This window comes from Salmo trutta, chromosome 27 (assembly GCF_901001165.1).
Source record: "Salmo trutta chromosome 27, fSalTru1.1, whole genome shotgun sequence".
Classification (NCBI taxonomy): Eukaryota; Metazoa; Chordata; class Actinopteri; order Salmoniformes; family Salmonidae; genus Salmo; species Salmo trutta.
The window spans coordinates 5,719,260-5,863,438 of record NC_042983.1 but is presented as its reverse complement, the minus strand read 5'-3'; the positions used below and the strand labels follow the sequence as shown (position 1 = coordinate 5,863,438).

Here is a 144,179-nt window from a genome sequence, read left to right as displayed (position 1 = left end):
ATATACATAGGAGATGAGTAATGTAAGATATGTAAACATTATTAAAGTGGCATTGTGTAAAGTGACTAGTGAGTCTCTATGTAGGCAGCAGCCTCTCTCAGTTAGTGATTGTGATTAGCAGTCTGATGGCCTTGAGATAGAAGCTGTTCTTCAGTCTCTCAGTCCCAGCTTTGATGCAGCTGTACTGACCTCGCCTTCTGGATGGTAGCGGGGTGAACAGGCAGTGGCTTGGGTGGTTGTTGTCCTTGATGATCTTTTTGGCCTTCCTGTGACATTGGGTGCTGTAGGTGTCCTGGGGGCATTCCGTCAGAAAGTCCAGGACCCAATTGCACAGGGTGGGGTTGAGACCAAGGGCCTCCAGCTTAATGATGAGCATGGAGGGTACTATGGTGTTGAATGCTGAGCTGTAGTCAATGAACAACATTCTTACATAGGTATTCCTCTTGTCCAGAAGGGATAGGGCAGTGTGCAGTGTGATGGCGATTGCATCGTCTGTGGACCTGTTGGGGCGCTATGCAAACTGAAGTGGGTCTAGGGTGGCAGGTAAGGTGGAGGTGATATGATCCTTGACTAGTCTCTCAAAGCACTTCATGATGACAGATGTGAGTGCTACGGGGCGATAGTCATTTAGTTCAATTATCTTTGCTTTCTTGGGTACAGGGGACAGCAGTTATCCTCACTATTATACACTATTATCCTCAAAGCGGGTAAAGAAGGTGTTTAGTTTCTCTGGAAGCAATACATCAGTGTCCGTGACGTGGTTGGTTATCTTTTTGTTATCCGTATCTGCCTGTAGTCCCTGATACATATGTCTCGTATCTGATCCGTTGAATTGCCACTCCACTTTGTCCCTATACCGACATTTCGCTTCTTTGATTGCCTTGCGGATTAAATAACTACACTGTTTATGTTCGGCCAAATTCCCAGTCCTTTCCAATGTTAAATGCGGGCGTTCGCGCTTCCAGGTTTGCACGAATACCGCCATCCATCCATGGTTTTTGGTTAGGGTAGGTAATAGTCACAGTGGGTACAACATCTCCAATGCACTTCCTTATAAACTCACTCACTGAGTCAGCGTATAGATCGATGTTGTTCTCTGAGGCTGCCCAGAACATTTCCCAATCCGCGTGATCAAAACAATCGTGAAGCGTGGATTCCGATTGGTCAGACCAGCGTTGAATGGTTCCAGTCACGGGCACATCCTGTTTGAGTTTCTGCATGTAGGATGGTAGGAGCAAGATGGAGTCGTGGTTGGATTTGCCGAAGGGAGGGAGAGGGAGGGCCTTGTATGCATCGCAGAAGTTAGAGTAACAGTGGTCCAGTGTATTGCCTGTGCGAGTGATGCAATCAATATGCTGATAGAATTTAGGTAACCTTGTTCTCAAATTTGCTTTGTTAAAATCCCCAGCTACAATAAATGCAGCCTCAGGATATATGGTTTCCAGTTTACATAGAGTCCAATGAAGTTCCTTGAGGGCCGTCGTGGTATCTGCTTGAGGGGGTATATACACAGCTGTGATGATAACTGACAATAATTCGCTTGGGAGATAATATGGTCAGCATTTGATTCTAAGGAATTCTAGGTCAGGTGACCAGAAGGACTTGAGTTCCTGTATGTTGTTATGGTTACACCATGAGTCGCTAATCATGAAGCATACACCCCTGCCCTTCTTCTTCCCAGCGAGATGTTTATTTCTGTCGGCGCGACGCATGAAGAAACCTGGTGGCTATATCGACTCCGACAACATATCCCAAGAGAGCCATGTTTCGTGAAACAGAGAATGTTACAATTTCTGATGTCTCTCTGGAAGGTGGTTGCCCTAATTTGGTCCACCTTGTTGTCTAGAGACTGGACATTGGCGAGTAGTATTTTCGGAAGTGGTGGTCGGTGTGCACGCCTTCGAAGCCTGACCAGGAGGCCACACCGTCTACCTCTTCTGCAGCGACATTGTTTTGGGTTGGCCTCTGGGATTATATTCAATGTCCTGGGTGGTAGTCCAAACAAAGGATCCGCTTCGGGAAAGTTATATTCCTGGTCGTAATGTTGGTAAGTTGACGTCGCTCTTATATCCAATAGTTCTTCCTGGCTGTATGTAATAACACTTAAGATTTTCTGGGCTAACAATGTAAGAAATAATACATAAAAAAACGAAATACTGCATAGTTTCCTAAGGACTCGAAGCGAGGCGACCATCTCTGTCTGCGCCATCTACATCTACCACGTATATGTAGACTACGTGTTTATATTTGTGTGTGTTTGACTATGTGGTTGTTGTTTGCGTGTGTACATAAGTGTATTCGTACGCGTGCTTGTGCGTATGCTTGTGTCTTTGTGTGTGGGGTGCGTGTTGGCATGCATTTGTTTTACTGAATGCTTGAGTATTAGAGGGAGTGTGTGTATGTGTAACTGTGTTTGGCCTCAGTAGTGTGCAGCTGACATAGCATGTACTCAGCTGGGCTGAGACATGCACTCTGCTCTCAACCACACCTATGGTACTCTCCTCTCTTCTCTTTTTGCTTCGCTGGCTCTGGTCTTGCAGCAAGGGAGAGACCAAGTCCATCCGTTCTTCTCACAGCCCAGGAGAGAGGAGGGGGAGAAGAGATAGAGGGAGAAAGAAAGATCGAGAGAGAAAGAGAGAGAGATTGGGAGAAAGAGAGAACGAGTGAGACAGAGAGAGAGTCACCTGTTGTGTTTGATGTGGTTATTCAACTCAGTATACAGACGGTAGTGGACCCTGTGAACCCCAGTCTATCCTAGTCAGCAACAGGCAGGTTCCCAGGCCTTCTCCAGTCCCGGACAGCCGGATGTACACGCTCTTTCTTGACAGAGTTGGCAAGCTGAATATAACAGGAACTGACCCAACCCTTCTCTGCTGATGCAGGCTTTACATCAAGGGGCTCTGGGTTAAACACACACACACACACATTGAAATGTTCAAGTGGTTAGGATATCAAAGAGTTGATTCGTTGAAAAAATGAAGTGGTCTCATTTCATTTAAACCTTTTCTTTTTGATGTGTTTTAAAATGTCTCCATTCAGTGACACAGCAGACATAAACTGTGAAAAATCTGAATATGAAGTGTAAAGAAGTGTAATGACACCGATCTAAGGCCGGTTTTGCATCCCCCCGCCCCAATGGTTCAATCAAATCAAATCAAATTGTATTAGTCACATGCGCCGAATACAACAGGTGTGAAATCCTTACTTACGAGCCCCTAACCAACAATGCAGTTTAAACAAATACGGATAAGAATAAGAAATAAAAGTAACAAGTAATTAAAGAGCAGCAGTAAAATAACAATAGCGAGACTATTTACAGGGGGGTACCGGTACAGAGCCAATGAGCGGGGGCACCAGTCAGTTGAGGTAATATGTACATGTAGGTAGAGTTATTAAAGTGACTATGCATGGATGAAAACAACAGAGAGTAGCAGCGGTGTAAAAGAGGGGAGGTGGGGGGCAAGTCAAATAGTCTGGGTAGCCATTTGATTAGATGTTCAGGAGTCTTATGGCTTGGGCGTAGAAGCTGTTTAGAAGCCTCTTGGACCAAGACTTTGCACTCCGGTACCTCTTGCCGTGTGGTAGCAGAGAGAACAGTCTATGACTGGGGTGGCTGGAGTCTTTGACAATCTTTAGGGCCTTCCTCTGACACCGCCTGGTATAGAGGTCCTGGATGGCAGGAAGCTTGGCCCAAGTGATGTACAGGGCCGTTCGCATTTTCCTCTGTAGTGCCTTGCGGTCGGACGCCAAGCAGTTGCAATACCAGGCAGTGATGCAACCAGTCAGGATGCTCTCGATGGTGCAGCTGTAGAACCTTTTGAGGATCTGAGGACCCATGTCAAATCTTGTCAGTCTCCTGAGGGGGAATAGGTTTTGTCGTGACCTCTTCACGACTGTCTTGGTGTGCTTGGACCATGTTAGTTTGTTGGTGATGTGGACACCAAGGAACTTGAAGCTCTCAACCTGCTCCACTGCAGCCCCGTAGATGAGAATAGGGGCGCACTCGTCCTATTTTTCCTGTAGTCCACAATCATCTAATTTGTCTTGATCACATTGAGGGAGAGATTGTTGTCCTGGCACCACACGGACAGGTCTCTGACCTCCTCCCTATAGGCTGTCTTGTCTTTGTCGGTGATCAGGCCTACCACTGTGTCATCGGCAAACTTAATTAATGTGTTGGAGTCGTACCTGGCCGTGCAGTCATGAGTGATCAGGGAGTACAGGAGGGGACTGAGCACGCACCTCTGAGGGGCCCCTGTGTTGAGGATCAGCGTGGCGGATGAGATTGAATATGCAAATTGGAGTGGGTCTAGCGTTTCTTGGTTAATGATGGTTAAACATGTTGGTATTACAGACTCGGATAGGAAGAGGTTTAAATGTCAGTGAAGACACTTGCCAGTTGGTCAGCGCTTGCTCGCAGTACACGTCCTGGTAATCCGTCTGGCCCTGCTGCCTTGTGAATGTTGACCTGTTTAAAGGTCTTACTCACATCAGCTGCGGAGAGTGTGATCACACAGTCTTCCGGAACAGCTGGTGCTCTCATGCATGTTTCAGTGTTATTTGCCTCGAAGCGAGCATAGAAGTAGTTTAGCTCGTCTGGTAGTCTAGTGTCACTGGGCAGCTCTAGGCTGTGCTTCCCTTTCTAGTCTGTAATGGTTTGCAAGCCCTGCTCGAATCTGACAAGCGTCAGAGCCGTTGTAGTACGATTCGATCTTAGTCCTGTATTGACGCTTTGCCTGTTTGATGGTTCGTCGGAGGGCATAGCGGGATTTCTTATAAGCTTCCGGGTTAGAGTCCCGCTCCTTGAATGTCCTCCAGTCCTGTAGTTTAGCATCTGCTTCATCTGACCACTTTTTTATTGATCTACTCACTGGTGCTTCCTGCTTTAATTTTTGCTTGTAAGCAGGAATTAGAAGCATATAATTATGGTCAGATTTGCCAAATGGAGGGCGCGCGAAAGCTTTGTATGCGTCTCTGTGTGTGGAGTATAGGTGGTCCAGAGTTTTTTTTCCCTCTGGTTGCACATTAAACATGCTGATAGAAAAATCTGTTTTGTAAAACGGATTTTGGAGGCAACATTATAAACTTAGATTAGAACAGTATTCCTCTCAGCCATAACATTATCTTTGAATTCGTTCTGTCAGGAAATCTGATGTTCAAATGTGACTCACTAAAAATATCACACTAACTACTGTGTATGCAGTGTAGACTTAAATTACATCAGATCACTTGAGTGAGTCTCAATCATCTCTCCGTCTCACAAAGGGAAAAGCTCCCTGAAACAAACATGAAAGGGTCTGTTGTGGATCTTAAGATAATTTTTTCTGACTCAAACTTAAAAGACTCTTCAAAGACATCTACTGTGTGTCTAAAAAAAGACAAAGACAGAAAGGTGAAAGAGGGAAAGCTTACATGAACATGACTGATAATATCTCTCCCTCTCCCCGCTCTCTCTCTCTCTTTTTTTTTTCTCCTTTAACTAGGCAGGTCTGTTAAGAACAAATTCTTATTTACAGTGACGGCCTACCCTGAACGACGCTGGGCCAATTGTGCGCTGCCCTATGGGACTCCCAATCACAGCCGGATGTGACACAGCCTGGATACCTCTTGTGGTGCCTTAGACCACTGCACCACACAGGAGTCCTCTCTCTCTCCCTCTCTCTCTCTCTCTCCTCTCTCTCTCTCTCTCTCTCTCTCTCTCTCTCTCTCTCTGTCTCTCTCTCTCTCTCTCTCTCTCTCTCTCTCTCTCTGTCTCTCTCTCTCTCTCCTCTCTCTCTCTCTCTCCGTCTCTCTCTCTCTCTCTCTCTCTCTCTCTCTCTCTCTCTCTCTCTGTCTCTCTCTCTCTCTCTCTCTCTGTCTCTCTCTCTCTCTCTCTCTCTCTCTCCCTCTCTCTCTCCCTCTCTCTCGCTCTCTCTCCCTCTCCTCTCTCTCTCTCTCTCGTTGATTAATGCCTCGCTCTGCAGTTGAGACTGAGTTTGAGTATGACAGCATGGTGAGTCATCCTGGACTTTCCAGAATCTTCTCTGATCGCTCTGGAACTCACCTTCGAACAAGACCCTTTTCATCTGCTGCACACACATATACACACACACAAAGCCACACACACACACTTCAGATCGCACCTAAGGCAGAATCATTTGGGGTAATAGAATTTAACACAGGGGTACTTAGTCTGTCTCTCACGTTTGAAGCTATGTTGAAAACATGGAGCTGTGTTTTCGACATGGTGTGAGAGTGTGCCACGGTAGAGGCAGGTTTCACACTCATTATAACATCAACCTGAGATGGTGAGTCGCACTCAAATATGACCCCTCCTCAGTGCACTGGTGAAAGGACTGTGAAACACCTATGCCCCTTACTTTAACGGAAACGTTTGAGTTGCTTCGCAGCTCCCTTAAACCTCTCTTACCCAATTCCCTCGGGTAAGGGAAAATCTAACCTGTTTGATGCAACTGGTATCTAGATCCAATCGGTGAATGTTTTTCTCCGGGTTGGATCACAGAGGCGTGCCTTACCGGAGTGATGTGATAAAGCCTTAATACACATGAGTGTTTGCTCAAGACCCCGGCACATATACACAGAGCTCACACACACTCCCTCACTCCATAAACTCAGTGGTCAGATGTGGAGATATAATTCAGCCCTCTCAAAGAAAGCATATGGGCATATGGTCCTGTCATGCAACTCCCGGTTATTCATTCGTTATTCAAGTCATTAAAACTAATGTACATTGTGTATGAACACACACACACACACACACACACACATAACACACACACACACGCACACATACACATACACATACACACGCGCGCGCACACACACACACACACACACACACACACACACACACACACACACACACACACACACACACACACACACACACACACACACACACACACACACACAGAACTGCTATGATAAGAGAAACCATTAGCTATATAAACCTGGGCATATGGTGCTGTTTACACTGTATGAACACACACGCACTCACACACACGCGCACACACACACACACACACACACACACACACACACACACACACACACACACACACACACACACACACACACACACACACACACACACACACACACACACACACACACACACACAGACAGACAGTCTCTCTCTCCTCAGCCCAGTGTGTACCAGCAAAGTGTGACTGTTTCAGAGAGCCACTGTTAACAGTCTGTTCTCCTGTCAAAGTTTCTCAGTGTTCAATAAGAAAGTAATAAAGTGACATCCCCACCCATATGGTTATCTTTTTTAAGTTGTAAATACTTAACTGTGTTGTGTTTTATGGACTTTCTGACAGTAAATTCCATTATGTATTCTGAACTACAACGATTAAAGTTACTTGTGGTAGTGAACATAAATGTAGGGTCCCTTAAATTATTAACCTTAAAAAAATGCCAGGGGTTGTATCTTAATGTTTAACATTGTTTCATGCATTTGACGGTTTGTCATTTTAACCCACCTTAGCAGGCATTGTTGAGCACAGTACTCATACCTCTAGAAGTAACTGGGGGTAGAGCTGTGACCAGTCATTGTTGAGCACAGTACTCATACCTCTAGAAGCAACTGGAGGTAGAGCTGTGACCAGTCATTGTTGAGCACAGTGCTAATTCCTCTAGCAGTAACTGGGGGTAGAGCTGTGACCAGTCATTGTTGAGCACAGTGCTAATTCCTCTAGCAGTAACTGGGGGTAGAGCTGTGACCAGTCATTGTTGAGCACAGCGGTCATTCTTCTAGCAGTAACTGGAGGAAGGGCTGTAACCCTGCATTGTTGAGCACAGTTCTCATTCCTCTAGCAGTAACTGGAGGTAGAGCTATAACCCTGCATTGTTGAGCACAGTTCTCATTCCTCTAGCAGTAACTGGAGGAAGGGCTGTAACCCTGCATTGTTGAGCACAGTTCTCATTCCTCTAGCAGTAACTGGAGGTAGAGCTGTAAGCATTACAGGCAGCTGCATTAATCTCTGTCATTAAGGGTCGTGTACATTACCTTGTTGATGGTGGGAATGGCTTGTCTCATTATTGTACGTCAATTTGCCCAACGGATTTGATTTTCGTTCATCATGATCAATTAGGGACAGATCAAAATGTACTGGGGGAGGGGTGGTCCAAAATAGGGGAAGGTTGTGAAACCTTTTTTTTTGCATTTGGGAGGGTTGTGTTGTTTTTCATTGGGCAGAGGGGAGGGTATTGCGTTTTTACCCTGGTTTACGTTTGCCCTTCTGCTCGTATTTTCCCTATAAACAATGGCTTGACTTACTTTTGACATTATCCCAATAAAGTTTAGAAACGTTTGTGAAGGTTTGGTATGGTGTGGCTATTATTAAGCCCTAGCTACTGCAGGCCTAAAATACAAAGGCAGTGTGCCCTGGGGCTTCAATGGACTCCGACAGTTGAACTTGAGGTATGGAAGAATGTTTCAGATCTACCAGAGTTAGTACTATAATCTAACAATATAATGCTTATCTTCATACAAAATATTCTGATCGAAAATTAATGAATTACCCTCCTTCTGTACGTCTATATCTATATAGCAGTAGCTGTCACGTCCTGGCCAGTAAAAGGGGTTATTTGTCATTGTAGTTGGTCAGGGCGTGGCAGGGGGTGTTTGTTTTGTGTGGTTGGGTATTGTGGGTTTAGGTTCTAGTTTTCTTATTTCTATGTTTATCTAGCTTTTCTAGTTCTATGTGAGTTTTGTCAATGACCTCCAATTAGAGGCAGCTAGTTGTTGTTGTCTCTAATTGGAGGCCCTATTTAGTTGTGTTTGTTTTCACTGGGTTTTGTGGGTGGTTGTTTCTTGTATAGTCTATGCACCTTATTGGACTGTTTTCGTCGTTTGTTTTGTATTGATTAAGTGTTTTCTTTAATAAATAAGAGGATGAGCACTTTACCCGCTGCGTTTTGGTCCCCCTTCAACGACGCTTGTGACAGTAGCCATCTGACATAAAGAAATGCATGTCTCTAGCTCCCTCTATGTCGCTGGGATTAGGCTTAAGCTTCTCTTCCTTTATATAGATTATATATATATATATTAATTAAAATGTCGATATCATTCAGTGGACACCTAAGCCGATAGCCCTATAGGCATGCAATGCCCTGATACATGTACTGTTATGCTCAAATCTCTGACAACTGAACCGTGAGGTGGACAATTATTGTTTTAGGAAAGTAGCCTAAGAAACTCGGGAAAAAATATATAAAAAAAATATGCGTATGCTAGAAATCGAAATACAAGGAATAGTGTTTTTGTAATTTGTTATAGGCTGTTTTTAAGGACACATAAATGTGCCTCATTTGGCCAATATCACTCATTTATTGATGGCGCTAATTGCACCTGGTTGGATCTGAAGGCATATGGATGTCCGGTAAATTTCGCAAATGTCTGGTAAATTAAAATCTTCACTTTGATTGTACTCAAATATCAATGTCTCTGACGACTACTTTATAATTTTAAGTAAAGACATAAAACATAATAGAATCAAGTAAGAACAACTTATTTAATAAAAGTTACATTGAATATTAAATCATAACTTGTAAAAACTCAATAACTTTACATTAGCAAAACACTAAATAAATAAAGTTATATTCGTTAACAGTACTCAAAAACATTAAGTGATAAGAAATGTTATTGGCATCTGAGTTATTACCACTTTTATGATTTGGGTTCCACTGACCGTTGGAGATGTTTGAGTAGCCACTACTCAATTTCTTTAACGAGTTAGGCAGTTCCTTTTTACAGTGAACAGTACCTGTGTCTACCTCACTGCCTACCTAACACCTTACACGTCCTGCCCACCTTACACGTCCTGCCCAAAGCTCCTAGAGAGCAACCGAATAGACAAGATGGCAAAATACAGTTCCCTCACTTCTCTTCTCTATTCAGCTGTACTTAGGAAAAGCTTATGGAGTACATGAAAGGAGGCACAGACCTCTGCACCTACTGTATAAAAATACACACATGCATATAAAGTTGACAGGCTGGTGTGTTTGCAATGACTTCGGGGAGCAAACTAGGCATAAAACCATTCTATTGGAAATCCAGTGTAACAGAGACAGCTGTGCATGGTGCGAATTACGGGGGAGCCAGGAGTGTTCAGCTCCCCTAAATGCAACAACAGTCAAACTTTGGGTGGGTCTAAATAATACTATTTTAACCATGCTCCTATTTGTTTCAAATGTAGTGGTAAATATAGGGCTACTGATGTTCTCTGTGCCGTCCGTGGCCAGAAGAACCATTAATTAAGCTTTATTATTTTCTGCCAAAACGTATTTTCTTTCCTGGATCAGCAACACCAATGCACATCCAATCCATCCAACAAGTATACGTTAATGACAGTAGGCCTATAGTTGACTCTTTCGGTTAGAAGCATTCATATTTTGGATTTGTGTGCCCATGAAAAGTGTTTTCTCAGCAAAACATAATTCAATGTTACGTAGGCATAGTTACACTTAGTGCATTTTCCGAGATCTCCAAGATCCAGGATTCGTACAGGGTTTAATGTTCAATGTTCGAAGTCAATTGTTAAATGCTTAATAATGACAAATAACACTGTCATGAATGTCATTAGCTCATGAATTACGGACAACTTATGAACTAGGGTGTAAAACGCGTGTTGATTCAACTCGTGTATTATATTGAATGTAGGCTACCTATTCTGAGTGTGTTCATGTGTTTAGAATTGCCTTGGATGAGAGGGTAGGCTACTAGCAGTGGTGCTAGCTTAGCGGAGGGTAAACACTGTTTAACCACCTTTATTCAGATTAATGCATTGAAAGTATAGGGAGTGTTACTTTTTCAACTGCGACTGGCAGAGTTCACCCACCAATGTTTTTTACCACTAAATCAAATCACATTTTTTTGGGTCACATACACGTATTTAGAAGATGTTATTGCGGGTGAAGCAAAATGCTTGTGTTCCTAGCTCCAGCAGTGCAGTAGTATCTAACAATTCACAACAGTATACCCAAATGTAAAAGTAAAAGAAATGGAATTAAGAAATATATAAATATTAGGACGAGCAATGTCGGAGTGGCATTGACTAAAGTACAGCCTGGCTACCGACCAGGCTGGTCTACCGGTAGACCTATTTGAAGTTCATGGTGATACACATTGTAGTCTAGTCTATCAAGTTGACCGTGTGTTACGGTGACCATCCTCTTTTCCCGGTAGAGTTTCAGCCCCATTTCAGGTGTCCTGACTTTTCAGGCTACAAAAGGTCAATTTGTCGGCAAGATGCATCAATTAATGTAAGCCTAATCAACGGCAATCACTGAATGTCATTAGGTACATTTTTTGGTGTTTTCCTAAGAATGGAAACAGATGTCTGTTTCCATTCATCAAATGGTGCGAGTGTACATGCAGTTTGGATGCTGGAATTATTTTGGAGAGGACGAGCATGCACGGGTAGCACAAGTGATTTGTTTGACAATCAGATGAAAACATTATGACTTATGTTCATTATGTTCATGCCACATTAAAAGGTCACACATTTTTGACGCCCATAAAACATTTCAATACAGAGAATGTCATGGTGTAATTCGCACTCTTCAGGTGTGTGTGTGTGTGTGTGTGTGTGTGTGTGTGTGTGTGTGTGTGTGTGTGTGTGTGTGTGTGTGTGTGTGTGTGTGTGTGCTATAAATGTAACTCATTCAAAATAATGACTAAATCAAAGCCACTTTGATCAGTTTCAGCAAAGTAAATAGTGTTTAAGCACACAAAATGTGTGAGTGCGTGTGTATGTGCGCGTGTGTGTGCGTATGTGTTCACCTAAAATGGTGTGGGGTGGTTGTGTGTGTGTCGTCTGTTTAGGAAGCACAAGAGGGTCTTTTCTCTTACTTCCTTTATTTTATCTGTCATCAAATGTCATATTAATCTAACATGTGTGTCAGCTGTGAACAAAAGAATGAGGTCTACACTCTTAGAAAAAAAGGTGCTATATAGAACCTAAACGGGTTCTTCGGCTGTCCCTATTGGAGAGCCCTTTGAAGAACCCCTTATTGGTTCCATTTAGAACCCTCTGTGGAAAGGGTTCTACAATGAACCCAAAATGGTTCTAACTGAAACAAAAAAAGGGTTCTACCTGGAACCAAAAACACGTTCTCCTATGGGGACAGCCAAATAACCCTTTTAGATGCCTTTTTTCTAAGAATGTAGTGATGCTAGGCTTCAACCTTCATGTTGTGACACATTAGTAGAAGATGAGGGGAGATACCCCTTACAAAAGTGCAAAAGTGCTATAAATGTAACTCATTCAAAATAATGACTAACTATGTATTCGCCACTAATGAATACCTAGTTCAAATTACTACCGTAATCCATTGATTAAGTTTTCAAATAGAATAATAAAACTAACGTATTCAATTCCTGCAAGTTACAAGAGTTGTCTTCATCAAGATTTTGTTGTTCGGGTGGATTTCAGCGAAGTAAATAGTGTTGAAAGAGCAAAGAGAGCGAAGGACCAACGGATGTAACACTCCAACCTCATACTCCTACTGCCAAGATCTTAAACATTCACACAAATCTACAGATGTGTTAAAAGGTGCAATGAAGTTTGGCATCTCACGCTCTGACCAGGTGCAGGAAACCACATACATTTACTGGACAGCCAGGCAGAAAAATCCGGCCACAAACACGCATACATCAGAGACACACACATGCACACACACACACTCGCCCAAGCACGCGCGCCCAAACACACACACACACCTTCTACGGGGTTTGTCCAGGTGACTGAGACCACCGCAACCCAAACCTTATTTATTTAGCTGTAATACTTTGAGATAAAAGTTCTGTTATTTAGGTGAACACATTAACACAATATTATGTCCTGTTTACTTGGTCATTTCCCGCTTAATAGGCTAGTTTCTGGTTAGGTATACTGAATGTGCCAAAGGAGCAGAGAAAGGTCCTTGTAATTTTGGGTGGATTAGAGCACAGAGGAAAGTTTAAGATGAGAGATTAGCAGTTAATGAATAATTGCTGAGACTAGAATACAACTCAACAGCTGTAGACTTGACACTACCAGAAAATGAATTAACAGTCTATCCCACATGCATATAACGTTGTATGCGGTTATCTTACCTTACATCCCACACCTTCATGGGAAAACATAGAATACAGTAAGTCCTTGTCTACACATAACCATCACAGCAGCGGAAGCAGTAACTGTAACTGGACTCACATGACTCCTGAAACCTTCCTGGACTTAACTTCATTTATTTTTTCGATGCTCAGACAATCAACAAACAAGCCATTTGATGTACAATGTCAGCTGTACTTTTAGCCACCCTAATTGTAAAAATGGTTGTTAAATAGAGCCAAAACGTAAATCTTAAGTTGGCTTGTTATACATGTAGGTGTCAGACACTGTCTAATCACAGTAGTTTAACCAATCAGATCATTTAGATGTTGCCAGGCTGTTGTGTTTTATGAACAGGTAAGTAGACTGGTGCTTTCTTGAACCAGACAGCCTGACCACATTAAACAGACGTATGCTTTGGAACGTAAATGTGTTTACCTCCATTTAGTATGATATGTTACATTGTGCTGCAAATGCAATAATGCTCTGATTACTTAAGACAGAAACTAAAATAGGGAGGCTGGTCAGGGAGGATCGCTGGGCGTATACTGTGACCATCTAGCAATCCAAAGATTGGGTGTTCGAGTCGCGCCGGGGACAGCTGGACCGTTTTAGCTAACGCTTCCCCTAAACTAACCATCTCCTAATCTGTGTCGTTAGTTCTCCTAACTAATGTAAATTCTCCTAACCTTTGCTGTTAGGGCGGAACAAGCAGCCTGGTTTCAGAGCAAGACCTACAATACTATATGTCCTCCAAGATGAATGGAATGTTATGTATTCCAATTCGTATGATATTGTCTGACCGGGTAAGACGTATGAAACTCTACAGTTTGAAGTCGGAAGTTTACATACACAGCAAAGGACCTTGTGAAGATGCGGGAGGAAACAGGTACAAAAGTATCTATATCCACAGTAAAACGAGTCCTATATTGACATAACCTGAAAGGCTGCTCAGCAAGGAAGAAGCCACTGCTCCAAAACCGCCATAAAAAAGCCAGACTACGGTTTGCAACTGCACATGGGGACAAAAATCGTACTTTTTGGAGAAATGTCCTATGGTATGATAAAACAAAAATAGAACTGTTTGGCCATAATGACCATCGTTATGTTTGGAGGAAAAAGGGGAGGCTTGCAAGCTGAAGAACACCATCCCAACCGTGAAGCACGGGGGTGGCAGAATCATGTTGTGGGGTGCTTTGCTCTAGGAGGGACTGGTGTACTTCACTAAATAGATGGCTTCATGAGGGAGGAAAATTATGTGGATATATTGAAGCAACATCTCAAGACATCAGTAGGGAATTTAAAGCTTGGTCGCAAATGGGTCTTCCAAATGGACAATGACCCCAAGCATACTTCCAAAGTTGTGGCAAAATCGCGTAAGGACATCAAAGTCAAGGTATTGGAGTGGCCATCACAAAGCCCTGACCTCAATCCTATAGAAAGTTTGTGGGCAGAACTGAAAAAGCCTGTGTGAGCAAGGAGGCCAACAAACCTGACTCAGTTACACCAGCTCTGTCAGGGGGAATGGGCCAAAATTCACCCAACTTATTGTGGGAAGCTTGTGGAAGGCTACCTGAAACATTTGACCCAAGTTAAACAATTTAAAGGCAATGCTACCAAATACTAATTGAGTGTATGTAAACTTCTCACCCACTGTGAATGTGATGAAAGAAATAAAAGCTGAAATAAATCATTCTCTACTATTATTCTGACATTTCACATTCTTAAAATATAGTGGGGATCCTAACTGACCTAAAACAGGGAATTTTTACTTGGATTAAATGTCAGGAATTGTGAATAACTGAGTTGAAATGTATTTGGCTAAGGTGTATGTAAACGTCCGACTTCAACTGTACGTCCTTTAAACTTAAAGGTCGCTCCACCATTTCCTGGTTGCTAAAATTCTAATTGTTTGCCTAATTTCAGTTTATGTGACTAAACCGCTGTGAAATATATTTTCCATTACCCAAAATATTAGATTTTCAGCTGTTAAAGCTGGTGTAGAAAATCGAAAGTATAAAGAAAGTTAAGAACAGGAAGTATAGAAATAGCGCACATAGAACAGATCTACCGCTTCTTAGAATTTCTTTCAATGAGAATAACATATCTATAACTCACATTTATATGTGAATTTGGTCAGGGTGCCCAAAAACTTACATATTGTAGCTTTAACATACAGTGCCTTCAGACAGTATTCACAGCCCTCGATATTTTCCAAATGTTGCTGTTTTACAGCCTGAATTTAAAATGGATTAAATGAAGATTAAAAAAATTCTACACATTCATATAGAATGAAAAGCTTAAATGTCTTGAGTCAATGAGTATTCAACCCCTTTGTTATGACAAGCCAAATAAGTTCAGGAGTACACATTTCCTTAACACTTCACATAATACGTTCCATGGACTCAATCTGTGTGCAGTAATAGTGTTTAACATGATTTTTGAATGACTACCTCATCTCTGTACCCCACACATACAATTATCTGTTTGGCCCCTTAGTCGAGCAGTGAATTTCAAACACAGATTCAACCACAAAGACCAGGGAGGTTTTCCAATGCCTCGCAAAGAATAGCACCTATTGGTAAGATGGGTAAAAATAAAAAAGCAGACATTGAATATCTCTTTGAGCATGGTGAACATATTAATTACACTTTGGATGATATATTAATACCCCCAGTCACTACAAAGATTCAGGCGTCCTTCCTAACTCAGTTACCGGAGAGGAAGGATACCGCTCAGGGATTTCACAATGAGGCCAATGGTGACTTTAAAACAGTTACAGAGTTTAATGTCTGTGATAGGAGAAAACTGAGGATGGATCAACAACATTGTAGTTACTCCACAATACTAGCCTAAATGATAGAATGAAAAGTAGGAAGCCTGTACAGAATAAAGATATTCCAAAACATGCATCCTGTTTGCAACAAGGCGCGAAAGTAATACTTGAAAAATGTGGCAAAGAAATATTTTTGTCCTGAATACAAAGTGTTATGTTTGGGGCAAATCCAATACAGCACATTACTGAGTATCACTCTCCATATTTTCAAGCATAGTGGTGGCTGCATCATGTTATGGGTATGTTTGTAATCATTAAGGACTGCAAATGTTGCACAATCCAGGTGTGGAAAGCTCTTGGAGACTTACCCAGAAAGACTCACAGCGGTAATCGCATCCAAAGGTGCTTCTACAATGTATTGACTCAGGGGTGTGAATACTTATGTAAATGAGATATTTCTGTACTTAATTTTCAATAAATTAGCAACATTTTCTAATAACATATTTTACTTTGTCATTATGGAATATTGTGTGTAGATGGGGGAGATTTATATTTGATTTAATCCATTTTGAATTTGAGGCTGTAACACAACAAAATGTGGAATAAGTCAAGGGGTGTGAATACATTCTGAAAGCACTGTTCCATTCTAAAGGGAGACAAATATACCTCTATAATCTTACGAATTGCCCTGAGACCATGTTGGACCACAACACTCCATCACCCTGCTGTATGTTTTTGTATTGCTAATTTACCCATGGCTTGGAGGGGGGACCATATCTGGCCATTGTTTAGTCATTGTTGTTATACATGTTGTTATACTGCTATTAGTGTAGGGTCAAATACTGTCAATACCCAGACAATGTCTTGTCTCACAAAGATTACATGGATAAAAACGCTTTAAAAATGTTGACTGCATTTCAAATCAGATGCATTGTACGTGTCCCTCTCTGACTGTGGAAAACAGAACAGTCGGTGACAGAATTAGCATCATAAAAGTGTAGAAAAGAGTCATCAACAAATACCAGTTCTCATTCTACAGCATAACTCTGCTGATTCAGAGATTAAGAGAGAGACAAAGAGGCAGAGTTAGACAAAAGGTCTGAGAGAAACAACCGCCATTTCAGTTATTGGAGCATCTTTTACACTAATTAGACGGTTGCTCGTTAGTTGTCACGAGAGACAATGTCAACCTCAATGGAACTGTCAGTGTGCATCAGACTGAAGCATTGCCGTGAAAACAAGGCTGGGAATAGAGAGCGGGATTTTTGGAGAAACGTTGGGAATGAGGAAAGAAGAGAGGGAGCAAGAGGGAGAGATTAGGTGGAAGAGGAAGAGGAAGAGGAGAGGAAGTGAGAGAAGGAGAACAAGTAAGAGATGGAGTTGGAGGAACATGTAGCTGAGGGCAACATGCATCCAACCACATACACAATACACAAACACTCAAGGCCAAATCAGTGACAATGGGTCTAACTTGAGAAACACACATAAACGTTTAGCATCAATCAACATTTAAGTCAGTGTTACATTTCCCAGGAAATTACAATTCCAGTTACTCTATCCTAGATAGACTCAAATTCGTCGCCAAACTCACTGGCTCCAGGTCATCTATAAGTCTTTGCTAGGTAAAGCCCAGCCTTATCTCAGCTCACTGGTCACCATAGCAGCATCCACCTGTAGCACACGTGCCAGCGGGTATATTTCACTGGTCATCCCCAAAGCTAAAACCTCCTTTGGCCGCCTTTCCTTCCAGTTCCCTGCTGCCAATGACTGGTACGAATTGTAAAAATCACTGAAGCTGGAGACTTATATCTCCCTCTCTAACTTTAAGCATCAGCTGTCAGAGCAGCTTACCGATCACTGTTGCTGTACACAGCCCATCTGTAAATAGCACATTCATCTCCATATTGTTATTTATTCTTTTGCTCTTTTGCACCCCAATATCTCTACTTGCACATCATCATCTGCACATCTATCACTCCAGTGTTTAATTGCTAAATTGTAATTATTTCGCCACTACGGCCTATTTATTGCCTGACCTCCCTAACTACGTTTGCACACACTGTACATAGATTGTTCTATTGTGTTATTGACTGTACTTTTGTTTATCCAATGTGTAACTCTCTGTTGTTGTTTTTTGTCGCACTGCTTTGCTTTATCTTGGCCAGGTTGCAGCTGTAAATGAGAACTTGTTCTCAACTGGCCTACCTGGTTAAATAAAGGTGAAATACAATTTTTTTTAAATAGCAAATAATGTCATGGCTCTAACGCATTTACAATTTCTCTTAGCATTTTCCATGCTCCATTGGCATCATAGACTACGGTTTTCAAGCATGACATAGTGCTCTTTGAGCCTTTTAACCATAATCCCTGTATCCTTTATGAGATGCGTAGGAAAGTCAAACTGATTGTGTTTGATTGTGTTTGTGTTTGACAGCCAGATTACCATACAGTCCATTACCCTTTATTGCAGGGTAAATATCAGTAGCTGATTTGAAGAACTCAATAACTCCTTTATGTCAACATCGAGGGTTCAGGCATCCTTTTTTGTTTTGTAGATTGACATGGACAAAAACAGCAACAGCTAACCATTGTTAAGCATTCTTTATTTCTCAAGAAACACAATGTGGTACGTTTTTAAAGTTTTAGTAAATGTTCAAATGTAAAGCTGCTTTTTAAATGTTTACATGGACTTGCTCCACAACCCTTAAGTAGTCAACTACTTTACTATCTACTGTATACTATCTACTTTACTATCTCAACGTCAACAGTGAAGAGGCGACTCTGGGATGCTGGCCTTCTAGGCAGAGTTGCAAAGAAAAAGCCCTATCTCAGACTGGCCAATAAAAATAAAAGATTAAGATGGGCAAAAGAACACAGACACTGGACAGAGGAACTCTGCCTGGAAGGCCAGCATCCCAGAGTCGCCTCTTCACTGTTGACATTGAGACTGGTGTTTTGCGGGTACTATCTAATGAAGCTGCCAGATGAGGACTTGTGAGGCATCTTTCTCAAACTAGACACTCTAATGTATTTGCCCTCTTGCTCAGTTGTGCACCGGGGCCTCCCACTCCTCTTTCTATTCTGGTTAGAGCCAGTTTGCACTGTTCTGTGAAGGGAGTACAGCATTGTACGAGATGTTCAGTTTCTTGGCAATTTCTCGCATGGAATAGCCTTAATTTCTGAGAACAAGAATAGGCTGACAAGTTTCAGAAGAAAGGTTTTTGTTTCTGGCCAATTTGAGCTTGTAATCGAACCCACAAATGCTGATGCTCCAGATACTCAACTGGTCTAAAGAAGGCCAGTTTTATTGCTTCTTTAATCAGGACAACAGTTTTCAGCTGTGCTAACATAATTGCAAAAGGGTTTTCTACTGATCAATTAGCCTTTTAAAATGATACACTTGGATTAGCTAACACAACGTGCCATTGGAACACAGGAGTGATGGTTGCTGATAATGGGCCTCTGTACGCCTATGTAGATATTCCATTAAAAATCAACCGTTTCCAGCTGCAATAGTCATTTACAACATTAACAATGTCTACACTGTATTTCTGATCAATTTTATGTTATTTTAATGGACAAAAATGTGCTTTTCTTTCAAAAACAAGGACATTTCTAAGTGACCCCAAACTTTTGAACAGTAGTGTATGTTTTGTTGTACATTGTCCCTTTTCGAATAAACTTAGGGCTCTATTCAATCCGTATCACAGAAGTTCAGCATTACAGCGGGATTTAAATTTAAAGGCAATGTTAGCGGAAACTGCATTCACGGTAAACGCTGCATATGTCGGCTCAATTGGAGATTAGCTTTAAATTTCTATTGTGCAATCTGTAACGCTTCAGCAATACAGATTGAATAGAGCCCTTAATAATAATAATAATAACACAAATAATAATAATAAAAATAGTAACTATTCTTTAGGTGGTGAAAGTCTTCTTCCCCCCTTCCCTTTCTCCATCCCTACATCCCACCCTCGTCCAGAACGCTCTTTTCATTAGCAAAAGAGACATTTGGGTGAAGTGTGCCTCTTTATGTCTGTCCAGACCCACCCAAAACCCATTGTACCCAACCAAAACCCATCGCCCCATAACACACACACACACATATGCACGCCTCGCCCCTCTCTATCCCTCAGACCCTTGTATTTGTGAAAGGAACCGTCTCAAATATCTCTCTGCAGGAGTAACAGCTGCCACAAAGCCACCATGGCCCTCTCAGCACCCTACAGAGGCCCAACTCTCCTCTCTGTCTCCATCCCTCTATCCTCCAAGCCTTCTCTGTCCTGTCTATCTCCCAATCAACATCTATCTTCTCTCTATGCCTAATTCTCCTCTTCTGTAAGGAGAGAGAGAGAGAGAGAGAGAGAGAGAGAGAGAGAGAAGAGAGAGAGAGAGAGAGAGAGAGAGAGAAAGAGAGAGAGAGAGAGAGGATGTTAATTGGGTTAATATTTTAAATCTCCAAAGTAAGCTTTGGCAATATGTACATTGTTACATCACGCCAATAAAGCAAATTGAATTGAATTGAGAGAAAGAAAGAAAGAAAGAAAGAAAGAAAGAAAAAGAAAGAAAGAAAGAAAGAAAGAAAGAAAGAAAGAAAGAAAGAAAGAAAGAGAGAGGGTGAAAGAGAGAAAAATAGAGAGGGATAAGGGCTCCTCTTCCATTCATCTATTGTTCGTCTCCAGAACAGGCAGCACGTGCCCTCAGCCCTCTAATCTGCACTGTTCAGCCCTGAGGCCTGGGGCAGTGGCAGCTGCTATTAACACTGCCAGACACCCAGCTCTCCTTACACACATGCAGAACCTCCTACACACACACATACATACACACACACAAACACTGAATCTCATCAAGCAGACACGCACCTATACACCCACTCCTCAATATCGTGCGCGCACACTCACACACAAACAACACACGCACACGCACACACACACACACACACACACACGCGCACACACACACACACACACACACAAACCCCTCCACCCCCTCATCCTATTCATGAGGGACAATGGAGCCAGGGCAGGGATGGAGAGGGGGTTGCTGTCAGAGTGTGCCGTGGCCAGGGGGGTCATTTCACAGTCAGTAAAATGGTTTTATGTTAGCTGAGTTTCAGCAACTGTTGGCAGCACGTGTCTCAATGATACGCCTCCCTCTCATATTGTTCACCAAGACAGGGGTTGAAACACACAAAGAAACACACAAACACACACACACACACACAGACATAGCCACTCGTGCATGCACACACATGCACATGCTTACATAGACATTCTAAAACATTTTTACACTCATGATCACTTGGAAGCTGTATTTCGGTCTTTTGCACTCAAAGAATCGACAATTAAAAAGGTACACAATAACACTCAATATTTCTCTCCTCCCTCCCTCTCTCTCTCTGTCTCTCTCTCTCGCTCTGGTCAGATACTCGTGCAGCAACTGCAAAGAAATCCTCACTGATTGGCTCTTTCCATCGTTTGTTATCGCAGTTTGGTTCACAGAATGCTCTGCCTCAATCTCTAGCTGCCTAGGGCTGTTGCTGGCTCCGTCATTGGTTAGCTCTACCCCTCTCTCATTGGCTCAACTTCCAATAGGCTGTGTCTGTGATTGGTTCTTTGATTGTGTCTCTGGTAGCGTGTGTGTATCCTGAATGGTAGAGGAGCTGAACACTTTATACTGAACTCAACAGCAGCTATGGAGACTGGAAGAGTGGCTGATGAAAGTGTGAGTGGGTGAGCAAGCGTGTGGTTGTGTGCTGTGGGCTAGTGGGTGTGTGTGATAGAGGGTGAGGTGTGTGAGGGGGTCAGGACAAGTGGGCCATATGGCTGATGACTAAAGTACACACACACACATACACGTCTTACTGCAGCTTCGCACCTGCCACGCTGTCTATGGATGACTAAGTTACAGATTAAAGCCAACAAGCCCAGAGGGATCTTGTGTGCGCGTCTGTGTTGTGTGAAGTCTGTCTGCGGCCTGCGTGCCTAAACAGTGCACAGTTCATTATTGTATATTTCAATTCTCATATTAGTGCTGCATAACACAGGGTATGGCTATATATCCATGTGTCTGTGTGTTTCTGTTGGAGACTCTCGATGCTCTGAATCCCAGCCAGTTGTGTGTGTGTGTCTATGTCTCTTTGAAGAGGGCACATGTCTGATTGAGGCCTCTTCAAGACTAGTAGCCTGTTAAGCTGAATGGAGACATGGGGGGGGGGGCTGCCCCAAGTTACAGACAGACTACACACTCACACACAAAGACACACACACACACACACACACACACACACACACACACACACACACACACACACACACACACACACACACACACACACACACACACACACACACACACACACACACACATTCCAGTCAGAGACAGAAACCCAGATCTGGCACACTTACATAGACAGTCAGTCATGGGACAGGGATGGGGGTGTTCAGGAGGTGTGGTACACAAGATGGAGGGAGAGGGGTTTCATTGGGTCGGGGTGAGGGTGTTGCAGAATGGAGATGCAATGAGTGTGTCATGGGATTGGTGGGGAGTCAAGTGTCTGTTAGAGTGAGCCATGTGGTAGGAACCCTCCATGACTGAAGGGTACAAGCCATCACCTATAGAGAGATGAACCTGGAGAAGAGTTCCCTAAGCAAGATGGTGCTGGGGCTCTGTTCACAAACACAAACAGACCCCCCAGAGCCCATGGATAGCAATATAATTAGACCCAACCAAATCATGAGAAAACAAAAAGATAATTAGTTGACATACTGGAAATAATTAACAAAAAAACTGAGCAATACTATTTGGCCCTAAACCGAGAGTGCACAGTGGCAGAATACCTGACCACTGTGATTGACCCAAAATTAAGGAAAGCTTTGACTATGTACAGACTCAGTGAGCATAGCCTTGCTATTGAGAGAGGCCATTGTAGGCAGACCTGGTTCTCAAGAGAAGACAGGCTATGTGCACACTGCCCACAAAATGAGGTGAAAACTGAGCTGCACTTCCTTACCTCTTGCCCAATGTATGACCACATTAGAGACACATATTTCCCTCAGATTACACAGACCCACAAAAAAATTGAAAACAAATCAAATTTTGATAAACTTCCATATCTATTGGGTGAAATACCAGTGTGCCATCACAGCAGCAAGATGTGTGACCTGTTGCTACAGGAAAAGGGCAACCAGTGAAAAACAAACACCATGGTAAATACAATCCATATTTAACTAGTACTTTAACTATTTGCACATCGCTACAACACAGTATATAGCCATAATATGACATTTGAAATGTCTCTATATCCCTTTGGAACTTTTGTGTAATGTTTTATATTGTTTATTTCACTTTTGTTTATTATCTATTTCACTTGCTTTGGCAATGTAAACATATGTTCCCCATGTCAATAAAGTCCATTGGGGAGTGGGGGGGGGGGGGGGGGGGCGGGGGGGAGATGCACACGCACCTTTCACAATCGCACACAACACATACATATGCATACATATGCATACACACATAAGCCAGCCAGGCTGCCCACAACTCCTTTAGTAAAGCACGAGACACCCTCTAATTTATAGGGATTAAAGCTTCCTTTTATACAGAGAGAAAGATAGAGAGAGAGAGAGAGAGAGAGAGAGAGAGAGAGAGAGAGAGAGAGAGAGAGAGAGAGAGAGAGAGAAGGCAAGAGAGAGAGAAGGCAAGAGAGAAGGCGAGAGAGACCCTGGTCAATTAGGTCGCCCACTGAGGACCTTCGGGCAACAAGCAGACTCCTTGTGCTTCCCTGTTGGACCTCAATGAAAGTTGCCTTGTGCTGCGATTACCCATTCAGCTCACCCACATGCGCGCGCACACACACAAGAACACCCACCATATATGTTGTCCCCGTATACCCACAGACAACCCCCATCAAACACACATACGGCTCATCATAAACACCCAAAGACATCGCACCGCCCATCTACACACACACACACACACACACACACACACGCACAGACACACAGTCCTTTTCTCTGTTCCTTTGTGTTATGCAGCAGATGGAGAGGAGTGGAGTGTGGTTGCTGGGTAGACTAAGTAGCCCAGGAGTCACTCAGCCAGTGGTTGGCTGTGGTTACTTCTTTGTTTCACGACCTGTCAGAGGACAAAGAGCCAAGCCAGGCTGTAAACTTCAATTACTTATTAGATTACTACTGCCCTCCTTTTCCTCTCCTCCCTCCGCTGTTTGTCTCTGTCTATCTCCGTCTGTCAGGCACACTTTGAGTAAAAGTTTTAGGTGGATCACAAGAAAGCATAGAGTGGGGCTTAGAGAGAGAACACAAACAACCAGCATCGCTGTCGACAGCAACATTTGGAGAAACACAAAAGGCACCATGCAGACACATACAAACGCACACTCTCAAACTGCATCTGCAGCTGCATCCTACACGGCTGAAAGCACAGGGCTCTCTTGTCATACACACACACACACACAAAGGTCTTTGTACACACACACACACTGCATGTTTAAACCTGTTACCCCTCAAAAGGGAAAGAACCAAGAACAAGAACCAAGAACAACCAAGACAACTGCCGAGAAGCAAACAGCAGACACAAACCACAGACACAAAGGCATCATGATGAAAGTTATAAAAGTTAATTTGATTGATAGGTAATCATGAATTAGCTCAGACGTCAAAGAAAATCTCCACGCATGAAAGCCTCAGTTGTAGATCATCCTTTGTCTGGGTGATCCCAAGTCTTTTAATCTTAGTGTAATCAGAGCAGATAATAACATCCTGTTTGATTACCATGTGTCAGATTAATAATCCACTCTGGAAGTGTTGCTGCCTGTTTGAATAACGGGGCTTTACACTGCATAGTATCCTCTTATTTTATTGCAGAATAAATATGAAGGCTTTACTCATGTGATAAACAGGCAATATGCAGGTAGTTAGCGAGGACAGTTAGCGAGGACAGTTAGCGAGGACAGTTAACGAGGACAGTTAACGAGGACAGTTACTGTAAAGTAACTGAGGGACAGGTGTACAGTTGAAGTCGGAAGTTTACATACACTTAGGTTGGAGTCATTAAAACTCGTTTTTCAACCACTCCACAAATGTCTTGTTAACAAACTATACTTTTAGCAAGTCGGTTAGGACATCTACTTTGTGCATGACACAAGTCATTTTTCCAACAATTGTTTACAGGCAGGTTATTTCACTTATAATTCACTGTATTATAATTCCAGTGGATCAGAAGTTTACATACACCAAGTTGACTATGCCTTTAAACAGCTTGGAAAATTCCAGAAAATGATGTCATAGCTTTAGAAGCTTCTGATAGGCTAACTAACATCATTTGAGTCAATTGGAGGTGTACCTGTGGATGTATTTCAAGGCCGACCTTCAAACTCAGTGCCTCTTTGCTTGACATCATCGGAAAATCAAAAGAAATTAGCCAAGACCTCAGAAGAAAATTGTAGACCTCCACAAGTCTGGTTCATCTTTCGGAGCAATTTCCAAAGGCCTGAATGTACCACGTTCATCTGTACAAACAATAGTACGCAAGTATAAACACCATGGGACCACGCAGCCGTCATACCGCTCAAGAAGGAGACGCGTTCTGTCTCCTAGAGATGAACGTACTTTGGTGTGAAAAGTGCAAATCAATCCCAGAACAACAGCAATGAAGATGCTGGAGGAAACAGATACAAAAGTATCTATATCCACAGTAAAACGAGTCCTATATCGACATAACCTGAAAGGCCGCTCAGCAAGGAAGAAGCCACTGCTCCAAAACTGCCCCAAAAAAAGCCAGACTACGGTTTGCAACTGCACATGGGGACAAAGATCGTACTTTTTGGAGAAATGTCCACTGGTCTGATGAAACAAAAATAGAACTGTTTGGCCATAATGGGGGAGGCTTGGGGGAGGCTTGCAAGCCGAAGAACACCATCCCAACTATGAAGCACGGGGGGGGGGGGGCAGCATCATGTTGTGGAGGTGCTTTGCTGCAGGAAGGACTGGTGAACTTCACAAAATAGATGGCATCATGAGGATGGAAATGATGTGGATGGAAAATAATGTGGATATATTGAAGCAACATCTCAAGACATCAGTCAGGAATTTAAAGCTTGGTCACAAATGGGTCTTCCAAATGGACAATGACCCTAAGCATACTTCCAAAGTTGTGGCAAAATGGCTTAAGGACAACAAAGTCAAGGTATTGGAGTGGCCATCACAAAGCCCTGACCTCAATCCTCAAAATTTGTGGGCAGAACTGAAAAGCGTGTGCGAGCAAGGAGGCCTACAAACCTGACTCAGTTACACCAGCTCTCTCAGGAGGAATGGGCCAAAATTCACCCAACTTATTGTGGGAAGCTTGTGGAAGGCTACCCGAAACATTTGACCCAAGTTAAACAATTTAAAGGTAATGCTACCAAATACTAATTGAATGTATGTAAACTTCTCACCCACTGTGAATATGATGAAAGAAATAAAAGCTGAAATAAATCCTTCTCTCTACTATTATTCTGACATTTCACATTCTTAAAATAAAGTGGTGATCCTAACTGACCTAAAACAGTTTTACTAGGATTAAATGTCAGGAATTGTGAAAAACTGAGTTTAAATGTATTTGGCTAAGGTGTATGTAAACTTCCGACTTCAACTGTAAGTAAGTAACCAGATACTGAGACGATACTAACAACAACATTGATATATTTAGACAAAAAACGACAACTTTGTAATGAGTGTGACAAACACTTGTGTGAGACACAAACACACACACAGCCATACACGCACACACACACACACACACACACACGCACACACACACACACACACACACACACGCACACACACGCACACAAACACACAAACACACACCTCTAGCTGACCCTTGATGCCAAGATTAAATCAGAACCAAAGACAACTTAGTTGCCACATTCATTAACAATAACAATTGTACTAAAACACACACTCACTCACTACTTAACCCCTGATGTCCAGATTATGACTATGGTATTTAATTGGCTTAGCAGCATTTGTTTGTTTGATTCTCGTTCTTATTCCCCGCTGTGCATTCTTCCTTGAGTGAGCAGATTTTAAAAAATCACCTTCTGCCAACGTGCTGTTTGATTCACACACGCTCATTATAATCCTCTCTGCCCATTGGCCGCTGTCAGAGCCCTGTCTCCAAAGCAACATCGGAATGCCGGGTGAAGCTCCCGCCCCTTTGAGGAAGGAACGGTACGTAAACATGTCAACAAACAGTGCATGTGTCAATCCCAGCGTGTGTCAGCGCTGTCTTTGAGGGGTCAACAGAGTGTTGCTCACACCTGGGTTGACCTCTAGGATTGATCTACTGTAGGATCAGTGTGATTATGATGGTTTCACGCTGGACATCTCATGCTTGGAAAACAGAGCTCTCCAGAGGCTCCAATAGTCCAATAACATGTTGATCCGATATGAATCCGTCCCATCCATGCAGAACAGAGATGGGGAAATGGAGATATGAATAAGAGAGTTCAGAGGGAGGCCCCATGCCACATGACCTTTTGCTGCAGAGGGACGAAAAGTACATTGTGGTCATAGGTCAGTAGTGGTATGTAGGAGATGCACACAAACACCCACACACTCTTTCCCACATGAACACTCACACACATGCGGACGAAGCTTTAGAAATCAAATTATCTTCACTTTACCGTCACATCCTCCTCTGTGAGAGATAAAAACAGAGAGAGAGAGAGAGAGAGAAAATGTAAGAGAAAAAATAATTACAAGGTCATTAAACACCAGTGGACTAGATAAACACAATCATAACAGTGCTCAAAATACCTACATGCTCTGGGACACCTATCCAATTGCGCAAGACCAGCGTCAGCCAATCACATCTCTGTTACCAACAGCAACATTCCCTGTTTGAGCTTGTGATCTGATTGGCCGCTGCCACCCCAGCCCCTAGCAGAGGGCCCCACCCCCTCTCCATATTTCACTGTGCTCTTCCCTCCATCCCTACAGATTAAGTAACATCACCAAAACAAAAAGAGATTATTTTTGTTTTTCATTAATGGCAGAGCACCCATAAACACTGGGCTTGTTTTGCTTGAACTTGCTGATATCTGAAGGCATGGGAGAGAAAGAAGAAGAGAGAGAGAGGGAGAGAGAGAGAGAGAGCGGGAGAGAGAGAGAGCGAAATAGAGAAAGAGAGAGGGAGTAAGACGAAGCACTGTTGCTAGGGACCCCTTGGTGTGTTAGTAGGGCATATGTGACGTGTTGCTATGGAAAAAGCCCATGTGCAACCAAGAGGGGACAATTGCATCAGTTCCTTCAAAAACCTTCCTTCCCCCTATAAGCAAAACGCAATTGTTATCCTCAGTTCATCCTTTGAGTGACAATGGATGGAATTCTAAATGTTTCACACACGTCTCCATGCAGACTCAAAACACTTTGTTGTTCAGTCAGGCATGGGAGAAAATGTTCAGTTTATTGTTATTGTTGACCGTCACTGTGCACGTGGTAGTGGTGATAACGGTAGTGCATTGTTCTCCCTAGGGATGGAGAGTGTGTGAGTATGAACACAGCTGCTGTTTGCTTGTCCTCTCACAGTACTGTGTGTTAGTCCACGGACTGTTCTGAAAGTTCACGGACCTGTGGATAAGATGACGGTGCAGGTGGCCAGTGGGACTTTACAGCAGTAAGTAATGTAGACATGGTTCAGGGGGCATGGCTTCGGCATATTCTGAAGATCATACCCTTCTACCCTACATTCCCTATCCTACGTAACAACATGTTATGGCCCAGTAGTACATCAGTCTGTCTTGCATGTTTTTACATTCTCATCACACTTTCGAGGGGAAATAAGCTGTGTTTGTGTAAGGAGCCAGTGCATCATCATTCCCCTAATAACCCTGACCTTGGACACACAGTGGCCTGAACACAAACAAGGCCTCGCTCTTTCTCTCTCTCCCCCTCTCTCTCCTCTCTCTCTCTCTCTCTCTCTCTCTGTTCACTCAATGTCCTTCTGGGTTTCTCATTAACATGGTTGGAGGGGCTACTGAAGAAGAGAGAGAGAGAGAGCGAAAGAGAGAGAGAGAGAGAGAGGGAGGGAGGGATTGAGAAAGAGAGAGTACTCTAGTCATGTTGTTTACTCTTTTAAGTGTGCTGGCCATTCTGTTTTTGTGTTACTCACCAGCCAAAACAACATGCCTGCATTGACTACATTACCTTCACAGAACTCTTACCCCAGATCTAGCCTGATCCCAGATATTGAGTTAGCACCAACAGATGCAGATTGAGAACCACATGGGGAATCTGGGAAACAGTGAGGCTCTTCACCGATAATAGCATACCGGCTTCCTTTGATACTATCTAATGGATAATCTCATCGTATCTAAGGGGTAACTTATTACAACAGAGTTACTTCTCTCTCTCTGTGTGTGTGTGTGGGGGGGGGGGGGGGTATAAGAGTCCGCATTGCCTTTTCGGATAGTCTCCAAATAGATCCTTTAGCCTGACACAGCCTTTCCCATCAGAACACTTGCATTTACACCTTCTAAACAGCCATCTCTCATTTCTCTCTCTGACTCACTCCATCTCTCTCTCTCGCTCCTTTCCCTCGCCCCTCTCTCTCCATCTACCTGTCCTTTCTTCCATCCATCCATCCGTCCATCCATCCCACCAGACTGTAAACCAGCCAATCTGCCTGTAAGTCTGAATACCCAGGCACTGGAACCTGTCATCAAACGAATACGCAAATGAAGCAACAGACCGCGACTGCAGGGCAGCTGTCTCCTCCAGCATGTTTACGAGCCCATTTATGGGTCAACCGTTACAATCGCATTTTCGTTTTTGTGTGTTGTACTGGCATTCAGTAGCATCTATGAATCACACGATCATGAAGGCATAAATGTATGAAAGCATGTGTTCTTGTTTTAAATGTATGTAATTCTGGGATGTACATGCCTATTAATGTTATGTACCATGTCATGTTGTATGTTTTGTGTGGACCCCAGGAAGAGTAGCTGCTACTTTAGCAGTAGCTAATGGGGATCCTAATAAACAACTAAGAAAAAAAAATATATATATATATGGCATTACTCCCCAGAACCTACATCTAAGGCTATGAGTGGCTGTGGCCTGGGGATTCCTGGCATGGCCTAGAGACGTGTTCCTGACAGGCTAAACTATGTCAGTTATGTGTGAGGCTTCATTCTGAGTGTTGAGGCTGCACTGCACCCCATATCTGGGAAAACACTTAGCATTTCCGCGCCAGTGCAAGACTGGCATCCACGATAAACTGGCAAATATGGATGGCATGCGGGGAGAGTTGGAGGGTGGAGGGAAAAGAAATCGCTTTTCTCCATTACAACCAGAACTGCTTGCCCCCACGACATGTTTGCGCCACCCCACTCCATGTTCAAACGTTGCACCTATGAACATCATTCATCTCAAACTATATGTCTATCTTTGCTCAGTTTTCCCTCCCCTCTCCATACTTCCGCTGCCAAGCTGTGTGTCTATAGCAGGAGGTGCAGGCCAGGCATGGCTGTGACTTGGCTGTGTGTCTAGGCTATTTAAGGAGCACTTTCTCATTTACACTGATCTCATGTCAGCTTACGTAAGCGGACAGGCCTGGACCCTCAACCTAATTTGATCAACAGGAGGGGAATGTGTTTGGCTTGACAGCATCTTACTGTACTAAGACCCTGCATAAACTAGATTGGGTTCAGTTAATGAAATGTCACTTTTCAATGTTCCACATTTTATTGTGTTTTCAAACCATTATGTTTTTTTGTTTTATGTGTTTAAGATTTTTACAATTTGCGTGAGTAAAACGTACTAGGAATAAAAACAAACCTGAAATGTGATACGTCTAGTCTTACTAGTTGCTTGTGAGGTTGTTTGAGGTCGTTATCCTGTGTGCATTCTTGGTGCATCTCACCGTTTGCAGTCCCACATGAGTTTGCCTGTTTGATATTTTCCTCATTTGTATTTGATACCCCACAAACGTTATTGTTTGACATAAACTTTGGCTGGTGTTCTTGAAGGAAGGGGTGTACAACGACAAAACATACAGTGTGTCTACAAAACAGTGTATTTTCATGGAAATAGGGACTAGGCGTTTACTCACAAAAAAATCACACATTTATCCATTCAAAACGTGATTACCATATGAAGAAACCCCTGATGCAATGACTATGCAATGTTAAATAAATCCCCGTTGAGGATTTTCATCAAGTTGAGAATGAACATCAGTTCTTACATGATTAAACAAAGCCCAATGTGGGATTTTGCATTTAAACCAAATTAGCATGACAATAGGCCTACAGTCTCATGTGGATTTTCAGGTAGCCTAAAGCACACTGATTGCTTAGCGAATCAGGTGCGTTATTGCAGGGCTGGGAGAAAATACTGCAGAACCGCCGTTGGTGACCAATTATGAACACCAGACCAAAAGCCATGACCTCATACAATACCTAGGGTATGTGTCATCCTACCCAGTGGCCACAGTGAGGTTGTTAACTGACGGTCAAGCGAATGAGTGACTGTTAATCTTGGTCGTCCTCCCTTCAGGTCAGAGACAGCTGTTTTACTGTGGCTGATCACAGGGCACTGAGCTAACTACAGTCAGTCACTACAAAGAGCTTCAGGGGAGGTGAACTCATCCCTACCTGTTCCTGACCTCACCCAGCCCAGGTGTGCTGTGTCCATCTACCTCTACCTATCCCCAGAGCCAGAGAGTGACACTGAAGCAAACTCTCCACCATGTTAACAGTGACACCGGGAAATCATTCTTCCTTATCCAAAACAAGGAGCAGTGTGGTGGGCCAGAGCCCGTATATCAGTGATCTGTCAGTAAGCAGAAGTGCCAGAGTAAAGCAGCTTCGTTCCAGTTAGAGACACATGCTTAGATTAGCAGCACATAACCAGCCCCAGCCAGCGCGGAGCATGAGCTCATGGCATTAAACTAGGGGACAGGGGACAGTTGGAGGCACGCTGGCTGGCTTGGTGTCATCTGTCTGTTTGTGGTTAGTGTCAGGAAGGAGGAGCAGGGAGTGGGAAAGCTCTCTATTCCTCTAGCCTGCCTGTCTGCGTGCCTGTCTGCCTGCCTGTCTGTGTGCCTGCCTGCCTGCGTCCCAGATCTCTGTGTACTTTAGACTAACTGATCTCACATGAATAGCATGACAACAGCAGTCAGTGAAGTTGGCTGAAGCACACATGGGAAAACCTGGTGCTGATCCTCTACCTTAACCCTGCATACATATCGGTATTACAGTTGGCCCATGTTGTGTGCAATGGTTTGGGATTGTTCTAAATACTAAACTGGGGCATGTTATATGTCCAAAGCATGCAGAATGAACTTTTTTGAATTGGGACCGGGGAAATTGAGGATAAGCTTCCACACAGGGAGGGAGAACAGTGTCTGGGCTAGCCGTCTAACTGATAAACTGTCCACTCTCTCTCTCTCTCTCTCTCTCGCTCTCTCTGGTTCACACTTTCATTTTCCCTCTTCGTCTATCTGAGCACAGATCTCAGCATAGACAGTCAGTATGTCTCTCTTAAGCCTTGATTATGCCTGGTGCTAACATGTGTCCTTTATCTTGATCTTATCCACATTCTGATCGTGCCCACATTGCAGCCATTGCACTTACACATGGTAGTAAAATGTGTCTCTTATCCGTACACTGTGTCCACATTGTGACCAGATATCCTGGCCCCTCCCTGCAAATGAATTAACAGATATTCTTGTGATCTGATCACAATCAGATCACAATGTGTCTATTAATCATCTACACATGCCTAGAAATGTGGGCACAGTCAGAATGTGGACAAGATCGGGACAAAGGACGTTAGAACCAGGTATAAACAGGCTTCTGACGAGGTCTGTTGCTGCAGGGAGCATCGAGTGGAAGAGAACAGCAAGTAACACGAGGAGGTAAACCTGCTAGTAAACCACTTTCTGTTTTCCAGCTGGAGCTCTATATTCAAACCAGAATAACCTTCTTCCCTCGCCACACTGGCCCCATGGTGCACCTGTAAAGAGAGGGTAAACAGACACGTTGTTTTTGTTCTGGGTACAAAGTTAAACTGGGTCGACTCGTGTAGAGAGACTCCATGCAGTTACTCCACACACCCAGTAGCAGTAATACTTTGTCTTCATTTCACATTGGCTTAGGTTAGTCTTGTTGACATACAATCTCATTTCCGAGGAAGGTAGCTTATTGACCTAGGATCTGACATTTCATATTCTTTAGAGTCTAAAACGTTAGGGGAGGGGGGGGGCATAGGCAAACATGGAATTGTTTTAAGATGGTCATACTATGGATCGTTTAGCTCTTTGATTTAGAATTTTAGGACCCCTTTAGGTATCCCAAAAATATCTTTAAAAAATGATTTGATAGAATATTGATTTTGGCCATTACCACAGAAACGTGTCCCGTGACACTTGTGGGGGCCGTAGAGAAAAATGGAGAACCCCATCGTGTTCATGAGAATCTCCCCTTTCCACAGTGGGGTCCCATTAGTTTGTAGCCAAGTTGATTCAGATGCTCCAAACAGAAGTTGGCACATCGATTGTACCGACTTCAGACAAGTCTCCTTTGTGGGGGTCGCAGAGCAAAACGGTAGTCTCCCCTTTCCATAGAGTAGTCATTAATAGCTTGCAAGTCAAACCGTTCGGACGCCACAGACGTTTACGTGAGAAGACCGATTTTCGGGATGTCTTACGGTCTGACAAACACCGCTCTAGCTCTGCCACCTTTCAGAAGTGCGACACTGGCGGACGTGATGGATTGAGATGCATCCAATGCAAAAAGAAAGCTGATATCTCTAACTGACAGATTTTGATCGTTTTTTTGTTGTTGTTATGGTGCGTCACTGGAGCGTCAATCGACTCTAGGGGGTTTAAGTCAATTGCATAGGGCCCCATGTAAACTAGGGCAAGGAGCTATCCAACAATAGCCAATTAAATGCTACTGACCGAGGCAATGTTTAACTAACCTACAATACGCCTGCTATTTTGGCGTATTTCTATATGGTGTTAAAAGTTCAGACAAGTTGACTAAAGTCAAGGACTGGTGTGCTAGACTTTTGGCTTTAGGAATGATTGGCTTCAGGGCAAGTGCAAAAGAAAGAAGGAAAACCCCTACATTCACTGGAAATAGTCTTGATAGAACACATTTTGGGGAGCAATTTGTTGCCAAGACTATTTCAAGGGAGAGTGTTTTTTTTAATCAGATAGGGACCTGCACAGCAAGACACAACCAGCGTCAGCAATATAGTCATATTCTGCTTACATGAACAAATTACGACACTTCTCTGTTTTATGGACTTACTGAGTTATTACGGGTAAATGTCTTTCAGTCATTGGTTTACACCGCATGCTTTATTTAGATTAACATAAATCATTTTTGACTGCAAAACATATTGTCTTTTCAGTCCAGCAAAGAAATGTTGTGCTATAGTTGTTTCACCCCCCTTAACTGAATGTACTTTCTGTAAATTGCTCTAGACAATGCAGTGTAAATGTACAAGTGATACTACTACACATTGGGGGGGGGGGGATTGCAGTGGCTGCCCAGTACCTTCTAGTCCAGTGACGAATGGACGGGGAATTCCTATTGACTAGACTTCTATTAATCTCAACTCAGTTTAGCGGTCTTCTTCTCATAGAATAGCATGATGAGTGTTTACAGGAAGAGTGTGTGTGTGTGTGTGTGTGTGTGTGTGTGTGTGTGTGTGTGTGTGTGTGTGTGTGTGTGTGTGTTCCCCTTACCTCGGACTCTTTGATGTGGACGCGTTTAGTGTCAGCTTAGTGCCACACCACATCCACCTTTCCTCTGACTGCCTGAGTCCCTTTCCAACTAACAGCCCCCAGCCCGGACTTTCAAGACCATGTCAAGGCGTGTGTGTATGCATGTGTTACTGGAAAGACCACATGCATACACATGGTAATTACTCATAGCTGTGCTCACTTTTCCTTTTGAAGAAGTTTGAATCTTTCCTTGGTTTGTGTAATGTTTTACGATAATGTTTGTGTGCAAGAGCGATAGCATCTCGGAAATCTGTCACTCAGGATGTGCAAGCGTGCATTGCTATTTCCTAACAGCATGCAATCCCTTTCAGTGAAACAAAATGTGTGCAACTCTACTTCATGATTTATTAAGAAAATCCAGTTAGCACACTTCCCCGGTCACACACACACCATCAGCCCCCCGCTGACAGTGCAGAAGCCATGCTCTGGAGACAAAGAGAGCCCTCTAAGGCATAGGCTCCTAGCCCCTCTTCTCCAGCCCGCCCCCGTCTCTGGCCCCCCTGCCCTGGTTCCTGGCTCCTGCGGTTGTGCAAGCTGTTGCAGTAAGCAGCTGGTGTATGGGTGAGGGAAGGTCACTGCTTGCTTGCCTGAATAAGTTTTTGTCTGAACCGCTAGTGTTGCAACTACCTCATTCTACCTGTTATTCTTACTCTCTCCGTCAAACCCCCCCCCCCCCCCCGCACCGCTCCCCCCTCTCTTTCTCACCCTCTCTGCTGCAGCCTGGGGTTCTTTGTGCCACACTTCCTGCCTCACCTATCTCTGTCCAATCAGATGCCACTCTGCAGCAGGTTCATCCTATCAGATTCCACTCCATCAGAGACAGGGTCAAGTGAGTGCAAACTGCTCATCACTGGAGATTGCTGCACAGAACAATATTTTTTTTCAAATCACAGCAAAGAACTTGGGTAAAGTTTAAAGCATTTATTAAGAAATTGTGTAAAATGTGTTTACAGTTTCATAACAAACAGAATGACACTAAAATAATCAATACAATTCATAGTCCAACGACTTGATGTTTGCCAAGTTCATTCAGTGGTAGGCTATAAGAACTGCTTGCATCATATTAAGAAAGTTATTGTCTCTGAGTTTCAATCCGAGCATTCCCCAGTGTCTTTGTCAAACTTAAAAAATGAAGTCCAATATTTTCCTTTCTCTTCTGAGAACCTTCTGAAGTCCGCCTTCTTCCACATCTCTTTCTGCTACAAGAAAACCACCTTAACATCCAGCCATGTTTCACATTTTCACAAGTCCATCTCTTCTCCTCCCTCCTCTCTCTTTCTCTGACCATCTCCTCAGTTCACCCCTAACTCTTGACCTTAGCCAGGGCAGCTATATGGTCACGACCTGTCTCTGTGTACTGCAGAGTCCATTCCAGTTCAACTCCCTATCCTGGTCTGGGATTTCATGACATAACATGGGCCCAGTCCACATACACCTGAGCCAGTCCACATGAGTAATCCAGAACCACACTGCCTTCCCACACTGCACCCTGGGTCCTTGGTTACAGCCACAGCCTTATATTCCAATAGACAGGCAGGCTTCAAACCCTGGGGGGGGGGTCCGATTTATTTGATGCTTTCTTCGTCATCTTCATCATCATCAAATGAAGCATGCAGAGGGTGTAGTTGTTCAGCGTTCGGGTAGGGTGATGGTGGGAACCCAGTCATACACACTGCGGCTCTCCTCACAGAACAGATGCAGTTTGTCCAAAGCAGGGTCTTTCCAAGATCCAGCACCAGGGCTCTGTGAGGAAGAGAGAGGGAGCAGGGATTAGAATCATCACAATCACATCAGATAGACAGCTACTCTATATAATATAGAACTAGACTGAACGAGTGACATGCTTACTGCTTTCAGGGCGACCATTATCAGCAAGAACTATGGGTAAATCACGCTGACTGGATGACTCGTGACCAAGCCTGTAGACCAGGACGTACCGTGACAAGAATGCAATGTGCGTCCTTGGGTTCCCCAGTTTCGTCCGTGCCCACGAGGTCAGCCAGGCGCTCGATGTCGTTAACGCGCACCACGTTGATGTCGTTATCGAAGCAGAACGCCTGGATGAGGGTGAAGTGGATCTGGAGCGCGATGTCGCATTCGTACTCCTCGTCTGTCGCCAGAACGCAGAATGCCACATTGTCTGCGTCACTGTTGAAATAAACATGAGGCAGTTTTAGAAGCGGGTCCTATGCTGTAATTGTACACTACGCCATACATCGGAGCATGAATACTTTGTGCATGACAAAAAGCATTAGGAGTGTACTTACACATTCATAACTTTGGCAGACTCGTAGACTCCCACGGTAAGATAGTCCTGCTTCTTTGCAGACACCAACAGCTCCTCCAGGGCTGTGCCTGCAATTTGCACTCTGAGGGGGAAAAAAGATACATCGGTATTATTCATCTCTGCACAGTGTCATTACATAGTAACACATTATCAAAAGGTTCAGACTGCATTCGTTTGTAAAATGTGTAGGCTATTTACCTATCGGTGGTATCGAGTGCGCTCTCCTGTCCACGGATCTCTTCCAGTTCCAGAGTCATGATTGTAATCCAAGTGTATATCGGGCTTGTTCAATAATTGATAGATAGATAGACACAGGCTGTCACTTCACCGGCAGCTCTTGCGTTATTCTGGGCTCTTGCAGCGTTGCCGTTGTTATATAGCAGGTCAGCGGAGTTTCTCGGCAAGAGGCGTGGTTTTCCCCTGCTGACTGTCGTGATTGGCTTTGGGTATGTGCCGAGCAAAATGTCCCTGTGTGTTACAGTTGCGCTTGTTGACAACCCCACGTGGGGCAGGATTACAATATTACAAGAAATCCCCCCACCTTCATTGACTTTTGCCTTGGCTCGCTGCCAACATTCAACATCAGCACTGTGCAAAACTGAAATGTCCCCTTTTATATCAATTTGAAAACACCACACAGAAAAGAGGCTATGGGACAGAGGCTTGAAACGAATAAAACTTGCAGAACTGAATAAAGCTCCCAACCTGTACTCTTTGTTCAGTTACGGTATTAAAATTGACATGCACTCACTGGACATGTGAAGCCTACATTGTATTGTCTCTTATAAAACAAAATGGAGGTTATGCATAATGCGTTTCTTTAGGGCTGTTTAGTATTTATAGGTAATAATGCCTTATTGGTTTGCAATCGCACCAAAACCAAAAGTTGTAAGGATGTTGGTATCTGGGCTACTTGCAGCGCAACGTTAAACATAAAATGTGTGCCTTATCTATTTTCCCAAAGTTGTTATTGGGTCCAATACTTATCTGAGCAGCCAAGTGAAAGACGTTTTTTTTGTGTTTTTTTTTTTACGGAGAAATGACAAGCGGAAGAGAACAGCTTGCACGCGGCACACGCCAGTGTTTTGCATCTGAGGCTCAAGAACATAATTGCCCGTCTTGGCGCGTGGCGATTTATCGCCAAGACAACAGCCGCTGTCAGAATAATGGCGCGTGCCCCACCTGCCTCCTGTTCTTTCAGGATGAGAGTGGGGCCGGTGAGAGTGGGGCCGGGTGAGAGTGGGGCCGGGGGGCCGGGGGGGGGGTCAGGGTGTGTGTAACTGCAACAGCTACTGCAACAGCTGCAGACAGATGCACGTGCTCACTAAAGCCTCGTTCTTACCTGGTTCTAATCATGCTTCCTTTGTTCATATTGTAACGACCTTATAAACCCAGGGTCGTTACAATATCTTGTCCACATTCTGATTGTGCCCACATTTTCAGAAATATGTACACATGGTACTAAAATGTGTCTCTTATCCGTACACTGTGTCCACGTTGTGACCCACATCCTGGACCCTCCCTGTATGCAACTGATTTGACAGCTATTCTTACAAAATAATATTTATTTATTTATTTTAAGACACCTATTGACGGCGTAAGTCAATTGTGTCACCCGTCAATGATTTTAGAAGGCGGAAAACGATTTAAATGGTTTCACTGTCCAGATCCGTCTTCACTTGTAAGGTATCCAGACGAAATGCATGCCGAACTACCTCCCGAAGGTGGTCAAGAAGATGTCTAAACCTGTCTGGATATGTGGGCAAGATCAGAATGTGAACAAGATCCGGACAAAGGATGCATGTTAGAACCAGGTATAAACAGGGATTAAGAGTGGCCCTTTCACACTTTTATCATTCTGATTAATTGTTTGATTGATACGTCTGATAGCTCGTTGAAAGAGTCAACATACTAGCTTTTTAACAGTTATCAACTATTTGTCTGCTATTCACACTCCCTTTTTACTAACCTGTCAGAGTCTCCTATGAATAACGACTTGATCGGCCATCTCATGAACTATTAGCTCTGGCCTAGGCTACAGAGCACTGAAATTGGAATACAATTCATGGACAATCCTATAGGTACTTCACTCTACTAGGACTAACAATAGAAAGTTAGATAATACATACGATTGTGAAACTTGTTATAATACAGTGACTATTACTAGATCTGATATAGGCCTACATAGGCAGGCATCATTTAAAACAGTGTTGCGCCTTAGTCAGAGGATGGCTAAAACGGTTGAGCCCTGCACGGGCATGAATTTTAAGCCCTAACCATGTCCGCGACGTTAAGGCCCTACCCTACCAAGACCGGATTGCTTCTGCCAAATTTAAGACCCGGCCCGGCCCGGCCCTGCCCTGCCCTGCCCTGCCCTGCCCGACGCTCTAAATCAGAAATAACTTCCTCCATTAGTATATCCATAAACTTCTCCGATCTGTCTGTCACTCGCTCCCTGCGCACAACTCACTCTGCATGCACTCTGCTCATGGCTGCTCTGAGTCTGTGAGTTTCCATAGCAACAGGCTCTGCTTGGGCTGCTCTGCTCAATGAAGAGACACGAGACGGCAGTTAGCTGTCAGCTACTTTTCATCACCCTAAACTCGGACAAAACTCAAGGAACATTCTTATTTTCGGTGAAATAATCTCTCCTGTTTTATATTTGACGAGGTTTTAGTACGTCTGACACCGTGTTATGATCTTAGTCAGATATCACTGTACCATACAGCAAAGCACAAGCAAATGGCTCAACGACAAAATGTTAGCGATCAATTTAGTGATACCCGAGCCTTGCCCGTACCCTAGTTATTGATGAAATAAACTGGCCCTACCAGGCCCTAACCCTTCATATGTCAGGGCTGTCAGGCTCCAATCGAGTAGCAGAGCTCTACAAAACTGTGCAGAAGTCGCCACCCGGTGGTAGTAAACGATAATGACCTTTACCCTACATTGCCAGACACAGCTTGTTGAATAACAAAGACTCATGATCACACTATTATGAGTCATTTATTCCTTATAGAAAGTGGTGATCATGTGCTGTTATTCACTCTTCTGTTGTAAGTGTTGAATCAATGATGCTATCACACACTATCCTATACTTCCATCCACCTCATCCTTCCATCCACTCAAATATTCCAGCATCCATCATCACACCTTCTTCACTCCATCCCGTCCTACATGCACCCCATCTTTAAAACATGTTTCTAGTGAAGTACAATTGTTTAAAACGAGGGGCCCAGATCTGTTTGTGCTCTTGCACTCTACAGCCAAAGTGCATGTTTCAACTAAAACTTGCTAAATTTTGGTATGACAATGAGTGACAGGGATTTTTGGCATGATAGCACAGACTGGCACTCAGGCTATCAATTTGCAGATGTCTGAACACATTTCTACTTAGCAAGAATTAAGTGTAATTGTAGTATGCAGAGAGGACTGTTGGAGGTGGAATTGAATGTGTAACTATTAGGCCCAATGGCTGTCAATTCCCAATTTACTAAAACAAAAGCTTAACCGTCTTATCAGAGGAACTCGTCAACATTAGTTAAAAAAAACTCAATTTTTATTGGTGACTTTTGACATTGAGCTTTAAAGCCCCAAAAACAATTAGCAGCCCGGTTGTCTCCTCCTGCCTCCACGCAGGCTTGCGCTTCTGCTGACTGGGTGGGCTGAGAAGCCTCTACTTCAGGCTATTTTGATAGATGATACCAAATGAGCATCTTGCTCAGCTTCTATAGCTTCTAGTGGCCAAGACTTTCATAACATTTCCATGACGACCCAATAACGTAGCCTATATTTTAACAAACCTATCTCATGAGCCGGAAATAACCCTCATTCCTCAGGTAATTGTCTTCCAACGAAGAAACCATTTCCATGAGCATTTCGTATTGAAGATAGCCAACTAAACTGGAGCAAATCATGGTTTACACAACTAGACCAAAGGGTAGGCATTCCATGTTTTTGATTTAATTTAACCGACTTGGAAGACCAGGTGTGATGAATTTAGTCAATCACTGGCCTAAGTGCGACACTTCAGGAACAGGGTTGCCAACCTCTGAACTAGACCTTGGGAGAATCCCCAGAAAATTAAACATATAGCTAGCTCTAACAAACTGTGGTAACACCAATTTCTGCACAAAGAATCAGCACGTGTCAGCAATGTTTCAGCACCATGGTCAGTAGCAAACTCATGACAATCATTCATTTAAAAAAAAGGGGACTTTTAATAGTGACGTTTAATGTCATACAGTAAATTGTTAAAAACGAACATTACAATCATTCCAGCCTATTTACATTCCAATTTCGGACTATGGCATATCAGTGCTTCTTTTCAACCTGATTAAACTACATCTTATCTCTTCTTCGACATATCAAAAATAACAAAGAGTTCCAATACCATTTAGATTTCATAATTCACTGAACCGAAAAAAAAAAAGACAACAAAAATGCCTCACTGAATGAACTGACAGGTCATTACACTTGAGTATAGTTATACTGCAACACTGAATTAACATAGCTAATATATATTTAAAAAATGTTCACTTCTCCATATGACACACCGAGGGGTAAACAACATACTGTAGGTCCAGAGAGTGAACCACTGGATGAAGGACTCAAACAGTTCCTACCTAAAAAGGTCAAAACTAGACACAGTTCCGTCACTGGCACTGGAAAATGGGGACTTATTCCAGAGCACTCCCATTTTCAGTCATTTCAATTTGTCAACAAGTTAAGAGCAAAACAAAGAAAAACACTAGAGAAAGCATGAAAACCCTTGTTACAAGGAAAATACCAAAAGATGTCCACAAAATCCAAATGTCCTGCAATGTCTAAAGCGGAGTATACAGACAGATCAACCACTAATCTGGCGTCATGAGTATACATTTACACTATGGATGCTGAATGTGCAAAGTAAACTAGCAGAGAACTAGACATGCGCTATGGAAGGAATTGGTCATTCGCTAGCAAAGTACTTAGCAACAAGACCTGCTGGAGACACACTAAAAAACACAGATGGCAAGAATTAATCATTTTGTTTTTCAAGAGAGAATTTGTGTTTTAAAGTCTTCAGCAGTCATGCAATTTCAACAGATGACTATCCCCTTTCATAGTGTACTTCACCCCACCCCCCTTGATGAGAGGATAACAATGGAACTCTCAGTAGTCCATTCTACCACTGGAACAGAACATCAGAACAAAGTGCTCAAAAAGGAACAGAAGTATCACCAGGAGAAGGAGGAACAGATAGAGAGAGGGGGAATACTGTGATAACAAAACATCTACTACCCCTTTTCCCCCCAAGTTTCAATCAACATTATCAATAACAACTGAAACCTTTGATTAGTCCCCTTCATCCTAGCCCCCTTCCTCCCTCTGTTTAGTTGATTCAAATCTGGCTCTTCTGTCTACATCTCATCCGAGCGGTGTTGCTGTATAATGATGGACGTTGGCTTCCTGTCGATCCAGTTTTCCTTGGTCCCTGGAACCTCGTAGGCCACGGGCGTTCCCACTGGATCTCTGGATCCCTCCTGCAGGCCCCCGGGCCCGGCCCCCGGCTTCAGCTCGTTTTGACCTGGTTTGGGGAAGTCTGCAGACGAGTTGCTGTTGACTCCGCTCTCCGTTTCCGACTGCTCCACCTTCTGGTAGTCTGGTGTGTGGTTCTGGCCTCCAGTGAACATTGCCTTGGGGTTCTCTACCTTGGGCACTAGGAGGAGGCTGAGAGGGGGCGGCTCGGCGCTGTCAGTTTCCTCCACAGGCTCAGAGTAAGCCAGGGGCAAGTGGTCTGGGGCGTCATCAACAACCACTGAGCGCAAGGTCCTGGACACAACTACAGTTCAGAGGGAAATGGCTTGTTAACGTATTCTGAATTCTTACACAATGTTTCATACAGCACCTTAACTGGAAGAGACAGGAAATATTTGTGAACAATTTGTTGATGTTGTTTATCGTTGTATACATAGCTATTCTTTATATTCTAAATGAATGTTATTTTCAACAGAAGAACATGTTATTCATAGTTTAGACATAGCTTTAGCCTTTGAGACGACACTTCTGTCCTGACTTACCGGAAGAGGGGGTGTATATCTCCTTCTGTCCAGGGCTGCGGCCAAACGGGTTGACAGAGGGGAAGATGATGAGGCAGAAAGACAGCAGGAACACCTGAGAAGAGAAGGGGGGGAAAAAAACGTAAGAAAGCTGTTAAAAATGTGGTGTGTGCGACCCAGATTTACAAACCCAATAGATGAGGTACGTCGGTCTACAAAGACGAATGCAAAAAGTATTTTACTGTGTAAAAAAAAAAAAACGTTATCTTCCATTTGTTTTTCTATAAGAAATATAATTCTCATCATTACGGACCAAAGCAGCACTCTCGTCTTTTGTTAACCGAAGTGAAAGTACTTGTTGGTTTATGTTTCCGTCATACCATGGTTTGGCAGTGGGACAAAATAATGGCTACTCCCAAGTTGCTTTGGCCTCAATAGAACACTTCCATAAAATAAACTAGTACAGTACAGGCAGGCACTCCTTGAGAACCATATGAAACCACAAGCAAGCCTCAATCAGGGTTGGTCTATAATGTCCCAAACAGTTGAAGCTATAAAAATGTCAACACAGGCTGAGCTGGCAACCTGAAAGAGCAGGATGTAGCACCCACCATGTTAAAGTTTAACTTCAATTTGAAAAATGTCAACCAAATACACCTGCAGACGTAAACTTGTACGTGGGAGTCCTTCAGTACTAGTGTTACCACTAGTTTGAATTCCCAGCATCCCAAACAAAGGATATGTGGTGGTGTGAGTGTAAAGATCTACGCTGTGTTAGTCCTCTTACCATGACACAGGTGCTGGTGGTGGTTGTCTTCATGGTTGACATCTTCATCATGGACTGCAACTTCCTTAGCTGCTCTATCAGAGACCTAGACAGGGGGAGAATAATAATACCCATTGGACAATTTTCACAATATTAGTCTACCAACGTTCATTCTGTGATGCTTATCATAACATTCATTCCATAATCATGATAACAGCAGTGGTGTCTTACATGTTTTGTTTCTGCAGTTGTTGGACCTTCTTCTGCAGCTCCTGGTTGTGAGCGGTGCAGATGGAAACCCTAGGCACCAATCAGCAATAACTCGGTCAATCAAACTCTACTTAACACACACACCTTTTCACCCGATGAAGACATAACAGGCTAAACATTGGTGAAGTGAAATGGTGAAATCAATCATACAATGACGAATACTTTATTAGTACTGTGTGTGCTGGCTTTCAATTCATTTTCAGAGATCCCGCCATTCGTTCTCTCACCTGTTCTCCAGGCCGTCCACGTACACCTTCTTCTTCTTCCTACTCTCCTGGGCCGACTGCTTGTTGCGGATCTTCCTCCTCACCCTCTTCAGGGTCCTCTCCTCCGCCTGCGACAAAGAGAGAGAGGAGGAATGGCTACCCATCACATGCTTGACATGATTGAGCGGATAGTACACAGTGCTGAGGAGCAGTCTGCCGTCACACTGCTGGAGCCAAACAAGCTATCTGGGACGGTTTCTCATTTGGTTTGATAGGAAGTGATTCTGCAGGGTATAATTATTTTCTCTCTCATTTTGAAAAAAGGTCAACAAATAATTACGCTGTAGTCAAACGTGCGTGCAGGAGAGATTTCTACTATTTAATAGACATTTTCTGTTCACTGGCCAAATATGAAACATAGATTACAGAGGAGGCTGGTGAGAATGGGCTCATTGTAATGGAATAGAGTCAAACATGTTTCCATATGTTTGATACCATTCCAGCCATTACAATGAGCCCATCCTCCTATGGCTCCTCCCAGCAGCCTCATCTGATAGATTATGCCTTCATAATAGCAAGCTCAACCCTCTGAAGTAGCAACAAATTGGGTAGATTGTGTCACACCTCCCTGGCTGTCATTTGTAAGGGGTGCTTCCCTGAATGCCAATTAGATCAATGTTTACAATGGTTTCTAGGTTGGTCTCCAGCACGTCAACAAGTATTTGTAATAAATCAATGGAGAAAATGACCTTAGTAAGAGGCATGCAGGACGGTATGGTTGCTCCTTCCTTAGCGAGAAGTCTCCTTTCCTCATCAGTCAGAACAATCTCCTTGAACTGGAACTAAAAGGAAGAAAAACATTTTTTTTTTAATGAGATGTGCTGAAGATCTGCTCAAGGCCACACGTACACCACTTTGCCACAAAGATTATGTCTTGTGACATAATTGTAAAATGTTGTTCATGTACTCCAGGGATCATAACTAGTAGCCGCGGGCCGATTATGTTCTTGAGTGGCTGGTCAGGAGGCCAGAACATAATTACAAATAATTTGCTGAATCCACTAGTTAATGATACCTGGAGTACATTAAGAAAATATTCTCACACATTATCTTATTATTTGACCCTGCTGGTCATCTATGAACATTTGAACAACACTCTGGCCTTAATGGCCATGTACTCGTATAAATCAGCATCCAGCACAGCCAGAAGAGGACTGTCCACCCCTCAGTGCCTGGTTCCTCTAGATTTCTTCCTAGGTTCCTGCCTTTCTAGGGAGTTTTTCTTAGTCACTGTTCTTTCTACATCTGCATTGCTTGCTTGATGTTTGGGGTTTTAGGCTGGGTTTCTGGATAAGCACTTCCTGACAACTGCCGATGTAAAAAGGGCTTTATAAATACATTTGATTGATTGAGACTGCAAATTGACCACAAGGCCAAACAGATATTTGACTAAAACATTTCAAACCTTGCTTACATTTGTATACAATCTCTCTATGCGTGGGAATACTTGGGAACAGATTTCCCAAATTAAAATAACTTTGATCCAATTTCCTGGTGTTGTTACAGTTTTAAATAATTGTTCATATTGGGGGAAGGGGGGCAAATAAAACCACCCGCAGGCCAAATTCAGCCAGCCAGTTGGGGAACCCTGATGTACTAAAATAATGTACAATCAATGCCATTCTTACTAAAACAATGAGTTTGGCAATAAGTTTAACAATGGTGAAACTGCCACTTCCATTTGCGATACTACATCAAAGAAGTTACTGCAAACAATGGACATGCGATACAACAACGGGATAAGCACCGCCATTTTTTTGTACCACATTGGGCGACGCTCCTCACCTCCTCTTCGTCAACAAATCAAAAACAGCCTTTCCGGATTACATCTTCAAGACTTGATCATCCTGTTTCCTCGTCTATAATGTTAATTTGATTATGTGAAACTCACCAGATCAACTTTGTTGTTCTGTGTAGAGTCCTCTATGGCGAGAGAACAGGGAGGTTCTTCACTGGAATAGATCTGTTCCATTTCCATCCCCTCACTGTCCAGGTCGTCTGGTGAACAGGAAAGCACAAAAACACAACATTTATATTGTTTCTGTTCACATGAACAGTAAAGTTCTCAAACCTTACTAAAATACTCTTTTGAAATCTTCTAGCCCGAGGACAAGAGTCTAGTGACTGGACTCAAATCTGCTAGACTTAATCCCCAAAACATGGACGAGATAGCTGGAATTAGGTGGTGCTAGTCTAACTGATCTTTATAGTTGTAATGGGAATATTTAAGATGAATAAAGTTCAAATTCAGTTAAGAGTCATTGCCACACTTAACATATTTAAGTTTTCGCTTTGTGTAATACACATGATTTCCAGTGTTCTGTTCAAGTTAGGTTCTGTTGATAGTGATAAACACCAGACTGGAGGTACAAGAACCGAGGACACTGATTATTATTGTATTCTGTGAAACTGTGATTCTGTACCAGCTGACCCATATCACTGCATTTGATTTTGACTTCCTACAAGGCTCTTAGCTGGCGCTTACAGACCACTTGGTACTGTCTGATTACATTTAAAATGGCATGTCTCCAAGAGGCCAGCTGGACATTTTCTCTGCTTCTGTTCTGGAGGTGTCTCCCTGCCTGTTGCAACTTGTAATAAACCAGATTGATTTGGGATAGATTTTATCAACGATTGCTCTCCTTTTGTTTCACCTGGAAATTCCCCATTACAATAGTTGATTGGCTGGTGTGCTACATTATTCAGGATTCATGACCAGCTGGGCTAGTGGGTGTGCTGTGTATGGTCACACCTGGGAACCTCTTCATTTGCAAAGCCCCGTAAAGTTAGTCTGTAGACGCTCAAACTACCAACAAACTATCCAATTAGTTGAATTGTCAATAGCCAATTTGATGTCATGCAACTATTCATACCACCCAAAGCTATGAACCTGCTAGACAAGTATAAAGGTCTAGATCAACATTTACCCAGATCAATAAAGACATCCATGTCAGGCTTCTCAGCCCTCACACTCTGTAGAGCATTCATGTCTCCTCCCTGAAGTAGAGAGTAGCTGTGGTCCGTTTGCACAGCCAGGGCTTCGGGGCTCTCAGCCTGGAGCTCCAGGGCCATCAGGGGACTGTCGGAGTAGCCCGGGCTGGGCTGGGAGTACCCTGGGCTGGGTGCGGTATCACTGTCACTCCCCTGGGGGCTGGGGCAGGCCAGGAAGTTCTGGCTAACTACGCCCCCAGTGCTGCTGTCGTCAGAGATGCCGCTGTCGCTGCCCAGTGGAGAGTGTGAAGCACACGAGGCGGCCATGTTGTCTTCTCCCTCCAGCAGGCTGGAAAGGAAGTCCTCAGTGTCCATGCCTGTCAGCATCTACAACAAACACAGCAGGACATTGGTGTCGATTCAAAATGACTGTTTATTCCACAAAGAGAAAATTTGAAAAAGAGTTATTCTGCTTTAAAGTAAGGAACTAGTGCTGAGCAATTAGTGCTTTTTGAAGTCGGTTCAGTTTCGGTCAATTATAAAAAGATAATCAGGGTTTTCGATTTTGATATTATTTTTTTTAGATATTAAATGCACTTTGCATTATGTGGGTTGAATGCTGTAACACTTGATAAAATAATTAATAAAAGTCCCATGATGGTAGTGGTTGCCCATTACTTCTTATCACATATGAAACCATCATTAAGTCAAATTACTTTACTTAAATAAAATATTTGAATTATTACTATTATTTAATTCCAGATAATCATCTCCTCTCTATAGAGCTGCTGCCTATGCTGTCTGACAAAAATCACTATTTTAGTAGTTTTCCAAAGTAAATATAATTTCTGAATACCAACTGTCAATTACTTCGATTATGTATTTTCAGGCTCATGAAGCAACTGCTTTCTATCCCTGTCGATCGCACGTTCTCTCAGTCTCCGTGTCTGCTCCGTTCAGACCGGACAAGTTTAAGCGGGCGCGCAATGCATTATGGTTATTATAGTTAATTACCACGCTTTCTGCACTAAACTATGTAGAATATTAGCCTGTTGGAAACAACAACTCCCTACTACATCGCACAGTTCAGGCTTCATCTGATTTCTCTCTACAGAAACTGCACATCGAGCTCACCGAACAAAAACAAAATGGAATTAAAATTAATGAACCAACTTCAATAGAATTAGTTGTTAAAAAAAAATCTACAAATAACCGACATTTCAGTGAATCGCTCAGCACTATAAGGAAGTTTAGCACATTATTGATGTAAAACGATAAAATAAATATTTCTGCTTTACTACATACCATTAAATTAATGGTTTGTTCCCTGACAATTACTAAACTCTATTAGCAAACATAAAACAGTCTTATTCCTAAGTGGGAGACATACATCTTGCTCGGCGAGCCAGTTTTCTAGCCCATTCCCATCTGTGAAGAAGGGATCGTTGGCTCCAGTCTCTCCATACTGGCACAGGATCCCCAGAAGATCCACTCCATCCATATCAGGAAGATCCTCAGTGACTGACATCTGGGGAAACAGAATCACCAATGTCACCATTACAATCAGGAAATATAAGACTTTGGTTTGGGGGCAGGTCCAGTTCAATGAGGTGTGATAAGAGAATTGTGACCGAACTCATTCTTGTTCAAATAAAAGGCAAATATATTGGAATATCCTACCCAATAACTGTATCTTTAAATTTTAAATTCTCTAACATGTCAATTCTGGACATGAGTTATTCTGGAGAGAGACTTAAGTGAGAGTTGACACCAGTCACTAGTGTTCGGCAGCCCTCACCCAGTATACAGCTGCGCGCTCCCATCAATGACCTCATTCTTAGACATCGTCCCGCCCACTTCCCCCTTTGTCACATGAGAAGCAACAAAACAAGCCAGTCTACTGCCGCGTTCATATGCAAGTCGGAACTAAGAAACTCGGAAAGGTCCGACTTGCTGATTCGTTGAATGCGGCAGGCGAATAAATACAACCAGTAAACATGTCGGAGATTTCCGAGTTTCCTAATTCAGACTAGTACACGAAAGCGGCATAAAATGTTCGTGATAATATTGCACTTCAAATCTAGTACTCATATTTGATATGAACTGCTGCTGTGAAAAATCTACCCCACAAATACATGTAAACCAGTTTGTGCTCAGTGGGCCGATGGTTAGTTAGCAAGCTAGCTAGGTAACGTTAGCCAGATACATTGTTGCCGGCCTAGTTTATCTTGCTATCGTTCCCTACAAGAAAAGGCATTGTTAGCATAGAAACATGATGTACTGACAGTGCAGACACAAGGGTTAGTAGGTAGGCCCGGGGCCCATCAGATTTACCTGGTTAGGCTAGTTAGTTAGCTAATCAAGAGTTTGCTTGCCAAAGCTACATATGCTGCATAGTTGACCAGCCAATGCACGTTCCATGACCTACCAAATTTGAGAAATAACTGAACATATTTCCATAAAATATAAAGAATCGATGGTCATAAACTGCACACCACGGCTTTACACGTTTAAACTGACAGCAGCTAACGTTATAACGTTAGTAATGTGCCAGCACGACAGATTCATCTGCAAATATTGCTGAGGGCGTGGTCGTTGTTGTATGTGTTCGTTTATTAATAAAATAAATAGCATTAATTTATCATGTCTCAAATATACTTACCTTTCTCAGTATACTGCCTGACAAGTTAGAATAGCATTCGAGTGAGTCAGTGACGCTATTTTCGTTGTCTATTCGGCGTTACTGTCTGTAAGGTCTCGTAGAGTACACTCTCAAGTATGACTACTCTCTTCCTGATGAAATCCCCTTGCAGTTCCAACAAGACAGAAATTGCGTCATCACGTATAGACGAGTCAGCATGCGTAATATTAGTCCATTATGGGAAATGTAGTATACCGTGTACAATACAGTATGATTACAGTACTCAGATTCAAACTATACTAAACCATGAATCAAAGGCATCACAAATGGATGAGGTTTACTGCTTGTGAAAATGTATTGTTGATAGGATATAATGGCATTTTCTCTCATACGCACATCTTTGATATTTTTTTTCTTCAGAAAATATTGAGCTGTATGAAGAGAGATATACTGAGACGAGGGCACGACAAAGCCTATTCCCCCTCAGGACACTGAAAAGATTTAGCATGGGTCCCCAGATCCTCAAAAGGTTCTACAGGTGCATCATCGAGAGCATCCTGATTGGTTAAATCACTGCCTGGTATGGCAACTGCTCAGCCTCCGTCCGTAAGGCACTATAGGGGGTAGTGCGTAATGCCCAGTACATCACTTGGGCCAAGCTTCCTGACATCCAGGACCTCTGTATCAGGCGGTGTCAGAGGAAGGCCCTAAAAATGGTCAAAGACTCCAGCCACCCTAGTTATAGACTGTTCTCTCTGCTACCGCACGGCAAGCGGTACCGGAACACCAAGTCTAGGTCCAAAAGCCTTCTTAACAGCTTCTACCCCCAAGCCATAAGACTCCTGAACAGCTAACCAAAGGGCTACCCAGACCCCTCTTTTACACTGCTGCTACTCTCTGTTTATAATCTATGCATAGTCACTTTAACTCTACCTACATATACATATTACCTCAATTACCTCGACTAACCGGCACCCCCTGTATATAGCCTCACTTGTTTTTTACTGCTGCTGTTTAATTATTTGTTACTTTTATATATATTTTTTTAATTAACTTCTTAAAGCATTGTTGGTTAAGGGCTTGTAAGTAAGCATTTCACTGTAAGGTCTATTACACCTGTAGTATTCGGCGCATTTGTCAAATACAATTTGATTTGATACTGTACATTAGGCAAACGCACCATGCCCCCCTTCAGTTTCATCCACAGCTTAGAGTCGACATATGCCGATATAAGCCTAGTTACTGTTTCTGAACTGTAAGTAAGACATTAGGGTTGTTTCTTATCAGATACAGTCACCATTTAGTCCATAATATAAACCCATTAACCCTAGATGAGAAAAATACGTTTTGTAATGAACGTTGACATGTGAAATATATCGAAACATTACAGGACAACAAAGTATTTCAGCATTTTATTTCATATTTTGAAAAGATATATTGGGCAGTAATATGGCATCATAACAATTGAAAATCAAATTATTGGCGTTGACATGTAAGGTGTACAAATAACTGTCAACCCAACCAGGCCAATGTGTTCCTTTCAACCAGTTACCTGCTGATATCTAGCCTGGTCCCAGATCTGTTTGTGCTCTTGCCAACTCCATTGCTTATTGTCAAGCCAAACATGTTTTGCATGACAATGAGTGACAAGGAGTTAGCATGATAGCACAAAAAGCAAAAACAGACTGGCTCTCAGGCTAAGAGATATAAATAGACATCCCAAACCTCTCCTCGAGTACCCCCAGCCAGCCCAGTTATTTTATGTATTCCAGAACTGGCACTGCTGATTCAACTAATGAAGGGCTTGGTGATTAGGTAACCATTTGAATCAGCTATGCTAGTTCTGAAATACATCAAATAAGTGGACTGGCTGGGGGTACTCGAGGAGAGGTTTGGGAAGCACTGTGATAGGATATCATATGCAAAATGAATAAAAATAACATGCATTTATGAAATAGGAGATGAAAACAATGTCTGGAATCACGATGTCATGTAACTGGAAAGAAAAAACGAATGTCTCCCAAAAACAGTGCAATTAAACATTCGAGACATAATCACCTCCTGATTTCTAATTCAAATCATCACATTCTTCATTCTCATTAGCCTGCATGCTTGACTCTTTCTGCATTCCACAATGCTACATCTGGTTTTACCAAGCCTCAGTCGCTTCAGGTTGTGATTGTAACACCAGAGTTGTAGGATTTATTGCTGCATGAGGTCATATGAATATACGTATGCGTTAACAGTATGTCACTTTGGAGAAAAGCGTCTGCTGGATGACCGTATGTACAATTTTTGCCTTGTCTGGTAAGATAAAGTCGAAAAAGACAGGCACCCAGGCTAAAGTATATTCTCACAGAGACTGATTTTAAAAATAAGAAAAACCCTAACGTCAATCCCAACTTTAGGATATTTGTTTCGTTTTTGTTATCTGCGGTGAACATTTTGTCGATAAACATTCAAGACAGAAGTTGTACCGATTTAAAATTCTACCACCTCATTCCTCATTCACAGTCACATAAATGTTTACTGATTGACCAAAAAACTACAACAAAAGTTCAACTATCGGAGCAAAGGCTTTTCGTCACAGAATCACACAGAGCTTGGAGGTGTGACGTAAGCTGTGGTACGCCTTTAGCCGGTCCTTTTTACTCACGCTGGACCCGACCACATGCGTAACCACAGGCATGCTCTCCACCGCCCGCCTCTTGTGCGCACGGTGCAACAGAATCCTATAAACGCCCGTAACAGAACTCCTACAGTCCTTCCCCTGATTATTTAAGATATGCTCCAGGGTGATACCTAGTATCTCCAGCGCCGCCCTCACCTCCGCCTCGTCCTCCTCCAACTCTGAAGGCGTGCTCTCGGCCAGATAGGACGGGTCCAGTTTAAAGGGTTCCATGGCCCGGGGGAAGTCTATAGGCAGCAGCCACTCACAGCCCATCATCTGCTCCACACTGCAGCGGTCTGAGGGCTGGGGCTGGAGGATGCCTCTGATCAGCCTCTGGCAGGGCTCCTGTACCCAGGAGGGCAGCACATAGGCCCCCTCTAGAATGCAGCGCTTCAGTTTGGCCACCGTGTCCGCCCTGAAGGGCATGGTTCCTGTCACCATGAAGAACAGCATGACGCCCAGGGCCCAGATGTCGACGAAGACGCCCAGGTAGTGTTCGTCCCTGAAGAGTTCAGGCGCGGCGTAGGGCGGGGAGCCGCAGAAGGTGTTGAGGGTCTCGTCGCGGCGGCTCAGCGTGCTGAAGCCGAAGTCTCCCACCTTGACGCAGGTGCTGCAGGTGTAGAACACGTTCTCTGCCTTCAGGTCACGGTGGATGATGCTGTTGTCATGCTGTGGGGCGGGTCAAAGATTTATCTGGTTATATATCGATATGTACCTTAAATACATCTCATACTCTTTAAATTACATTCAATGTTGCACAACGGAAAAGAAAAGAGACTGCATAATATTTATTTGGGTGGGCCCTGATGATTACACTGAAAAGTGTATGTAAGCAGGACTTCAGCCCTGGGCCATACCATGTGTTTGACAGCCGACAGGATCTGAGAGAAGACGATCTTGCTGTCGATGTCTGACAGTTTCCCCTCCATGCTAATCTTGGTGTAGAGCTCTCCTCCAGCAGCATACTCCATCACCAGGTGTAACCGTGACAATGTCTCCACCACCTGTCACCCGGCAGGAAGGCAGAGAGAGGATGGTCAAGTTGTCTTCTGATAAACTCTGTTTAAGTGATCTTAGCTTCTGACCAGGCTTTGTGTAACTCATTCCTTATCAACAGTGTGTGTGTGTGTGTGTGTGTGTGTGCGCGTGTCCGTCCGACCTCGTAGAGACGTATGATGTTGGGGTGGTGTAGTCTCTCCATGCTGGAGATCTCTCTGGACAGTAGCCTCTGGGTCTTCTGGTCCAGCTTGGTCTTATCCAGGATCTTAATGGCCACCTTGTCTGAAGGAGAACAGACAGAGGGACATGTTCATTAAACATAGAAGTTAGTACCAAAAAGAAGAGGTTGAGAGAAGGAGTAAGGCTATTTTAGCTTCGGTGTTTTATCCTCTATTGAAAAGACTGTGCAATACTTTGTCAACACACACTTCATTAGCATATCTGTATGCATAAGCAAGTTATTGGCCAATGAAACGAGTGCATTCTACATTCTATTCCAAGCTAGGTGGCTTTCTCAAGTATGATGCCATAATAAGGACTGACATTTTTCATACTTTTCGGTTTCATTCTCTCACTATGATAATGGGATATTTATATTCAATATCAGTTGTGGAATGTGGTTCAATATTCCGGGAAATGCCCAGATCCTGATTTACACTTGTGGCATGGATGTGCTTTACAGCGATCTAACCAAAGCGATCCAAAACGCATAGCTAGCTAGCCTATCCAAAGGCAAGTATCTGATTTTTCTCTTGTCAAAGTAGCTTGCTTGTCCTGCAGCATTGGCCATCAGTGTGTGCTTGGTGCTAGCTTCCTTTACTGCAGGAATCAGGAGAACCAGCAGGAGGAGCTAGAGGAGGAGGAGTTGACTGAATATGAGCCAGTCAATGTTGTGGATGTAAAGTCCTGAGATGAGGCACAGGAGGAGCTAGATAATGTTGACTTTAACTTTGTGGAACAACTGACCATTGAAAACCTCAAGGACAGCTATCTGATGTCTGGGGTTCAGCTCATTCCGTTGTCCCCCAGGCTTCTCCTTTACCTCCATGGCTATAATTGAATGAACAGGATTACATACAACACTCCGCATGGTGCCTGGCAACACAGAAAACAAATCGCAAACTTCCTATCTAAATGTAACACTGCTGGGCGTCTCCACCCATTATCTGGGGGCACACCAGAGCAAGCAGCTAAAGCCAATGACTGTCTCTGTGACCAAATCCCAGATCGTAGCTTTAAAAGAGCTGTAGAAGCCTAGACAAATCTGCAAACAGTTAGATATAGGCTTATGTTATTGCTTTCTTGAATGCTATTACATATTGTCAATTTTCTCTGACTGAGGCAACTAACTAATTTGTTAGAGAGCTTGATTTTCATGGAAACCAATTTTCTTGATTATAGCCTATTACTCATTTCAACAAGAACATTACATTCTTGAAAAGTCGTATTAGACTATTGATGAGACGACAGGACAGAGCAGAATTAACCAAACGGAAATTATGATCACACATATTGTGTAGGTTGTAGAGAACAAAAAGAACATGAAAACATCCAATTGAACCCATTTAGGAGAGGCGTGAAGCTGGTTCAGATTTGGCTTTGGGGAGTAGAAGCTCCTCAGGAGGAGGAAAGGGAGGACCATCCTCATCAGTGAATTTAATACAATTAAAAATAGTGAAACAATAAAAAAGTGATCCTTTTTAGAAAAAAAAAATTATATATATATATATATATACATACACACACACACAAAAGTATGTGGACACCCCTTCAAATTAGTGGATTCGGCTATTTCAGCCACACCCGTTGCTGCCTGGTGTATAAAATTGAGCACACAGCCATGCAATCTCCATAGACAAACATTTGCAGTAGAATGTAGCAGTAGAATCTGGGTTTGGCGGATGCCAGGAGAACTCTACCTACCCAATGCATAGTGCCAACTGTAAAGTTTGGTGGAGGAGGAATAATGGTCTGGGGATTTTTTCATGGTTCGGGCTAGGCCCCTTATTTCCAGTGAAGGGAAATCTTAACGCAAACAGCATAAAATAATATTCAAGACGATTCTGTGCTTAATTTGTGCAAACAGTTTGAGGAAGGCCCTTTCCTGTTTCAGCATGACAATGCCCCTATGCACAAAGCGAGGTAAATACAGAAATGGTTTGTCGAGATTGGTGTGGAAGAGCTTGACTGGCCTGCACAGAGCCCTGACCTCAACTCCATTGAATACCTTTGGGATGAATTGGAAAGCCATCTGTGAGCCAGGCCTAATCGCCCAACATACGCACCCAACCTTACTAATGTACTTGTGGCTGAATGGAAGCAAGTCCCCGCAGCAATGTTCCAACATCTAGTGGAAAGCCTTCCCAGAAGAGTAGAGGCTGTTATAGCAGCAAAGGGGGGGACCAACTCCATATTAATGGTCATGATTTTGGAATGAGATGTTCGACAAACAGGTCTCCACATACTTTTGGTCATGTAGTGTATATTCACGTCACCAAATAATTGATTAAAACACTGTTTTGCAAGGAAGTTCTACAGTAGCCTCAACAGCACTCTGGGGTAGCACCATGGTATAGCCGGAGGACAGCTAGTTTCCATCCGCTTTTGGGTACGGTTCACATCTTCTGTCAACTTACACAGTAATCATGACAACTTCCGAAGGACGTCCATCAACCTATCAGAGCTCTTGCAGTATGAACTGACATGTTGTCGACCCAATCAAAGGATCAGAGAATTAATCTAGTACTGGTATAAGCTACAGCTAGCTAGCACTGCAGTGTATAAAAGGTGGTGTGAGGTTGACTATAAGAGAGAGAAAGACAATAGTTGAACAGTTCTCTCTGCTATGAAAAGACAACTGACATTTAATCCTGAGGCGCCAACCTGCTGCGCTCTCTACAACCGCTGTGATTATTATTTGACCCTGCTGGTCATCTTTGAACATCTTAATGAACGAACTGGCCTCAATGACAATGTACTCTTATAATCTCCACCCGGCACATCCAGAAGAGGATGTTTTTCATAGCCACCGTGCCCCTACATCCCCATTGCTTCCTGGGTTTCTGTATAAGCACTTTGTGACATCTGCTGATGTAAAAAAGTGCTTTATACATTTGATTTGATTTGAGAGCGAGCGAGAGCTAGCTTTATTTCAATTTTATTTTCTTCTCACTTTCACTTACCTGGCTAGCGAATGCAGCTAACTAGTTTAGACTATTCAAACACCCAACTTAAACAGAGAGGGATGTTATGTTAGCTAGCTGGCTATGGCTATCCAACACTGGAACTCTTCCAAGTCAAGGTAAGCTTTAGGTTTTATTATTTTATTGCCACCGGGGCTCGCCGGTGTAACTGCTTTATCTGCTTGCTGTACACTGTACTGCATGATTGTAGCAGGTTTATTAACATGTTAGTTCTAGTAACTAGCTATGTTGACTATGACATTAGCTAATATGGTGACAACGATGTAGGCTGTGTGTGTAGTGGTTTGCGATTATGGTATGAAGGTTTGGCTTGGAAAGGTTTTGTCACCTGGTCACAGGCACTGAAGTCCACAAGCGAAGGGAAAAGTTGACAGGAGGAGAGCGAGTAAATGCAAGAAGAAATTACACAACGAGCAAACATACTATTTGTATGTGGCTTCTATGAAAGTGAACTGTGTTTGCGGTGATCAGGTATGTATTCATTCTGCCAAATCTGTCGATTAACTTTTCTTAAACAGAAGCAAACAGAACAAAACGGGGATAACGTACCTGCATTTGTCCAATAGAAACTCGTTTGCAACTGTTGGACTAATGATTACACCCTAGGTCAGCTAGATACACGCTAGAGTGTCCAAGGCGGTATTGAATGTGTCACTGTCTGTCTTTGATTACTTGATTACTCTAATTTCTCTCTTGACCTGTGCACCTACGTTATAAACTTTCATTCATAGGCTAGGATGTAGCAACCTCATGATGGGTTCAAGGAAAATTTGAATATCATGTAGTAGCCTAATCCTATCAATGTTACATTGAGCTGGGTGAATGGATTATGAATGACAGTCATCCAATATGCTGTAATAGAAATAAGGCCATGCTCATCTTAAACGGCTCTGACCACCCTGACCTCACCTCTAGCACCCATACTTGATACCAATAGCATGAATTAATTAATAATATAAAGGAATAAAACAAAGATCTTGGCTAATAGGGTATGGAAAAGTCCCTAAGCGGTGTGATGGTGCTGAGATATCGAATTGTGCTTTGACATGCATAATTAATTAAGACTGGTATTAGTCTCTCTTTCTGCTCTGCCAAAGCTTTCAGTGACAGCCTTTAAAAATGCCCCGGAGCTCATTTTGCTTTGTCGGACTAAACAAGCGATACCACACACGCGCACACTCACTCACACTACAGTCTGATGAAGCATGCAGCAATTCCAGCCGTCGCTAGGGAAACACGAGATCTCTAATCAATCCATCTTTTTCAAGGGCAGCAGACAAGCTGTCTCTCTGTGGCTGATTCAGACCACAGGCCCAAACCACTGGCTCATTAGCAAACAGCTATCTAAGAATACGTATTATTAGCTCATTGATGAAAACAGCTAGTCAGTCATCACTGTGGTTTGAGACTTTGCTGGAGCAGAGGAGCTGGGATTTTCCAAGAACTATTCAACTCAAGCCAGCATATTTAGTGAAGATTGGCCAGGCCATAATATCTTCTCACTTTTACTGGTCAATGAATTGAATCATTTAAAAGATTCAAAGGTTTGGTGAGCATCTACAGTACAGCAGGGCTGTGTCTGTTATATTAAACATCAGCTAATGCGTTTGCTGCTTGGCAGGGGTCTTCCTTACCGTTGGTGAGGGCGTGGATCCCCAGTTTGACGTGGGAGAAGTTTCCACAGCCGATCTCCCCGCGGACCTTGTAGAAGCCGATACGTCGGCCCACTGTGAGCTCACGGACCACCCTGTCAGTAGGGTTACCAGAGGGGTTGCCAAATAATCATCATTAACAAATGATCCAGAAAAACAATACATGATAATGAATTTTCTTTCTTGTTGTTTTCTAAGAGAGCGTTGGGGGTCCTGGTTCTACCTGTCGTCCTGGCACATGTCGAGGTTGAGCCTCTCCAGGGGGGTGAGTTGGCGGGCAGGGACCCCCTCATCATCTGTAGCGATGTCCGAGCTGTCCTGACGGCTCCAGCGGGCATATCTCCTGTCCTGACCGCCTGTACTCCCAGCCCCAGAGCCCCTGGAGCTCCCCACCGTAGCCCCAGCAGGGCCTACCCCAGAGGGGTACACGGCCGTCATCCTACCCAGGATGCCCAGGATGGGGGTAGCTCATGGCTGGAGGGGGTTCTGATGCAAGGCACCCCCTGTGGGTGAACACACAGAACAGAACGTTATCATGAGGGAAATACACAGAGCCCTGTTCAATCCAGCCTATAAAACCCATTTTCTGGGCTGAAAAAACACAGTTCTTTTATTTTATTCATGATCTCACCAAAACCATACTAAAAGCAAAGAGCAAAGTGTGAATCTCACCTTTATACATAGGGTCCATGTAGAGAACTTTTCTGCTTCACTGAATGTCCAGACGACCACAGATCTAAGCCAGCGAGACAAAACAGAGGCTACTATTCTATTCCTCAAGTGCAGACGTCTCTCCAGACCTTCGATGGACTGCAGTTTGAACACTCCCTTAACCAAGGCGGTTGATGACAGTTTCTGACCCGTAGCTCAAGGAAGTTAATCCCAGACCGTTTGTAAGCCCAACTTGTTGCTCTAGATCATTCTTTGAAACAGAGGATGGCTTAGAGTGAACAACAGTTCACCTCAGTCCGCTGGCTCTCTCATTAGTGTTGCTGCGTTTTAATTGGCTCTTTGATTCCCTGAGATATAAATAGCCCACAGGTGGTGGAGGAGGGGGAGGGAGGAAAGGAATATGGCTGACGTTAAGGTGCTGCCATGGGGTACTTCCTTAAACGCCCCACAAAGTTGTCCATCTCTTGGGGCGGCAGGTAGCCTAGTGGTCAAAGCATTGGGCCAATAACCGAAAGGTTGTTGGATTGAATCCCTCAGCTGACAAGGTAAAAATCTGTTGTTCTGCCCCTGAACAAGGCAGTTAACCCACTGTTCCCTGGTAGGCTGTCATTGTAAATAAGAATGTGTTCTTAATTAACTGACTTGCTTAGTTAAATAAAGATTTAAAAAAAAATTGGAACAATGAACTCAGTTGAAATGAATGAACTCTTTTCCCACTCTCTCGTCTCTTCTCTCTAAAACGCTGGTGCAGGGATTAATGAAGACAGTCGCTACATCTTTTAATCCCGGCTTTATTCATTGTGTGTTTGAGCATGTGTTTGTGTGAGGGTAGTATACAGAATATGTGTACACACTTGTGGAGAAGTGTTAATGTATGCCTGTGTGAACACTCAAACACACTCACAAACTGATTAGAACATATTTTGTTTTCAGGAGATGATTAGGTGACAAGTGTGTGTGTGTGTGTGCAGGCGCATTTGTGCACGTGTGTCTGTGCTAGTTCCTTCACACGTGTGTGTGTGATTAGGTGATAACTACTTGTTCTGAAAGCTCTAACAATGTCCCTGGAGTAGAGGCGGAGGTGGCTTTACACTCATTAATGTGTTTATTATGGATGTTAAGGGAAACAAGGTTTTCTAACCTAGCACTAACTCACTTAGCACCACTGTCATGTGTCATGTCCAAGGGTCTAACCTATGCTCATAGGGCCAGTTTCCCGGACACAGATTAGCCTTCACAATTAAGAACTTTTCATTGAGATTCTCCATCGATAATCCAAGACTAGGCCTAATCTGTATCTGGGAAATGCCAAACAGATTATAGGGCCTACTTTGTGATTATTAAGAATGAATCACAACGTACTCTTCTGCTGATGTATCAGAGGGTTGCATGCTATGTCACTAACAGACAGAGAGAGAGACAGAGAGACAGAGACAGAGACATAGAGAGAGAGAGAGAAGAGCAAAGAGGGTTTGAATCTTTGAAGGTGAGCACACTTGAGTTCGTCCGTCTGAGAATCCTCCCACACTATAATAACCTGTAATGCAGCAAGATCCTCTCCATCATAGCAGAGGGTTAGGTCCTTTATCCTCAGCCCAACCACCAGACACACTACTGTTCTCACACAACCACACTGCTCTCTAATACAACACCGATGTATCTCAGACATGACCGGCCAATAGCCATACACCATCACCGACAGACAAACGTCAACAGAGGGACGCCTGTGTATGCAGGATTTCAGTCCAATCCTGCTATCTACGTTTGCTTTTCCAGAATATACAACTATAGTACATTTCTACAAATACCGATTGGTAATTTGCTGCGGAATCGATCAATCTAAATGTACATAATCATGATCTTATATAAACACCTCATTAAGACACATGATATCTCAAAACAGAATATCACTTGTCTTGCCAGGAGCTCGCCTATTCAATGTCTATTAATGGGAAGCAGTGGAGGTGGAGCATAGCAAATCAAAGAGATTCCCCTTTGTGACCTCTCCCATCTGTCCAGCCTTCAAACACCTTTCGGCCTTCCTGTGTCTCTCTAGCATGAATATCTAACGATTGATCTGAGGCCGACTAAAAGGACTCGCCAAGAGAGAAGAGGGCTCCGCTTTTACAGCACAAAGCAAACACTGCTCTGCAAAGTATAATTATGCTATAACAAGCATTTCACTGCACCTGCTATAACACCTGCTAAACTGAGCACGCGACCAATAAACTTTGATTTGATATTAGCCATTTATGTGAGCGTGCAGACACACACACACACACACACACACACACACACACGGTGTTGTTTATGAATTGTAATTGGCAGCTGATACACCTGAGAGTACAGAGTACCTAAAAGGTGACCTCAGTAAATCAATGGGCTTCTGAGTGGCGCAGTGGTCTAAGGCACTGCAACTCAGTGCAAGAGGCATCACTACAGCCCCTGGTTCGAATTCAGGCTGTATCACATCCGGCCGTGATTGGGAGTCCCATAGGGCAGCGCACAATTGGCCCAGTGTCGTCCGGGGTAAGCCGTCATTATAAATAAGAATAATTTGTTCTTAACTGACTTGCCTAGTTAAATAAAGGTTAAATAAAATGGGAAATGTTTGTGTTTATGGTCAGGTTGACAACTCCACTTGGTTGCTTGGCAATGGACAGTGAGCATATATTTATGTGGATTCTCTATTCTGGATTAGGTATTAACTGGTAATTGTGAAGAGAGAGCAGAGCACTGTGTTCACAATTACACATTGCTTCATTGAGTTTAAATCACACACACCACAGGAGGTTGGTGGCACCTTAATTGGGGAGGATGGGCTCGTGGGAAATGGCTGGAGCGGAACAGGTGGACTGCTATCAAATACATCAAACACATGGTTTGATGCCATTCCATTTGCTCCGTTCCAGCCATTATTATAAGCCGTCCTCCCCTCAGCAGCCTACACTGACACATACATGCATACATGCATACATACATGCATACATGCATACATACATGCATACATACAAGCTAAATGACGCTACCTTTCTGTATGGTGTAGGCAACATCAAATTATTCACGAGCCTGTAAAAGAGATTCAACTCACCAGTCAAATAGCAGCAGACAGTGGTTGATGGTGGAGGGCTGGTCCAAGCTCTGGTGATCCTCTTCGTTTACTCTGCAATAACAATGGCGAAAACTATAATGAAGACTCCATCCACAACACGTAGATCTGAAGTGCACTCCACTCTCCCTACATGTAGGCTCTCCCTACCAGTTGTATGAGAGGATGTATTTTCCTTGAGAGAGGCACTGGTACTGCAGCTCACAACACCAGGTAGCTACGGGGAAATGCTTTCTACGAAAGGGATCCTCCTCTTCCTTTGACTAAAACTCTCTCTCACGCTCTCTCTCTCACTGTCTTTTTCCCTCCCTCTGAATTCTCTCTCTTAGTCTGCTTGTGTGTGTCTGTAATTTTCTCTCTCTTTTACACACACACACACACACACACACACACACACAGGGAGGGAGCGAGTGCTCTGGCCACACAAAGCTCCCCTGTGTGATAATTGAGATGTGCGGTTGTGGAGAATAAAGAGCTGAGCGGTGAAAGGACAGGGACAATAGCGGCTGTGGGCCTTAGTAACAGAGAGACAGGCCTCTCTAGAATCTGTGGGGCAAACATTTCACATTTCCAAAAAGGACTGACCCAAATCTCCCCACTGCTATAACCCCTCTTGTGCATGCACACACGCGCGCACACACACACACACACACACACACACACACACACACACACACACACACACACACACACAAGAAATTGGCTCTGGCATTTCCCATACACTGGCCCATTTATTCTTTGAGATAATAATAATTTTGCAAGAGAAAAAAAAACAAGTCAGACAGGCACACTGGGCTAACAATGGACCAGCCCATTTGGCATTTGCCCGAAACGCCAGATCACCAGTCCACCCCTGCACACACAATGTTCTAATGCCCACCCCCTTGCTCGGAGTCATGGAGCCCCAGCCAAAGAAACATAATCTGGGCATTTCTACAGGCCTGGTTAGGTACACGAGGCATGGACTGCTTTAAAAGCACACATGGGATGTGATCAGTGCTGTTTTTACAGCTTGGCAACAAACCATCACATACCCTTTGTTAATAGGTCTTGTAAAAGTGGCCAAGTAAAGACAAATAGCCTATACCTGGTATACATAGTCAGAAACTACAGTAAATGGTAATAATGTGTTTACATAACAATAACCTCCTTATTACTTTTGTTATACTTGTCAAAGCTCAGGAGAAGACCCAGATGCAGGCAGGTTCGAAGTAACAAAAGTTTATTACAAAAACAGGGGGGCAGGCAAACGACAGGTCAGTAGTCCAGAGCAGAGTCCGAAAGGTACAGAACGGCAGGCAGGCTCAGGGTCAGGGCAGGCAGAGGTCAGTAATCCAGGGTGGTGTGACAAGGTACAGAACGACAGGTAGGCTCAGGGCAGGCAGAATGGTAAAAAAACGGGAAAGCTAGAAAGCAGGAACTAGAGACAGAAGGAGCACGGGAAAAAACGCTGGTAGGCTTGACGAAACAAAACGAACTGGCAACAGACAAACAGAGAACACAGGTATAAATACACTGGGGATAATAAGGAAGATGGGCGACACCTGGAGGGGGGTGAAGACAAGCACAAAGACAGGTGAATCAGATCAGGGTGTGGCAGTACACCCCCCCCCCCGGGGCACCACCTGGCATCCTACCTGGGCGCATACCTGGTTGACCGGGGTGCCGGCGTTGGAACTCAACGATGAGGCCTGGGTCTAGGATGTCCCTAGCGGGGACCCAGCACCTTTCCTGCAGGGCCATAAGCCTCCCAGTCAACCAGATACTAGAATCCCCTGCCCCATGGTTGAACCTTCAGGAGGCGCCTCACCATGTACGCCGGCTGGCCGTCGATGAGACGGGGAAGAGGGATGGGCCTAGAAACAGGAGACAAGGGCTGTGAGACATGGGTTTAATCTTAGACACATGAAAAGTGGGATGCATATGGAGGGTACGGGGCAACAGAAGACGAACAGCAGAGGCGCTATAATAATCTTGGAGATGGGAAAATGGCCGATAAAATGGGGTGAAAGTTTATGGGACGAAACCCAGAGGGGCACGTCTCGAGTGGACTGCCATACCCTCTGCCCGATACCGGGGAGGCGGGGTCCGGTGGCGGTCCGCTTGTTTTCGACACCTGCAGGTGGTCTTGAGAAGAGCCGACCAGGCTCTCTTCCGGGTACGTCGACAGCAGCGGACAAACATCTGGGCCAAGGGTATGCCGACCACTTCCTCTTGCTCCAGGAAGAGCGGGGGCTGATAACCCAGGGAACACTCGAAAGGCGAGAGCCCAGTGGCAGAGCAGGGGAGGGTGTTTCGGGTGTATTCAACCCACACGAGTTGCTGTCTCCAGGTGGTGGGGTTGGCGGAGACAAGGCAGCGAAAGATGTCTCCAGGTCTTGATTGGTTCGCTCTGACTGGCTGTTGGACTGAGGGTGGAACCCAGAGGACAGGCTGGCCGACGACTCAATGAGCATGCAGAACGCCTTCTAGAACTGGGATTAGAACAGAGGACCCCGGTCAGAGACCATGTCCACCGGGAGTCCATAGATCCAGAAGACGTGCTGCTCCATGAGCTGGGCCGTCTCTTTGGGGAGGGGAATGAAGTGGGCGGCTTCAGAAAACCGGTCCACTACATTTACGTCATTTAGCAGACGCTCTTATCCAGAGCGACTTACAAATTGGTGCATTCACCTTATGATATCCAGTGGAACAACCACTTTACAATAGTACATCTATATATTTTTTTGGGGGGGGGGTAGAAGGATTTCTTTATCCTATCCCAGGTATTCCTTAAAGAGGTGGGGTTTCAGGTGTCTCCGGAAGGTGGTGATTGACTCCGCTGTCCTGGCGTCGTGAAGGAGCTTATTCCACCATTGGGGTGCCAGAGCAGCGAACAGTTTTGACTGGGCTGAGCGGGAACTGTGCATCTGCAGAGGTAGGGGGGCCAGCAGGCCAGAGGTGGATGAACGCAGTGCCCTTGTTTGGGTGTAGGGACTGATCAGAGCCTGACGGTACGGAGGTGCCGTTCCCCTCACAGCTCCGTAGGCAAGCACCATGGTCTTGTAGCAGATGCGAGCTTCAACTGGAAGCCAGTGGAGTGTGTGGAGGAGCGGGGTGACGTGAGAGAACTTGGGAAGGTTGAACACCAGACGGACTGAGGCGTTCTGGATGAGTTGTAGGGGTTTAATGGCACAGGCAGGGAGCCCAGCCAACAGCGAGTTGCAGTAATCCAGACGGGAGATGACAAGTGCCTGGATTAGGACCTGTGCGCTTCCTGTGTAAGGCAGGGTCGTACTCTGCGAATGTTGTAGAGCATGAACCTACAGGATCGGGTCACCGCCTTGATGTTAGCTACTACCAGAATGGCGGTGTTGCCATCAGACGGGGGAAGACCTGTGATGAAGTCCAGAGATATGTGAGATCAGGGACAGTGAGGGACAGGCAGTGGTTGAAGGAGACCAGCCGGAGCTTGCCGAGGTGTCTTGTTCTGCGCACAGACCATGCAGGCGGCAACGTACGAAGAGATATCCGGGACCATGGTCGGCCACCAAAAGCATTGCCGGACAAAGGCCAGGGTCCGACGGGAGCCCAGGTGGCAGGCAAGCATGGAGGAGTGCGCCCACTCCAGGACCGATGAATGGACAGCGTCAGGAACAAACATCCGGTTATCCCCCCCCCCCCCCCCGGTGTTCAGCTGGGAACGCTGTGCCTCATGGACCTGCTTCTCTATTCCCCAGCCGAGTGCCGTCGCCAGGCACGAGGTGGGAAGGATGGTCTCAGGGTAGGAGGGTGTAGCTATGGGGCCATAGCGGCGTGACAGCGCATCCAGCTTGATATTCTTGGATCCCGGTCGGTAGGAGAGGGAGGAGTTAAACCGGGCAAAAAGCAGGACCCACCTACCTTGCCTGGAATTGAGACGCTTGGCGGTGCAGAAATATTCCAGGTGCAGAGATATTCCCCCACTCCGACATCCAAAGCATCGGCCTCCACCACGAACTGACGAGACGGGTCAGGATTAACCAATATGGGAGCTGTGGTGAAGCTGTGCTTGAGGTCCCAGAATGCCCTGTCAGCAGCTGGGGACTACGTGAACGGAACCTTTGGAGAGGCGAGTGCAGACGGGGGGGAAGCCAGGGTGCTGTAGTCCCGGATAAAGCTGCGATAAAAGTTGGCAAATCCCAGGAAACATTTCAGCTGCACTCTGGCCGTAGGCTGGGGCCAATCAACCACCGCTCTCACCTTCCAGGGATCCATCTGTAAATTCCCTGCAGCGATGATGTAACCAGGTGGAGCGATGGAATTCACATTTCTCCGCTTTCACGAAAAGCTAGTTCTCCAGGAGGTGCTGGAGGACCTGTCGGACGTGGAGCACGTGTTCTTGGGCTGAGTGGGAGAAAACGAGGATGTCTGAGGTAGATGAAGACGAACCGGTTCAACATGTCGCAGAGAACGTCATTGACCAGGGCCTGGAACACTGCTGGGGCTTTGGTAAGGCCAAATTGCATGACCTGATATTCGTAGTGACCACTGGCCATGTTGAAGGCAGTCTTCCACTCGTCCCCCTCCTGTATCCGCACCAGGTGGTAGGCGTTCCGCAGGTCCAACATGGAGAAAACGGTGGGCCCCTGGTGTGGCTCGAAGGCCAAGGCGATGAGTGGTAGCGGTTCTTCACCGTGATGTCATTGAGGCCCCGGTAGTCGACGCACGGGCACAGGGTTTTGTCCTTCTTCTCCACAAAGAAGAACCCTGCGCCGGCGGGGAGGCAGAAGGACGGATACACCCTGCAGCTAGGGAGTCCTCGATGTAGGTCTCCATTGCCTTGGTCTCCAGACCCGACAGAGAGTACAGTCGTCCCTTGGGCGGTGTGGTGCCTGGGAGAAGGTCAATCCTACAGTCATAGGGTCGGTGTGGAGGAAGTGAAGTGGCCCGGGCATTACTGAAAACCTCCGGAGGTCCTGGTACAGCGCTGGAATGGCGGAGAGGTCCGGGGCAACTTCCGAGCCCACCGGAAGATGTCCCGGGGCAGGCTGCACTGACTTCAGGCAATGGGTGTGGTAAAACGGGCTCCGGCCCATGATGGCACCAACAGTCCAATCAATAATGGGATAGTGTCACTGGAGCCAAGAGAATCCCAAAACCACGCGAACCTGAGGAAACTTATTGTGGGTGACCCGGCCTATAGAGTGCCCGTCCAGCGCTCTAACGTCCATGGGAATGGAGAGGGGCTGAGTGGGGATGCCCAGCTTGGACACCAGGGTAGAGTCCATAAAAATTCTTATTGGCCCAGAGTCAATGAGTACCCTGAGAGATTACGACTGGTTCCCCCACAGCAGGATGGCATGGAAAGTGGTGCGAGTAAGGGGAGAGGAAAAGTTATCCATATTGCCCACCGGAGTACTCACCCCTACTGGTGAGCCTGGTCTTTTAGTGGACAGGAGGACACGAAATGACCAGTAGTCCCTCAATGTAGGCAACTCTTCATGTGAAGCCGGTGTAGACGTTCAGCTAGGGACAGCCTTGCTCTGCCTAGTTGCATCCGCTGATGAAGAGGTGATTCAGCAGACTTCGGAGACTCTCGGGGGAACTCGAGAGTCCTCTCAGCAACGGAGAGGTCGGGGACTTCCGGGATGCCTCGGAGGCGAGGTGGAATCCTTGGGTGGGTGAGTGGAATCAGATCCCCTCCTTCCTGCGTTCCCGTAGCCGTCCATCGATCTGGATGGTGAAGATCCGTCAGTAGTTCACGGGCTGCTAGTTTGTCCTTAACCTCCACCGACACTCCGTGCAGGAACGTGTCGAACAGCGATTCCGGGTTCCAGGCACTCTCAGCTGCCAACATTTGGAAATCCACCGCATAGTCTGCAACACTGCGGGAGTCTTGCCGAATCCGGAGTAACTTCCAGGTAGTCTCTCTCCCGGACCATGGAGAATCGAAAACCTTCTTCACCTCCGCCACAAACTCCTCCAACATTCAGCATACGGCTGACTGTTGTTCCCACGCGGCCGTAGCCCAGGCAAGAGCCCTCCAAGACATCGGCGTGATGAGATATGCTATCTTCAAGCGGTCCGAGGGGAAAGAGGAGGGCTGTAGCGCGATGATGAAAGAACACAGGTTCCCGACTCTCCAGCAAAGCGTTCCGGGGAGGTAATCGGAGCTCTTGGGAATCCAGGGTGGCCGGTGAGGTCACGCTGCTAACAACTGGGTTACTGAGGGGCTGGGAGGTTACCGTCACGGTAGGCTGCCTGACAGACAACCCGCGGATTTGCTCCAGCAAACAACGCAAATAGTTTGGGTAGCCATTTGATTACCTGTGCAGGAGTCTTATGGCTTGGGGGTAAAACCTGTTGAGAAGCCTTTTGGTCCTAGACTTGGCGCTCCAGTACCGCTTGCCATGCGGTAGTAGAGAGAACAGTTTATGACTGGGGTGGCTGGGGTCGTCCTTCCAATAGTGGCTCCTTGGGAGGAGACGGTGTTGCAAAGCTGGTCCGAGCCTGCTGGGTCCGTCAAGGCCAGTTCATACTGTCAAGGCTCAGGAAAAGACCCAGATGCAGATAGTTTCGAAGTAACAAAAGTTTATTACAAAAACAGGGGGCAGGCAAACGACAGGTCAAGGGCAGGCAGAGGTCAGTAGTCCAGAGCAGAGTCCGAAAGGCACAAAACGGCAGGCAGGCTCAGGGTCAGGGCAGGCAGAGGTCAGTAATCCAGGGTGGTGTGACAAGGTACAGAACGACAGGCAGGCTCAGGGTCAGGGCAGGCAGAATGGTAAGAAAACAGGAACTAGAGACAGAAAGGAGCATGGGAAAAAATGCTGGTAGGCTTGACAAAACACAACGAACTGGCAACAGACAAACAGAGAACACAGGTATAAATACACTGGGGATAATGAGGAAGATGGGCGATACCTGGAGGGGGGTGGAGACATGCACAAAGACAGGTGAACCAGATCAGGGTGTGACAATACTGGTACTACCGGGCTTGAAGTTAGTCTCAGAAAGTGTCCATCACACAATAAGGTAAATGCCAGAATGTAAAATAAAGCATTACTGACAAATGAACATGTAGATATAATGCATTCGGAAAGTATTCGGACCCCTTGACATTTTCCACATTTTGTTATATTACAGCCTTATTCTAAAATTGATTAAATAGTTTTTTTCCCCCTCATCAATCTACACACAATACTCCATAATGACAAAGCAAAAACAGGTTTTTAGAAAGTTTCGCTAATTTATTAAAATAAAAAACTGAAATATCACATTTACATAAGTATTCAGAACCTTTACTCAGTACTTTGTTGAAGCATCTTTGGTAGCGATTACAGCATTGAGTCTTCTTGGGTATGACGCTACAATCTTGGCACACCTGCATTTGGGGAGTTTCTCCCATTCTTCTATGCAGATCCTCTCAAGCCCTGTCAGGTTGGATGGAGAGCGTTGCTGCACAGCTATTTTCAGGTCTCTCCAGAGATGTTCGATTGGGTTCAAGTCCAGGCTCTGGCTGGGCCACTCAAGGACATTCAGAGACTTGTTCCGAAGCCACTCCTGCGTTGTCTTGGCTGTGTGCAAAGGGTTGTCGTCCTGTTGGAGGGGTACCTTCGCCCCAGTCTGAGATCCTGAGCATGTTTTCATCAAGGATCTCTCTGTACGTTGTTCTGTTCATCTCTCCCTCGATCCTGACTAGTCTCTCAGTCCCTGCCACTGAAAAACATCTCCACAGCATGATGCTGCCACCACCATAGGGATGGTGCCAAGTTTCCTCCAGAAATGACACTTGACATTCAGGCCAAAGAGTTCAATTTCGGTTTCATCAGACCAGAGAATCTTGTTTCTCATGGTCTGAGAGTCCTTTGTGTGCCTTTTAGCAAACTGCAAGCGGGCTGTCATGTGCCTGTTACTGAGAAGTGGCTTCCGTCTGGCCACTCTACCATAAAGGCCTGATTGGTTGTCCTTCTAGAAGGTTCTCCCATCTCCACAGAGGAACTCTGACAGAGTGACCATCAGGTTCTTGGTTACCTCCTTGACCAAGGCCCTTCTCCCCCCGATTGCTCAGTTTGGCTGAGTGGCAGCTCTAGGAAGTGTCTTGGTGGTTCCAAACATTTTCCTTTTAACAATGATGGCCTCTGTGTTGTTGGGGACCTTCAATGCTGCAGACAGTTTTTGGTACCCTTCCAGATCTGTGCCTCGACACAATCCTGTCTCGGAGCTCTAAACCAAATCAAAGATTATTTGTCACGTGCACCGAATACTACAGGTATAAACCTTAAAGTGAAATGCTTACTTTCAGGCTCTAACAATAGTGCAAAAAAGGTATTAGGTGAACAATAGGTAAGTAAAGAAATAAAACAACAGTAAAAGACAGGCAAGACACCCCCAATAAAGGAGTGGTTCTGCAGGTGGGGACCACAGACCACTTCTCAGTTCCTATGCTTCCTGGCTGATGTTTTGGTCACTTTTGAATGCTGGCGGTGCTTTCACTCTAGTGGTAGCATGAGACGGAGTCTACAACCCACACAAGAGGCTCAGGTAGTGCAGCTCATCCAGGATGGCACATCAATGCGAGCTGTGGCAAGAAGGTTTGCTGTGTCTGTCAGCGTAGTGTCCAGAGCATGGAGGCGCTACCAGGAGACAGGCCAGTACATCAGGAGACGTGGAGGAGGCCGTAGGAGGGCAACAACCCAGCAGCAGGACCGCTACCTCCGCCTTTGTGCAAGGAGGAGCAGGAGGAGCACTGCCAGAGCCCTGCAAAATGACCTCCAGCAGGCCACAAATGTGTATGTGTCTGCTCAAACGGTCAGAAACAGACTCCATGAGGGTGGTATGAGGGCCCGACGTCCACAGGTGGGGGTTGTGCTTACAGCCCAACACCGTGCAGGACGTTTGGCATTTGCCAGAGAACACCAAGATTGGCAAATTCGCCACTGGCGCCCTGTGCTCTTCACAGATGAAAGCAGGTTCACACTGAGCACGTGACAGACGTGACAGAGTCTGGAGACGCCGTGGAGAACGTTCTGCTGCCTGCAACATCCTCCAGCATGACCGGTTTGGCGGTGGGTCAGTCATGGTGTGGGGTGGCATTTCTTTGGGGGGCCGCACAGCCCTCCATGTGCTCGCCAGAGGTAGCCTGACTGCCATTAGGTACCGAGATGAGATCCTCAGACCCCTTGTGAGACCATATGCTGGTGCGGTTGGCCCTGGGTTCCTCCTAATGCAAGACAATGCTAGACCTCATGTGGCTGGAGTGTGTCAGCAGTTCCTGCAAGAGGAAGGCATTGATGCTATGGACTGGCCCGCCCGTTCCCCAGACCTGAATCCAATTGAGCACATCTGGGACATCATGTCTCGCTCCATCCACCAACGCCACGTTGCACCACAGACTGTCCAGGAGTTGGCGGATGCTTTAGTCCAGGTCTGGGAGGAGATCCCTCAGGAGACCATCCGCCACCTCATCAGGAGCATGCCCAGGCATTGTAGGGAGGTCATACAGGCACGTGGAGGCCACACACACTACTGAGCCTCATTTTGACTTGTTTTAAGGACATTACATCAAAGTTGGATCAGCCTGTAGTGTGGGTTGATAAATTGGATTTCCATTGATTATTTTTGTGTGATTTTGTTGTCAGCACATTCAACTATGTAAAGAAAAAAGTATTTCATAAGATTATTTCTTTCATTCAGATCTAGGATGTGTTGTTTAAGTGTTCCCTTTATTTTTTTGAGCAGTATATTTTAGAATAAGGCTGGAACGTAACAAAAGTGGAAAAAGTAAAGGAGTCTGAATACTTTCCGAATGCACTGTATAGCCTTGGCCTAGTAATCACTGATGGGCCTCCCCACCCTAAGAATGAAATTCTGTGAACACTAGGTAAAGAAAAGACGATTCAAACAATAACCCAGCAGACTTGATTCGACCAATCATATAAAACGCCTTCAGAAGGGAGAGGAGTTTGATTACGTAGATAGCATCAGCAATTTGTCGGTGTAGGCAGAACAACAATCAGACGAGAGAGAGAGAGAGAGAGAGAGGTTAATCTGATTAGAATAAGAACTCAACTTCAATCAGTGAACCCATTGAGTGACCACTGCTCACCAAGATCAAGTAGAGCTGGAAACAGATCAAAGAGAATCTTCCTTTTGAGACTAGTTCTAAATAGATCTACCTTATATAGTACAAGGTGTGTTTTGTGCCCTGTTTGTGACGGGAGATAAAGGAAGCTGTATGAGGAGTGACTTCCAGGTCTCACACACACACACACACATCCCCGGCGGTCTGATGAAGTTACCATGACACTGTACAGAGGGAGAGAGGTGTTTTCACACTGCTGTAAGCACTCCGGGGAACACATGCACATCAACTAAAATGATTGCTTGGACGAGGTATCACCAGTGACTCATTGATTGTACCAACTCACTGGGCAAGTGCTATCCTATCCATGCCACATCAACAGAAACATGTAAGGTGTTAGGTAGAGAACAGTCCCAGGTCAGTGAGAACAGAGTGAATTATATGATATTCGACATTACATTTAGCCTACACCTGTTCTATTCAATTCTATGGTCTCTACATCCTAATGAATCTCTTTGGGACATATTTTTTCTTTGTGAGCAATAGGCAATGATCTACAAAATAGAAAAGAGAAAAAGTGTTAAGAAGTTATGAGGTGCCTTGACCAGAGCCATTTCCGCTGCATTGTATCTCAATAATCTATTCACTTTCTTCTATTCTCTAATCTGAACACTTTAAAGCAGCTTTTATCTTATAAAATACGATTAATGTGTAATGTGCTCCGTGCGATGGAGCATCAAAGGCAAAGGAAGCAGACAGTCTGTCTAACAGCCACACAACAGTCTATAAGCCCGTGTGGCTCAGTTGGTAGAGCATGGTGTTTGCAACGCCAGGGTTGTGGGTTCGATTCCCATGGGGGTCCAGTACGGAGAAAAAAAATTATGAAATGTATGCATTCACTACTGTAAGTCACTCTGGATAAGAGCGTTTGCTAAATGACTTAAATGTAATGTAAATGTATAGGCTCCCCACATTTGAGTGTTTATAGAATTGTAATGGAAGTGGTCAGAATAATATTTGTAGCCCTCAGACCTAACCACTAAGCATTAGCTCAATGGGATAAGGCACTCTTGAATTTCTCAGACATCCCAGGTTTGATAGCAGGTTAGTTACAGGGAGCATGGTATAAAGACCTCACAACTAATTTACCCTATCCATCCTGTAAAACTAGGCAGCTTTGACTCAGGTATTCCATGCATCAGTCTTGACACATCACACACAGAGAGAGAGAGAGTGATAGAGACACACACCTGTGTGTGGTCTCCCTCCACATTGGTGCTTCAGTCTTTAAACTTTAATGCTCACTTAATCCCCTTTATCTATAGCAGTGTATCTCAAGTCAATGCTATAACGTGACTTCCGACTTTTAGTAGCCTATAACCAACCTCTGCCCATTTAATCTGTCCACGAGACTACTGCCCACTATGCCACCCCTAGACGCTGCTCATATGATCGAGCTCTTGAATTAATAATAGGTCAACAGTGTTCCTATGAATTTCAGTGATGTTCACAACATGTCATGTACCTGGTCTGTTTCAACCACAGCCACAAGGTAGCCTAAACGTGACAATAAAACGACATCGAGGAAGTGTCAGGCCGAACAGAACATATTGACACAGGGTAGGCTACAAGAACATTCAGGACGTCAGAAGCGGCGTCACCTACACATAAACATCATGAGAATGCAGCCATTAAGCAGAATGTCGCTATTCATTTTACTTGGCCAACCTGTCAGCTATGCACCACACATGAAACACCCATGTCGCCTTACCTTTCTGAATTACATGCAGACGCCGATTCAACGAGCAAAATTGCCGACAGAATTTATACGGAGGACACCTATTTTACCCTGTAGTGTTGTCACTGATGGCTATTGCCACTTTGCTTCGCAACCAGCCAGTTTGCGACAAGAGGGAATCCCTTTGAGTGACAGTTTCTTTGACGAATTACGTACGGCATGGTGTGTTACCTGCCTCGCTTTAGCCAATTGAAACTGTGCATAAACGCGTTTGATGGACTTGGCTGGAGTCCACCGGCATAAACAAGAGGATTCGTTCAGCACCACTTGAGCTAGTCCTGTCTAATTCTTTCTGCTTGGGGGTTCAATTGTCAGTTCAAACAGGAGGGGGAGAGGGGAAATCCCTTTCTAAAGCAATTTCATCAGATAATGTATTATTTGTGTACATTTTTGCTTTAGGACATTTATGTGATATTTTTATTAAATTTATTATTTCAGCTGGAAAGTTGAAAGCTTCCAAAGTTTTGAATATAAAAAGGCCATTCAAGATGGTCGAAAGGCTTTACGGCATCAACAGCCATTATTGATACATCTCTTATCTTTTTGTTGTTGTTGTATTGTACTAAACTGAAACATGTTCTTGTATTTGTTTTGTAAGTGTTTAATTTGAATAAACCCGGTTTGATATGTAGAAAGAAGAGGAAGGGAAGCGCTACTAAGGTACACAATAGTACATTTTGGTAGACAGGTGGTCTTTGGTAAAAGGGGTAAATTGGTCATCAAAAAGAAAGGACGACCAAGGCACTGTTCATATTATTAATAAAATGCTTTTATTTGTATGGCATGTTCAATAGAAACAAAGTTTTTTTTAAATCGACGCGTTTCGGCTGCATGACCTTCGTCAGGGAGTACAAAGAAATAATACAATGTCCTCTTTTGAACAGCTTTTGAACAACTGGAAAAGCTGTTCAAAAGAAGAAGAAAAAAAGATAGAAAATATTGTTTTGAAAATAAAAAAAATGTTGTCTTATGTTTCTTAGGACCTGCCTAAACAAATGAGTAATGGATTTCTTTTTGAGGGTGTCTATTCAATAATGTATTAAAAGAGGCGCCCACCCACATCTGCACACCACTACTACCACTCTTCACTGCACAGGAGGTATACAAGGCCATATGAAGGGAAGAATGTGGTAAAAATGGGCCAAATACATTTTCAAGCAAAATACCGTAAATCCTACGTGAAAGCAGTATGGTAGTGTATCTGAGGTTTAAAAAGCTTCGGAAGTTTGTCATTTCCACTTATAGTAGACATTTCAGACTGTATTTTCCTTTGTGAAAAATCTATCAAACCCTTAAAAAATGTCCATTAATTATAACCCACTTAATAATTCACATTTCCTGTTGCAGCAGGATTATCTTCCAGCTATAGTAAAGTGGCTCAAATTAAGATCCTACATCTGTACCTACTGTAAAATATTGTGGTGGATCTTTGATGCTATGGGGCTATTTTGCTTTCACTGGTCCTGGGGCCAAAAAACCTGGTTGGCGCTGCCAGGAGGCTGAAACTTGGCTGCAAGTGTATCTTCCAGCACAACGATAACCCCAAGCACACTTCAAAATTCACAAAAAATATGTTAATAGGCCACAAAATCAACTTTTTGCAATGGCCATCTGTCTCCGGACTCAGTCCTGTGTAACCGGTGTGAAATGGCTAGCTAGTCAGCGGTGCGCTCTAGTAATGTTTCAATCGGTGACATCACTTACTCTGAGACTTTGATGTAGTTGTTTCCCCTTGGCTCTGCGAAGGCTGTGGCTATTGTGGAGCGATGGCTAACGATGCTTCGAGGGTGATTGTTGCTGGTGTGTGCTACAGGATTCCAGGTTCAAGCCCTGGTTGGGATGAGAAGAGGGACAGGAGCAGTACTGTTACATAGTTCAGCATTGTTACAATTTATTTGATAGTCTTGTTTGTTTATCAAGGGTGACAATAATTTTGGACCTGACTAGCTTTTCACAAAACAAATGTGCAGGTTTCCTTAAATGTGACAAAAAGTCTGCAGCCTTTATCACTGTGAATAGTGGACTGGATAACCATCTTCATCTGTTGCATACGGTGGCTTACAGGCCTTCTTGTTAATGTAATTTCAGATGCTCCTGCAGTCACAGAGCAGCCCAGGAAACCCTCATTGGGCTCCCGTCTGTATGCTGCCCTCTCAAGGGCCTTCTGCTGTGGTGAAATGGATGGACTGTTTTCCACATTACATTCCTCTGCTTTTCTCTCTGTTTATCTCCTCTTCCCCCTTGATTCTGCAACAATTCCACTCTCCCTCTTTCTTCACCTCACTCTCTCTTCTACCCCTCTCTCCCTCTCCTCTCTCTAATCTCCTCACTCTCTCTTCTACCCCTCTCTCCCTCTCCTATCTCTCTCTAATCTCCTCAGCACATCTTGCTGTTACTGTCCAGCTTTTTGTAACCACTGGTTTCTGTAGCATATTATTTTATTAACCGTAATTGAATTTTACCTTAACCATTGTCAACGTACAGTTCCAAGACTGTATGTTTAGCCCTATCATTTTATTATAAGGATTTAAATTGAAAATAAGTGATACAAAATTGTATCACATTACATTTTTTGTCATCTTTGAATATGTTTGTTAGATTTTTTCAAACTTTGATTTCAGTAAATGACAGCAACAGTGGTTGACAGTCAGATCCAATGTGGTTTACGTCAACCTTTTATTTACAAGCATATATAAAACATTTTTAAATTGCATTTAGACCCAGCAGGTTTTTGTTCATTCTTGATGACTAGTAAACTAAACTTCCAATTCTCCGTCTGACACATTTGAAAGTGGCACATTTGAAAGCATTATAAGAAATGTAATTGCAAAGTGTGGACATGTTTTGAGAATTCAATATGTATTGATTACGTCACTCCCTCTTAATTGATCTGTACAAAGAAAACAATGCAATTATGAACATTTGTAAAATAAAAAACGTGTTAGCTTTTAATACTTTCTCACTTCTGTTTCTTAATAGCATAACTCATAACAGTGTCGTACATAAACCCCAATGTCTTGTGGGAACAGGGCTGTGCTGCAGTCCGAACAGGAAAGAGGTTGACGAGCAGGGGAATTAGTGGGCAGAAACCAGAAAACATACGTACACTAACAGCCATTATCTTTTTATTAAAATATTAAAGCATTTATTTTTTTCATTTTCATCATCAGTTAGGGCATGGGCACCATCAAAAACATGCTCTTTAGTCAAGTGCGGAATGATTTTTCAACAGATCTGTGCTTCAGATGGATTCCAACTGGGCAACAGCAGTGAGGCACATCATTAATGTCTGCAGCTGTATGACAGTGAAACAGACTGTGCATTCCAATCAATAACTGGCGTCTGCTAGTGAAACCATTTAACGGAGTAGGGATCTTCATGGATTGCATATTGTCTTGGCAAATTCATTTTGATCATCTCAAATGTACATGCTAAAATGTAAAAAAAAAAAAAAAGAAAAAGAAAGAAAGCAAAAAAGAAAGAAAGCTTTTGATTGGTCTGTGGCAAAACCTTGAACAGGGTCAGTGTAAGTGCATTCAGCAGGTATATCTCTGCCACAGACACACAGAGAGAAGACAGAGCCATGCTGACAGCAGGTTCTAAATAAATATAATCTAAAAATGTGAGCAACTTCAAATACTTATCTCTGTCCATTACCCTATTAGTCATACAGGGTGAGGAGGTGGAGCTTTTCTAGTTTGACCATAACCAGCAGGCACATCTCAAACAAAACCTTTTCCTCATACAGTGCACTACTTCTGGTCAAAGCCAAGGTACTGTATTTACGGGGAACAGGGTACGATTTTAGATGGAGTTCCGCTCCTCCTTCATACATCCACAGTCTGTTGTGATTCCTCCTCCACCTGGATCTCAGAGTTCACCTGTCCCGCCGCTGACACCCGCACCACCCGGATCTCCACTCCTGCCTCCGTCAGTCTCTGCACATCCTCCTCACACATCTCCGTCACCTCTTCCACCACCATGTCCGTTTCCTCCATGACTACCACGTCTACGGGCTCCACGCTAACATGCTCCACCCTCATCCCGTCCTCCAGTAAGAGGGTCTCTCTCTCGCCTCCCTCCTCCCCGGCCACTTCCTCTTGCGTTGCCATGGCACCGATGTCCAGTTCCTGGGTCATCAGCGTGTCGTCTGTGACACTGTGCAGTTCGCGGAGGTGTCGGCGCAGGTCGTGGGGCTGGGTGAACCAGATGTCACACATGGTGCAGTGGTTGGGCTTCTCTCCTGTGTGGGTCGTCAGGTGGTCTTTAAAAAGCTCCCAGCTGTTGAACACACTGCTGCACACCTAGAGAGAGAGATCATTTTAAAACCTCAGCAAGTGCACTAGTCAAGGGTGTGACCGGCACAACATCAGCACAAAAACAGTACATTTTGACTCCTGATTAAAATCAGGGAAAAAAGGGACTGTTCTCCGTACCTGACATTCGTAGACTTTTTTGCGTCCCTTCTTGGCCCCGGCGCCGTTTTGACAGGCAGCCATGTGACATTTCAATGTGCTGTTCCTGGCAAAGCGCTCATGGCAGTCTGGACACTCAAACGGCTTCTCACCTACACACAGGGACCAAAAAAAACGAATTGCATCCAACGCATAACTCAGGAGATCCTATTGAGGTGGTTGCATTCACATGAACAGGTCACACGGTCATCAATGCACATGATCATAGTCATAGAGGAGAGAAAAAAAAGGTGTCGTTGAAGTGAAGTCTTGTTCATAAGTGCAACGAAATGCTGTGGATGCCGTTTTAGCCTGCCCAGGAACTACAAATGAACACTAGCTATAGTTAACTCGGGCACTTTGACACAGATAAACTTGAACCCCTAAATCACGTGTCAAACTTGGAGGGCCGAGTGTCTGCGGGTTTTTACTCCACCCTTGTACGTGACTGATGAATCAAGGTCGCTAATTAGTAAGGAACTCCCCTCACCTGGTTGCCTAGGTCTTAATTGAAAGGAAAAACCAAAAATCCGCAGACACTTGGCCCTCCATGGAATGAGTTTGACACCCCTACCCTAAATGAATCCCTCTGGGTACTATCATTCTCACCGGTGTGTTTACGTAAGTGCTCCTTGAAGTGTCCAAAGTGGTCAAACTGCTTGTCACAGTAATCACACACGTGTATCTTCTTCTTCTGGGACTGGCTGCGCGACAGCTCCTCTGCCTCGTAATGTAACGTGTTCAGGTGCTGTTTCAGCGCCGCCTCCCGCATGTACGCCTTACCGCAGTGGCAACACACATGCGGCTTGTCCAGGGCGGCCACGTGCGCGCGCATGTGCTGTTTGAGGTGGTAGTAGAGGCGGAAGCTGCGGTCACATTTGCTGCAGCGGAACATCTTGTCCAGCTGAGAGATCTGGACCTCGACCACCTCCAGGCCATCAAGAGTCTTGGGAGCTGTCACTGTCTCCTCCTGAGACACCACCTCCTGGATCACACACACGCGCACACACACGCACACACACACAATGACTTGTTTTAATAAGAAAGATTGGAAATGTCACCAAAATAATAGTCTCCTTATAATATTAAAATGAATGCTTTGAATCAAGGTTGGTCACTGTCCAAGTGTGTGTGTTTTTTACATGCGCATTAGAAAAGACTGAGTGCTTTGTTCACCTCCTCCAGTCCTTCCTTCTTCAGCACGTGCAGCATTGGCCCCCTCTGCTGGTACTTGCTGGTGATGTCAGCGAGCAGTGCCAGGGCCGAGTCGTCCGAGGCAGCCTGGGCGTTCCGAGCAGCATCCACCACCTCCTCCATACCAGTCTCCTCCACCTCGATGGCCCCCTCCCCGATCTCCACCTCAATCAGCCCCTGCAAGGACAGACTGGGGTCAGCACAGCAACACATATTGGGAGGAAAGGACCGAGGATTAGGATAATGATGAGGGTTTGGGACACTTTTTTAGAACTTTATGCAGGTCATAATTCTATGTCATAATAACTCAACCATAATGTGTCACTGTAGACCTCTAACCTGCTCCCCCACCACTGACGGAAGAGTCTCCGTGATCACGCTAAAAGTCTCAGCTGGCTTCCTCTTTTTGGTCTTGCTCTTCCCCGCCGCCAGGGCCTGGGACGGACTGAAGGGAGTGCTATGGAGAGAGAGGGTTTTATTCCATCAAAGTGCTCTACGTTCAAATACACAGGGATAAAATATCAGTTAACAAAAAAAGATGACAACCAATCAAGACAACACCAAAAAGGGACTAGCCTATATTGGTAGTAAGGGACTATAAGTAGTACGGGGCTATATTAGTAGTAAGGGGGTCCAGATGTTCTAATGGCAGGCTAACCTGTTGTTGAGGGCCTTGATGGCCTCCTGCATCTGGAGGTACTCTGCTGCCTTCCACACGTCATTGATCTCCTCTGGCCCATTGACGGCAAGTGTAGCCGTGTACGTAAACTCCATCAGATGGCGGAAGGCTGAGTTACTCACTCCTGGAGAACAAACACAGAGCATTGATGGGTGTACCGGGTTAGCATGTGATAAGTCTTGTTTTTTGCTTTTCTCTGGGGCTATAGAGCTCTTTCTGCTATTGTTTATTTTCTTGATATGACAGTAAGACAGAGGATGTGTCATTGGTTCAGCAGTACCCGGGTTTCTGCGCCGGACAACATGACCAGGAAGATTTTAATTTACTGGCCAATAGAACATGACATAGCGGTGGGTCCAATAGGGAAGTAAATAGAAATACACATGCCAAAATTATATAATTACTCCTGTCTATATAGAAATAAATAAAATACTTAACCAGAAATCATGACTTAGCCAAAGAGGAAACGAGGATCATTATACTTTTTTATAGCTGTGGATTGTTTCAAATCACAAGCTTGTTGGTTTCAAATCACAAGCTCGTAGGTCTATGCCTATTTGGGAAGCCGGCAATTTGGGCAGCGCGCGTGGCAATAGGCCTAGCTGATTATTGAGTAGCGGCTGTCAGTGAAAAGCATCTAAAATATGTTTGAAGATAATGCATCTTGAGTATAATTTTCAAATGTTGAGTGAAGAAGAGGGGTGTGTGGCAAAGATACTGTATAGGCGAGACTCTCTCCAGAACGGCTTAGCTGTCTCCCATCGATTCTTGCGCATTCATTGTTTCATTGTGTGAATTGTTTTCCCTTAGATCATTTTTTTGATCAATTCCCCATTACATATGTCACCAGTAGTAAATGTACCTTTAATCCCCGCCATTTGGTTACATTCATTTCTGTTAATGCATGTATTCAGTCGTCATTTATCGTTCTCATTCTCGGAGTAAAAACGTTGTTTGCAGAGTTCACAAACTGCTACACTTGTGAGAAACAAGTTTTGGTTTATTTCATAACCATCATTTACGAGATTTGTCAATTTTTTCATAGTTGTTTGGAGTGCTCCATGAGAACAATGAAATATAGGAAAATAATTTTTGTTTTTTTAAACATCCATTGCGAATGATAATATATTAAAACTATAGTCCCTCACAGTAAGCTATCTGAACAATCTTTACAACAATCTCCCCCTCGATAACCACCAATCCTCAGTGTGAAAGAGCAATGGAAGTTATAGGCCTACTGCGGCATTGGCCTATAGGCTATGAGTTCCATGCGCTAATTTCTTTAGCCGCCAACGGACCAAGGTGTATCAATGTGTCCATATGGCAGATGCTGGTGACTAGTCACATTAGTTTATTTTTTATATATTTTTTTTTAATATATAACTCATTCTAATTCAGATTTTTATGATAATGCGCATATGAAAATCATAACTGGCACGCAGAACAGTAGAAATGGTAGGACAAATTGTAAGCATCCCCAAACTTGAAACTCACACACATTGGCTATGAAATAATTGCCTCCACATTTCCATGGTCGGATTTTGCTGATAGGCTACTTTGAAACAATGCAAGACATGCCTCATAATAGGAAATAAAACATTCACGTTTCAAACAATTAAGTATGTTTTCAAAATGTATACTGCCTCCAGTTCACATTGTAAAGTGGTGGGTGACTCGCTGATAGCCTGCACTTGAATTGTGAATGGGAGGCGCGCTTTAATTACCAGCTGAGAAATAAAAATAGTAGCTCTTTTTAATCCTGCACCAAAACTGTTTTTTAACACACAATTGCATTTTGAACTGTTGTGCAATGAATGGCTTATAAAAGCACGTTTACTCCAGCAGCAACCAGCTGAGGAGCTGCAGGAGAAATACTGCTCAAAATAGGCTCTATATGCTGTCCGCGTGTGATAGTTGTTTTGGATAAGATGCATGATGACTAATGAAAATACACACAGGCCAATTTAATTCCACTAAATTATGTACATGGACCTATAAGCATGGCGGTGAAATGTATTTCCAATCGACAGATACCTCCATAAATTAATAAAAAGCATTATTTTGCACAACTTTTTGGCCTGCAACAGTTTATTTTATTTTATAAAAAATAAATATATTAAAAAACGCTTTTGGCGGCTAACGGAAACCCTGAGCAATACACACCTTCAATCTCCACTAGTGGCTCCTGTGTGAAGTCCTGGAAGAACTTGTGGAAGAACTGACTGCATGCTGCCAACACTGCCTTATGAGCCCTGAACTGGTGCCCTACGGACCAGAGTAAGTTGAGCCCATAAATGGTACAGCACAGAACATAATTAAATTGAATACTTCATACAAAGTGGACACTTGTCTTGAACACAATGATAGTGAAACAGAAATGGTTTAATCTGAAGAAAATATACAGCCTTAATAAACTGCACCTCCACTTTCTGCAAAACAACAAGCATCATTGAGGATGAGCTTACCATCCACAATGAGAGTGATGTCTGTGAACTGGTCCAACTGTCTCTGTTCATTCAGTTTGTCCAGCATGACTTTATAGAGGGCTGGGAACTCACTGCCACAATCCACCTCGCCCTCGTCTGCCATGGCTCAGCCACTCACCTAGGCACAAGGAAGAAATCCACGCAAAGATGGCACACTGTACAGATGATCACATCACCAGTAATGGTCTGTGTCTGTCTGTGTCTGTACAGTTACATGTGGGAAAACAAGTTTGTTAAATATGACCAACATGCTCACAGCATGATGGACAGTACTGTGATTTCAACATTTTGATTTCAACAAAAACATATTCATTGGGCATTTTGTAGCCTAATGAATATATGTTCATCATTATCTGCCAATGTGGGTTTATGTGAGGGAAAATAACGCTATGACGGACTGATTTCTCAACATTGCATTATCAATGCCATCTGGGATCCTTGGGACGTCCATACCCTAACCACATAGCTACCTAACCACGTCCCAAGGATTCCCGATACTTCATGATGGTCCGTGCTATCATAAAAAAAAAACGCGTCAATCTCATGTATTATCCAAGAGAATAGTACCAATGCAAAGGAAAGAGGTCAAATTCAGCCAATAAAGCGTTTGACAGCAACGATAATCGCATTACGTTGGCCAATGGCAATGGAAGACAGTGGGCGCGATCGACATTGCAGTATACTTTAAAGGCGAGGCAGATCTACAAATCACCTCTGTTCATAAATAACTACTCAATATTACTTGTAGGTTAGTCCGTCAGTCAATTTACCCATGATACATCACGGTTTTGATACTCTCAACACTGCTAATGTAGGTCGCTAGCTAAATCGCTTAGTTACAGCGGAAGGCCTCTAGCTCTACTCTGGCTATAATTCAGGCCGCAAAATCAAACTAACGTTCAACATTTAATCATAATGTGTATCTAATCATACCAACGCTTTATGATACAGAATCCCGTTAACATTAGCTAGGTAATCATTTCAAATAGGCCCGTGAAGGCTCGCCATGTCGAGTTTGACCATCGCCATTACGTCATCAAATCGCGCATTAAAATACACTTTTTCCGGAGACATTTCCCAATTTAGACCTCATTTGGCCGAAATATTTCAACTCATGCATCAGAAAACATACCTCAAGTTAGGTTCCGCAGCTTTAATGAGTTGTTTTTGCGTATATATCTCTCCCAACTCCAGCAGCGTTGCTCTACTTTCGTTTGTCTAAAAAGGGCGGTCACTCAATCGGGCCTCAGATTCCCGCAAGCCACTGCAAACACCAGAGGACGCCGAGGAGTGTTGCTAGGCAACATATGGCCTTCCCCTTTCGATTCTCTCCATTTTGGTTGTCAATAGTTAACACCAAAGATTGCCTATTATATTGACAAGATAATCGACAAACCTCGCTAATAATGAAAAATACGTCCTCAAAGATGGAAGGCAGGCAGGAGGAAGCAATTTCAAGTGGGACCTATCTAGACAATGAGAGGGCAGATACACGTGTGAAAAACAGTTAACTGAGATATAGATTTTTATTTAACTAGGCAAGTCAGTTAAGAACAAATTCTTATTTACAATGACGGCCTGGCAAAAGGCCTCCTGTGGGGACGGGGCCTGGGATATAAAATAAAAATACAATGTAAATATAGGACAATACACACATCACAACAAGAGATACAACACAACACTACATAAAGAGAGACCGAAGACAACAACATAGCAAGGCAACAACATAGCAAGGCAACAACACATGACAACACAGCATGGTAGCAACACAACATGACAACAACATGGTAGCAACACAACATGGTACAAACATTGTGCACAGTCAACAGCACAAAGGGCAAGAAGGTAGAGACAACAATACATCACACAAAGCAGCCACAACTGTCAGTAAGAGTGTCCATGTTTGAGTCTTTGAAGGAAGAGATTGAGATGAAAGTGTCCAGTTTGAGTGTTTGTTGCAGCTCGTTCCAGTCTTTAGCTGCAGCGAACTGAAAAGAGGAGCGACCCAGGGATGTGTGTGCTTTGGGGACCTTTAACAGAATGTGACTGGCAGAATGGGTGTTGTATGTGGAGGATGAGGGCTGCAGTAGATATCTCAGATAGGGGGGAGTGAGGCCTAAGAGGGTTTTATAAATAAGCATCAACCAGTGGGTCTTGCGACAGGTATACAGAGATTACCAGTTTACAGAGGAGTATAAAGTGCAGTGATGTGTCCTATAAGGAGCATTGGTGGCAAATCTGATGGCCGAATAGTAAACAACATCTAGCCGCTCGAGAGCACCCTTACCTGCCGATCTATAATTTATGTCTCCGTAATCTAGCATGGGTTGGATGGTCATCTGAATCAGGGTTAGTTTGGCAGCTGGGGTGAAAGAGAAGCGATTACGATAGAGGAAACCAAGTCTAGATTTAACTTTAGCCTGCAGCTTTGATATGTGCTGAGAGAAGAACAGTGCACCGTCTAGCCATACTCCCAAGTACTTGTATGAGGTGACTACCTCAAGCTCTAAACTCTCAGAGGTAGTAATAACACCTGTGGGAGGTGGTGCATTCTTCTCACCAAACCACATTACCTTTGTTTTGGAGGTGTTCAGAAAAAGGTTAAGGGTAGAGAAAGCTTGTTGGACACTAAGAACACTTTGTTGTAGAGCATTTAACACAAACTCTGGGGAGTGGCCAGCTGCGTATAAGACTGTATCATCTGCATATAAATGGATGAGTGAGCTTCCTACAGCCTGAGCTATGTTGTTGATGTTTTCTGAGAAGAGCGTGGGGCCTAGGATCGAGCCTTGGGGTACTCCCTTGGTGACAGGCATTGGCTTAGACAGCAGATTTTCTGATTTTATAGACTGCACTCTTTGAGAGAGGTAGTTAGCAAACCAGGCCAAAGACCCCTCAGAGACACCAATACTCCTTAGCTGGCCCACAAGAATGGAATGATCTACTGTATCAAAAGCTTTGGCCAAGTCAATAAAAATAGCAGCACAATATTGCTTAGAATCAAGGGCAATGGTGACATTGAGGACCTTTAAGGTTGCAGTGACACATTCATAACCTAAGCGGAAACCAGATTGCATACCCAAGAGAATAATATAGACATCAAGAAAGCCAATCAGTTGATTATTGACAAGTTTTTCCAACACTTTTGATAAACAGGGCAAAATAGAAATAGGCCTATAACAGTTAGGATCAGCTTGATCTCCCCCTTTAAATAAAGGATGAACTGTGGCTACCTTCCAAGCAATGGGAACCTCCCCAGAAAGAGAGACAGGCTTGGCGATGATCGGGGCAGCAACCTTGAAGAAGAAAGGGTCTAAACCATCTGACCCAGATGGTTTTTTGGGGTCAAGTTTAAGGAGCTCCTTTAGCACCTCAGACTCAGTGACTGCCTGCAGGGAGAAACTTTGTAGTGGGACAGGGTAAAAAGAGGGAGAAGTATTGGGGATAGTCGCATAAGAAGGGATGGGAGATGAGGAAATGTTGGACAGGCAACGAGGTATGGCTGAGTCAAATAGGAATCCTGACTTAATGAAGTGGTGATTAAAATGCTCAGCCATGTGCTTGTTGTCAGTAACAACCACATCATCAGAATTAAGGGACATGGGCAGCTGTGAGGAGGTGGGTTTATTCTCCAGGTCTTTGACCGTTTTCCAGAACTTCTTGGAGTTAGACCCACAGAGAGAGAACTGCTCCTTAAAGTAACTAACTTTGGCTTTCCGGATAGCCTGAGTGCCTGAGAGTATATGTGTGCTGAGCCTTTCGCCAAATGCAATTCTTGAGGTGGAGTAACTCTGCCAGATCACGGTCGTACCAGGGGCTGAACCTGTTTTTAATTCTAATTTTCTTTATGGGGGCGTGTTTGTTAACAATACCACTGAAAATATCAAAAAAGAAGGTCCAAGTGTCTTTGAAACGGGGTTCAAGCTGATTCTATACCATTTTACAGAGGCCAGGTCAAGAAGGAAGGCTTGCTCATTTAAGTTTTTTAGCAAGCGTCTATGACAAATCAGGACAGGTCGTTTCACTGAGCAGCCATTACGAACACAGGCTGTAAAACAGTGATCACTAAGGTCATTACAGAAAACACCAGACTGATACCTATCAGGATTAATTGTGAGGATAACATCGAGGAGAGTAGCCTTTTCTGGGTGTTTGGAGTCATATCTTGTGGGATTGGTGATAATCTGAGAAAGATTTAGGGAGTCCCATTGCTTTAGGACTTGGTCAGGTGGTTTAAGCATGTCCCCGTTTAGGTCACCTAGCAGGACAAATTCAGACTTAGTTTAAGGGGCCAGGAGAGAACTTAGGGCAGGTAGGGTACGAGCCGGTGCTGATGGAGGACGATAGCACCCAGCAACAGTCAACAAAGAGCTATTTGAAAGTTTAATGCTTAAAACCAGCAATCAAATTGTTTGGGGACAGACTTGGTGGAGACCACCGAGCACTAAAGGTGGTCCTTGGTTAAGATTGCCACTCCCTCACCTTTGGAAGATCCGTCTTGCCGAAAAAGGTTATAACCAGAAAGGTTAACATTAGTATTCAAAACACTCTTTCTTAACCACGTCTCAGTAATGACCAACACATCTGGATTGGAGCTGTGAACCCACACTTTCAATTGATCCATTTTAGGTAATAAGCTTCTAGTGTTAACGTGCTGAAAACCCATGCTTTTACGAGAGTAGAAGCAGATATCAGAGCACAAGTCAGAATTAGGGCTAGCAACTGTAGATGGGCCAGGGTGTACATGCACATTTCCAGATATCATCAACAGTAATACAATCAAGGCACGGCTTAGTACAGGGAGAGCTCTGCAGTGCTGATTTATGACCTCTGAATGTGCATCAGATGGCAACAAGATCATATTGTACAGAAAAATCAGGTAACATGTATAAAAAGCCAGCGAGAGGTGGTTAGAATAGGATGGGAGGCCAAAAGTCTGTAACCAATAGAGAATCAGAGTCCCGATGCCAGTGAATATGGTATTTGAACAGCAGGAGGGGGCTTTAGAGGATGCTTCAAAGACTCCTGACACTTGTTGGGCCCAAAGGCCTTTTACTTAACACCTTAGTGCTAATTGAATTTGTATCTGGTTCAGTTCCAGGTTGGAATGGTGTCCTCAGGTCTCTGCTGTTTGTTGGCTAGAGCACCCTCCGGAAAGCTTGGAAAAATAAAACCTTGGAAGCAGTAATCTCTCCGGTTAATTTTGGTCAAAATTAGGTTGTAGGTTTGGAGTTTTGATCTGGAGCTTTGGAGGGTAGCATCCTGCATATGTACCTGCCGAAAAATGCAAGTTTATCTAACTCGGCCATATTGGCACTTCCCAGTAGGCACAATCAGTTTTCCATAGGAATTAATTCAATTCTACAGTATTTAATTTAACTGTTTCAAGGACAAAATTACATATATTTAAGTATTTTGTTGTTGTAGTGGGGACAGTAACATTAGTAATCTCCAAAAATTATACTTCATATATTACAAAATATTTTTTACACCGGTGTGGGAGTGCCAAGATGGAATATGTAAATAATTTAATTTGACTTTGTGACTGTGTTAACTAGTGACAACCCTGAATTCTAGCAGTAGCTCACCAGCTTGGTTACCTTTAGTTGGTTCAGCCATTCCTATGGGGGAAATAAATGGGGAAAGAATGAGGTTTTGGGATAAATGCTGAAAATAAGGTTTGAGATGAACACAGGCTTAGGGGATCTTGTACATTTTGTTATATGAGATAATATCATTCAGTTAACATGTCCTTTATGAATTATGAAACCTTTGTGCTTTATGCGCATGTTTTTATTTACGTAAATGCTTAAAAATTCACAAAAAGTGGCGTTAGCTAATGTTTTATTTTATTTTTATTTAACCTTTATTTTATACTGAGACAATACTGTACTGTATACTGTATTGCAGAAAATACAGACATCAAAATATAAATACAAAATACAGCTTTCTGAATTGCCCTAGAGGCACCAGAACATAAAATGTAAGAACATTTCGAAGATTGTTCCACAAAAAAGGTGCAAGAAAACTAAAGGTGGATTTGCCTAACTCAGTAGAGACCCAAGGAGTTTCCAGAGTTAGCCATCCCTGATGCCGGGTGTGGTAACTCATATGTCTAAAGTTTAGTAATGATGTTAGGTACAGTGGGACTTTTTGTAAAAGGGTTTTTATAAATGAAAACATAACAATATATTATCCTATGTGACATCAGAAAGTGGCAACAAACTTTCTGGTAGAGAATGCAGTAAATTTGTACAAAAATTGTTGCCCGTAATAAAGTGCAGTGCGCTATGATTAACTGCATCTAACGGTGAGAGCTGCGTTCATATTGATGTCGCCATAGTCTAGGACTGATAGGAACATCGACTGAATAATCTGCTTTCTACAGTTTAGCGAAAGGCAGGACCTATTTCTACAGAAGAAGCTCATTTTTATTAACTAACTCATCAATATGCTTTTTAAAAGACAGCTTTTCATCTATCCAGATGCCCAGATGTTTGTTAGCACGGACACGATCAATATGGATAGCTGTCTGAGTAGCTGTCTGAATCTCACGGGACCCTTATGATCACTCGGCTAAGCATGCCTCTCATTAATGTCAATATGCCTTGTCCATTGCTGTTCTGGTTAGTGTTTATTGGCTTATTTCACTGTAGAGCCTCTAGTCCTGCTCATTATACCTTACCCAACCTTTCAGTTCCACCACCCACATATGCTATGACATCTTCTGGTTTCAATGATGTTTCTAGAGACAATATCTCTCTCATCATCACTCAATGCCTAGGTTTACCTCCACTGTATTCACATCCTACCATACCTTTGTCTGTACATTATACCTTGAAGCTATTTTATCGCCCCCAGAAACCTGCTCCTTTTACTCTCTATTCTGGACGTCATAGACAACCAATTCTCATAGCTTTTAGCCATATCCTTATCCTACTCCTCCTCTGTTCCTCTGGTGATGTAGAGGTGAATCCAGGCCCTGCAGTGCCTAGCTCCACTCCTATTCCCCAGGCGCTCTCTTTTGATGACTTCTGTAACCATAATAGCCTTGGTTTTATGCATGTTAACATTAGAAGCCTTCTCCCTAAGTTTGTTTTATTCACTGCTTTAGCACACTCTGCCAACCCGGATGTCCTAGCCGTGTCTGAATCCTGGCTTAGGAAGTCCACCAAAAACTCTGAAATCTTCATCCCTAACTACAACATTTTCAGACAAGATAGAACGGCCAAAGGGGGCGGTGTTGCAATCTACTGCAGAGATAGCCTGCAGAGTTCTGTCCTACTAACCAGGTCTGTACCCAAATAATTTGAACTTCTACTTTTAAAAATCCATCTCTCTAAAAACAAGTCTCTCACTGTTGCCGCCTGCTATAGACCACCCTCTGCCCCCAGCTGTGCTCTGGACACCATATGTGAACTGATTGCCCCCCATCTATCTTCAGAGCTCGTGCTGCTAGGTGACCTAAACTGGGACATGTTTAACACCCCAGCCATCCTACAATCTAAACTTCATGCCCTCAATCTCACACAAATTATCAATGAACCTACCAGGTACCACCCCAAAGCCGTAAACACGGGCACCCTGAAAGATATCATCCTAACCAACTTGCCCTCTAAATACACCTCTGCTGTTTTCAACCAAGATCTCAGTGATCACTGCCTCATTGCCTGCATCCGTAATGGGTCAGCGGTCAAACGACCTCCACTCATCACTGTCAAACGCTCCTTGAAACATTTCAGCGAGCAAGCCTTTCTAATCTACCTGGCCCGAGTATCCTGGAAGGATATTGACCTCATCCCGTCAGTAGAGGATGCCTGGTTATTTAAAAAAAAATACCTTCCTCACCATCTTAAATAAGCATACCCCATTCAAGAAATGTAGAACCAGGAACATATATAGCCCTTGGTTCTCTCCAGACCTGACTGCCCTTAACCAACACAAAAACATCCTGTGGCATTCTGCATTAGCATTGAACAGCCCCCGTGATATGCAACTTTTCAGGGAAGCTAGAAACCAATATACACAGGCAGTTAGAAAAGCCAAGGCTAGCTTTTTCAAGCAGAAATTTGCTTCCTGCAACACAAACTCAAAAAAGTTCTGGGACACTGGAAAGTCCATGGAGAATAAGAACACCTCCTCCCAGCTGCCCATTGCACTGAGGATAGGAAACTCTGTCACCTCCGATAAATCCACTATAATTGAGAATTTCAATAAGCATTTTTCTACGGCTGGCCATGCTTTCCACCTGGCTACCCCTACCGCGGTCAACAGCACTGCACCCCCCACAGCTACTCGCCCAAGCCTTCCCCATTTCTCCTTCTCCCAAATCCAGTAAGCTGATGTTCTGAAAGAGCTGAAAAATCTGGACCCCTACAAATCAGCCGGGCTAGAAAATCTGGACCCTTTATTTCTAAAATTATCTGCCGAAATTGTTGCAACCCCTATTACTAGCCTGTTCAACCTCTCTTTCGTGTCATCTGAGATTCCAAAAGATTGGAAAGCAGCTGCTGTCATCCCCCTCTTCAAAGGAGGGGACACTCTTGACCCAAACTGCTACAGACCTATATCTATCCTACCCTGCCTTTCTAAGGTCTTCGAAAGCCAGGTCAACAAACAGATTACCGACCATTTCGAATCCCACCGCACCTTCTCTGCTATGCAATCTGGTTTCAGAGCTGGTCATGGGTGCACCTCAGCCACGCTCAAGGTCCTAAACGAAATTGTAACCGCCATCGATAAGAAACAATACTGTGCTGCCGTATTCATTGACCTGGCCAAGGCTTTTGACTCTGTCAATCACCACATCCTCATCGGCAGACTCATAACCTTGGTTTCTCAAATGATTGCCTCGCCTGGTTGACCAACTACTTCTCTGATAGAGTTCAATGTGTCAAATCGGATGGCCTTTTGTCCGGGCCTCTGGTAGTCTCTATGAAGGTGCCACAGGGTTCAATTCTTGGGCCAACTATTTTTTCTGTATACATCAATGATGTCGATCTTGCTGCTGGTGAGTCTCTGATCCACCTCTACGCAGACGACACCATTCTGTATACTTCTGGCCCTTCTTTGGACCCTGTGTTAACAACCCTCCAGACGAGCTTCAATGCCATACAACTCTCCTTCCGTGGCCTCCAACTGCTCTTAAATACAAGTAAAACTAAATGCATGCTCTTCAACCGATTGCTGCCCGCACCTGCCCGCCCGTCCAGCATCACTACTCTGGACGGTTCTGACTTAGAATATGTGGACAACTACAAATACCTAGGTGTCTGGTTAGACTGTAAGCTCTCCTTCCAGACTCACATCAAACATCTCCAATCCAAAGTTACATCTAGAATTGGCTTCTTATTTCGCAAGAAAGCATCCTTCACTCATGCTGCCAAACATACCCTCGTAAAACTGACCATCCTACCGATCCTCGACTTCAGCAATGTCATTTACAAAATAGCCTCCAATACCCTACTCAATAAACTGGATGCAGTCTATCACAGTGCCATCTGTTTTGTCACCAAAGCCCCATATACTACCCACCACTGCGATCTGCACGCTCTCGTTGGCTGGCCTTCGCTTCATACTCGTTGCAAAACCCACTGGCTCCAGGTCATCTACAAGACCCTGCTAGGTAAAGTCCCGCCTTATCTCAGCTCACTGGTCACCATAGCAGCACCCACCTGTAGCACGCGCTCCAGCGTGCTATAGTCACCCCCAAAGCCAGTTCTTCCTTTGGCCGTCTCTCCTTCCAGTTCTCTGCTGCCAATGATTGGAACAAACTACAAAAATCTCTGAAACTGGAAACACTTATCTCCCTCACTAGCTTTAAGCACCAGTTGTCAGAGCAGCTCACAGATCACTGCACTTGTACATAGCCCATCTATAATTTAGCCCAAACAACTACTTCTTCCCCTACTGTATTTATTTATTTATGTATTTTGCTCCTTTGCACCCCATTATTTCTATTTCTACTTTGCACTTTTTTCCACTACAAATCTACCATTCCAGTATTTTACTTGCTATATTGTATTTACTTTGCCACCATGGCCTTTTTTGCCTTTACCTCTCTTAACTCACCTCATTTGCTCACATTGTATATAGACTTATTTTTCTACTGTATTATTGACTGTATGTTTGTTTTACTCCATGTGTAACTCTGTGTTGTTGTATGTGTCAAACTGCTTTGCTTTATCTTGGCCAGGTTGCAATTGGAAATGAGAACTTGTTCTCAACTTGCCTACCTGGTTAAATAAAGGTGAAATAAAAAATCAAATAAAATGGACACTCTCCAAGTACGTATGCTTAAATCATCAGACTTATTTTTATGCTCTCTAAAGAACAACATATACTTAGTTTTACCTGCATTCAATACTAATTTCAGGTTAATAAAGTTTTTCTGTAACATAATGAAGGCAGACCGTAGTTCAGATAGAGCCTGTTCAACCATGGGGGCAATAGCATACACAACAGTATCATCGGCATACAAGTGCAGGTTACATATTTTGACAGACAAGTCGATATTGTCAATGTAAACAGTAAAAAGTTCAGTACCCAGAATTAACCACTGCAGGACACCTTTCGTAATATCCAGGAAACCTGATTTAACACCATCAGTAGATATACAGTACATTGAGTTCTATCTGTCAAGTAATTTTTAAACCAGTTACAAGTGGATTATTTATCTTTAGGCTCAGCTAATGGTATATGTATAAAACATTTATAGATCTAACTTAATGAGATTATATATAACACTTTTAATAAATGCCTCAATATTAGATCAACTTACCTCAGAGTAACTTAACATTTTTAGATAATCAAGAGTAGTGGCAGGCAGGAAAAGTGTTTGACTTTTTTTGTGACATACAGTAGGTCAGAGGTCACCTTCGAGTGTACTCCAGTGGCACCCTTATGTTTTCTAGTGTCCAGGTGAGCCTCCCCTGGCTTATTGGGTTCACCTGGTGTATGACTATTTAGGTCCTCAGTGGACTGGGCCGGTTGCACAGGTCTCTTGTTTTGTGTCGTGTCTTTGGCTATGCCGGATTAAGTGATATGACATGCTATTCTATAAAATCCTTTCTCTGTAATTAATATTACCTGATTGAACTAATCATGTAAATGTAATTAACTACAAAGTCGGGGCACCACGGAATGTTTATAGAGCTGTTATCTTCCGAATAAACTCTTAAAGACCTAGTAATATTTTACATCAATAGCAGTCAATATTAATCGTCACCTTATTTTCAGTCTCTTATGAAAGTTGTAAATTCTTGGTTATCTTCACGAACCCTGGCTAACAAGTTGAATCAGCAATACAAAATTGGGTTTAATTATTTATTTACCAACTACCTAACTAATCACACAGAATTACATATACACAGAATACAAATTATGTCATACAGAAAACGTCCCTGGTGGACGGAACCTGTATGAGGCTTGTTACACAAAGAGAGGGGGTTGGGCTTGAATGAAAGCGCGGGAAGACTGAGGAACAAAGGAAGCAGCTATGCTATCATAAATACAGTATCTTATGCATTCTAAATTACCGCCCATTTGGAAAAGGAAAATGCAATAAATATTTACTCTGAGCTGCGCTTCGGTAGGTTGGTCGTAGATGCTGGCCGTGTTGGCCAACAGAGATCTTCCTGTCCTCGGAAGAATGTCTCTGGTGGTAAACTGGATACTTTGTTGTATCTTCGTTGTGTGTTAGACCGGATACGTCGTCCGTCCTTTCCTTGCCCACGTTTACAGCGGCCGCTGCTAACTCAATGGCTAGGAAGTATCACTTCTGTAGTGAATAAGAGTTCAAAGTTCATACCATTCACAACCAAAGCTCACGCTGAGGTTGGCTTAGTTCTGTACTTGACAGGTTAGTCCTTTTAACGCAGAGGCTGCAGACCTCACGTACCCGGAACAGGCTGGTTTCATTTTCGTCACTGGCTTATATAGTGGAGAGGGAGGAGGGTGTGTTTCATCGTTTATAACCCATGTCTTTTCACAGGGGCGGGCCACTGATTGAGTAGGGCTCTTTCCTTATGAAAACCCAATTCTCTCAATTGGAAGCTAAAATTACATTTAATCTCCTAACAAACAGTTTCAATATCAAACATTTAAATTGCACAACAATTCCATGTGAATCTGTACAGTTTATGTCGTCCTGTCATCAGTCGTAATGTCTCAGATGACAACCGAACTGACATCCATACTCATTAAGTACCTGGTATATTTCCAACTGGTTCTATTACCGAAATATGGTTCCTTTCCCCCCACTTGTTTGATGTTCCCAGACTCTCTATATTTAACAAAGGCTATTCTAGAGTCCTTCAGTAGGGTCAGAGAGAGAGGGGAAGGGAGAAAGGTATTTATGGGGGGTCATAAACCTTACCCACAGGCCAACGTCATGACATTTGTTTAGTGATTCATGTGGCAGTGTGTTGTTGTTTTTGCTGTTTAAGCGGCAGTAAATGTTCTGGATTTGTCCTCACCTCTGCCTGCTGTGTTTCTCTGCTCCTCGGTCCAAGTTTGTATGAGACTTATTGTCACAGTAAGTGGTTTCTGTGAGAATTACAGGGTGGAAAGTTAGCCTGCAGGGGGGGGGGGGCTAGTTACCCAACGTTACCCGATTATATCATAGAATAAAACGTAGATCACCTAAACCTGTGTTAACCTCAGACCTTGTTTTCTGTGTATATCCCAAAACTCAAATTATTTTCCCCATTGAACCAGAAGTGGAAAATGTTAACTAATTTCTGTTTTTAGGGCTACAAGCTGATGAGCTCTGTAGCGAGGAATAGTAATGGTGTCTTTTTGTAGGCACTAATGGAGGCTAACTCCGCCATGGCTCGTTGGCCAAAGCTTATGGGGAAATTCATGTTTTTTTGTATGGTTTTTGGTATAAATGCTGAAAATAACATATGTTGTAAACACAGGCTTAGGATATCTTATCTTATGTTTGTTCTACTGTATGAGAATCTTTATCGGCTAACATCACTTTTTGTGAATTTGTTAAGCATTTATGTCATCAAAATAAGCACATAAAGGCTTCATAATCATGTTAACAGACTGATATTCTCATAGAACAAAACGTATAAGATATCCTAAGCCTGTGTTAACCTCACATTATTTTTGGTGTGCAGTATATCCCAAAACACCGTTCTTTCCCCATGAATTTCCTGCTTAAAGCAGGTTGATGTTTATTGTCATGAATCTTGCCCTGGAGCCAGAACTAAGCGATTTCTGCTAGATGGGCCAGCTGTCAAAATTGGTTATCTTCAAAATTCATAAAAACAAAAATGAGCTTTTTGGTCATAATTGAAGGTTAGGTTTAGGCATTAGGGTTAGCAGTGTGGTTAAGGTTAGGTTTAAAATCAGCTAGAGACCACTCGCAGAGCTGCCTCCAGGGCAAGATTTGTGACAATAAATGCCTGCCCTTAGCAATGGCCAATGAACCAGAGGCAGAAAATGCTTACTAATTTCCGTTTTTTAGGACTACAAGCTGGTCCGGGGCCTTAGCATTTTTTTTTTGTGGTTTATTTTTACAGGGACAGTGCATATTAATCAACGTTTCTGTAAAAGTGCTGGTTTTAGCCAGCTGGCAAATTTTTAAACTGCAGTCCCTGGGCAGGTTGTGGATAGAAGCATTACATTTGGTACAAACATTCCTTAGGTTTGTAACAAATTGGTTGTGACTAGATAGAGTACATCTGACTGAAAGTGACTTTTCGTAGCCGGTTAAGAGAGCCTTTTAGCTAACTCTTTCCTTAATCTTAACATTAACCTAACTCTCCTAACTGGCTATGTTAATTCTCCTAACCTGCAGGGTAAGTTCTCCTAACCTGCGATAAAAAAGTAACTTCCGGTCATAGCTGTAAATCACCAGGTCAAAACCATTCAAACTTAACCTGGAAGCGAGTTAAATAAAATGGCTGCCATAAAAGCTGGTATCTGACAGATAAAATAGGAACTAATTAAATATTTTCACCAGGAAGCTGAATTCAAAATGGCCACTAATGTAGATGGTAATGAATCCACAGTAATTTTTAAAACACCTTTTAAAGTGACATTTTCATTTAAAAATAATTAAATAAACTACTAATACATCAAATGTCTTAAGTTCTGATTAGTGTAGAAAAGAAAGTACTTAGAGCTCTGGTTCACATGTGCCACAATGGCACAATGTAGTGCATGATAATCCAGAATCCTAGCATCGACACTTCTGAGAACATACATGATCACTTTTTCAGCCACACCTCCGGTGTTCTCTGCAAGCTTTGGCAGCGTCTTAGAAGAGTGTCCACAAAGGAGTCCAGTAATCAATTGTTTTAGCGCATCCAGATATTTCTGGTGAAGGTCACCAGAAAGATTTCAGAATTGTCATGTCATAGACAACACAGCTGGTGTATCTCACAAGCAATGTTAACCAGCAGATTGCTTACAGCTGGACTAAGGTCGGACAGGTTTCCTGGGTAGATTAAGACACAGCGGAGGCGGCAAGAGAAAAAGGTACCCAATACAGGTGTCACGTCCTGGCCAGTATAAGGTTAATTGTTTTTGTAGTTTGGTCAGGGCGTGGCAGAGGCTATTCGTTTTATGTGGTTCGGGGTGGTGTGTTTTGGTGAAGGGTCATTTGGTTTCAGTATTCCGGGGTTTTTGGGCACTGTTTGGTTTTCAGTTATTCTATGTCTAGTCTAGTATGTCTGTTTCCATGTCTGGTTAATTGGGGTTGGGACTCAGTTGAAGGCAGGTGTTGTCTATCTGTCTTTGATTGAGAGTCCCATATATGAGGGTGTGTTTGTGATTTGTGGGTGATTGTGCTGTGTTGAGCTTTGCTTGGCCAGACTGTTTGTAGTTGTTCGTTCGTTCGTTTCTTTGTTATTTTTGTATGTTCATTTTTGAGAGTAATAAAAAATCAAGATGAGCATACACGTACCTGCTGCGTTTTGGTCCTCCTTCACCGACGACAACCGTGACAGAATCACCCACCACTCAAGGACCAAGCAGCAGAGGAAGGAGCAGACGGATTTTGAGTTGGACTGGCGGGAGAAGTGGACTTGGGAGGAAATTCTGGACGGGGCCGGACCTTGGCATCAGGCTGGGGAGTATCGCCGCCCGCAGTGGGAAATAGAGGCAGCCAAGGCAGAGAGGCGGTGGTACGAGGCCAGAGACGCACTGAGGGAGAAGCACGAGAGGCACCCCCAAGAAATCTTTTGGGGGGGGCACACGGGTAGTTTGGCTAGGCGTAGGAAGAGCCGGAAGCCAGCTACCCGTGGTTATATGGAGGAGCGTATGGGGTGGAGAGCGCTATGTTTCGCTGAAAAGCGCACTCTCTCACCCATACGCACGCACAGTCCGGTGCGAGTTATTCCAGCCCCTCGCAGGTGCCATGCTAGAGCGGGCATCCAGCCTGGTAGGAGGATGCCTGCGCAGCGCATCTGGTCGCCGGTACGCCTCCGAGGACCAGGCTACCCAACTCCCGCTCTACGCACGGCTACCATCAGGCCCCTGCACAGCCCAGTCTGCCCTGTACGAGCACCCCGCTCGTACAGGGCTACTAGTTCCATCCAGCCAAGGCGGGTTGTGCGGGAGGTAAGATCTAGACCGGCTGTGCGCCTCCATAGCCCTGGGTTTCCAGCTCCTGTCTCTCGTGCGGACCCGGAAGTGCGTCAACCTAGTCCGACTCGTCCTGTTCCCGCTCCCCGCACTAGCCTGCAAGTGCGTACACCCAGCCTCGCCAGTCAACAGTCGTCGGAGCTGCCCGCCAGTCAACAGTCGTCGGAGCTGCCCGCCAGTCAACAGTCGTCGGAGCTGCCCGCCAGTCAACAGTCGTCGGAGCTGCCCGCCAGTCAAGTCCTCGGAGCTGCCCGCCAGTCAACAGTCGTCGGAGCTGCCCTCCAGTCAACAGTCGTCGGAGCTGCCCGCCAGTCAACAGTCGCCGGAGTGGCCAGACTGCGCTGAACTGCCGGAGGGGCCAGACTGCGCTGAACTGCCGGAGTGGCCAGACTGCGCTGAACTGCCGGAGTGGCCAGACTGCGCTGAACTGCCGGAGTGGCCAGACTGCGCTGAACTGCCGGAGTGGCCAGACTGCGCTGAACTGCCGGAGTGGCCAGACTGCCCCGAACTGCCGGAGTGGCCAGACTGCCCCGAACTGCCGGAGTGGCCAGACTGCCCCGAACTGCCGGAGTGGCCAGACTGCCCCGAACTGCCGGACTGCCCAGACTGCCCCGAGTTGCCAGACTGCCCAGACTGCCCCGAGCTGCCGGACTGCCCAGAGCTGCCGGACTGCCCAGACTGTCCCGAGCTGCCGGACTGCCCAGACTGTCCCGAGCTGCCAGACTGCCCAGACTGTCCCGAGCTGCCAGACTGTCCCGAGCTGCCAGACTGCCCAGACAGCCTGGAACGGCCTGAGCCGGAGCCACCTCCAGAAATAGGTGGGTTGGGGAGGGGGGGTGTAGCACAGTGCCGTCGTTGACGGCAGCCACCCTCCCTTCACTCCCTTTAGTAAGGGGGAATTTTTCTTTTGGGTGTTGCTTGGGGTTATTTTTTGTTAAGGTGCTTCCGGGGTAGCACCTTTAAGGGGGGGGTACTGTCACGTCCTGGCCAGTATAAGGTTAATTGTTTTTGTAGTTTGGTCAGGGCGTGGCAGAGGGTATTCGCTTTATGTGGTTCGGGGTGGTGTGTTTTGGTGAAGGGTCATTTGGTTTAAGTATTCCGGGGTTTTTGGGCACTGTTTGGTTTTCAGTTATTCTATGTCTAGTCTAGTATGTCTGTTTCTATGTCTGGTTAATTGGGGTTGGGACTCTCAGTTGAAGGCAGGTGTTGTCTATCTGCCTTTGATTGAGAGTCCCATATATGAGGGTATGTTTGTGTTTGTGATTTGTGGGTGATTGTGCTGTGTTGAGCTTTGCTTGGCCAGACTGTTTGTAGTTGTTCGTTCGTTCGTTTCTTTGTTATTTTTGTATGTTAATTTTTGAGAGTAATAAAAAATCAAGATGAGCATACACGTACCTGCTGCGTTTTGGTCCTCCTTCACCGACGACAACCGTGACAACAGGGATGAGAAATGCGTTGTACTCCGAATTCTTCCATTATCCCAACCGTTACACAAGAAGATTGAATGACTGCTAGCTTTTCTGGAAAACTGCAGTTTTCATCCTCATGCTAGCAAGCAGTAGCCACAACAGCCATTATGGAGTGGCACGTAGCATTGAACAAAAAAGGGGCTGATTGGCTGATTCTGCCATTCCAAAATGATCAGGGACCCACGATGTAATTCTAATTCCGTTACCGTATGTAAATCCACTTCACCAAAATCTTTTTTTTTAATCTCAAGGCGTCATGTCAAAGCTGACACCCCATTTTCTCTACAGACATCTTTGAATCTTAATTCGGAGCAGATTATTTAAGTGTTTGGAAAACATGGTTGCATAAGAAACTGAGATTTTACCGTAATTCTGTTATCAAACTTTGCATCTGCACAGTTCTTCCACTAAATGCATTTGATTTCATTATTTATTTACTAACTAAATAATAAAACAGAATACACATACACACTTACATGAGACAAAAGTCCCTGGTGTACTGATAAGATATGACTGCTTGTTACACAATGGAGAGCAGGTGGGGAAAGAGAGGGACATTTATCGTGTATACATTGTATAACTATTCTCACATTAATCATATACCTTGCACATGAACCACCGCCTGTCTGGGTAAGAAATGTAATGTATTTATGTGTAGATGTCTTTGTTCGTCTCTCTGTTGCAACCAATCAATCCTTCTATGGGAAGGGCTTGATGGGTGTAAGGCTCTGGTTGTCCACCAGAGGTCACAATGTCCTTAGTTGTCCGTGCCGTCAATGACGCACCAGTGATAGTCTGAGGTGAGCTTCTCGCCTCTTTTCTTCCGTGGGTAGGTAGTCAAAGTTCTAGACCCCTTTACATGCACAACTCTTTACATAGCAGACTGTCAAGGTTTTGGTTTAGTGAGGTTATCATCTTCACCTAATGTTTAGCGTTTAAGAGTTTCTAACCATTTCAACGTGTAGCCACAGCTGCAAGCTTTCTGGTCTGGGAGTTTCAACCATTTGTAATATTTAGCTAACACTTCACGTCTGCTGGTCTGAAGATGTTAATTCTTAGCGAGTCTTTTTAAGCACTCTGGTCGGAAAGGGTGGTTCCGTCACACTAACACGCTCTTCTGGCCTCATTCGGGACGTGGCTTAGTTGATGTGCAACGGACATGAAAAACCATTCTCTTTAGAAAACCAAAATCACATTCCTATCATGACAAAAATTGTTGAATCTTTCTTCATATTACATTAACATCATATTGGATGGAAACTTGAAAGCCAAAGGGGGTTTCCTTCCTAAGTTACAGCTGTTTGGGTGTTATAGTTTTGGCTGCAAAGGCATTCCTTTGGTTGTTACTGAAGAGCAGAGAGAGAGATAGCTAGACCCCCCTTCTGTGGGTCTAGCTATTGTCAGCTATTTGCCAAGCTGATCTTAGGCCTTGTTCCATTGACCGGGAGAGTCATGACACTTTCAATGCAACAGGTCAAACTGACAATGTTTACTGTAGAAGGTGCCTATTCAGCTTGACGAGACACTATCGTCTGATGTGTCTGAAGTATACGACAGATGGCATGTCCCCTAACAAGTTTGTTTTCATGTTTATCAATGATTCTGTCTCTCTCCCTTTGAAAGGATTCCTAAGGCAAGTTAAAGGTACCCAGCAGTTAAAAGGTACCCAGATCCAGCTAAGGGAGCTCCCAAATTAAGTAAAGCCTGGCCATCTTGTTTGTTTTTTACCCTACAATTTTTACTATTTACATGCCAGCACCCACACACAACCCACTTGTTAATGAATATTTGTTAGTGGTTACCCTTTTCGCACGTACCAACAAATGGGTGTGATCATTCTACAGTGCTCCCTGCAGCGTACGTTCAAACCATTGTGATTAGAATGCTTATTTAGAACGTCCAGTTTCGATTGATGCTACAGTCAGAATTTGAGCTAGCTACACTTTTCTTCAAACATTTTGCACAAAGAGTCTATACAAAGTTACAGTACCAGTCAAAAGTGTGGACACACCTACTCATTCAAGGGTTTTTCTTTATTTTTACTATTTTCTACATTGTGGAATAATAGTGAAGATATCAAATCTATGAAATAACACACATAGAATCATGTAGTAACCCAAAAAGTGTTAAACAAATCAAAATATACTTGAGATTCTTCAAAGTAGCCACCCTTTACCTTGATGACAGCTTTGCACTCTCTTGACATTCTCTCAACCAGCTTCATGAGGTAGTCACCTGGAATGCATTTCAATTAACAGGTGTGCCTTTTAATTTGTGGAATTTATTTTTGGAAGATTTTATTATCAGTGTTGGTTGCACACGTCAATTCTCTTGATAAGAATTGTACTGAAAAACCCAATGTAAACCTCATACACAATGTTTGAAATGTTTAAAATTTAAATAAGGTCTGAGGTACAGGGAAACAGGGGGGTCAGCTGTGCCCGTAATTGATTTAGCTTATCCCCCCAAAAAATATTTGGGGTATCAGGTTGATTGTGGAGGTCTGCACACTGTGAAATGTATAGTAATTTAGACTAAGAATTCATTGAGATACCAATCTGTCATTACCACAAATGGGGGCCATGATGAAGTTAATGCGAGAAAAATAAGTTCAATGTAAATGTGCATTCTGCCAGTGTTGGTGTGTACTCAGTTGAGGGTCTTAAATTTGAGTGACAGTGCTTAGTGCTTCACGCTGGTTCTATCATTCTAAATTTGGAGAGCCACTAGAATGTAGCTTGGGCTAACCTTGCCCCAATCTCATTCTTATCAAGGTTAGTGTGAAACTGTTATGCTTGGTCTCTCTTTTCCTTGTGAAAGTCAATATGGTTTCTAGGTGGCATGGAACATGAGATTTGAAGGTTGTTTTTTGTTTGGCAAGTTAAACATGTTTTGACAAGTCTCCGGGACAGTCACTGCAAACAGAATGTGGTAAGAGCTATGTAAACAATGGTTAAACATTGAGAGATTTAGTCACCTGAATCTATAGATACATTGTTTATGTGTGTATTTTAGATTGTATAACCCAGAAGGAAGGGTTTGAAATGATGAATTAGTAAGAGGGCACCGAAGAAAATGGCTGACGTTTTACATGCTCCTAACCAACTGTGCTATTTTTTATTTTTTTTTGCGTTGTTGGTAACTTATTTTGTACATAATGTTGCTGCTACCATCTCTTATGACCGAAAATAGCTTCTGGACATCAGAACAGCAAGTATTCAACCTCGACCTGGAAGAAGCTTTCTACTTTAACGAGTCCAACGAGAGGGATATGCTGCTTTACAGGAACAGGCCCAAATCCCCGTTCGTTGTGTGAAGACAGAGGAAAAGTGGGCGCGGGTCGGGATGCCTTCTGAGAATCCGTAGACGAGCGACTAAACTCCCACTGCCATCTGTTCTACTGGCTAACGTGCCATCATTGGAAAATAAAATTGATGACCTACGATTATCCTACCAACGGGACATTAAAAACTGTAATATCTTATGGTTCACCGAGTCATGGCTGAACGATGACACAGATAATATAGAGCTGGTAGGATTTTCCATGCCACGGCAGAACAGAGAAGAAGCTATGTCTGGTAAGACGAGAGGTGGGGGTGTGTCTATTTGTCAATAACAGCTGGTGCGTGATATCTACTATTAAAGAAGTCTCGAGGTATTGCTCGCCTGAGGTAGAGTATCTTATGATAAGCTGTATACCACACTATCTACCAAGAGTTCTCATCTAAACTCAGCAAAAAAAGAAACGTCCCTTTTTCAGGACCCTGTCTTTCAAAGAATTTGTTAAAATCCAAATAACTTCACAGATCATTGTAAAGGGTTTAAACACTATTTCCCATGCTTGTTCAATGAACCATAAATAATTAATGAACATGCACCTGTGGAACGGTCATTAAGACAACAGTTTACAGACGGTAGGCAATTAAGGTCACAGTTAAGAAAATGTAGGACACTAAAGAGGCCTTTCTACTGACTCTGAAAAACACAAAAATAAAGATGCCCAGGGTCAATGCTCATCTGCGTGAACGTGCCTTAGGCATGCTGCAAGGAGGCATGAGGACTGCAGATGTGGCCAGGGCAATAAATTGCAATGTCCGTACTGTGAGACGCCTAAGACAGCGCTACAGAGAGACAGGATGGACAGCTGATCATCCTCGCAGTGGCAGACCACGTGTAACAACACCTGCACAGGATCGGTACATCCGAACATCACACTTGCGGTACAGGTACAGGATGGCAACAACAACTGCCCGAGTTACACCAGGAACGCACAATCCCTCCATCAGTGCTCAGACTGTCTGCAATAGGCTGGACTGAGGGCTTGTAGGCCTGTTGTAAGGCAGGTCCTCACCAGACATCACTGGCAACAACGTCGCCTATGGGCACAAACCCACCGTTGCTGGACCAGACAGGACTGACAAAAAGTTATCTTCACTGACGAGTCGCAGTTTTGTCTCACCAGTGGTGATGGTCGGATTCGCATTTATCGTCGAAGGAATGAGCATTACACCGAGGCCTGTACTTTGGAGCGGGATCGATTTGGAGGTGGAGGAGCGGGATCGATGGTCTTGGGCGGTGTGTCACAGCATCATCGGACTGAGCTTGTTGTCATTGCAGGCAATCTCAACGCTGTGCATTACAGGGAAGGCGTCCTCCCTCATGTGGTACCCTTCCTCCCTTCCTTCTGTTAGTCACATGTCTGTGGAACTTGTTCAGTTTGTCTCAGTTGTTGAATCTTGTTATGTTCATTCAAATATTTACACATGTTAAGTTTGCTGAAAGTAAACGCAGTTGACAGTGAGAGGACGTTTCTTTTTTTGCTGAGTTTATATTATTTGTAGCCGTCTATTTACCACCACAGACCGATGCTGGCACTAAGACCGCACTCAACCAACTCTATACAGCCATAAGCAAACAAGAAAATGCTCATCCAGAAGACCTACCAGTGAAGCATCACAGGCTAGTATGAGCGGTAGCTCCAGGTTGTAGTGAACTAACACCTGGCTAGTAAGTAGATGTCTCTTAGCTTCCTCAAAAGCACTTTGGCTTTTTCTGTGACCATTTCCATTTGACATCTTTCTGCAGTAGAGCGGTCATAGGCTTAACTATGACAGAGAGATTTTGAATGAATTTGCCAGAATAGTTAAGTAAGGAAAGAAAAGACCTGAGCTCAGTGGTGTTTGTAGGAATGGGAGCCTTCTCAATAGGTTCAGTGTTCTGTTTCATGGGGTGTATTCCCTCTGCATCTATCACATGACCTAGATAGGCTATGCTGTTCTGGAAGAAATAACATTTCTCCTTGATTGCACTTTGTCTTTTTAGCACTTCAAGATTTCTCATGTGCTCTTCTGTGTCACGCACTGTGATAAGTATATCATCAATATAGCAGATTACCCATCACCCCCTGTCAGCTTTGTGAACAAGTCCTGTGTACTTCCAGCCACGGATTGATAGTTACCTTGTAATCTCCAAATATTGTTACAGTATTTTCTGTTTTTGGTATACACACAATTTGGAGCAGCCCATTCACTGTAGTAAGAAACCCTTCTGACTCCAACTTGACTAGCTGTTTTTCAACAGCTTCTGTAAGTGCATACGGCACTGGGCGAGGCTTGCAGAATGTAGGTACCGCCCCATTAGTTACATGTATCTTGGCTGTGATGCCTTTTAGCATTCCCAGCTCTGGCTGAAACACAGAGGAATATTTTTCACACAAACCCATTAATGTCTCTACAGCTGTTACTCTGTGTACACGTGACCAGTCTAGCTTCAACTGACTGATCCAGTCTCTACTCAGCAGGGCAGGACCATTTCCTTTGACCACCAGCAAGTCTATCATTTTTGTGCTCCCATTACACTTGACTTTGACTAAAATTTTCCCTCTTAGAACTAGTGACTGTTTACGGTATGTTTTTTAACAGTTTGCAGGGCTCAATTTTGCCTTTTTGAATGTGCGGTTGTACAACCTCTCTGATATCACAGAAACTGCTGCACTTGTATCAACTTCCATTTTGAGTCTCACATCATCTATCCTTACGTACACATAGTATGGTTTAGTCATGTCTTTACCTGTATCTAATGTAAACTGTTCAGTTCCATTTACGTTACCCAACTCATATTCAGTGAGGAAAATGGCTGATGTCCCTTTTATCAGACGTCAGGCTCTCATTTGAGATGTAATGCTCATCACTCTGGCGCTTGAGTGCGACGCAATGCTCATCTCTGTTGCAATGACATTCTTGTCCACTCTCTCGCTGGTGTGCGTTGCCCTGGTGCTAATCAATCAATCAATCACATTTATGAAGCCCTTCTTACATCAGCTGATGTCACAAAGTGCTATACAGAAACCCAGCCTAAAACCCCAAACAGCAAGCAATGCAGGTGTAGAAGCACGGTGGCTAGGAAAACTCCCAAGAAAGGCCGGAACCTAGGAAGAAACCTAGAGAGGAACCAAGCTATGAGGTGTGGCCAGTCCTCTTCTGGCTGTGCCGGGTGGAGATTATAACAGAACCTGGCCAAGATGTTCAAATGTTCATAGATGACCAGCAGGGTCAAATAATAATCACAGTGTAGAGGGTGCAACAGGTCAGCACCTCATGAGTAAATGTCAGTTGGCTTTTCATAGCCGGTCATTCAGAGAATCTCTACCGCTCCTGCTGTCTCTAGAGAGTTGAAAACAGCAGGTCTGGGACAAGGTAACACGTCCGGTGAACAGGTCTGTTGAAACTGAAGCAGCAGCCAGGTGGACTGGGGACAGCAAGGAGTCATCGGGCCAGGTAGTCCTGAGGCATGGTCCTAGGGCTCAGGACCTCCTCCGAGAGAGCATACTTAAATTCACACAGTACACCGGATAAGACATGAGAAATACTCCAGATATAACAGACTGACCCTAACCCCCCGACACAAACTATTGCAGCATAAATACTGGAGGCTGAGACAGGAGGGGTCAGGAGACACTGTGGCCCCGTCTGACGATACCCCCGGACAGGGCCAAACAGGAAGGATATAACCCCACCCACTTTGACAAAGCACAGCCCCCACACCACTAGAGGGATATCTTCAACCACCAACTTACAATCCTGAGACAAGGCCGAGTATAGCTCATGAAGATCGAACCCAAGGGGGGGCGCCAACCCGGACAGGAAGATCACGTCAGTGACTCAACCCACTCAAATCGCACACCCCTCCTAGGGACGGCATGGAAGAGCACCAGTAAGCCAGTGACTCAGCCCCTGTAATAGGGCCAGACTACACTCAATCATAGGACCTACTGAAGAGATGAGTCTTCAATAAAGACTTAAAGGTCGAGACCGAGTCTGCATCTCTCACATGGATAGGCAGACCATTCCATAAAAATGTTGTTCTATAGGAGAAAGCCCTGCCTCCAGTTGTTTGCTTAGAAATTCTAGGGGCAGTAAGAAGGCCTGGGTCTTGTGGGTCAAGGTTTGGCTGTTTCAGGAGAGGCTATTACTGCCACTTTTCGTGAGTTTGGTACACATCTGTTGGATAGAGAGTCATTTATTATGTTCAAAATAGGAGGGCCAAGCACAGGAAGCAGCTCTTTCAGTAGTTTAGTTGGAATAGGGTCTAGTATGCAGCTTGACGGTTTAGAGGCCATGATTATTTTCATCAATGTGTCAAGAGATATAGTATTAAAAACCTTGAGTATCTCCCTTGATCCTAGGTCCTGGCAGTGTTGTGCAGACTCAGGACAACTGAGCTTTGGAGGAATACACAGATTTAAAGAGGAGTCCGTAATTTGCTTTCTAATGATCATGATCTTTTCGTCAAAGCAGTTCATGAATTTATCACTGCTGAAGTGAAAGCCATCCTCTCTTGGGGAATGCTGCTTTTTAGTTAACTTTGCAACAGTATCAAAAATAAATTTAGGATTGTTCTTATTTTCCTCAATTAAGTTGATAGGATCGGTAATGTCTTTCCAAGCTAGTCGGAAGACTTCCAGTTTGGTGTGGCGCCATTTCCGTTCCAATTTTCTGGAAGCTTGCTTCAGAGCTCGGGTATTTTGTGTATACCAGGGAGCTAGTTTCTTATGACAAATGTTTTTTGTTTTAAGGGGTGCGACTGCATCTAGAGTATTACGCAAGGTTAAATTGAGTTCCTCAGTTAAGTGGTTAAAGGAAGCCGGGTTCTTTTTAGTTATTGCAAAGAGAAACTCAACAGTATAAAGCATTAACGTCCCAAAGAGGTTTATTTCCAACATGACAGCGGATACAACATAGCCGGTTTCAAGCTGAATCCATCTGAACCTGCTCAAAGGAAGCACACTAGAATACCTTGGCAAACAACCAATGAGGGCCTGCCAGTAAAACTATGCGCATCCAATCAGATACATATTTCCAATATCTCGCACTGAACATGCGCATACCATTTTAACCAGGTGTGCGTAATAACATGCTGCTTATCTCTCAAACACTACAGAAATTATTACTTTTAGGTCACGGTGATAAGCCTTTTGGTTGCTAAAACCTCTTGCTAAAACCTCTTCAAAACCACCTTTCTCTGTGCATGCTGCCAGACAGTTCATAGGACAACTTTGGGGTTTGTCTTGCATTTATTTACAACACAGTGTAGCCTTCACGGGCAGCAAGTCCATACATGTTACTTTCCATGTTACCTGTGTACTCCCCTCACTTTAACACACACACACACACACACACACACACACACACACACACACACACACACACACACACACACACACACACACACACACACACACACACACACACACACACACACACAAACTCTTTCTCCTCTGTGTTAGAGTTCTCTGTTTTGTGTCTGTGTCCAGTTAGGCAATCAGCCAATGTATTTGTGTTGGCCTGCGTAACGTGCTGGACACTGGCCAACCCCCACTCCCTCCCCTCACTCCCTTTTTTCACTTTTCCCCTACAGAGAAAAACAGAGTCAGAATGTTCTGTTGTTTAACCATTCTGTTTCAGGCCAATGAATGAGACAGAGGTGATCATGCAGTAGTGAAAAAATCGAATTAAGGGGAAAATATTGGGCAATTACGTTTTAGTCGTGTCTTTATTTTCCTAGTGCAATGGCAGACAACAGACAACTATAAAAGATGTCCATGAGAGAGTTCACTTTCTTTCCATGTAACCCTTTCACACGCTCGAATTGCTCGTGCTTTAACTTCCAATCAAGTCCGGTTCGGAGGCGCTGTGAAACCAGAACATTCGACAGACAGAGAGCTGGCTGGTGGCCCGAGATTACTTTCCATGTGTTCTGTGTACTCCCTTCATAAACACTTTTCAATGAAAATGTGATGACCATAAACTATTAACTACTAACTACAGTATGATGGTATTACAAAAGAGTGACTTATTAAACTGCTGTCGTGCAGGAATCTGCACAGACCCCTTGTTGAACTTTGTCCTCCTTTCAGGCAGGCAGGAAAACAACACTGCTAGCATAAAAGGGGGAGCAGAGAGAGTTGAGGGTTGTTGTTCTTCCAGAAGCTACTGCTAGACCGAGCTGAGCTGACTGAGGGACTTTTTACTAGACAGTAAGTGACCGCAAAATAATTTCCTAACTTTTTGTGCATGTTGATACGACAGAGCGTAACTCTCTTTTTGATGTATATAACCTGTGATGCCCGATCACTTGAACAAATTGAGACAAAGTATTTTGCTATTTCTTTAGCTTTGTTATTTTGCTTGTGTTGTCTCCATATGGCATATACGTTGTATTTGATCATTTCCAGTTGATTGGCAATTGTGTGTTTCTAAAATATGAATATGCAGAGAGAGAAAGAGAGAACTTTCTGCACTAACCAGCCACACCGACCCTTTATTTATCTGCCGTTCATCAGTACGCCTTTGGTTGTGCAATAGAATTTCTAAATGAACAAAAACAACAATATCTATCCCTATAATAAAAGTCTAGAAATGTAAAACATTTCATACTAATTCCTCATTTCTTTCATGTCAGCAAATAAATACTTCAAAAAATGTATCCCTTTCTTTGTCTCTTTTTGAATGCCATTGATAAAGAACTGATTTCCAGGCAGCGTTGCTTTTAATTAATAAGTCTGATAAGGGAATGACTGAGGGAAAGAAACTAAATTTAGGAAGATCAGGACGCAAGCCAAAATTGAGTTGATCTTTAACTATCTAGTGTCCAACTATTTACTACCAGGCACAGTATTGGGAAACAGATAGAAAATTGTGACATAGCACTGAACTACTCTACAAACCCTGTCCTCATTACCTGAGCAGACTCTTACCTGACTTGCTTTATCGCTTTATATATATGTATATATATATCTCATGCACCCCCTCAGCAGATCAAGCCTGCGGTGCAGCACCGTGATGTGGGCGGGACTAAGCCTGCTCCTGGCTCTCTGCCTGCTCCCTGGGGGCGGAACAGAGAGTGAGGGGGAGGGGACCCGCTGTAAGCCGCCACCTGGTTGGAGTATTGGGGAGGTGGAGCCTATGAAGGAGGTCATGGGCCAGGTCACGGTGGTGGCCCTCCTCCAGGCCAGCTGATTGTTCTGCTTGGTGCAGGCATCCTTGTAAGTGGACCAGATAGGGCTCTGTTCCATTTTGGACCCTTAGCCCCTTTCCTACCCATAGTGGAGTGTGGTTGTTGTTATGCCTGTTCTTTTTGTTATTTCGTGATTTCTTTTGACCATCTCTCCGTATCCTCATGTTTCACTTCCCTGTTGTGTTCCTCTGAGCAGATTGGATGGGCTGCGCCTGAAGCTGGAGGGTCAGGGTCTGGAGAATGTGACCTATATGGTGGTGAACCACCAGGGGGAGCAGGCCCAGCGCCTACACACCCTGCTGAGGCAGAAACTGTCTGAGAACATCACGCTATACAAACAACAGCCCAAACAGGACGACGTGTGGCAGACCCTGGCTGGAGAGAAGGATGACTTCCTCGTCTATGACAGGTCAGCTCCAGACTGTGGTCTCTCTGCGGTCAGTCTACTCAGAAATACAAACCATGCTCATCATGCTGTCTGTTCCCCTAACAATTATCCTTCTCCTTCTCTCTCTCTCTCTCTCTCCTTCTCTCTCTCTCTCCTTCTCTCTCTCTCCTTCTCTCTCTCTCTCTCTCTCTCCTTCTCTCTCTCTCTCTCTCCTTCTCTCTCTCTCTCTCTCTCTCTCTCTCTCTCTCTCTCTCTCTCTCTCTCTCAGGTGTGGTCGTCTGACCTACCATATCTCCCTGCCCTACTCCATCCTGGGTACTCCCTATGTAGAGAACGCCATCAAGAAGACATACTGCACACGCATCTGTGGGGACTGCACGTATGAGGTACACACACACACACACACACACACACACACACACACACTGGGCGTGTCTGTGTTTGTATGTGAGAATTAGCTCTGAGTTATGGAAAACAAACCGAGACCCCTCCTCTTTTCCCCCACACAGAGCCAGGAGATCCCAGCAGAGTGCAACAGGACAGTAGAGGCGAAGCCTGAGGGAGAGGAGAAGCCAGTCACCGGAAGGGAGACAACTCATGGTGGACACGGTCATCATCACCATGGCCACACTCACAATGGCAACCGCCACGGTCACAATGGCAACCGCCATGGTCACGATCACCATGTTGAGAGGGGGATGGGGCGCGGTCACGGTCGTGATCATGGGGCAGAGCAGCAGCAGCAGCACCAACATGACACTGAGGGGCTCCAACACGGACAGGCCCAGGGCCAGTTGCACGTTGGTCAGGAGCATATGGGTCAGCAGGCGGTGAAACTGGGCCAGATGCCCCAGGAAGGCCAGCGAGGCCATATTATGCAGAATCCCTGAGTGAAAGGGATGTCGAGGTGAAAGGCGGAGCACAGCTGACAGTGGAAGGAGGGGTCTGATCTAAGTCCCTCCTCCAAGGCCAGCTGATGCTGACACTGACGGAGGCTGTTTGGCGATGGGGTGAGCAACGAGCCAATCGGACTCTGACACTGTGATGAGGCGCTGCCCGCCTCCTGACAGTGACAGGGACTGATGGGCCTCAGGGAGACCTGACAGTGACGCTCGTCCCCCGCTGACTGACAGCAGCCTCAGCCAGTCATGTGAGCCTGACCCCTGGGTGTTGAGAGCTGAGGGTGAGGGCAGCTGTAAGTAGGGCCATGGCTCTGTGACAGTTACCTTGCTATACCTTATAGGCCTCAGATTAACATCTGTTAGACAAACACCGGGGCGAAGCGCTCTTATAACATCTTACCAACTAGTATTACCCTGGGATCGTGAAGCCACACCTAACAGAGAGAGATGGTAGGACACCCATTGGGTGTGGTAGGTGAATGCCAAGCCTAAACCCATTACGATATGGGGAAAAGGATGGCATTTGAGATGTGACCATAGTGATGGTAAGGCAGCAAGGTAGGTGTCCTCCACCATCTCTTTCTCTGTCAGTGCATTGGTGTCACCCTCCCAGGAGTGTGTGGGGTGATTATGTTAACGTTTCTCCTGCTCCGTTTTGCTCCCTCCATCCACAATGAAGGCAGGCGCAGAAACTACGCTCTAGTGGCGCCTGTCTGATGTCCGGCTGGGGAGAGGGGAAAGGGAGGGACTTATAATATGACCACCCACTAAAGTTCTAAATATCGAGAGCTTCGGAAGGAGTATGTAGTAGTAGTTGCCTATGCTGAACAAACTGGCATGATGGCTGGGAGAGTGAGATCTGAACCAAAGTTGTTATACTCAGCGTTAGCAAAACCAATTTGGTTAAAATACATTATTGATAGTTCAGATTTTTTTTGTTGTTAGGCCTCAAAAAATTGGGGGTCTCACTAACATTTTGTTTTTGCAATTGAATTAACTCTCAGGTGTTTTAGAGCAGTAGTGTTTTACGTAGATAAAGCTTTCAAACGGCAGTATCCATTGCTTACAGCTGTGAGGACGTGTGTTTAGTTACCGTCACTGAGTTACTTTAGTTTGGCAATGTTGCACACATATGTATAATGCATTCTTTGTGAACTAGCAAAACAAAAGAGTGAACACTTTTCAACTAACAAAATATCGGGAACACTTTTCAACTAGCAAAAGAAACCATCTAGAATGAGAGGTGGGTAAACAGAAAAGATAGAACGATTGTTTGAATCCATTCTGTACTTAATGAAGGGCTCTAGGGGAAGACAACTGTCACCTTGAACACCTGATGCTTTGTACAGAGCACGTTCATTCTGACTGTCGACTGTTAGGTGGTGTAGCATGTAAGAAACGGTGAATAAAGATGGCTGATGCACTCATATTGCAATGTTGTCTTGTTTATCTACTCTGTGTGTATGTGTGTGTGTTTGTGAGTGAGTGTGCAGAGGGAGACACAGGAAAATATAGCCTTTTATAAGCCATGTTTATCTCTGACCTGTCACCTGACAGACAGACTGATCTTTAGATTGATTTGTTGAAATGCAAACAAAACAAGCAGTGATTGCGTAACATTTTCAGCCAATCATTTGAGAAGCTTTTCAGAGTGTTTTCACTGTCAAACAATTTGTCACGTTGCCTACACGTGACTCACATGTTAGTCAAGTAGTGGGAGTCATGTGACCACAAAAATGGGTAACACTTTATTTGGATAGTCCATCTGTACATCCTCAACAGACTATCAGTAACATTTCAAATAACTATGTACTAACCCTAGCTCTAACCCTAAACTTAACACTTACCCTAAACTTAACACTTATCCTAACCCTAAACATTAACCCTTACCCTAACCCTAAACATTAACCCTTACATTAACCCTAAACATTAACCATTACATTAACCCTAAACATTAACCCTAAACATTAACCCTAAACATTAACCCTAAACATTAACCCTAAACATTAACCCTAAACATTAACCCTAAACATTAACCCTAAACATTAACCCTAAACATTAACCCTAAACATTAACCCTAAACATTAACCCTTACATTAACCCTAAACATTAACCCTTACATTAACCCTAAACATTAACCCTTACCTTAACCCTAAACATTAACCCTTACCTTAACCCTAAACATTAACCATTACATTAACCCTAAACATTAACCCTAAACATTAACCCTTACCCTAACCCTAAACATTAACCCTTACCCTAACCCTAAACATTAACCCTTACCCTAACCCTAAACATTAACCCTTACCCTAACCCTAAACATTAACCATTACCCTAACCCTAAACATTAACCCTTATCCTAACCCTAAACATTAACCCTTACCCTAACCCTAAACATTAACCCTTACCCTAACCCTAAACATTAACCCTTACCCTAACCCTAAACATTAACCCTTACCCTAACCCTTATTCAAAACCTAACCGTCACCTTAGCAAGCAGTTGCTTAGCAACGTGTAGTTTGTTGATAGTATGACCATCTACAGATGGAAAATCCGGACGATCCATATAAAGTGAGACCCAAAAATGTATTGTTGTAATAATCATGGGCAACTTTAAGTAGTTTGTGTGTAAAGTTTGATGCATGGTTTTAACAGTACATTAAAGCACACTCAAACCTTTTTATTATTTTACATAGAAAAAACTTTGCCTGCAATTCAGAACAATCACCACCAGATAGAAGAGGAGATCTGTAAAAGGTTCTAGAGCTCTCCTGCCAGAGTGCATCATTTTGTAGGCGCAGCCTGTAGACTAGTTCTTACCAGAATACAGGGTGAGTCAGTGTTCCTTTTCAGTGCCTGGTTGAAAACACTTCATTTTAACATTCTGTCATAAAGAGCACATGTTCAACTTCATAAGAGGTTAAATAATAAAAAATGACTATAGTAATGTGCCTATTAAGTGCCGAATAAAATAACAGGGTTGACGATTTCTTCGTAAATCAGCCATAAATCTACTTGTGACAGGGGGAATGGAAGCTTGCTGTGTACGACAGGGAGCGGCAATTGAATCAAGCTTCGCAAAAAATGTGAAATTATAAAAACAATTCCAGCCTGTCTATCTATGGGTAACAGGGTTGACATTTGATAATCGACCCACTCAGTTTCCCACCACAAAACACCAGAAAATGTCCAAAAAGAGTAGAACCAGCTGACCTGCTTTTCCTCTATGATTTTACTATTAGATGTTAAAATATTTTAAAAGGAATAGTTTCACCATATTAAAATGATAGCTCAGTTCACGTAACAGGGTTGACTTTAAAATGAGGGACAGACGTAAATGAATCATTAATCACATTCAATAAATAATTATCTTCAGAAATGACTTTGTCAAAGCAACAAAAATATCTAGGGCTTCACGATGAGGGTGAACTTAGATACATTTGGGGATTAAGTGGGTTAAAATCTTCCTAAAGTGATACAAGGGTTGACGGAGTGACATGTCAAAATGTTGAATTTTAGCAAGCCTTTACTCATATAAAAAAACACTCAGTGTGGTCCATATTATAGGGCACTTCATTTATTATAACTTCATTTATTATAACAAGCCTTTAAAATTCAATATTGGTGGACAACTTCTAATTAAAATATCAAAAGGGACGCAAAAGGAACTATTTTTGTGGAACAACCCAGTTATGAGAATAGTCAACTCCCTCTCTGTGTCTGTCAGTGGAGGCTGCTAAGGGGAGGTTGGCTCATAATAATGGCTGGAATGGAGTGATGTGTATGATAACATTCCAGCCATTCAACACCATTCCAGGGGCTCCCGAGTGGTGCAGCGGTCTAAGGCACTATCGCATCTCAGTGCTAGAGGCGTCACTACAGACCGTGGTTGGATTCCAGGCTGTATCACAACTGGCTGTGATTGGGAGTCCCATAGGGCAGTGCACAATTGGCCCAGCATTGTTAGGGTTTGGCTGGGGTAGGCCGCTATTGTAAACAAGAATTTGCTCTTAACTGACTTGTCTAGTTAAATAAAGGTAAAATTGAAAATTAAAACAAGTCCAGCCATTATTATGAGCCGTCCTCCCCTGAGCAGCCTCCATTGGTGTCTATATAGTAGGCAGAATATTGCTGCAGTACGCTAATAATAGTTGCGTTAATAAAATTGATTATCCTACTGAAATCCTTAGTTTAGCTACGTAAGTGTATGTAAAACTTCCGACTTCAAATGTATATTAAAAAAAAAATCTGTTTAAAATCTTTTAGCTGATCCAAGATTTCCTCAGGTAAGGCCCTTGAAAGTCACCGTCACTGAATTCACATAGCTAGTCAACAAATCAAACATCAATCAAAACAGACCTTTTTACTGTGACCAGTAGGTTACCTTTGTGTGACCAAATGTGACAGTGGTCAAGTTCCTAAGGTTCGAGGACAAAATGGCTGTTCTGCCAAAAACTTGAGAGGAACCAACGTCTTCCTCAAAGAGGACTGAAGATGTGTGCAAGAGGCAGAAATAACCTATCCCAGCTATGCAAGCTGCCATAGAGCGTGGGGACATTTCCTACATCTGCTACGACAAGCTCAATGTCCACACTCCCTCCCAGAAGCTTGGGAGGAGTGAGAGAGCCAAGCTTCTGAGTCAGTAGCTTCAGCCCAACGTCACACACGCACCAAAAAGAAAGGAGGACCAAGGTACTCTTCATAAAATGAATTAAAATGCCTTTATTTGTATGGCATGTTCAATGGAAAGAAAGTTTAAAAACACACGCACGCACACACACACACATAGTGACCATTGTGAACATTGTGGCAATAACAAGGAAAGCCAAAGTGCTAAAGGTTGGGCCTAAAGTAATTTATAAGAGATCTTACAGAATGTTTTCTCGGGACTCTTTTGTTGAAGATGTAAAAAATGTATGTTGGTCTGATGTTTTTCGAGGAATTGAATCCAGATACAGCACTGGAAGTTTTAATAAAATGAGTAATGCCAATTGTTGACAAGCATGCATCTGTTAAGAGAAATGTTTGAGCCCCCTGGTTTGAAAATTAATTGAAAAATGGTATGGTTCAGAAAGATTATGTAAAAGAGTTGGCAAACAATCAATTGAGACATTTTACTGTCCGTTGAGACATTTTGTGACTAAATTTAACAAAAATATTAAATGATATTACCAAACCAAGATAAACGACAAAACACAATGGAAAAGAACTTTGGAGTACCTTCAATTATATTATGGGCAGAAAAGTTGATGGGATCCTTTATAACAAAACCTTCAGATATTGCCAATCATTTCAATGACAATTACACTAGTAGAACTCAGAAGTGAAATGACAACATTGAACCATCATATTTGTGTATAAAAGATATACAGTAACAATTAAAGAGAAGAATTGCTCTTTTGAATTTAGTCAAGTTAGTGTTGCAGAGCGGGAAAATCGATTCTAACCCATCAACAGGGTTGGGGAGTAACGGATGACATGTAATGGTAACTGTAATCATTTACGTTACCAGCAAAAAGATTGTATTCAGATTACAGATACTTTTGAAAAACTAGATGATTACTTCGAGGATTACTTTTAAATTCAGAAAGGATGTTTGCGAAAAAATAATATTTGACAGTTCTCTGTTTTCTCAATGACATTCAAATCAGGATTGAAAAAAGGCGCAAATTTAGGTTTGTTCCATCTGAGCGAGTCTGACCACAAGTCAGCGACCACTATGGTGACACACCAAATGTGTTTGATGGATCGCAGGAAAAGAGCAGGAATAGGCTTTTGTAGGCTACAGTCCAAGCTATGTTTTCCAATGGTGCGACTGCTGTAGGCATCCAAAGATTATCCAACTTGAATAAACGCTTGGAGGTAAGGATGACAGCAGTGGTTTAGTCTACGGCGATACAGATATCACTTATTGAAAATAAATCTAAAGGTGTATTTGAACCCAATAATGGTTGATTTCAAGAAGTTAAGTTGACAATGAAACCAGTAGACAGCCAGTGAAAAATGTGCTCTTGCAACAGCTGCATAGTGCAGATCCAAGCCTATGGAATAAAGTGGGGATTTTATAGCTCAATCTAATTGATGCTGATCAAAAAAGAATCCATAGGTCTAATGGACACCAAATGGAAACTTGCACACTTTTGATAGACTTAAAAGTTGCTACCTCCATATATATATACTTCCGACTTTAACTGTGTGTGTGTATATATATATATGGTGCACAGTGCACTTCACAGTTGAAGTTGGAAGTTTACATACACTTTTGTTGGAGTCATTAAAGCTCGTTTTTCAACCACTCCAAAAATTTCTTGTTAACAAAAGTCATTTTTTCAACAATTGTTTACAGACAGATCATTTAACTTATAATTCACTGTATCACAATTCCAGCGGGTCAGAAGTTAACATACACTAAGTTGACTGTGACTTTAAACAGCTTGGAAAATTCCCGAAAATGATGTCATGGCTTTACAAGCTTCTGATAGGCTAATTGACATAATTTGAGTCAATTGAAGGTGTACCTGTGGATGTATTTCAAGGCCTACCTTCAAACTCAGTGCCTGTTTGCTTGACATCATGGAAAAATCAAAAGAAATCAGCCAAGACCTCAGACAAAAAACTGTAGACCTCCACAAGTCTGGTTCATCCTTGGGAGCAATTTCCAAACGCACGAATGTACCACGTTCATCTGTACAAACAATAGTATGCAAGTATAACACCATGGGACCACGCAGCCATCAAACTGCTCAGGAAGGAGACGTGTTCTGTCTCCAAGAGATTAACGTACTTTGGTGTGAAAAGTGCAAATCAATCCCAGAACAACAGCAAAGGACCTAGTGAAGATGCTGGAAGAAACAGGTAAAAAAATATCTCCACAGTAAAATGAGTCCTATATCGACTTAACCTGAAAGGCCGTTCAGCAAGGAAGAAGCCACTGCTCCAAAACCTCCATAAAAAAGCCAGACTACGGTTTGCAACTGCACATGGGGACAAAGATCGTACTTTTTGGAGAAATGTCCTCTGGTCTGATGAAACAAAAATAGAACTGTTTGGCCATAATGACCATTGCTATGTTTGGAGAAAAAAGGGGGAGGCTTGCAAGCCGAAGAACACCATCCCAACCGTAAAGCACGGGGGTGGCAGCATCATGTTGTGGGGGTGCTTTACTGCAGGAGGGACTGGTGCACTTCACAAAATAGATCATGAGGTAGGAAAATTATGTGGATATATTGAAGCAACATCTCAAGGGCATCAGTCGGAAGTTAAAGCTTTGTCGCAAATGGGTCTTCCAAATGGGCAATGACCCCAAGCATACGTCCAAAGTTGTGGCAAAATGGCTTAAGGACAACAAAGTCAAGGTATTGGAGTGGCCATCACAAAGCCATAACCTCAATTTGTGGGCAGAACTGAAAAAGCGTGTGCGAGCAAAGAGGCCTACAAACCTGACTCAGTTACACCAGCTCTGTCAGGAGGAATGGGCCAAAATTCACCCAACTTATTGTGTGAAGCTTGGGGAAGGCTACCGGAAACATTTGACCCAAGTCAAACAATTCAAAGGCAATGCTACCAAATACTAATTGAGTGTATGTAAACTTCTGACCTACTGGGAATGTGATGAAAAAAATTAAAGTTGAAATAACTCATTCTCTCTACTATTATTCTGACATTTCGCATTCTTAAAATAAAGCGGTGACCCTAACTGACCTAAGACAGGGAATTTGTACTATGATTAAATGTCAGTAATTGTGAAAAACTGAGTTTAAATGTATTTGGCTGAGGTGTATGTAAAGTTCCGCCTTCAACTGTAGGTATTTTCAGCTACAATAGTCATTTACAACATGGCTACACTGTATTTCTGATCAATTTTATGTTATTTTAATGGGGACATTTTTTTAAATTTTCTCTCTAAAACAAGGACATTTCTAAGTGCCCCCCAAACTTTTGAACGGTAGTGTATATATCCATTGATTCTTGAAGAATATAAATTATAAATGCCTCATAAGCTTAGTTCAACTGTCACACTCCATGAGAACCAAAAATATAAGCTTGTTTTTTTCCAATGTTTGTAAACATTGTAAATGTAAACAAACACTGTATAGCCTCATAACATGGTCAAAACAATAATTTTTAAATCATGGATGGTCAGTAATTGCATTCATAGCTCTGTCTTAATCTGAGAGTGGCTACATTTCTCCAGGCCCATTCCTCAGCTTTTTACCAAAACAGAGGCCGTTTTGTTATTGTTTCATCTTTGGATTTGCCCTTTAAACAGCTGCATATTATCAAGATATCAAAGTGTCACCGACAAAAAGATAAACAATAGGCCAATAGCAAATGCAGCATATGGCATTCATTTTTCACATGTAAACAGCACTTTTCAGTAGTGCTCAAAGCATGTCAGTCCATGGGCGCAGCATTTATTTTTCAACTTGAATCACTGAGCCCAATCAGTCCTCCATAACAACAAAATCATAAACAACAGAATAGTGCTGGCTAATAAGTGCTTAGTTTTGGGTAAAACAATTTGGCTAATCTATACCTCCATGTTTCCAAGTCCTATTCTTGAAGATCAAGGGGTATAACATTCATTGTAATGACTGGAATTCTGATAGACTTTGATTCTTAATGTAAAGATATAATTTAATCATATTATTATATGTAGTAGAAAGTGATGGGTTAGAAGAAGCCTACATAACCAACACAAAGTAAATTTTAACATCCATATATGGCCAGCTATGTAAACTTTAACATTGATTTACCATGCAATAGATGTCGTTCAATTGGTAACCATGTAAACGTTTTTTTAAAATTGTGATCAATACGTAATATAGTACACATATCATAATTTGGTTGTAATCCAGAGAGGTTAGAAAAATGATCTTTGTCATAGTGTTCTATTGTTTCCAGTACTTGCCTTACATTATCTCCAAAGTATCGCGCATGTAAAAAACCTGTCTGATTAGAATTAATAATGCCCGACAATACCTTTTTAATTCTATGCGCTATACATTTTGCTAGAATTTTTGCATCACAACGCTGAAGTGTAACAACACCTGTTTCAGTAATAATGAAATCAGACCTTCCTGTTGAGTGTCTGATAATCTACAATTTACATAGGAGTGGTTAAAACATGCTAATAACGATCCTCTGAGTATTTCAAAAAAAGGTTTGGTATATCTCAACTCGTACGCCATCCAGCCCTGGAGTTTTCCCGAATTTAAAGGCTTTAATTGCATCAAGAAGTTCCTCCTCTGTAATTTCGCCTTCACATGAGTCTTTCTGTACGGCTGTTAATTCTACATTATTAATAGAAAAAAAATCCATACAATTAGCTTCGGTTAGAGGAGATGGAGAAGACAAACAAAACATATGCTTAAAGTACTTTGCTTCCCCTTTCAAAATATACTGCTCAAAAAAATAAAGGGAACACTAAAATAACACATCCTAGATCTGAATGAACGAAATAATCTTATTAAATACTTTTTTCTTTACATAGTTGAATGTGCTGACAACAAAATCACACAAAAATAATCAATAGAATTCCAATTTATCAACCCATGGAGGTCTGGATTTGGAGTCACACTCAAAATTAAAGTGGAAAACCACACTACAGGCTGATCCAACTTTGGTGTAATGTCCTTAAAACAAGTCAAAATGAGGCTCAGTAGTGTGTGTGGCCTCCACGTGCCTGTATGACCTCCCTACAACGCCTGGGCATGCTCCTGATGAGGTGGCGGATGGTCTCCTGAGGGATCTCCTCCCAGACCTGGATTAAAGCATCCGCCAACTCCTGGACAATCTGTGGTGCAACGTGGCGTTGGTGGATGGAGCGAGACATGATGTCCCAGATGTGCTCAATTGGATTCAGGTCTGGGGAACGGGCGGTCCATAGCACCAATGCCTTCTTCTTGCAGGAACTGCTGACACACTCCAGCCACATGAGGTCTAGCATTGTCTTGCATTAGGAGGAACCCAGGGCCAACTGCACCAGCATATGGTCTCACAAGGGGTCTGAGGATCTCATCTCGGTACCTAATGGCAGTCAGGCTACCTCTGGCGAGCACATGGAGGGCTGTGCGGCCCCCCAAAGAAATGCCACCCCACACCATGACTGACCCACCGCCAAACCGGTCATGCTGGAGGATGTTGCAGGCAGCAGAACGTTCTCCACGGCGTCTCCAGACTCTGTCACGTCTGTCACATGTGCTCAGTGGGAACCTGCTTTCATCTGTGAAGAGCACAGGGCGCCAGTGGCGAATTTGCCAATCTTGGTGTTCTCTGGCAAATGCCAAACATCCTGCACGGTGTTGGGCTGTAAGCACAACCCCCACCTGTGGACGTCGGGTCCTCATACCACCCTAATGGAGTCTGTTTCTGACCGTTTGAGCAGACACATGCACATTTGTGGCCTGCTGGAGGTAATTTTGCAGGGCTCTGGCAGTGCTCCTCCTGCTCTTCCTTGCACAAAGGCGGAGGTAGCGGTCCTGCTGCTGGATTGTTGCCCTCCTACGGCCTCCTCCACGTCTCCTGATATACTGGCCTGTCTCCTGGTAGCGCCTCCATGCTCTGGACACTACGCTGACAGACACAGTAAACCTTCTTGCCACAGCTCGCATTGATGTGCCATCCTGGATGAGCTGCACTACCTGAGCCACTTGTGTGGGTTGTAGACTCCGTCTCATGCTACCACTAGAGTGAAAGCACCGCCAGCATTCAAAAGTGACCAAAACATCAGCCAGGAAGCATAGGAACTGAGAAGTGGTCTGTGGTCACCACCTGCAGAACCACTCCTTTATTGGGGGTGTCTTGCTAATTGCCTATAATTTCCACCTGTTGTCTATTCCATTTGCACAACAGCATGTGAAATTTATTGTCAATCAGTGTTGCTTCCTAAGTGGACAGTTTGATTTCACAGAAGTGTGATTGACTTGGAGTTACATTGTGTTGTTTAAGTGTTCCCTTCATTTTTTTGAGCAGTGTATAATCTGGTGAATCATGGGTGACAGTCATTAGCAACAAGTTTTCAGAAACAAATCAGCAAAATGATTATTTTTTTTAAACAACATGGCACAAAAGAGAAATGACACACACACAAAACACACACAGACACACTCTAACACACACTATTCTTTAGTTGTATTGTTTGTATATCGTATTTAAAATGTGCGTGACTGTACTTGTCTATCAGTGTATCAGTGTTTTGTTACTTATAGTGTTTTATGTTTTTGTGTGGACCACAGAAAGAATAGCTTGTGCTTTGGAAAAAGCTAATGGGGAACGAATAAACCAATAAATGTGACCAGTGTTTCGTCTCTTTCTTTCCTCATGTTAACACTGTAGCACGTATCACAACGACCAGTGCCTTACCTCTGAGTCCTAAGTTTGGCCTGTTCACAGCACATATACTTAAGGGCTTACGTAATGGGGTCAAGGCATCCTCTTCCACCTATAAAAAGCATCTTACAGCCTCCAGAACCATCGCTACAGCAACTCATCCCTGTAATGGAGCTGAATAACCATTGAGAATGCTTCTTTAAAAAATTGGAACAAGCAAGCAGAAGCAATAAACGAGGGCAGGGTGGGCAGCTAGCGTGGGCGTAATTGGCCTGAAGATCCAATACAGTGGGATAGGTGACTTATGGGTAATTACCAGCAATGTCCAGAGACGCAGAGCTGTGAGTGGCTGGCTCTCTGATCGAATCAGCCCCACACTGTGCAGCAGAGTACACAGGCTTTGCCTAATTGGCCGATCTGCTTTCCCCACGACACAGGGCTGCTTCCAGGACGCTTCCTGGTCCACTTAGTCACGGAGAGAGACACACACAGATATATGGACAAATGCACACACTCTCATAAGTATACACACACACACACACTCTCTCTCTCTTTACTCCTTGCACCGTCACAGTACATTGAGAACTCATCCGGAATGACCTAAAGTGTGAAATATTATATTATTTCATTCTGCATCAGAAGGTTTATTGGTCAATACATTCAGGACTTAGCTAAGTTAAATTATGCTCCTACTTCATTCTGCATCAGAAGGTTTATTGGTCCATACATTCAGGCCATACATCTTTGTATCTAAACAGGCACTTCTCCATGTTGTTTACATATTGTAGGTATTGTGAGAAATAACAATGTACAAATACGTAACTGACAAAGATCATATATATTTATTGTGTACCTTTTTGAAAGATACTGAACATTAAACAAAAGAGGAAAACAATTCAGAACACCCCAACTTAAGCATGAGAAACCCGTCGAACATCAAGCCCCTTGAACCAGATCCTGCCAAATGATGTCAAGCAGGGTGTATAGCCAATATCGTCACTAGCCAATCAACGTCAAGCAAACAAACAAAACCTGAGCCAGCGGAACGTTTTGCAACTAAAACCAGAGTTTATAATGGACACATTGAGGTAAATCCCTCCCCGTTTCAATCCGTTTGCTACCATTTTAAGAAACCGTTTAAGAAACGTTTGGCAACAGAATCCGCGTAACGTTTTAAAAGCCACTATATCCCCCTTCCTCGTCTCTCTTTTAATGTCAACATATGAAAATGTTAAGATGTCTTTGACACAGATGACATGGGATTGTAGAAAAGCAAAAGACAATATAGAGTTTAGTTACAGCAAGATATTGGCTTATATCTTGAAATAATACTTGTACTACTGTATCTATACTGTACGACCATATAGAAAATACTCTGTAGGAATGTTTCTTATAGGCTGATCAACACACACATTGTCTTATCTTTCTGGTGAATATCAAGGCAATATTGTAAAGAATGTCATTGAAGCTTATTGATAGGTTTCTCCCTGTCCAATTCTTATAAACTCAGCAAAAAAAGAAACATCCCTTTTTCAGGATCCTGTCTTTCAAAGATAATTTGTGTAAATCCAAATAACTTCACAGATCTTCATTGTAAAGGGTTTAAACACTGTTTCCCATGCTTGTTCAATGAACCATAAACAATTAATAAACATGCACCTGTGGAACAGTCGTCAAGAGAGTAACACTTACAGACAGTAGGCAATTAAGGTCACATTTATGAAAACTTAGGACACTAAAGAGGCCTTTCTACTGAATCTGAAAAACACCAAAAGAAAGATGCCCAGGGTCCCTGCTCATCTGTGTGAACGTGCCTTAGGCATGCTGCAAGGAGACATGAGGACTGCAGATGTGGCCAGGGCAATAAATTGCAATGTCCGTACTGTGAGACACCTAAGACAGCGCTACAGGGAGACAGGACAGACAGCTGATCGTCCTTGCAGTGGCAGACCACATGTAACAACACTTGCACAGGATCGGTACATCCGAACACCATACCTGCGGGACAGGTACAGGATGGCAACAACAACTGCCCGAGTTACACCAGGAACGCACAATCCCTCCATCAGTGCTCAGACTGTCTGCAATAGGCTGAGAGAGGCTGGACTGAGGGCTTGTAGGCCTGTTGTAAGGCAGGTCCTCACCAGATACTGACTGTTACTTTTGATTTTGACCCCCCCTTTGTTCAGGGACACATTATTCCATTTCTGTTAGTCACATGTCTGTGGAACTTGTTCAGTTTATGTCTCAGTTATTGAATCTTGTTATGTTCATACAAATATTTACACATGTTAAGTTTGCTGAAAATAAACGCAGTTGACAGTGAGGAGACGTTTCTTCTTTTGCTGAGTTTACAATGTAAAAATGATAGATAATTCACAGATACTTGATTTAGTCTGAAATACAAAATATGGACAGGGAGAAACAAAATATGGATATATGACAGGTGTCCACATACCTTTGGTCATATAGTGTATTTACTTTTTACTCCCACACATTTTCCCTGATACGCAAAAGTACTCGTTTCATGTCGAATGCTTAGCAGGAGAGCAATATGGTCCAATTTACGCACCTATCAATATAACACGTTGTCATTCCTACTGCCTCTGATCAGGTGGAATAATTAGACACCAATACTGCATTTGTAAATTATGTCAGTGTTGGAGTGTGCCCCTGGCTGTCCGTAAATACATTTAAAAAATAAGAAAATTGTGCCATCTGGTTTGCTTAATATAAGGAATTTCATGTATAGCATTTACTTTAACTTTGTACTTTTACTCAAGTATGACAATTGAGAACTTTTTCCACCACTGTACTTAAGTACATTTAAACTAGATACCTTTAGACTCAAGTAATATCTTAGTGGGTGACTTTCACTTGATTAATGTTCTTTTAAGGTATATTTACTTTAACTCATGTATGATCATGTTGTACTTTTTCCACCACTGCACAAATGGTAAACAAATGTCTCGTAAGCTTGAATAGAGTTGTTCTCCGTTCTCTCTTCCTATATCTGTAACTTTTCAAACATCCAGAAATGTGACCCGTTTCAGGAAACTAGGCGTATGTCACAAGTCACTACTTCATAGGAGAGCCGTTTTTTGAATCAAAAATATTTTTGGGGGGCTGAAATGCCTTCTCGAGCATACAGTATGAACTTTCATATGCCTTAATAACAAACTTGTATGCCATCTGTAAATACAAATAAATTGTTAAATTACGAGCCTAGTTGGTTTAGCCACAGAAAAAGACAGCAACCTTCTCGCTAGCCATGATTGGCGGAGATAATGAGTGGGCTGGACATGCCGAGAGATGAGTTTGGATTGGTCTGCCATATAGCACACTTCTGTCTATTTGAGCTGGTCAGTATGTCTAGGTAATCCTGCCTAACATGGCTTTTGTTTTAATGTATCGAGTAGTAAAACTGCATAACTGTTGCTCTCCACTTTCTGGAGGACAGAGTTTTGAAATGAGTGGAATTCGAGTATGATAGCTAAGGAGCTGGAGAAAACACCTGTCTCCGGATTACATCTTCAAACTAAGGGCAACCGTGGCATCCGACAGGAGATGGGTCCATCCATGAATCATGATGTATACGGATAAGATAGTCTAGCTAGCTACATTTTCAGATATTACACATTTCTATTTTGACAGAAAGTGGTTTTATTTCAAGTTAAAGTGTGCTGTTAGCTAGCTAACGCTATGTGGATGATCTTATTATTTCATATCTCAGAGCCATTTTCTTGGCTAGTTATAGCCTAATGTTGGCTAAGACAATTTCAAATTTTGCTACATAAGACTGGTTTGAGCCGGCCTGTCACAAATGTTATATGAGTACTTAATTATTTAAATAATCTGATATCTCTTTCCTTATACTGTATATACACAGAGGCACCTCTGGCTTATTCAGTTTGTTGCAAAGTTTTTAGAATGTTGCAGATAGAAATGCAATGTATAGAGCTGACACTTTTTCATATTCTACTACACAACATAGAATGATGTCTGTTGAAGACAATGCATTTCGATCTCAACCTTCTGTGAAGTTGCATCCTCCTGTATAAGCGCGTGGCAAGGCTGAATGCAGGTGGGGAAACGTACCTAGCAGCAACATTTCTGATTAGTAACAAAACAAAATACAACACACATAGCTGTTACGGCACTTGTAGATTTCTGTTTCAATGTTTACATGCTGGTCTCATCAGCAATGGCGGCAGCAGCAGTTCCCTTTATCATTTCTCAATGAAGCAGAGAGAGCGAGAGAGAATAAGCATGCCAGAGAATGGCACACTTGAACAGGTTGTGTTGTGATATTATCGGTTTAAAAACACATCATCATTCATTAACTGTTGACTAGATGAATTGACAACTGAAAATTGATATTGTCCATATTGAACTCTGAACTGAACATTCTTAATGTGCCGGCATAATATATGTTTCATATTTACGAATCGTAATGGTCAAGAGCTCCTGTAGTGAACACCACAAAATAGTAACAGATTTTCTGCACTTACAGATAGGCTTTCAGTCCTTGTGATGCAGTTTGTACAGTCTTAGAAAAAAAAGGTGTTATCTAGAACCTACAAGGGTTCTTCTGCTGTCCTCCTAGAAGAATCCTTTGATGAACCATTTTTGGTTCTAGGTAGAAACCTTTTGGTTCCAAGGTGGCGCAGCGGCTCCCGAGTGGCGCATCAGTCTAAGGCACTGCATCTCAGTGGAAGAGGCGTCACTGCAGTCCATGGTTTAAATCCAGGCTGCATCACATCCGGCCGTGATTGGGAGTCCCGTAGGGCGGCGCACAATTGGCCCAGCGTCGTCCGGGTTTAGCCGGGGTAGGCCGTCATTGTAAATAAGAATTTGTTCTTAACTGACTTGCCTAGTTATATAAAGGTTAAAAAAAACAAGTAGAACCCTTTCCACAGAGGGTTCTACACTGAACCCAAAAGGGTTCTACCTGGAACCAAAGGGTTTTCCTATGGGGACAGCCGAAGAACCCTTTTTTCTAAGAGTGTATACGCTGAACGGATCTGACAGAATGCCACAGTCATACACAGAGACAAGACTCTCCAATAATGATGGCCCTGAAAGGTTCACATCCACCTTTAAAGCGTTCATTGCCTATGAACAATTATGACCGTACCGTACAATGTCCAACACCAAACACATACTCTAGCTCCTCACGCAACCACTGGATCTGATGGTTTCTCTTCGGGATGAAGATGATCTTTCTTCTGATGATACATGTATAATCTACTGTATCTACGGAGCGTCTTGTCAATCACTAATGCAGATCAGATACACAAACTAGTACATTTCCAATTTACCACCAGTTGTTTTTTTTACAACAATGTGTGTGCGTGTGTATATGTCAGCTCAAAAGAAGAGCAGATACTGTCTTTTCCACGTTTTGAAATGGTGTGCATGTATGTGCTTGCGTGTGTTTGTGTGTGTGTGTGTGTGTGTGTGTGTGTGTGTGTGTGTGTGTGTGTGTGTGTGTGTGTGTGTGTGTGTGTGTGTGTGTGTGTGTGTGTGTGTGTGTGTGTGTGCGCGCTTGCTTGGGCATGTTTGCAAAGTTGGGTGCATATAGAAAACCCTGAGTGTCTAAGTACGTTTCACTACATCAAAAGAGGCTCATCTCACTGTCATAAAGCGCAAGCGACAGCACATTAACATTGGCATTGCAACTCCATTGAGAACAACAGAAACACAGAGAGAAAGACATATTCTAAGTACCTCTTTACACATTTTCAGTTATTGTCCCTGCAATTAAAATGAAGGCAAAGTAAGTAGACCATACAAAAGCAGTCTTTCCTGTACTGTGAGACTCTAGTCTGTGCTCGTTAATGTCTCATTACACAAGTGAAACCTGTTCGCTGTTATGAGCTGCCTTGTTCTCCATTTATTATGGTAACCAGAGTGAGTTTTCACATTGAGTGCAGACAGCTTGTCTAATGGCTGTGTTCAATAGCGTGACCTCAGTCGGGTAACTGTTAGATGATTCTGCTGCAAGAATTCAAAGCTAAATATAAGCATGACCAATGTGCTACTAAGCAAAATAATGAGTGCTAAATGAACGACAATAGCCACCAATAGTCACTTTGCGCTTATTGTAGCGGTACGTTTGACAAACAGCACACTTAAGTGTCCTGTCAGTTAATGAGGCGATAACGATGATGTATATGTGGGCCTGTGCGCGTGTGTGTGATTGTATAAATGTGCTTGTTATTCTCCATTACATTCTGTTACTTGATCCATCTACAGAATAGTTAAGACTTAAGCCAATATGCTACAGCATTAAACATCTATATGCTATACGATATATGTGAGCTTGTTTCTTTACTCACTTCTCTCTGACATTTCTATAATAGATCATAGTAGAAAACATTAAGGTGGGACTGGGTGTGTCTGCAAGGAAAATGTTTACATAGCACTTGATCAGTCAAATGATAGATGCCTTTAAGTATCAGATAACATCCAACTAGAATCATGTCTGAGCTTGTCTGTCTGCGTATACGTGGTGCATACGTTTATCTGTGTGTAACATTATATTAGAAATCTGTGCATTTAAAGGGTTCAGACAGTGGGTTTTTGGGTGTCTCGGTCTTAGTCAGACAGAGCACACTAAGATTTGTTCAACACAAGTCTTTCTTTAAGCTCTGTCATACCAGAAAGGCCAATTTACTCCTTCCTCAAGTTCCAGTATCACTTATATAAAACCCAAACACAACATCTAAACGTTTCTCTTTCCCAGCTTCCCTTCCATCACCCTCTCAAACAAACATCGCGCCTGTCTGTCCCGTAACATATTTGGTTTCCAGCGGTGATCAGGTAAAACAAGACTGTCTGTCTGGGATGATTACTGACTTCCTGGCGTGTGAACTCTGACCTATATGCCCCAAGGCCACCTGGGAGGTGTTTTTTTTTTTAAGGCAAGAGGTTGCCTAACAGGTCCGGGGTGAGGTACCCTATGGGCATTGTGGGCAGGGGCTTGGAGGGGGGTTGTGGAGGGCAGGAGGGGGACCTCTGGGGGGAAGGAGGGTTGAGGAGAAGGCTATGCTGGGAGTCAACATCTTGTACCACAGTGTAGTCCAAAACAGGGGGGAGGAACTGAGCAGGGGAGTTGGGAAGGATGTACAGGGACTGATAGTTCCCTAGAGGGGTGGTATGCAGGAGATAGGGGGGAGGTGGGGGGAAGGCGTGGTAGACCTCCCCAGGTGAGGAGGGGTCAGGGGTTCTGATTTGCCGGCCACTGCTCTCTGTCGTGTAGCCCCCAGCCTCAGGATCCACCACCAGCAGCTGAGACGGTAACTTCTTATTTCTCCTCTCCTCCTCCTCCTCCTCACTCTCCTCCTCCTCTCCTCCTTCCATTTTCCCATTCTTCTTCTTATCCTCCTCTGTTGTTGGAGCGTTCTCCGGGGCTCTGACCTGCTGGCCTGGTGAGAGCACCACCCCTCCGGCGGGCATCACATCGCTGACCTGGGCATAGAAGTTTATGTTGACCCAGCTATGAGGGCCTCCCAGCTGGGTCTGGACCAGGGGCCTCTCCCCTCCCTCTGGAGCTAAGCCTGGAGCTTGGAGCCTTGGGCATGGGACCTCCTGCACCTCTAGGGCCGGGGGGTTTGAGTGGCTCCGCCGGTTCCCCAGGCAGGGTTCAACTTTTTCAGGTTGGCTGGACAGGAGGGCAGCCATCAACATTAGGGTCTCCTGGTCAGGCAGCTCTGGATCATAGTCATTATCAGGGATGCTGAGAGAGAGAGAGAGAGAGAGAGAGAGAGAGAGAGAGAGAGGGAGAGAGGGAGGGAGAGAGAGAGGGAGAGAGAGAGAGAGAGAGAGAGAGAGAGATAGAGAGAGAGAGAGAGAGAGAGAGGAGGAAAGAGAGTTACCATTCCAGTTCTCATCGCCACTGTAAGAGCTGCTTCGTGCCTCCATAAGTGGCTCCAGTCTACACTTTCCTAATGTACAGCAGCCTACAGCTAGACACGAATGTGCATCCAATCCATCCAACAAGTATACGTTAATGACAGTAGGCCTATAGTTCACTCTTTCGGTTAGAAGCATACATTATTTTGGATTTGTGTGCCCGTGAGAACTGTTGAAACGGCAAAACATAATTCAATGTTACGTAGGCATAGTTACACTTAGTGCATTTTCCGAGATCTCCAAGATCCAGGATTCGTACAGGGTTTAATGTTCAATGTTCGAAGTCAATTGTTAAATGTTTAAATAATGACAAATAACACTAATAAATGTAATTCATGTAAGTAAAGAAAGATAGTGTTTTGTGTCACACAATCTGTGAAGACTCCAAGCAATCAACTCATGAATTATGAACAACTCATGAAATTATGTGTAAACATGTTTTCATTCAACTATTATATTGAATGTCGGCTACCTGTTCTGTATGTGTTCCTGTGTGTAAAATTGCCTCGGCTAAGAGGGTAGGCTACCAGCAGTGGTGTAGGCCTAGTGATGAGTAAAGGCAAGTAAATGCCATTTACCCACTTTTTTCAGAAAAATGCAGTGAAAGTATAGGGAGTGTTACTTTTTTCACCTCAACCGGCAGTCAGAGATTACCCACCAATTTTTACCACTACATCACTGGCTGCCGGTAGGCCTGTTTGAAGTTCATCGTAATACACATTGTATTGACCATTCCGTTTTTCCTGGGACAGTTTCAGCCCCATTTCAGCTGTACCGGCTTTTCAAGCTACAAAATAGGTCAATTTGTAAGCAAGATGCATCAATTAAAGATGCACTATGCAGAACTTTCCTGGTTGCTAAAATTCTAATAGTTTGCCTAATTTCAGTTTATCTGACAAAACAAGCAAGAATAGTGTAAAGAAACATTGCACCATCTAAACCGCTGTGAAATATATTTTCCATAACCAAAAATATACTGCTCAAAAAAATAAAGGGAACACTTAAACAACACATCCTAGATCTGAATGAAAGAAATAATCTTATGAAATACTTTTTTCTTTACATAGTTGAATGTGCTGACAACAAAATCACACAAAAATAATCAATGGAAATCCAATTTATCAACCCATGGAGGTCTGGATTTGGAGTCACACTCAAAATTAAAGTGGAAAACCACACTACAGGCTGATCCAACTTTGATGTAATGTCCTTAAAACAAGTCAAAATTAGGCTCAGTGGTGTGTGTGGCCTCCACGTGCCTGTATGACCTCCCTACAATGCCTGGGCATGCTCCTGATGAGGTGGCGGATGGTCTCCTGAGGGATCTCCTCCCAGACCTGGACTAAAGCATCCGCCAACTCCTGGACAGTCTGTGGTGCAACGTGGCGTTGGTGGATGGAGCGAGACATGACGTCCCAGAAGTGCTCAATTGGATTCAGGTCTGGGGAACGGGCGGGCCAGTCCATAGCATCAATGCCTTCCTCTTGCAGGAACTGCTGACACACTCCAGCCACATGAGGTCGAGCATTGTCTTGCATTAGGAGGAACCCAGGGCCAACCGCACCAGCATATGGTCTCACAAGGGGTCTGAGGATCTCATCTCGGTACCTAATGGCAGTCAGGCTACCTCTGGCGAGCACATGGAGGGCTGTGCGGCCCCCCAAAGAAATGCCACCCCACACCATGACTGACCCACCGCCAAACCGGTCATGCTGGAGGATGTTGCAGGCAGCAGAACGTTCTCCACGGCGTCTCCAGACTCTGTCACGTCTGTCACGTGCTCAGTGTGAACCTGCTTTCATCTGTGAAGAGCACAGGGCGCCAGTGGCGAATTTGCCAATCTTGGTGTTCTCTGGCAAATGCCAAACGTCCTGCACGGTGTTGGGCTGTAAGCACAACCCCCACCTGTGGACGTCGGGCCCTCATACCACCCTCATGGAGTCTGTTTCTGACCATTTGAGCAGACACATGCACATTTGTGGCCTGCTGGAGGTCATTTTGCAGGGCTCTGGCAATGCTCCTCCTTGCACAAAGGCGGAGGTAGCGGTCCTGCTGCTGGGTTGTTGCCCTCCTACGGCCTTCTCCACATCTCCTGATGTACTGGCCTGTCTCCTGGTAGCGCCTCCATGCTCTGGACACTACGCTGACAGACACAGCAAACCTTCTTGCCACAGCTCGCATTGATGTGCCATCCTGGATGAGCTGCACTACCTGAGCCACTTGTGTGGGTTGTAGACTCCGTCTCATGCTACCACTAGAGTGATAGCACCGCCAGCATTCAAAAGTGACCAAAACATCAGCCAGGTAGCATAGGAACTGAGAAGTGGTCTGTGGTCACCACCTGCAGAACCACTCCTTTATTGGGGGTGTCTTGCTTATTGCCTATAATTTCCACCTGTTGTCTATTCCATTTGCACAACAGCATGTGAAATTTATTGTCAATCAGTGTTGCTTCCTAAGTGGACAGTTTGATTTCACAGAAGTGTGATTGACTTGGAGTTACATTGTGTTGTTTAAGTGTTCCCTTTATTTTTTTGAGCAGTGTATTATATTTTCAGATTATTGAAGCTGGTGTACAAAACTGAAAGTAAAAGATGCTAAAAATTAAACTTAAGAATGGGAAGCATAGAATAGCGCACATAGAACACATCTACAGCTTCTTAGACTGGCTTTCAATAAGAACGACAGTCCTATAACACACATTTCTATATGAATTCGGAGGGTCATCCCAAAAAAGTTACATATTGCAGCTTTAATGTAAGCCTAAAAATGACTGACCTTTTAATGTGGAATGAACACACCCAGTCATGATGTTGTCATCTGATTGTCTACCAAATCACTACAGAAAATAAGCTACCTGTGCATGTTTGTCCACTCCAAAATAATTCCAGCATCCAAACTGTATGTACACTCGCCCCATTTGATGAACGAAAATAGACATCTGTTTACAAAACACCAAAAAGTGTACCCAATGACATTCTGCAATTGCCATTGATTATGAACTGATGAATTATGGACAACTCATGAACTAGGGTCTAAACTTGTTTTGATTCAACTTATGTAGGCCTATTATATGCATGCAGTGCATTGTATGGATGCTGGAATTATTTCGGAATGGACAAACATGCACAGGTAGCCTACTTTTTGAAGTGATTTGTTTGACAATTAGATGAAAACATTATGACTGGTTCATGCCACATTAAAAGGTAATACATTTTTACCTTTAAAATACGTCTTTATTATTAGGTCCATAAAAATAAAAATAAACGATGCACGCGCGCACCCAAAAGAGACCCCACCAATGTCACGGTTTAATTCGCAATCTGGTTTCAGCATTAAATATAATTTACATTTTTTTTACACACTTTCATTTATTTTACGATGTCAATATGTCATCTTTTTTGTAAATGTTTTGGCGACAGACTGTTGGCAGTTGATAGAGTTGCAGAGTTAATTGAAAATTATGCCATTGTTGATTAGATACTTTTTTCATTAATTAGGCTATTTTCTATTGAACAAAATGCGTTTCCACTAGAAACTCATGGACAATATGGACACAGATATACAAAATTAATACTACTGTATATACTGTATGAATACAAAAAAAAAAGTATAAATTACCAAAATTACCATAGATTATTCCGGTAACTTTGGTAAATGACCAGTAGCTTTGCAAACCTATCCATACCGGAGGGTGTGAGAGCAGCCATGGTTTGTGCGGTGGTTGTTGTGACCCAGGCTCAGCAGTCTCTGTGTGTCTGAGCTCTGGTTGTCCTCCTTCTCCCCAGGCTCAGGCTCGTCTGCGTCCGGCTCGATGAACTCCATCCAGGACTCGTCCTGGTACAGGTCAGGGGGGTAGGGATGGAGACCCCCCATACCACCAACACTCAGGAGGAAGTTCAGCTCATTCAGCTTTCCCTTCTGGATAGGGTGTGGATGTGACAGAGGGAGAGATAGAGGCAGAGAGTGTTTGTGAAGAGGGTATGGGTTTGAGACAGAGGTACTTATATGCCTAAGCTCGGAATTCAAGTACTGCAAGCGCTTCAATCATCTTGTACCACATTTCATTGCCAAGCCCAAATTTCTTTTACAAACAAAACCTATTGTATTAGTATAGCTTGCCCATAGAAATAGAATCTAGATTCTATTTCTTTGAGCGTGCCAACATCCCAAACTGTTGCCACAAAGTTGAAAACACAGAATCGTCTACAATGTCATTGTATGTTGTAGCGTTAAGATTTCCCTTCACTGGAACTAAGGAGCCTAGCCCGAACCATGAAAAACAGCCGCAGATCATTATTCCTCCTCCACCAAACTTTACAGTCGGCACTGTGCATTGGGCAGGTAACGTTCTCCTGGCATCCGCCAAACTCAGATTCGTCCGTTGGATTCATCACTCCAGAGAATGCGTTTCCACTGCTCCAGAGTCCAATGGTGGTGAGCTTTACACCACTCCAGTCGACGCTTGGCATTGCGCATGGTGATCTTAGGCTTGTGTGCGGCTGCTCGGCCATGGAAACCCATTTCATGAAGCTCCCGACAAACAGTTCTTGTGCTGACATTGCTTCCTGAGGCAGTTTGGAACTCTGCCTCAGGACAGGCGATTTTTACTCGCTATGCGCTTCAGCCCTCGGCGGTCCCATTCGGTGAGCTTGTGTGGCCTACCACTTCGCGGCTGAGCCGTTGTTGCTCCTAGACGTTTCCACTTTACAATAACAGCACTTACACTTGACCGGGTGCAGCTCTAGCAGGGCAGAAATTTGACGAACTGACATGTTGGAAAGGTGGCATCTTATGATGGTGCCACGTTGAAAGTCACTGAGCTCTTTCTACAGCCAATGTTTGTCTATGGCGATTGCATGGCTGTGTGCTCGATTTTATATGTGGCTGAAATAGCCGAATCCACTAATTTGAAGGGGTGTCCAAATACTTTTGTATATATAGTGTACTTGATCAAACCTACTCACAAGATAAATGCATGCGCACACACACACACGCATGCACACAGTGTTTTTGGTCTTACCTTAAGCAGTTCTGGGTCAATCCCTTTGATTTTGGGTGCAGGGACAGGAGGCAGAAGAATCACCATAAGTCTGAGAGGAAGAGGGAGAGAGGAGATGAAGATGACGGAAGTGTGTGTGCGTTTGTGTTTGTTTGTTTGTCCTCACCTCTGCTGCTGAGAGAAGATGATGAGCATAAGGAAAATGGCCACGCCCACTGCCCCGAAGATCAGGACCAGAGTCACAGTGAACGTGGACTCTAGAACAGGATCATCATCATCATCATCATCACCAAATCAATAAATAACAATGATTTAACTATTAGCATTATGTGGTAATCCTACCCTATCCCTGATAAGGTTCTTCCTTGCGCAAGATGGCTGCCATGTTTGTTCTTTGTGTAAACAACACTGTCCCTCCTCTCTACCCCAACCCGTGCCGCCCTGACCCTGACCTCTCACCTTTACTGGGAATCTCTGACACATGGACAAAGATGGCATCACTGAACTCCCCAAAGTTATTGAAGGCCCTCATTGCGCAGTGCACGCGCACCTCATACTCCTCTCCTGTGCTAAGGCCGTAGATTGACTTCTGAGTGCCAAACTCATGCTCCAACTGAGAGAGAGCGGGAGACAGAGGCAAAAAACTTTTGTAAGAGAGGAATACAATCGAAAGCTACGAAATGTTCAAATAAAAGGTTTATGTCTTCCTCTTATACATTAAATTACGTCAACAACAGGATCACTCTTCTTGTTATGGTGTCGACAGAGTTTCAGTGTGGTCTAGCACTCAAAACAGCAGAGGCCGCTGGGTAATAGGCCGGAAGTGCAGTCAGGGTATGTGTGCGAGTGTGTCTATGTGTGACTCACCACTTTCCAGTGTGAGTTGTTCCTCCTCCTGAACTGGAGTTCGTACACCAGTGTCAACCATCCAACGGATACATCGGCCGAGGGCGGGGGTTCCCAGCTCACCATGATGTCATAGTTCAGGCCCGACCGGCTGACGTTCAGCAGCGTCCAGTTCAGGGCCACCGGGGGGTCAGGGTGCACTGTCAGGTGCCAAAGTGCAAAGGTCAGTAAGGGACTGCTTAAAATGATTAAAACGCACAAAAACTATTGTGATTGTGATGAATTGTCTTTGGGAAATAAAGATAGACATGATTTTAAAAAGGTAGTATTAATATTTAATTAAATACAGAAATGTGTAAGCGGCTTAACTTAGCCCGTCCCGCGGCTCAACTAACCCATACCCCAAACTATGTTTCCAAAACTGTAATGTTTACATGAATTCAGATTATTTCCAGGGATACACAACATCCTGAATATATATATGTAGATATCCTTGTTAGAAAGGATACTATATTTCCCTAAACAACAAGATGCTGAAGGTAATAAATGGCTTAACTTACCCTACTCTCCCCTATATGAATGACTAGTTACTAGTGACAGGACTTTGGGTGTATCTTAGTCTAAAATGGCTTCTTTCTCCTTATGCATTATCCATTGACTAGAAAGAAGTGGACCAGTGAACCAATATATCATGGTTTTCAATATAGACCTCAATAAGTTTAATCATGTGTTTTCGAGTTGGGCTGGAACAAACGCTTGTACTCCCTGGGACTCCCAGGACCAGAGTTTCACATCCCTGAGCTAGTCTATAGACAAGAAGTCCCAAACTGCATTCAGCCATTGGTAATTTTTTTCTTGAGAGGATGGTCAACATAATAACAAATAATTTCTGCAAGAAGCCCAAACATATATAATATTTCACAAAACATAATCATTTCAAACATTTATTACATTGGCATACGATAACATACCGTGCCTTTTGAAAGTATTCACACCCCTTGACTTTTTGTTGTTGTTGTGTTACAGCCTGAATTTAAAATGGATTCAATTTAGATTTTTTTGTCACTGCATGGCCTACACCAGTGCTTAATTTGTTTCATTCCGGGACCCACTTGCTAGGATCCTTTACCTCTCATGGCATGAAACATTATTTTCACTGTATGCAATGTAAAAAGTTGAATAAAATTAGAGTTAATTCAAGTTGCCTCCTCTGTATTTTCCTGCCTCCTAAAAAAAACATAATGTGAAAACGAGCCTGATATTCTAAGAATTGATTGTTGGGCCGGCCCCGGTTTATGGTTCGCACACATTGTTGACTATAGACCAACACTTGGCCATTGCTGTGGTGAGAGAGAGAGAAGCGCCTGTATCTCTCGCAGAACCTGAATGATATTCACTTTCTCCTTCTCTTTGCTCTGAAAGACATGAGCCAACTCTCATTTTTCCAGTGTTGTACTTCATTTATTTCCTTATAGAATCACAGCTGCGAGAAGGGTGCTGGAGGTGCCACAGCACCCCTGATAAATTGAAATACATTTGCCAAAGTTATAGAGCTCCTGCTGTCTGTTCAGAAAGAAAGACCAGGAGTAGGCCTATAATTGAGTTACAGAGGATTTTTAATATATAGCCTACAGTAGCTGTGGATTGTGTGTAGCCCATTCACAAGGCATGCCAACAGTCTGGAAGACGCGGCAAATCTGTCAGTGAACAGCATGTGGCCAAAACAGGCCTTTTGTAATATTTCAAATACAATTGTGGGAAAACAAATTGTTGGGACGCAAATAGATTATGCTGAAAAGAGAAGACTAATCTGTCTGTAGGCCTAATGAGCGAACAGTAAAATGAGAGAGACAGGCTTTTGGCACGAGTGCATCAGCAATCGCTGGTGAGTGAGCTGCACATCATTGGGTGAGAAAGCTTTCTTAGGACTATAATTTCCTCCTCATATTATACAATATGGGTGTCTCCACACACCTAAGCATAGGCTATTGATGGATTCAAGACATGGTCGTTTTTATTGATCTCAGATTCTCAGTTTGTCAGTGTTATCATTTTGATAATTTGTGAGTAATAAAAAAGATTCTTCTAAAGTCTCCATACATCTAAAAAGATGTAGAATTGCATGAAATGCGTTTATAAAAAGGCAAAAAAAATCCGGACCCTAGGCTTAAAAATACAACCCCATGTGTGCAAACTTCTGCAAGTGCCTCTACTCTACCACTCTATGCCAGCATGCAAAAGTGATGATGATGCATGCAATGCATTAATAAATATATTTTTTTTTAAAGCCCCAGGTCGCCCCCCTCTCGGCTCACTCTGTGTTCAATAATAGTGTTTAACATGATTTTTGAATGACTCTCTCATCTCTGTACCCAACACATACAATTATCATTTTAAACACAGATTCAACCACAACGACCAAGGAAGTTTTCCAATGTCTCGGAAAGAAAGTAAATGAGTATACATTTTAAAAAAGCAGTTATTGAATACCCCTTTGAGCAGCGTGAAGTTATTAATTTCACTTTGGATGGTGTATCAATACACCCAGTCACTACAAAGATACAGGCGTTCTTCCTAACTCAGTTGCCGGAGAAGAAGGAAACCACTCAGGGATTTCAACATGAGGCCAATGGCTGTGATAGGAGAAAACTGAGGATGGATCAACAACATTGTAGTTACTCCACAATACTAACCTAATTGACAGAGTGAAAAGTAGGAAGCCTGTACAGAATAAAAATATTCCAAAACATGCATCTTGTTTGCAACAAGGCACTAAAGTAATAAATTCTAACAATTCACTTTTTTTCCTGAATACAAAGTTTTATGTTTGGTGCAAATCCAATAGAACATATTACTGAATACCACTCTCCACATTTTCAAGCATAGTGGTGGCTGCATCATGTTATGGGTATTCTTGTAATCATTAAGGACTGAGGAGGTTTTCAGGATAAAAAAGAAATTGAATGGAGCTAAGCACAGGCAAAATCCTAGAGGAAAACCTTGTTCAGTCTGCTTTCCACCAGACACTGGGACATGAATTCACCTTTAAGCTGGACAATAACCTAAAACAGGCCAAATCTACACCGGAGTTGCTTAGCAAGAAGATTGAAGTGAATGTTATTGAGTGGCCGAGTTACCATTTTTACCTAAATCTACTTGAAAATCTATGGCAAGATCTGAAAATGGTTGTCTAGCAGTGATCAACAATCAATTTGACAGAGCTTGAAGAATTTTCAAAATAATAATACTAATGTTGCACAATCCAGGTGTGGAAAGCTCTTAGAGACTTACCCAGAAAGACAGCTGTAATCGCTGCCAAATGTGCTTCTACAAAGTATTGACTCAGGGGTGTGTATACTTATGTAAATGAAATATTTCTGTATTTCATTTTTAATAAATTCGCAAAATTTTCTAAAAACATGTTTTCACTTTGTCATTATGAGGTATTGTGTGTTGATGGGAGAGAAAAAACAACAAGTTTATCCATTTTTTATTCAGGCTGTAATACAACAAAATGTGGAATAAGTCAAGGGGTATGAATACTTTCTGAAGGCACTGTATGTGTCTATATTTATGCATGGGAATACTTGGGAACAGATTTCCTGAATCAAAATCACTGAGCTGATTTCCTGGTGACGTTACAGTCTTTTATATCCAACAACGAAACTTCTAAAATCATTTTATTTTTACTTGGGGGGCCAAATAAAATCCCCCGTGGGACGAATTTGGCCCGCAGGCCGAGAGTTGGGGAACCCTGCTATAGACCATGTCTATCACACCGTCCACCTTACATCAGAAGAGCATGTCTGAAACTTGTGTCCCTGCCAGTGTACCAGTGTCCACTAGTCACTTGGCGTGAAACCTCCCTTAATAAAAACCCCTGCTATGGTCAAACATTTAAAACATTTCTGTTCTGACTGATCATTATCCCCCTTCTTCTGTCCATCTCTGCTTTTATTCTTCCATCCCTCTCGGAACAACTGGTTTCTGGTAAAAATGTCCTACATCCCGCGGCTATTGTCAGTCTCACATGCTGATAGTAATTTTCTGCCCTTGGAGGGGGAAGGGATGGAGGCAGATGTTGCCGTGCATTTGTAACATTTAATTACTTTTCCTACTGTGTCTCTAATATCGATACATATTCAGGCACAGTGCATTCGGAAAGTATTCAGACCCCTTGACTTTTTCCACATTTTGTTAGATTACAGCCTTATTCTAAAATTGATTAAAAAAACTGAAATACCTTATTTACATAACTATTCAGACCCAAGGGGTCTGAATACTTTTCCAAATGCACTGTAGGTACAGTATCTTAAAACTGTGGTACCGTCTAACAGTGTGTTGGTATGGTCTGATATTGACCAACATGTAACAGGACTTTGCTGTTTTTCTGCTGTTTCTGGCTGATAGTGATAACTGGTTGGCCAGCTAGGCCTTCCTAGAAACCTGCCCTTGTCCTGGGAACCCAGTGTGTTTGCAGGTTTTGATTTCAACCCAATTAGCGTACTCCCATCATCAGTAATTAACCCCTCGCCCCATGACAAATATTTTAACAGTTTTTCACATTTAAATGACCTAATTAGACAAATCTCCAAAGCTGTTTTGCTTTTATATGAAGTCTAAGCTTTTTTGCATGCAGTCAGTTTTCAATGTTTTTAAACAAGTAAACTACTAAGCCAGCAAACCACAAGAGAAGTCCTAGCTCTCGAAAACCCTTATTATCCATAGGGTTTTTCAGAGCTTAGCGTCGCCCACGGCTGGCTGCATGTGAACTACAATTCCGAAGCTGGGTTTTAACGTTTAGAAACATCAATAAACAGTTTTCTAAACATATGCTGATATGCCCCTTATCTTTCACATCAGCGAGAAAGAATCTTTCAAATAAAAAAAGTCTCTTACAGGTACTGTAACAGTTTTGCACAGATCCATAAGCTGTGTGTGCCTCAAGTTGACAAACTACACTTCCTCCCCAGTTGCACTTACAGGTGCTTCGGAGCACGCATGATAGCTAATTAGCACAGGTGGCAGCCTATGTCTTTTGTAAACTAGCAGTGTAATATAGAGATAAGGTGTGTAGTAATTATACTTTTTTTATTATTATTTATCACTGATACGAAAGATACGTTCCTAATGTTTCCAAAACCTTACCGCAAGCGATGTGTATTAACATTCCGAACAAGCATCTGGGATCTTAACAAAACTCCCCGGCCAGAAGATACTATCATCAATAGGCACTGTTAACTACTATTAATGGGTTAGCAAAGTCCCTCTTTTCAAATGCAAACAAGCTGTGTGATGAATCAACAACCACAAATGACAATACATTGAGAATAATGAAAGTAGACTCTCCACAAGCATTCAAAGTTTGGAGGATACAATCACTGACAGAGTGGCCGCTGACATCAGAGAGAAAATGGAGCTTATTCGAGAGGAGCTTAAAAAATACTTTGAGGACTTACTTACCAAGTCACTAACCTAGAAGCGGACATGAAAAAACAACCCTCTTCCCGCAGTGTTTCTATCGGACTCCGAGGTTAGTGATCTAGGTACCCGACTGAAAGTGCTAGAATATACTCCTTGTGAGTCCGCTGACACATGCAAAGAAAACATAGTCAGCCTGAACACTGTGAACTGTATTATTAAACATGGGCCGAAAATGAAGGTCATAGTGTGTGTGACTTCAGAAAGGAAATAATCACACAACGACAGACCAGAAATAATACATTAACTGATTAAATTGCTTTAGAAAGGGGTACAAGACCGGGATGTCCCCACTCCCCGTCCTGTTTGTTCTGGCAATTGAGTCGCTTGCAGAAATAATTAGACAGGAACCAAATGTAACAGTATTTGTAAAGATTAATATCAACTAAATTTATTTGCAGATTATCTCCTGATATATCTGACCAATATTGAAAACTCACTGCTCCTTTGCTAAAAGGATTTCCAGAATACTCAAAAATCTCAGGATACATTTTTTTTAAATAATAATAATGACAATAGGAAAAATAAAACAAATAACTTACAATCAACAGCAATCCTTTAAAACCCCTAGAGTTGACATCCTTGCCCCCGCGAGAATCTAATTAGCATAATAAAACAACCCCCATAAAAATCTGTCAGTTTAAGCTAGAAATACAAAAGTATGTGGACACCCCTTCAAATGAGTGGATTCGGCTATTTCAGCCACACCCATTGGTGACAGGTGTATAAAATCGAGCACAAAGCCATGAAATCACCAAAGACAAACATTGGCAGTAGAATGGCCTGTACTGGAAATCTCAGTGACTTTCAACGTAGCACCGTCATAGGATGCCACCGTTCCAACAAGCCACTTAATCCAATTTCTGCCCTGCTAGAGGTGCCCCGGTGCTGTTATTGTGAAGTGGAAATGTCTAAGAGCAACAACGGCTCAGCTGCGAAGTTTATATATATTTTTTTTTTATTTCACCTTTATTTAACCAGGTAGGCTAGTTGAGAACAAGTTCTCACTTACAACTGCGACCTGGCCAAGATAAAGCAAAGCAGTTCGACACATACAACAACACAGAGTTACACATGGAATAAACAAACATACAGTCAATAATACAGTAGAAAAAGTCTATATACAGGATGTGCAAATGAGGTAGGATAAGGGAGGTAAGGCAATAAATAGGCCATAGTGGCGAAGTAATTACAATATAGCAATTAAACACTGGAATGGTAGATGGGCAGAAGATGAATGTGCAAGTAGAGATACTGGGGTGCAAAGGAGAAAGATAAATAAATACAGTATGGGGATGAGGTAGTTGGATGGGCTATTTACAGATGGGCTATGTACAGGTGCAGTGATCTGTGAGCTGCTCTGACAGCTGGTGCTTAAAGATAGTGAGGGAGATATGAGTCTCCAGCTTCAGTGATTTTTGCAGTTCGTTCCAGTCATTGGCAGCAGAGAACTGGAAGGAAAGGCCAAAGGAAGAATTGGCTTTGGGGGTGACCAGTGAGATATACCTGCTGGAGCGCGTGCTACGGGTGGGTGCTGCTATGGTGACCAGTGAGCTGAGAAAAGGCGGGGATTTACCTAGCAGAGACTTGTAGATGACCTGGAGCCAGTGGGCTTGGCGACAAGTATGAAGCGAGGGCCAGCCAACGAGAGCGTACAGGTCGCAGTGGTGGGTAGTATATGGGGCTTTGGTGACAAGACGGATGGCACTGTGATAGACTGCATCCAATTTGTTGAGTAGAGTGTTGGAGGCTATTTTGTAAATGACATCTCCGAAGTCGAGGATCAGTAGGATGGTCAGTTTTACGAGGGTATGTTTGGCTGCATGAGTGAAGGATGCTTTGTTGCGAAATAGGAAGCCGATTCTAGATTTAATTTTGCATTGGAGATGCTTAATG

General features: G+C 43.5%; 6 protein-coding genes across 9 annotated transcripts in view; 1 reads left to right on the top strand and 5 right to left on the bottom strand.

Annotated features, from left to right (window-relative positions):
• Positions 1-35,577: 35,577 nt before the first annotated feature.
• Positions 35,578-37,315, bottom strand: gadd45ga (growth arrest and DNA-damage-inducible, gamma a). The gene is made up of 4 exons (XM_029716428.1): positions 37,157-37,315; positions 36,939-37,040; positions 36,609-36,819; positions 35,578-36,414 (listed from the first exon to the last, which is right to left on the bottom strand). Exons 1-4 carry the CDS (start codon positions 37,213-37,215, stop codon positions 36,301-36,303), a joined length of 486 nt encoding a protein of 161 aa, XP_029572288.1. The 5' UTR covers positions 37,216-37,315; the 3' UTR covers positions 35,578-36,300.
• A 3,839-nt stretch (positions 37,316-41,154) lies between these two features.
• Positions 41,155-50,048, bottom strand: creb3l3l (cAMP responsive element binding protein 3-like 3 like). Its single transcript, XM_029716427.1, has 10 exons — positions 49,895-50,048; positions 48,623-48,760; positions 47,229-47,619; positions 46,193-46,299; positions 44,991-45,083; positions 44,263-44,369; positions 43,997-44,065; positions 43,787-43,871; positions 43,021-43,114; positions 41,155-42,782 (listed from the first exon to the last, which is right to left on the bottom strand). The coding sequence occupies exons 2-10, from the start codon at positions 48,758-48,760 to the stop codon at positions 42,361-42,363; spliced, it is 1,506 nt and encodes a 501-aa protein (XP_029572287.1). The 5' UTR covers positions 49,895-50,048; the 3' UTR covers positions 41,155-42,360.
• A 1,224-nt stretch (positions 50,049-51,272) lies between these two features.
• Positions 51,273-74,102, bottom strand: nim1ka (NIM1 serine/threonine protein kinase a). Of its 2 annotated transcripts, XM_029716424.1 has the most exons (10): positions 73,993-74,102; positions 63,829-64,035; positions 62,162-62,233; positions 59,071-59,134; positions 58,622-58,901; positions 58,381-58,493; positions 54,510-54,593; positions 53,704-53,825; positions 53,402-53,548; positions 51,273-53,213 (listed from the first exon to the last, which is right to left on the bottom strand). In XM_029716424.1, the coding sequence occupies exons 5-10, from the start codon at positions 58,834-58,836 to the stop codon at positions 52,458-52,460; spliced, it is 1,437 nt and encodes a 478-aa protein (XP_029572284.1). In that variant the 5' UTR covers positions 58,837-58,901; positions 59,071-59,134; positions 62,162-62,233; positions 63,829-64,035; positions 73,993-74,102; the 3' UTR covers positions 51,273-52,457. The 2 variants fall into 2 exon arrangements, with proteins under 2 accessions (XP_029572284.1, XP_029572285.1); XM_029716425.1 differs by lacking the exon at positions 54,510-54,593 and having other exon boundaries at positions 63,817-64,035.
• A 2,557-nt stretch (positions 74,103-76,659) lies between these two features.
• znf131 (zinc finger protein 131) lies at positions 76,660-84,078 on the bottom strand. Its single transcript, XM_029716426.1, has 9 exons — positions 83,965-84,078; positions 82,812-82,950; positions 82,510-82,611; positions 80,326-80,470; positions 80,007-80,124; positions 79,650-79,844; positions 79,083-79,458; positions 78,456-78,586; positions 76,660-78,323 (listed from the first exon to the last, which is right to left on the bottom strand). Exons 2-9 carry the CDS (start codon positions 82,933-82,935, stop codon positions 77,847-77,849), a joined length of 1,668 nt encoding a protein of 555 aa, XP_029572286.1. The 5' UTR covers positions 82,936-82,950; positions 83,965-84,078; the 3' UTR covers positions 76,660-77,846.
• Positions 84,079-109,306: 25,228 nt separating this feature from the next.
• On the top strand, positions 109,307-113,135 carry LOC115164183 (selenoprotein Pa). Of its 2 annotated transcripts, none has more exons than XM_075074256.1 (5): positions 109,307-109,436; positions 110,214-110,444; positions 110,613-110,825; positions 111,073-111,190; positions 111,314-113,135. In XM_075074256.1, the coding sequence occupies exons 2-5, from the start codon at positions 110,242-110,244 to the stop codon at positions 111,983-111,985; spliced, it is 1,206 nt and encodes a 401-aa protein (XP_074930357.1). In that variant the 5' UTR covers positions 109,307-109,436; positions 110,214-110,241; the 3' UTR covers positions 111,986-113,135. The 2 variants fall into 2 exon arrangements, with proteins under 2 accessions (XP_074930357.1, XP_074930358.1); XM_075074257.1 differs by having other exon boundaries at positions 109,356-109,436; positions 110,217-110,444.
• Positions 113,136-128,104: 14,969 nt separating this feature from the next.
• The window catches only part of ghra (growth hormone receptor a), a 72,953-nt gene continuing 56,878 nt past the window's right edge, over positions 128,105-144,179 (bottom strand). For both annotated transcript variants that reach the window (XM_029716421.1, XM_029716422.1), the window contains 6 exons: positions 136,824-137,002; positions 136,416-136,569; positions 136,123-136,213; positions 135,978-136,047; positions 134,643-134,875; positions 128,105-130,778 (listed from right to left, as the gene is read on the bottom strand). In XM_029716421.1, the coding sequence (XP_029572281.1) occupies positions 129,959-130,778; positions 134,643-134,875; positions 135,978-136,047; positions 136,123-136,213; positions 136,416-136,569; positions 136,824-137,002 (1,547 nt within the window). In that variant the 3' untranslated portion in view covers positions 128,105-129,958. The remainder of the gene's footprint in view (positions 130,779-134,642; positions 134,876-135,977; positions 136,048-136,122; positions 136,214-136,415; positions 136,570-136,823; positions 137,003-144,179) is intronic.

What these genes read in the sequence shown, in the direction of transcription:
- gadd45ga (XM_029716428.1), bottom strand. Translation starts at nt 37,215, where the DNA reads ATGACTCTGGAACTGGAAGAGATCCGTGGACAGGAGAGCGCACTCGAT. An exon ending in GCACTCGATACCACCGATAG is followed by an intron (nt 37,041 to 37,156) that starts GTAAATAGCCTA and finishes TTTCCCCCTCAG; the next exon opens with AGTGCAAATTGCAGGCACAG. An exon ending in CACATTGCATTCTTGTCACG is followed by an intron (nt 36,415 to 36,608) that starts GTACGTCCTGGT and finishes TCTTCCTCACAG; the next exon opens with AGCCCTGGTGCTGGATCTTG.
- creb3l3l (XM_029716427.1), bottom strand. Translation starts at nt 48,760, where the DNA reads ATGTCAGTCACTGAGGATCTTCCTGATATGGATGGAGTGGATCTTCTG. An exon ending in ACTGGCTCGCCGAGCAAGAT is followed by an intron (nt 47,620 to 48,622) that starts GTATGTCTCCCA and finishes TGTTTGTTGTAG; the next exon opens with ATGCTGACAGGCATGGACAC. An exon ending in AGAACAACAAAGTTGATCTG is followed by an intron (nt 45,084 to 46,192) that starts GTGAGTTTCACA and finishes TCTTCCTTTTAG; the next exon opens with TTCCAGTTCAAGGAGATTGT.
- nim1ka (XM_029716424.1), bottom strand. Translation starts at nt 58,836, where the DNA reads ATGACGGCCGTGTACCCCTCTGGGGTAGGCCCTGCTGGGGCTACGGTG. An exon ending in GATCCACGCCCTCACCAACG is followed by an intron (nt 54,594 to 58,380) that starts GTAAGGAAGACC and finishes ATTCAATTATAG; the next exon opens with CCATGGAGGTAAAGGAGAAG. An exon ending in ACATCATACGTCTCTACGAG is followed by an intron (nt 53,549 to 53,703) that starts GTCGGACGGACA and finishes GCCGGGTGACAG; the next exon opens with GTGGTGGAGACATTGTCACG.
- znf131 (XM_029716426.1), bottom strand. Translation starts at nt 82,935, where the DNA reads ATGGCAGACGAGGGCGAGGTGGATTGTGGCAGTGAGTTCCCAGCCCTC. An exon ending in CATCACTCTCATTGTGGATG is followed by an intron (nt 82,612 to 82,811) that starts GTAAGCTCATCC and finishes TCTGGTCCGTAG; the next exon opens with GGCACCAGTTCAGGGCTCAT. An exon ending in ATCAAGGCCCTCAACAACAG is followed by an intron (nt 80,125 to 80,325) that starts GTTAGCCTGCCA and finishes CTCTCTCCATAG; the next exon opens with CACTCCCTTCAGTCCGTCCC.